The following is a 113,608-nucleotide window of genomic DNA, read 5'->3' as shown; positions in this document are numbered from 1 at the left end:
AAGCACACCTATATAAAGTTTGCAAAGCAAGTACAATAAAAAATTTAAGTTTTAGGTTCTAAGTGAGGTGTATATATTTTTAATCCAGCTCATTCACACAATTTATCTCATTAAAGGAAAATCTACTCCTCCTCCTTTTTCTCATAAAGAAACCTGAAACACTTATTCTTTTTAACACCATAATGGTGAATTTCTACAGTTCTTAATAGTTGGCAGAATTCTCCAATTGTAAAGGGTTCTTTCCCCGTTGTTCTCCATCTCTCTTTTACCCTATCTCTTCCACTCCCCCCAACCTATATGACTGCCAGAGGGAGAGCGAAGAGTGTGCAGGGGTGGGGAAAGGGAGAGAGCATGAGGAATATCCATGTTCATGGGTTTACTCAATGTTATTTTGAGATTTGTACTAAACTGAGTGGGAAGTGCTGATGATAAGAGAATACCAGTACTAGCCTTAAACTCAAGCTGGTAGGAAAGACGGACGAAACATGGAAAAGTAACCAAAAAAGTGAAAAGGGGAGGAATAGAAGCCAAACACGGTAGCGAGCAGGGGAGGAGGGAGCACTTGGCAGCCAAGCTCCCTGGGATTTACCGTTTCCCCATTCACCAGCCCTGACCCACCCCATCCCACCGGGCTGTCAGTGCAGCACACCAGGGGCAGGCAGATTTCTTGTGGGCTGTGCACAGGTATGATGGTGTGATTAGTGTCTTGGGCACAGTTAACACATACCTCACAGTAGAACACATTTGTCTCTCTTAATTACACAAAACATAAAAGAAGTATGAAAATCCCCAACCTCAATTCTCTCTCCCTTCTGATCCCCATCCTCCCAGAGGTAACCAGCCATTGTTAACCACCTGGTAGCCTTATGCCAGCAACTTAAATATACCTCAGGCTCCCTAGCCCATGTCCCAGGATTTCTGCACTTTCTCAGGCTAAGTACATTGGTTGGCAGCTGGTAGAACTCAGATGGCATTCTATATAGCATCACAGAGAGGTTGATCTGATGGCTAGCAGTGTCTCCTTGTGCCAGGCACTGTCCTTGAGTGCGCCATATGTTTTCATTTATTTAATCCCTCAACAGCCAAGTGAGGTAGATAAGTATGTCGCAGAAAACTGAGGCACAGCAAGGTTATATAACTTACCCAGGACCAGTTAGTAAAGGTAGAGACAGATTTAACCCACTTGACTGATTGCAGTCTGTGTTCCTAGCCCTGGGATTCCATGGAGTCTAACAGGTTAGAATGAAGACTCACTAGTCCAAAGGTGATAGGCACACCCATCCCTAATCTAGTGGGCACCATCTAATCAGCTGCCAGCACGGCTAGAAGATAAAGCAGGCAGAAAAACGTTGAAAAGACTGGCCTAGTCTGCCAGCCTACATCTTTCTCCCGTGCTGGATGCTTCCTGCCCCTGAACATCGGACTCCACGTTTCTTCAGTCTTAGAACTTAGACAGGTTCTCCTTGCTCCCCAGCTTTCAGACGGCCTATTGTGGGACCTTGTGATACTGAGTTAATACTTAATAAACTATCATCCGTCTGTCTCGCCCATCCATCCATCCATCCATCCATCTTCTATTAGTTCTGTCCCTCTAGAGAACCCTAATACAGGTCCCAAAGGGTAAGAGACAAAAATTTGGGCTGGGTGCCGTGGGTCACACCTGTAATTTCAGCACTTTGGAAGGCTAAGGCAGGAAGATTGCTTGGGCCCAGGAGTTCGAGACCAGGCTGGGCAACCAGTGAGGCCCCATCTTTACAAAAAAATTTTAAAATTAGCTGGGTGTGGTGGTGCACGCCTGTGGTCCCAGCATCTCGGGAGACTGAGGTGAGAGGATGGCTTGAGCTCAGGAGGTCGAGGCTGGAGTAAGCCATGACTGTACCACTGCACTCCTGCCTGGGCAACACAGTAAGATCCTGTCTCAGAAAAAACCTCCAAAATTTGCAAAGATTAGAGGTTGGATGGAAAAACTGAAATTGGAGGTTGTGGTAAGTGAGAGGTGAGAGGATGGTGGTGGGATTGATACATGACATACGAGACTCCTCCAGGGCACCCAGAAACAGCAGGACAGCTTGTAGAATAACAGCGTAGGAAGCTGGGGGTGGTGACTCACACCTGCAACCCCAGCACTTTGGGAGGCCAAGGTGGGTGGATTGTTTTAGGCCAGGAGTTCAAGACCAGCCTGGCCAACATAGTGAAATCCCATGTCTACTAAATATATATATAAATATATATATACACACACACACAAATTAGCCGGGCATGGTGATGCACGCCTGTAATCCCAGCTACTTGGGAGGCTGAGGCAGAAGAACCACTTGAACCCAGAAGATGGAGGCTGCAGTGAGCCAAGATCGCACCAGCCTGGGCGACAGAGGGAGACTCTATCTCAAATAAATAAATAAATAAATAAGCATAGGAGAGGGTTAAATACTATTTCTTACTGTTATTGCAAATCTTTTGTCCCAGGTTGTATTTGCCTTAAAAAAACAAAATAAAAATGTAGGGAATTTACACATATTACTTTCCACTTGTAGAACCCTTATTTTTTCTTTTCTCAACTCTGGCATAGAAGGATTTATGTAAACTTTTGAATTTATAAAATTTCAGAATGAGCACTTTATGTAAAGGCATTTTGGAAGATGGAGGCTGGGAAGAGTCTGGACAAGGGAAGGAGAGACTTGAGCCCAGGAGTGGGTCAAGAGGAAGATGTGGATGGGGAAGGCAGCACCCCAGGATCAGAGATGGTGGGCAGAGCAGGACCTTTTCCTCTCCTCCTCACCTGGGCTGACCACCTTCAGAGCTGGGGCAGAAGATGGGGCAGGATGTGGCTTCAGTGTGGAGGGCAGGAGAGGAGGGAGTGGCCTGGGTGGGCAAGGCTGTGAGGGAGACTGCTGCGCTGCCCCATGGGGCCACAGTTAGGTCCAGCAGAAGGAGTAGAAGGGGTGCGCCGCGCATGCCCTCTACTCATATGCCAGCTCTGAGCCTCTGGAAATCCACATTTGGTTCCTGTATCCTAACAGCACTTCTCACATGTCACTTATTTACAGCCTATGTTATTCACTAGAAGGTGAGCTCAATTCTACATGATGACGAGCGTTTCTTCAGTGTGCCCAGATCCTGGGAAAGTGGACTCAGAGAGGTTAGCTGAGTCACAAAAAACCTCCACAAGAAACTACATTTTTAATCCAAAGTGGGTTGCGCCTGCAAAGAAATTTTTAGAACACAAACCATTCCTAAGGACCATCTATTCCTTCCTTAATTAAAAGTATATCATTAAAAATACGTAGAGAAACAGTTTAGAATAGTCTTTAGAGTCAAAAAGACTGAAAATGTCTGTATTCATACGAACCTGGAAGTGTCACTGACCCCCTCTGAGCCTCGGATGCATCTGCAGGATGAAGAATGTAGTACCTACCTTGCCGGGTTATTTTGAGAAAGAAAGAAAAACACCCTTGCACACAGTAAGTACTCAAATGGAAGGAAATAAAAGATAGTAAGGGCTCCTGTTTCTAATCCTGCCTGTAACATAGCATTTGATCCTTCCTACTCTAAAATAATTGGCATTTATCATCAACATCCCACAGTGATGTGTCTCATGCCGTATCTCACTGCTGTGAAACCACAAAAATCAGCTGAAAAGTCTTAAGGAGAGTAGGTCCTGATCACTGTTTCATTACATATGAGCTTCGGGAAGGGCAGACAACCCACAGATTTACAAAGAGTATATGGATTTTCACAAAAGGAGCAGATTTGTTCAGCTTTAGGTTTCAACCAATTTCATGAAAACAGACACAAGAGATGCAAACTGCTTTTGTGGATACCGTTCTAGTGGTGGAAGTGTGTTTAGGTGTGCAGGCTTTGGCGTCCCTGTTCTTGTGCAGATATTAGGGGGAGGGAGGGCATGGTCTTTGGTCCTTCTGGTTACTTGATTTCTGGGACTCTGAGCTCAGTTTCTCCTCGGGAACAGACTTCCTGCCCACTTGGTCTCCTTCTTAGGCTTTTCTTCTGCCCTGGAAGTGATGCCTGCAGGGCTCCTTCCTTCCTAGTCCAGAGTTCCTCTCTCATCTCATCTCCTCTGAGGCCAGATCTTTTTCCTGGTCCCTATCATCTGTCTCTCAGACCTTGGGTCCAAAACTGAACTCATCTTCCTCATGGAGGGTGCACTTAACACTCCCACCTTCACCAGCCAGCCAGGCCACCACACCCCTGGCTCTCCCTTGCCTTTTGTGTCGCACACAAGCTCCCTGAGGCCTGGGACTTGGTTTCGCTCACTCCTGCAGCCTTAGTGCTAAAACAGTGCCTACTGTACTGCAGGTGTTAGGAAACATTTGTGGGATGCGTGTTCATCACCAAGTACCCACATCCGTCTCTATGTTTCACCTCATCTTGCCAATTACACTTTTGTATTCTTCCCTCTCTTTGAGCAATCACTCATCCCCAGCAATACTACTAATAAAATAAGACAGTTACTTTTCACACTGAAGTCTTCAGAAGTAGTAAGGAGCAGACGCTGAACCCAGTTTTTCACATTCTTAAATCATTTCCCACAATTCAATAAGCAGAAAAAGGGAACAGAAAGTCAGAATTAGATATAGAATTCAGATTCTTTTTCTTTCAAGGACGCATTTTATACAATTTTCAACATTTATACTTTCAAACAAAATGAGCAAAAAATACACTGAGTGCTAAAAAAATCAAAACAGAAGTAATACAATTTTAATTTCAGTATTTTAAAATACAGAAATTGGAAAGAATACTAAATACAACTTTAAACAAGTCACTTGTCCTCCCCTATAATAATCAATGTAAGCTACTCAAAGACTTACAAATTTAAAGTAAAATAGAAACAAAATAAATACTGTACACTTTCCCTGCCTGCAGGCAAAAGATGGGAAATACTGTTATGAATCAGCAAAGAAATGCTCTTCAAGCTTCAGCAACCCACCTCCCAGCCACACCCCACGCCATTGTCACACAGTGGGCTTCCGGACTGAAAGGACACACGTCACACACACTGACTGCCTATACAAACAGACGAGACACTATCCGCAGACACCCCAAACAAGGAGAACAGTCCCCTCAGACAGTGGGCATAAAAACCAGTAAGAAAAGTCAGTCAGGCTAGCAAAACGTTCCTACAAAACTAGTACATACCAGAGCCAACAACTGTCCCCTCTCCAAATTTCACAGATTTGAAACCCCTAAAACCAATACTACCCCTCCCCATCACCCCCCAAAAAACCTTGCTGAAGCACTGGCAAAGTTAGACATTTCACAGTAAATGTGAAAGTTCATATTATATAATCTCTTAAAATGAACCTTTTCACCCTCTTTCCACAGCATGAAACTGTTATGGCTTAATTTATATTAAAAGTAGAAAAAGTCTTTTCTGAAGGAAATCCCATCTGTGAAGATGCACTTCCTGATCAGTGCTATTTCATACCTAACAACTGTATGACTTGCTTTTGCAGTCAGAAGCTGTTTTTGGAAAAATTGAGGTTATAGCTTTTGATTCAGTCTAACGTAAACTGTAAGGCCCTTAGTTTGGTTTAGGTTTCTTTTGCAAGATAAAATAACCTTGGGGTTCACTTAGCAAGTTACACCTCAGGTCCCTGACTATAATGTGGAAGTTATACATAGTTTTGTAAAAATAAAAGGTTACTTATGAATCTGAGAAGGAAGAAATGATTCTAGGTAAGGAATTAACTCCTCATTATATTTTACATTTAATGCTGGTAAGTTTTACCAACCAAAATACATCAAAGAAATATGAGAGTATGTCTGGGTTATTTTATGCCTGCAAAGTTATTATATTTTCGAGCACTTATGATCATTGTTTTGGTGAAAAATCTTGGAGGAAAACAGCTGACATTTTGAAAAGGAACTGGTCAAAATAAAACTGGTTGGAGACAAGTTTTACCTTTATAATTAAGCTCCATTTATGACTAGTTTCTGAAAGAAAGAGAAGTGAATTCAGAGTGTCACAGGTCTTGCATAGGTAAACTACTTGGAGGTCAAGGGCTACGTGGTAGCCAGGGTTTATTAGTGAAATAGTGCAGAGCAGATAAACTCGGAAGAATCACTGAATATAGTTTCGAAAAGGTTTTAACAACAAAATGTAATGTTATACTTGTTAAGACAAAGTCTTAAGACACTAGAAGGGGCACCAGGATGAGGGGGAGAATCTAAGGATATTGCAAAAGAGTATTATTTTCTCTCAATTAAAATGAGGGAAAAAATACTATAGAAGAAAAAAATCACAGTCAGTCACAACAAGCTAATTGCTTTGGAAATAGACATTTGCTTCCTAATGACCTTAATTTTTAAAATTTATGTTAAGGGTATCAAATATTTGACTTTATAGCATGGAAAAGAGGGAAGGGCTTCTAGGAAGGCTACAATATTAAGATTACATTACGTTCAACAGCAACAGAATGAGAAAATTAATTCTTCCCCTTTCTTTCCACCTGGTTTCAAGGAAGCACAGCAACGTCATCCCATAGGGCAAGCCGAAAACCGGGGACTGTTTTAGGAAGCAAGGTGTCAGAGGCCCCAGATCCACTGTGTCTCCCCACGCAAACCACAGCCCACTCTGGGTTTCCTGTGTCTCCTTTATTTACCAGCGACACTCTGTCTAGGCTAAAGATCTGAGGCTCAAGCTCCCCAAGACTGCTTTAGAGGAAGGTCTAGGACACCAGGAAAAGACTGGTGAGCTCTAGCTTCTCTCTATATTAATATTTAATGAGAAAAATGATTTTTTGATAATTACGCCTAGCAGTAGCATACTGGATCACATGATTATTCCAATCAACTCTATCTATAGTCTTACTGCTGCAGAGAGCATCTTTTGAAAAAGGCAGAAAGAATCTTGTCTGTTGAAGACATCTGGTGGAGTCTCCTTTCCTACAGTGGCTTCTCTCTACCAAGCAAGCTGTTGGTACCCAACCCAGAGCAGCTGTCTTTGTGCATTCTCACCCTTCTAACCACTTCGTTCTCCCTACAAGTTCCCTGGGGAGTTGCTAAGTCATTTTAATTCCATGACTTCCTTCACCTTTATACAGTACCTGACGAGTATGCAGAATCTGTGGGGATGGTACTTTCCTAATTCTTCAAGAAAAACCTGAAGCCATCTTTCAGTTAAATCATCTTAACGTACTTGAGGATACACATTCTCACTCTCTTATCCAAAAACAACCTCATTTTTCTTCCACTTCAAGCACGAAATCTGATTTTAATCCAGCACCTTGTTGGAGATTCCTCGGATTTTTAAAGTAGCATGCCTCTAGGCATATATTTGATATAAAATAAACACCATGAATAGTATTAGTTTTCATTTAAAAATATATATAAAGGTGCATTCATTAATTACCAGTTTTAACTTAATGATAAGTTCTCTGTATGTATGAAGTGTTAATAGGTTGTTTTTCTTAGTTGATTATCATAATAAACACTTTAATCCAAATTTACAAATGAGGAAACTAAGTCAGAAAGAGTAAGTGACTTATTCAAGGTTACAACACAGCTGATAACTAAGTGGCAGAACTTGGACAAAAGCCCAGGTCTTCTGCTTCCTTGCATGCTATACCAAGTCCCTGTATGACCCTACTAATTACCAAGTTGAAGCATTTCTTAAACTGTGAAATTAATTTCACTTCTACAGTGGCATATCTCAGTTGAAACTAAAAAAGTTAGGATTTTTTTTTTTTTTTTGAGATGGAGTCTCGCTCCATCGCCCAGGCTAGAGTGCAATGGCACGATCTCGGCTTACTGCAAACTCTGCCTCCCGGGTTCAAGCGATTCTCCTGCCTCAGCCTCCCGAGTAGCTGGGATCACAGGCACCTGTCACCACGCCCAGCTAATTTTTGTATTTTTAGTAGACATGGGGTTTCACCATATTGGCCAGGTTGGTCTCGAACTCCTGACCTTGTGATCTGCCTGCCTCGGCCTCCCAAAGTGTTGGGATTACAGGCATGAGCCACGGCGCCCAGTCCTCAGGATGTTTTTTAATGAACAGGGGTCCTCTTTTGCTCACATTTGCTTAGAAGTGAAAATAATACTACTAATTTCCTGGAGAAAATACTTTCAAGGTATCGAGACCACAACTGCAGCTTTATCTTCTCCCACAGTACTAGGTAGTGCTGGGCACACAGTAGATGTTTGATAAATACCTGTTGATCCCATATGAATAAATACAGTAGACTATATTGAAAAGGCAATAATTAGGATTACTTAAAAATAGAAAAGTATTCAAGCTAAGTAATTAGTGATAAAGATGGGCTTGTTTCCTCTGAGTTTATGAGTTCAGTCAGAATCTTTAATTCTGTATGCTTAAAAATGAACTGATACTTACGAAGTTCAATGTATTTCTAGGATACTGAACTACTACAAACTGCCAACTTTATATTGTTTACATCATTCATCAATATTGAAAAGCATAATATTATGTGACATTGTGAATTATAATCCAGTGGATCCCAGCTGAACAGTCACTTATTTGAAACAATACAGGAAAATTATCATCTATTACTATTATTAAAGTTGCATATGTTAAATCATAATTTTCAATTTTACATATTTGTATTTGCTTATGACTAGCTAAATGCTATCAATGCTGTCTTCCTAAGTTGCTGTGTCTGTATGGTATAAATGAGGTTCTCTATTACTGTTAATTAAGCCCAGGTACTGGCAGCAGTTACCACAAAGTTCAGTCATTTCCATGAGATAAAGGGATGCCTCACGGCCAGTAATGTTATAAGAGGTTTGACTAAGAGTCACCGGATCAATGGCTGAATTTTCACCAATTCAGAAAAAGATACATGGATTCTATTCGAGTTCTTCTATTACCTTGCTGAAAGTTTTCTAACCTAGCCACACTTAAGGGGCTAAAACTACTAAAAATGAATCCACAGTACCTTCACTTTAGAATTCCACATACAGGCTACTCAAAATTAGTACTTCTCAGCCTAAGGACACAGTGGATACTGGCCACAATTTTAATTCATAAAAATAAATTAAATTTCATTTTAATTCATAAAAATAAATTTTCATTTTAAGTTTTGTGGCTACAGAAAGAAACTGAAAAACTCAGAGTTGTGAAAAACATAAAGGAAAAAAGAAAACCCAGATCATGATGTAACAGGCAAAGGAAATTACAGCTCTTACACTTCTTATTTCTTAACCCAAAATAAAAACATGACTATTGTAACACCAACTCAGGATCTACAGAAAACCAACACATCACAAGAATACACTGTGTGGGAAGGTAGGAGAATCAGTCAAACCCAGATTTTTGACATCCTGAGATAAGATGACTCTACCCATCTTTCCACTGGTTTTGGCATAGTGTAGACAGGGTTTACACGGGTTGTTTATAGACACTGAGGATTTCCATAAAAATTATTTTTCCTGATACCCAGATAAGATTCAGACTTTGGTCCAGTCACTCTGAACCAAAAAGGCTACTTCATAAACTATTTCATATTTATCCCATGACATTTTGGAATGGGGACACTAAGAAGTATTTCTCTCTGAAAATACACATTTGAATGCAACCATCAAAGATGATGGTACAGACTTTTTTCTTCTTAGCAATTCAAGTGATACTTAATAGAGAAGGGTAAGTCCTGCTATCTTGCTGAGTAAAAAAAGACAAATCCACAATACGGCCGTACTTCTTCTCCATAAAAATAAATTTTATCTATTTGTCTATATTTTCTTTGTAGGAATTTGTAAAATGCTCTATTGTCAGACTTGGGAACATTTCTGCCTCACCCCCAGAAATCACTTATTTTTATACCATGGAGGGAAAAAAGGGAAAACAGAAGCTACTAAAAGCAACTGAAAACTGGCATTTAGTAAAAATCATACATAAAGGAAATAAATGATTACCTTAAGTTTAACCAGATACTTAACCTCAATATGCACTGGTCAGGTTAGGATAGATGGAAGAAACTGCCAAAAGCACCTATTTTACTCCAAATCCATATCTTAAGTAATTCTTTGAAAATTAAGAAATAAAAAAAGTAAATACACACAAAAGAGCTATTCCAACATGCTTGCTTCTATACAACTTAATGTAGTATTAATCCTATTATATTAACGGCTTATTATGCAGATTTGAATATCCTAAGTCAAATAACATTTTCCAACAAATCAGGTATGGAGAATAAAAGCATCATAAGATATAACCTCCGCAGCAGGTGTCAGTCCTGTTGTCCAACACCAGCAGTACGAAGAAGGCCTGTTGTAGTTACAAATGTATTTGGAAAAACTATAAACATGACAATTTAACCAAACTTATAACACTTTTCCCACAAGTGGGAAAAAGGTATTAAAGCTGTTCTCTTTGGGACCCAGATATCATCAGCAGAAATGAAAATGCAAAAGCCTATTTTTTTAATATTGAGAAGAAAATCACAATGTCAAACGAAATGAGAAATGAGGGATCTTTTATGGAATTTTTATACATTGGCTAAGAAAGTATTTCCCTGCAAAGAGAAGAGTCTCACTGGGTCATCACAAAATGATAGGGAGTGCAGAGGGAAGGTGGGATATAAGGTAATCAACCTGGATAACAGTATGCACCTTGGATGTTAGCAAAAGCGAAGCTAATAGCTTATAAAAAACACATGAAATATATAAAATAAAATGATTTTCATATACATCTTAATTTAAAATAATTAATGCATCAAATCCCTGTTTAAGACTTTAACCTGAATATCAAATTTAAGAGTCCAGACTAGTTACTGTTACCGTGGTTCTTCCCCACATGTAACACACACACTATCAAAAATAATTTAAAAACCTTCACATTCTTACATCTAAATTAGTGAGATATTTCTCCAGAAATCTTCCAAATAAATAGCTTTAAAAAAAGAATTTAAAAGCTGTTAACTTTTAAAAAAAATCTGTTAAATAAATTATTGATAATTCTTTACCCTACCACTGAAAATACATCAAGACACTACCAACAACAAAATAAAATTCAAGCCCTGACAAGAGACCCTTTCCAGTTCGAGGTCTCTTTTTAAGGTTCTACCCTCCTTCCTCCTCTCCCCCACCAGGTCCAAAATGGTTATTGCTGAGTGGGTGTGGCACAGTGAAAATGCAGCATCAGGTTCATTCTGTTCTTCGGGCAGTGTTCTTACTATACACACAAACTGCTCCAGGCAAGAAGGGGACAGGGGAAGCTCCAGGCTCCTGCCCCTAGACTGGTCTCCAAAGGGAAGAATGGCTGCAACAGCAGCTCTGTCACACAAAGAAACGTGCATGGCCATTTCTGTTCAACTTAAGGATCTTCCCAAGACGTTGCTTGGCTGTTGCCATTCCTTTTTTTGGACGTTTACCTATAAAACACCAAAAGAAGTGTCAATAACAATGAAAAGCACACTTAAGAGAGTACCTGGAAGACTGTGGGGGGAGCTTTCTTTATGAGAAGTAAGCCCTTAGGTGTTCTGCATGGACAAAGCTGTACTTCTAGACTTGGGCTGTTTAAAACCCTTCCACCTCATCACACTAGGCCCTCACAAGACTCCCAAGGCCTTCCCACAGTCTGGTCTACCTGCTCTTCAGCCTGGGTTCTTCCCTATTCTGCATTACACTATGCTTAGGCAACAAAACAGACTACCACTTCACAAATACCCCATATTCTGCTTCTCCCCTTTATGCCCTGCCTCAGGCTTGATCCTCTGCCTTCAAAGCTGTCTATTTTGTTACTTTCCCCAATTCAGCCTGGCTAATCCCTGAGCATCTGATTTTAGGATCTGTCTTTTGCTCCTCAGAGCTGATTTGGGGATCCTTTCTCTTTGTTACTGTAGTAGCCTGTGTATACTGCCATCACGATGCGCGAGATGTTGAACAACTTGAGTGTAGAGACTACACGTCAACTGCCACGATGACCATCACATACAGTCAGAAATATACTTCCTCTATACCTGTGTGAAAGTTACCTTTTGTTGCTTGGTTGCTGATAGGTGGTGGATTTGATGCCGGTCTCTTGGTAGGGTGAAGGGGCACGGAGAAGGAAGTTTCACCAACTGGCCTTTCTGGGCTTAGACTGCCGTTACTTAGCTGGCATGTTCCCGAAGTCAGGTTTGAATTCTGCATATACTTTCCATTCTGAAGGCTTGAGCCGCTGCTGTCCACATAATTCCTACTTTGTACCCTCTGACTAATTTCTGATGAACCTTCCTTTTTGATGCATTTCTGGCTTCTACTTAGATCCTGAAGGAGGAGGAAGGAAATGAGGCTGAATTTTTAGGGTTTAAATGAGGTATTTAAGCTCTCTATGCATTGGCAAAGTCAAGTAACAGAAGAAACAAACTACTGAATTCTGATTTTCTTAACATCTATTAGCCACAGAATGACCACTCCCACATCATGTCGTCTCGGTAGCTCTGAAGGACTTGGGTTTTGAAGTTGCATCGTAAGTTAAGAAGGCGACATCCTGGCTAACACGGTGAAACCCCGTCTCTACTATAAATACAAAAAACTAGCCGGGCGAGGTGGCGGGCGCTTGTAGTCCCAGCTACTTGGGAGGCTGAGGCAGGAGAATGGCGTAAACCCGGGAGGCGGAGCTTGCAGTGAGCTGAGATCCGGCCACTGCACTCCAGCCTGGGCGACAGAGCGAGACTCCATGTCAAAAAAAAAAAAAAAAAAAAAAAAAAGAAGGCGAAAGAGAGAGTGAGAGAAAACAATGTAAACAGGCAACATGCCCTAGTTGCTACTCCACTCAGTGAGCACATGCCACACAGGGACCCTGAGCTGGGGGAACGGTTCTCCCACTTCCTTGACACGTCACAGCTCCCTTGGACCTCTCATGTGCCATGTTCTTTTCTAGAATCTATCTTTTGTCAGGTTCATCTCCACTGTATTTTTTTGCTAGGAAATCCTTAGATCCAGAGTCCCAAGCTTGGTGTTTTCCTTTTACTACAACCACTCTTTCAGTCTCTTAAGACTATTGAGTAAACTTCCAGGGGGCAAGAAAACGCTACTGATTGGTGAGTCTTGAAATTAACTGAGAGGGTCATAATTAGCATTAAAAAGAGAAAGGAACAGACTAGATGTGAACAGAGTACACTACAGTGTGAATGTTTCATGAAACCAGTTTTCATTATGCTAATCATCCGTCCTCTATGTTTTCATTTATTTTCAAAAACAATTATAAAAAGAACAGCCAGATTTAAATAATAGCTTACATTATGTAATGAATCCTACAGTGCTAATAAATGATAAACTTTATGACCAGCTACAGTGAGGTACTATAAAATCATATTCTGAAAAGTATAATGAGATTTCTTATGACCTTTGACTCTGGAATGTATACTTCTGGTCAAAGAACGTACTCACAAAGCCTTCCTTTAAAAAAAAAACAAAACTGGCCAGGCGCGGTGGCTCAAGCCTGTAATCCCAGCACTTTGGGAGGCCGAGGCGGGCGGATCACAAGGTCAGGAGGTCGAGACCATCCTGGCTAACACAGTGAAACCCCGTCTCCACTTAAAAAATACAAAAAATTAGCCGGGCGAGATGGCGGGCGCCTGTAGTCCCAGCTACTCGGGAGGCTGAGGCAGGAGAATGGCGTGGACCCGGGAGGCGGAGCTTGCAGTGAGCTGAGATCCGGCCACTGCACTCCAGCCTGGGCGAGAGAGCGAGACTCCGTCTCAAAAAAAAAAAAAAAAAAAAAAAAACTTGCCTTTTTCTTATAAAAGTAATTGCTTAAATATTTTAAAAATATAGATAAGCCAAATTAAAAAAAATTAATAAAAACCACCCATAATTCCACTACTCAGAGATTAATGATGCTCCATATTTAGGGGCAGAGTCTTTTCTGTCTATATACACAGATATCTCCTCCTGCAGGGATTTTAGTCCATTCCTCCAGTCAACCCAGGGCTCTGGAAGATGGCAAAACCCAGGAGGCCCTTTTCACTTCTGCTGAGGTCTTTCAGTGCTATGTGAAAGCTTTATTCACAAGAGATTTCCCCTTCACTTCTTAAACAGTCGACTCAAGTTCCCGTCTCCTCTTCCCTCCTTCCCTTCTCACCCACAAATGTTTCTTCACTTAAAAGAGAACTAGAGGCAATATTTCTGCCTTTGCTGATTTACTTTCTTTCTTACGTGTGCTTAGGGTAGAGAGGTTTGGGGCCCCACAATGCCACATGAGAACTTCGATTCTTTCTTTAGTTGCTGTTTTCCAACATTTGCAGCAACAGGTTGTATCACTTTCCTTGTTTGGTGCTGCTGGTAAAGTTTTAGTTTTTTCAAAACTGCTACTTTGGGCTCATTTTGTTTGGCATAAGCATTAATATTCTGGGACCCTAAAACATCCAGGTTTTTTTTTTTTAAATTATTATTATACTTTAAGTTCTAGGGTACATGTGCATAACGTGCAGGTTTGTTACATATGTATACTTGTGCCATGTTGGTGTGCTGCACCCATCAACTCGTCATTTACATCAGGTACAACTCCCAATGCAATCCCTCCCTCCTCCCCAGGTTTTTCTCTTATAGCAACGGTTCTTCATCTGGAATCAATGAATGGTGTGGGGCAAGAGGGGGTGGTAGTAGCACAAATGGTGAGTAATGTAAGCAAAAGTTGTGTTTATCATGAATGTTTTTTGCCAAAAAGATAATCTGTAACTTTCATCAAATGCGCAAAGAAATTTGGTATCCAAAACTGTTCAAGAAACAGATCAGAGATTAAAAAGATATGATATTCTTCTTTTCCTTGAATATTTCAATCTAACCGGATATAACCTACAGGGCAAAGTTGGCAGCCAGTGGTTTAACTGCTCCCTTGAATAAATTATTCTTTTCCAGATGGCATTCTATCCATGAGCCTTATGTTAGTCATCATTTTGGCATCTCTCAAAATGGACAATTGTTCTAATGTGCATTTAACTGTAATTTTTTGGCTGCCTAGATCTAGCAGTTGATAACTGGTTGTTACAGTTTTAAAAAAGAAAGCAAAAACTACGTTAATGACCATTTAAAATCTCCTTTTAACGTTTCAAACTTTGACTATACCTGAGGATTAAATCTGGAAGTATCAAACTGTTTAATCCAGGAGGAAGTCCTCAAGTCTGGATCTTCAGTCTTGACATGGTATCCTAAAAAGAAGTTTTAGTTTAATTAACTTTGCACAAACTTGATATGAAATGACAAAATTAACCTAATTCTTAAAAATAAAAGCAGGCTGGGTGCGGTGGCTCATGCCTGTAATCCCAATACTTTGGGAGGCCGAGGCAGGTGAATCACTTGAGGTCAGGAGTTCAAGACCAGCCTGGCCAACATGGTGAAATCCCGTCTCTACTAAAAATACAAAATTTAGTTGGGTTTGGTGGCAGATGACTGTAATCTCAGCTACTTGGGAGGCTGAGGCACAAGAATCACTTGAACTCGGGAGGCAGAGGTTGCAGTGAGCTGAAATCATGCCACTGCATTCCAGCCTAGGCAATAGAGTGAGATTCCATCTTGGGGGTGAAAAAAAAAAAGCAAATTTATGTTGACATTTTATTTAAAAACACATTAACTCTTGAGATACTTATTTGCATGCCTTTACCTTCACTATATGTCTTTCCCTCTCAAAAAAAGTCACCAGCTCATAACCTATTATGTTAATTCTTTTGATTCTCTCAAAGACTGTCTTCATTTATTCATTCATTCGCTAGACAAGTGAAGCAGTGACATAGAGAAGGAACAAATAAATCTGTAATTGTTCGTGATCAATTAGTTATAAACACCACCACACTCAGACCAGCCTCAAAGACCGTCTTTATATAATGGGTTTTGGGCTACATGCTGGAAGATCTACAATCAAATTTTTTTTTTTGAGACAGAGTTTCGCTCTTGTTGCCCAGGCTGGAGTGCAATGGTGCGATCTTGGCTCACTGCAACCTCCACCTCCCAGGTTCAAGCAATTCTCCTGCCTCAGCCTCCCAAGTAGCTAGGATTACAGGCATGTGCCACCACGCCCAGCTAATTCTTGCATGTTTAGTAGAGATGGGGTTTCTCCATGTTGGTCAGGCTGGTCTTGAACTTCCAACCTCAGGTGATCCGCCCGTCTCAGCCTCCCAAAGTGCTGGGATTACAGGCATGAACCACTGCGCCCAGCGATATAGAATCAAATTCTATGGCCACCTATTGTATATGTAAAACCAATGCAATAATTCTCTCTAAAAATGGTACATTTTTCCACGTAGAATAAAGGCAGGTATTTGCCTGAATTTTGCAGTATTTCCATGAAAGTGTTCAAAGGACTAAAGGAAGACAAAATGGTGCAGTAGAAAAACAGACAAACCCAAATTTGAAATTGAGTTATTCCATTACCAACACAACTTTAGGCAACTTATTTATCCTCTCCAAACTTCAATTTCCTCTTATACAATAAGCAAAGACTTTGAGATCAGATGGTCCTGGCTTCAAATTCCAATACCACTGAATAATAGCTATGCGAAGTACGGACAAGTTGAGTTAAATTCGTTTTATTAAGTCTTATTTCCTTTACCAGTAAAATGGGAGTAATTTTACCTACAAGTATTGTTTTAAGAATTAAGTGAAGGCCGGGCGCGGTGGCTCAAGCCTGTAATCCCAGCACTTTGGGAGGCCGAGACGGGCGGATCACGAGGTCAGGAGATCGAGACCATCCTGGCTAACACGGTGAAACCCCGTCTCTACTAAAAAATACAAAAAACTAGCCGGGCGAGGTGGCGGGCGCCTGTAGTCCCAGTTACTCGGGAGGCTGAGGCAGGAGAATGGCGTAAACCCGGGAGGCGGAGCTTGCAGTGAGCTGAGATCCGGCCACTGCACTCCAGCCCGGGCGACAGAGCGAGACTCCATCTCAAAAAAAAAAAAAGAAAAAAAAAAAGAATTAAGTGAAATAACCAGGCATGGTGGCTCACACCTGTAATCTCAGCACTTTGGAAAGCAGAGGCAGCAGGATCACCTGAGCTCAGGAGTTGGAGACCAGTCTGGGCAACATAGTTGAGACCTCGTCTCTACAAAATATCAAAAAATTAGCCAGGTGTGGTGACATATATCTGTAGTTTCAGCTACTTGGGAGGCTGAGACAGGAAGATTGCTTGAGCCCTGGAGGTTGAGGTTACAGTGAGCCATATTTGTGCCACTGCATTCCAGCCTGGGCAACAGAGTGAGACAGTCTCAAAAAAAATAAAAATAAATAAATAAATAAATAAAAATTATTTCAGTGAAATGGATGTCAGGCTCCTCAGGTACATAATTATATAGGCATTCAATTTTAATATAGTACTATCTTCTCCCCAGTTGTCCTCAGGCTTTTTGGGACACAAACATTTTCTCTAAAGGCACAAAGAAGAAAACACTATGTGGCATGCCTAACACTGCCACTGAGTCCATTCTCTTTTCCTAATACTTTCTTTTCAAGTAGGAGAAAGAATAGCCTCAATCAGAAAGAAACGGTTCTAAACTTGTTTTTCCTCTCATAAAAGGAAAAAGGGCTGATTGTTCAAGCTTAGTTGACCATTTAAGGCACCAAAACACTCCTTCCACTCTGATCAACCTGTCTGTAAAAGGGAAATAATACTAACTGGCTTGCCGTAACAATGGAAGAATGATGCTAGTGAACACAATTGTCAATCCCAGGTAATTTACATTTTGAGGTCTCTGCTTCCATCTTACATGATATGTCAGCATTGTGCTTTTTTTTGGTCAACCTTCTTAACACATTTCCAACTAAAGATGCTTATTCATAATCTCTAACCTAAATGAGGATTATTGAGCCATTAAGTTGGGCACCATATGTTACTTTTTAGAGACGGATATTTTATGTTTCTTACCACATTCCACTGGTTTATGATAGCGATACAACTGCCTAACCTCAGGGTTACTGCTATGGCAGCTGCTGGGATCCTGGAGAGAGTTTCTTTCACCACTGCAGCCTGTGCTTTGTATTTGCCTTTGTAAACAAGTGGAATAGTGCAACCCTGCCATAGACAGCATGCCCTGAATAGCTTCTTCCTCTGTGCTCGTCGAGGTAGGACATTCCCTAAAGAGGAGATGACACAAAAACGGAGTCTATTTTTTCTGATGACATTTTTGGTAAAACGTAAAACTAAAAAAAATTTTCATAGTATTTATCTTAGAATATAATAAGACTTACTACTATCAGCAAGCCTACCTTTTAATTGGAATTTCACTTCTAGATGGCTTCTGGCTCTTTCGAAGGAAGTTCCTCATCACATTAGATTCCTCCTTAAAGTTGGATGTTATTTCTTGTTTCTTTTCATCACCTGAACTTTCAGACTCTTCAGTGGTAAAGTTATTTTTCTGAGATAATAATTACACATTACAAAGCTACATAAGAAATTGACCAAGTCTGTATACATTAGTCCAAAAAGATTTTATGCATCTAGGGAAAGTCAGAATCTTAATTGGAATTATTTCTGTATTTCACATGGAAAAAAATGATAATCTCTATTAACTAGCTGAACATACTACCTTAAAAAAATACACAGTATAGGCTTCCTTTAAGGTAACATAAAATATAATCCATGAGAAATATGAAACAAGAATAGTATAAGCAAAGGAATCTCTCCCTCTACCCTTTCCAAAATCAGACAAAAGCTCTATGTCTCAAATGTGAATGGTCACATGATGGCGTGTGTGTACATTGACCACCACAGAAGACCCTGGGCTACATAAGTCAGAGAGACAAGCTTTGAGAAAAGCTGTCATTTGCCTTCCTTCCAGGAGAAGTTACGTGATGCTCATCTTTCCATCAAATAACGTACAAGCCACGGGGTCTCAGGCGTACCAGTGCAGTGCACTCGGGTCCGGAGTCTTCTGACTCAGAAATATCAGAATATCCTGATGATCTACTCCTGAGTTCTGATTTCACACGTGTAAAAAACCCTGAAAAAGAATGAAAATTTGAGAGAAAAAGAGAAAGTCATTTGACTACGATGAACAAGGTGACAAAGTGATATCTAAAGTCCACCCAGCTTGTGATGTCTCTCAATCTCTTGCTCTACCTTCCTTTTTCACTTTTATTTTCTTTATTTCTTTCTCCCCTTAAGGTCTTTCTCCATAATTGGCCAAGATACAGACTGAAGTATATTCTCAAATATTGAGTGTGGTATTTCCATAATTATATATTCCTTATTTGGATAGATTGACTGTTTTATATTTCTTTCCAGAAGAAAAATGTTGAAACTAAAATTAGCTACTAGATGCATTTCACACTTCTCCTTTTGCATTAGTTGTATCATTAGAAAACAAAAAGGTAACTTTCCCAAACATAAAAAGCATTCACGTAGATAGTGAATTCAACATGCTTATAAACTGGGCTTTCTCTTTCATGAGGCACTGACATAGAGCAATGGTTCGATGGATTCCTGTTGATTAGCACCTGGCATGTGTGCAAAGGCAGAGTCACCAACTACAGCAGTGCCAATTTTACTCAAATTAGCAGGAATTGGGGTGTTCAACATGGATTAAATGTTAGTTATCTGAAACATTTATTTGTCAAGTACCAAAATATTTATTTGAACTACTTTTTAAAATAGAAAGGAATACAGAGATCCTGAAATATGTTGAGAAATTAAAGCTTAATTCAAAGAAGAAAGACCTTAAGGAGAAGGAGTGTTACTATTTTGCCATACTGATGATAACCAATTAATAACCCAGTAAAGACCTTCTTGTCAACAAGTCATCAATTAAAACCACAATACATGGATTACTAACAGCTTCAGATTAGCTAATCCTATATAATTCCTAATTCTGAAAACCATATACATGGTACCTGAACTTATATATAAAATTAAACTGGAAACTTTTATTTTAGGGAGTAGAGGCCTATAACATGCATGAGCTTTCAAGTGACTCTTTAAAAACTGACTAGAGGAGTGCATCTCTAACCCACATACATCCCCCTCACTGAGAACACCATGCCTGGCCACTACACCTCACTGGGCATTCACGTTCAGCACTTCTCTGATGGGTGAACTACTCAGACATACTTCAGATTTTTCAAGACAGTTTTAGGGACACAAAACTTTTCTGCTATTATAAACTTAAGAACTTCAAAATTAGCAAGTTACTTTACATATTATATTAGTAATGAAAAGATCTTTAAAATAACCATTAAAACATACTGTTCAGTGGTTTTTGAGATTCTTCATTTTCTATTCCCTCTATTCTTGAACGCTCTTCTATCTTCACTTTTGCCTTTTTTGTCCTTCTTTTATCCTCTTCATTTTCACTATCTGCTGTATAAAGACTTTGATCTGCAAAGGGCTGTCTTTCATCTCTGTATCAAGAAGGAAAAATAATCAAGTTAGAATATAGTGCAAGACTCTGTAGCCAAACAGTATTTATTCCCCCTCCCTTAATTTACAAAGAGGAGAGAATGGAGACACTATCCCCATATTTCAATCAACTGTGCAATAGTATGTACTAGGGATCTGAGGTTTGTTTTTTGTTTGTTTGTTTTTGTTTTTTGAGACGGGGTCTTGCTCTGTTGCCCTGGCTGCAGCGTAGTGGCACAATCATAGCTCACTGTAACTTTGAACTCCTGGGCTCAAGCAATCCTCTCACCTCAGTTTTTCAAGTAGCCAGGATTACAGGCACGGCCACCACACCCAGCTAATTTAGTTTTAGTTTTTTGTAGAGATGGAGTCTCGCTAAGTTGCCCAGGCTAGTTTCAAACTCCTAGCCGCAGAGATCTTCCCACCTCAGACTCCCAAATCAACTTGGGATTACGGGTGTGAGCCACTGAGCTCACTACAGATTAAACAGGCATCCCCAACCCCTGGGCCATAGACTGGTACCAGTCCGTGGCCTGTCAGGAACTGGGTCGCACAGCAGGAGGTTAGTTAGTGGGCCTGTGAGCATTACCACCTGAGTTCTGTCTCCTGTCAGATCAGTGGCAGCATTAGATTGTCACAGGAGCGTGAACCATATTGTGAACTACACATGTCCAAGGGTTACACACTCCTTATTGAGAATTTAATGCCTGATGATCTGAGGTGGAACAGTTTAATCCCAAAACCATTCCCTGGCTGAAAAAAAATTGTCTTCCACAAAACCGGTCCCTGGTGCCAAAAGGGTTGAGGACCACTGGGTTAAATGAACAAAGGAAACCCAATGAAAATTAATCTATTTGATACTCTGATTTACTTTACATACTTAATTATTCTTCCATTTGTCAGCAGTAATCGTAGATCATTATCTTTCGCTCTCCATTCAGGTACCGTGGAAGATGGTTGGAGATGTTTGTTGAATTTTCCATTCAGTTTAGAGCTCAAGATGTCCTGAAGGTATAAAAGCAGAACTTACTTACCATCCACCCTCAGGTAGCCCTGCTTGACTGAAGGAATACAGTATACCACCACCTCCCCCATGGTTCTGCATCTCAAAGATACAGGCAGCCACCTGGGCTTGGGGATATGCAGCAGTATGGCACTCCAGAGTTCCTAAAGCCAAAGCAAGAGTATGGCTCATCTTTCTGGAGGGCCATTAACTATGAAATGCATTCATTAGAAAGTAAAACATAAAATATGCATAAAGTGAATTCAAAGAAATGTCATTTTTTTTTTTTTTTTTGTGAGATGGAGTCTCGCTCTGTCACCTGGGCTGGAGTGCAGTGGCCGGATCTCAGCTCACTGCAAGCTCCGCCTCCCAGGTTTATACCATTCTCCTGGCTCAGCCTCCCGAGTAGCTGGGACTACAGGTGCCCGCCACCACGCCCGGCTAGTTTTTTGTATTTTTTAGTAGAGATGGGGTTTCACCGTGTTAGCCAGGATGGTCTCAATCTGCTGACCTCGTGATCCGCCCGTCTCGGCCTCCCAAAGTGCTGGGATTACAGGCTTGAGCCACCGCGCCCGGCCCAGAAATGTCATTCTTACAGAAAGCTGAAAAACTGGAGAAGTGCTGCCTCAGAGTATTTTAGCTCTCTTCCCCTTGCTTCTTCCTGCTAAAGTGCTGGCTACTGGGCCTTTCCATTCACCCATCCTTCATCTAATACCGAGTCAGCAACTTACAGATCACCACACTGCTACCACTACGAACAAGGGTCACCATGCGACATAAAGGTAGTAGCTGGTTTTTAATGTATAAAAAAGAGTTCCTTTTCATAGTGATTTTCCCCTTAATAATAAATAGAACCTTTCATAATAAGCTTAATCTTCTCTGATGATTACAGTTTAGAACAACATAATCTTAAAACAATATAATTACATACAATTTAAAATATTTAAGAAAGTTTTATATATATGGGTTTTTTTGATTTTTTTAAAGCCAGGATCTAGCTACGTTGGCCTTAAACTCCTTGGCTTAAATGATCCTCCTGACTTAGTCTCCTAAGCAGCTGGGACTACAGGCCCACACCACAGCACCTGGTTCTTCGATCTTATTCATTTAAAATGGTTGCTTATCCCCTACTTGGGATGTAAAAGTATGGATGATGCAGAGCTCACTACAAAGTCACTACCATGTTCTGCAAAGGCGCTACACTGATCTCATTACTGCCTTCCACTTTCCCCTTTGTCCAGTAGGCCAGCACTTCACAAAGTTTAAGAGTTTCGTCTGACAGTCTCCCAGTCTAACAGTCCTCCAGGCTGACTGCTGGCTCAAGCAGATGCTTTCTGCATTTGCTCTTCCCTCTGCCTGTAATGTGATTCCTCCAACCACCAAGTAACAATTTGACTTCTTCCTATTTGTTATTCAGCTGTCGGTTCAAACCTGAGAGACTCTCTGACCACCTTAGCTAAAGCAGCCAGCTTTACCTCATCCCTCTTTATTCTGTTGTTCTATTGTTTTGGGTTTTTAAAATAACACTTATCATCTGAAATTATATTATTTTAGTATATGTCTCTGTCTCCCCATCCTTCCAGCTTGAACTAGGATTGAAGCTTCATGAGGGGCAGGGACTTAAGTTTTGCTCACAATGTTCTCCAGAGCCTAGAAGAGGAAGTGATACTTGCTAAAGACTCAAGAAACGTATCAGCAATCAAATGAGGTCTATTCATTCAAATTCTACACTAAAACCTAGAAAGATTTAGCACCGCTCCCTGTCACAGGCATAACTACTGGCTGATCCCTACAATGCTGCAGCCAAGATTAGATATCAACAACAGTCAGACTATTCTCTTATTAAGCCTTTAAAGACTTTAAGAAACAGCCAAGTTTCTTTTTGTTGTCATGAAACATGATACTTGCCTCTTCCCATGGACACATCTCTAATCTTTTGAGGACCTCCCTTGTGTGGAGCTCTAGGATGTCTAGGTTGGAAGGAGTTCGGACATTATGATCTCGAAGTTTCCTCATCTTTCTTCGGGAATGGTATGGGGAAGTTGCTTCATTTGAGGATCGTGAGACTGGACACACAGTAGGAATTCCCTGAGATTTAAATGGTTTGCCGTTCTCCTCCTTTAAGAATTAAAATCAGAGTATTTTTATGAGAAGGCTACTACATACATACATGACTAGTCATCCATAAAAATATTTTAGAAAACAAAAACAATTCAGTTTAACCATATAAACACAAAAAAGACTAAACCCTAAGATTCAAACAGCTTTGCTGAGCCCTTTATATCCCTTCTCTCTCCAACGTAATATACTGTGAACATACTTGATTTTTTTTTTTTTTTTTTTGGAGTCAGGGTCTCGATCTTGTCACCCAGGCTGCAGTGTGTGCAGTGCAGTGGTGCAATCTTGTCTCACTGCAATCTCTGCCTCCTGGGCTCAAGCAATCCTCCTACCTTAGCCTCCCACGTAGCTGGGACTACAGGCGCATGCCACTGCACCAGGCTAATGTTTTAGAGACAGGGATTTGCCATGTTGCCCAGGCTGGTCTTGAACTCCTGAGCTCAGGGGATCCACCTGCCTCAGCCTCCCAAAGTGCTGGGATTACAGGTGTTAAATTAGCCACTGCAGTGGGCCTTGATTTTCAATATCTTATTAAAGGCTGTGTTGCATTCTACTGTATGGATATAGCTTAATTTTCTGACCTAATACTTACTGGCAGCCATTTAGGCTGTTGTTCTTTCCGACAACGAACATTCTTTTCACGTACATATTTGAATAAATTAATTACTTTTTAAAACAAAATGATACATCTATGTAGTTTTAAAAATTATTATATAAGCATATCATGAAAAATAGCAGTCTCCTCTTCCTCATCCCTGATTCTCATTCTCCAGAGGCAACCACTTGCAAAATTTTTTAATGTGATAACATAAACATAAAATCTGCCATTTTAACAATTTTTAAGTGTACAGTTTAGTGGCATTAAGTAGAGTCACAGTGTTGTGCAACCATCACTGCCATCCATCTCCAGAACCTTCTCATCTGCACAAACTGAAACTGTACCCAGTACACAATAATTTCCCATTCTCCCTTCCCGCCAATCCCTAGCAACTACGATTCTACTTGCGTTCTCTATGAATTTGACACCTCTAGGAACCTCATATAAGTGGAATTTTATAAAATTTGTCCTTTGGTGACTGGATTACTTCACTTAGCAAAATATCTTCAAGGTTCATCCATGCTGTAGCATGTGTCAGCATTTCCTTCTTTAATTTTTATTATACTTTAAGTTCTAGAGTACATGTGCACAACATGTAGGTTTGTTACATATATATATATACATGTGTCATGTTGGTGTGCTGCACCCATTAACTCGTCATTTACATTAGGTATATCTCCTAAAGCTATCCCTCCCCTTTCCCCCCACCCCACGACAGGTCCCAGTGTGTGATGTTCTCCACCCTGTGTCCAAGTGTTCCCATTGTTCAATTCCCACCTATGAGTGAGAACATGCGGTATTTGGTTTCCTGTCCTTGCGACAGTTTGCTCAGAATGATGGTTTCCAGCTTCATCCATGTCCCTACAAAGGACATGAACTCATCCTTTTTTATGGCTGCATAGTATTTCATAGTGTGTATGTGCCACATTTTCTTAATCCAGTCTATCATTGATGGACATTTGGGTTGGTTCCAAGTCTTTGCTATTGTGAATAGTGCCACAATAAACATATGTGTGCATGTGTCTTTATAGCAGCATGATTTATAATCCTTTATGTATATACCCAGTAATGGGATGGCTGGGTCAAATGGTATTTCTAGTTCTAGATCCTTGAGGAATCGCCACACTGTCTTCCACAATGGTTGAACTAGTTTACAGTCCCACCAACAGTGTAAAAGTGTTCCTATTTCTCCACATCCTCTCCAGCACCTGCTGTTTCCTGACTTTTTTGATCGCCAATCCAACTGGTGTGAGATGGTATCTCATTGTGGTTTTGATTTGTACTTCTCTGATGGCCAGTGATGATGAGCATTTTTTCATGTGTCTGTTTGCTGCATAAATGTCTTCTTTTGAGAAGTGTCTGTTCATATCCTTTGCCCACTTTTTGATGGGATTGATTTTTTCTTGTCAATTTGTTTAAGTTCTTTGTAGATTCTGGATATTAGCCCTTTGTCAGATGGGTAGATTACAAAAATTTTTGCCCATTTTGTAGGTTGCCTGTTCCCTCTGATGGTAGTTTCTTTTGCTCTGCAGAAGCTCTTTAGTTTAATTAGATTCCATTCGTCAATTTTGGCTTTTGTTGCCATTGCTTATGGTGTTTTAGTCATGAAGTCCTAGCCCATGCCTATGCCTGAATGGAACTGCCTAGGTTTTCTTCTAGGGTTTTTATGGTTTTAGGTCTAACATTTAAATCTTTAATCCATTTTGAATTAAATTTTGCGTAAGGTGTAAGGAAGAGATCCAGTTTCAGCTTTCTACATATGAGCCAATTTTCCCCAGCACCATTTATTAAATATGGAATCCTTTCCCCATTTCTTGTTTCTGTCAGGTTTGTCAAAGATCAGATGGTTGTAGACGTGTGGTATTAATTCTGAGGGCTTTGTTCTGTTCCATTAGTCTACATCTCTGTTTTGGTAAAAAAAAGTACCATGCTGTTTTGGTTACTGTAGCCTTGTAGTATAGTTTGAAGTCAGGTAGCATGATGCCTCCAGCTTTGTTCTTTTGGCTTAGGAATGTCTTGGCAATGTGGGTTCTTTTTTGGTTCCATATGAACTTTAAAGTAGTTTTTTCCAATTCTGTGAAGAAAGTCATGGTAGCTTGAAGGGGATGGCACTGAATCTATAAATTACCTTGGGCAGTATGGACATTTTCATGATATTGATTCTTCCTATCCATGAGTATGGAATGTTCTTCCATTTGTTTGTGTTGTCTTTTATTTCGTTGAGCAGTGGTTTGTAGTTCTCCTTGAAGAGGTCCTTCACATCCCTTGCAAGTTGGATTCCTAGGTACTTTATTCTATTTGAAGCAACTGTGAATGGGAGTTCACTCATGATTTGGCTCTCTGTTTGTCTGTTATTGGTGTATAAGAATGCTTGTGATTTTTGCACATTGATTTTGTATCCTGAGACTTTGCTGAAGGTGCTTATCAGCTTAAGGAGATTTTGGGCTGAGACCATGGGGTTTTCTAAATCATGTCATCTGCAAACAGGGACACATTTGACTTCCTCTTTTCCTAACTGAATACCCTTTATTTATTTCTCCTGCCTGATTGCCCTGACCAGAACTTCCAATACTATGTTGAATAGGAGTGGTGAGAGAGGGCATCCCTGTCTTGTGCCATTTTCAAAGGGAATGCTTCCAGTTTTTGCACATTCAGTATGATATTGGCTGTGGGTCTGTCATAAATAGCTCTTATTATTTTGAGATACGTTCCATCAATACTGAATTTATTGAGAGTTTTTAGCATGAAGGGCTGTTGAATTTTGTGAAAGGCCTTTTCTGCATCTATTGAGATAGTCATGTGGTTTTTGTCTTTGGTTCTGTTTATATGATGGATTACGTTTAGTGATTTGCGTATGGTGAACAGCCTTGCATCCCAGGGAGGAAGCCAACTTGATCATGTTGGATAAGCTTTTTGATGTGCTGTTGGATTCAGTTTGCCAGTATTTTATTGAGGATTTTTGCATCCATGTTCATCAGGGATATTGGTCAAAAATTTTCTTTTTTTGTTGTGTCTCTGCCAGGCTTTGGTATCAGGATAATACTGGCCTCATGAAATGAGTTAGGGAGGATTCCCTCTATTTCTATTGATTGGAATATTTTCAGAAGGAATGGTACCAGCTCCTCTTTGTACCTCTGGTAGAATTCGGCTGTGAATCCATCTGGTCCTGGACTTTTTTTGGTTGGTAAGCTATTAATTATTGCCTCAATTTCAGAGCCTGTTATTGGTCTATTCAGGGATTCAATTTCTTCCTGGTTTAGTCTTGGGAGGGTGTATGCGTCCAGGAATTTATCCATTTCTTCTAGATTTTCTAGTTTATTTGTGTAGAGGTGTTTATAGTATTCTACGATGGTAGTTTGTATTTCCGTGGGATTGGTGGTGATATCCCCTTTATCATTTTTTATTGCCTCTCCGCTTTTCTTCTTTACTAGTCTTGCTAGTGGTCTATCAATTTTGTTGATCTTTTCAAACAACCAGTTCATGGATTCATTGATTCTTTGAAGGGTTTTTTTGTGTCTCTATCTCCTTCAGTTCTGCTCTGATCTTAGTTATTTCTTGCCTTCTGCTAGCTTTTGAATTTGTTTGCTTTTGCTTCTCTAGTTCTTTTAATTGTGATATTAGGGTATCAATTTTAGATCTTTCCTGCTTTCTCTTGTGGCCATTTAGTTTTATAAATTTCCCTCTACACACTGCTTTAAATGTGTCCCAGAGATTCTGGTATGTTGTGTCTTTGTTCTCATTGGTTTCAAAGAACATCTTTATTTCTGCCTTCATTTCATTATGTACCCAGTAGTCATTCAGGAGCAGGTTGTTCAGTTTCCATGTAGTTGTGTGGTTTTGAGTGAGTTTCTTAATTCTGAGTTCTAATCTCATTGCACTGTGGTCTGAGAGACAGTTTGTTACAGTTTCTGTTCTTTTACATTTGCCGAGGAGTGCTTTACTTCCAAGTATGTGGTCAATTTTGGAGTAAGTGTGATGTGGTGCTGAGAAGAATGTACATTCTGTTGATTTGGGATGGAGAGTTCTGTAGATGTCTATTAGGTCTGCTGGGTGCAGAGCTGAGTTCAAGTTCTGGATATCTTTTTTAACTTTCTGTCTCGTTGATCTGTCTAATGTTGACAGTGGTGTGTTAAAGTCTCCCATTATTATTGTGTGGGAGTTGCAGTCTTTTTGTAGGTCTCTAAGGACTTGCTTTATGAATCTGGGTGCTCCTGTTTTGGGTGCATATATATTTAGGATACTTAGCTCTTCTTGTTGAATTTATCCCTTTACCATTATATATGGCTTCTTTGTCTCTTTTGATCTTTGTTGGTTCAAAGTCTGTTTTATCAGAGACTAGAACTGCAACCCCTGCTTTTGTTTTCCATTTGCTTGACAGATCTTCCCCCATCCCTTTATTTTGAGCCTATGTGTGTCTCTGCACATGAGATGGGTCTCCTGAATACAGCACACTGATGGGTCTTGTTTCTTTATCCAATTTGCCAGTTTGTGTCTTTTAATTAGAACATTTAGCCCATTTACATTTAAGGTTAATATTGTTATGTGTGAATTTGGTCTGGTCATTATGATGTTAGTTGGTTATTTTGCTTGTTAGTTGGTGCAGTTTCTTCCTAGCATCGATGGTCTTTACAATTTGGCATGTTTTTGCAGTGGCTGGTAGCGGTTGTTCCTTTCCATGTTTAGTGGTTCCTTCAGGAGCTCTTGTAAGGCAGGCCTGGTGGTGACAAAATCTCTCAGCATTTGCTTGTCTGTAAAGGATTTTATTTCTCCTTCACTTATGAAGTCTAGTTTGGCTGGATATGAAATTCTGGGTTGAAAATCCTTTTCTTTAAGAATGTTGAATATTGGCCCCCACTCTCTTCTGGCTTGGAGAGTTTCTGCCAAGAGAACCGCTGTTAGTCTGATGGGCTTCCCTTTGTGGGTAACCCAACCTTTCTCTCTGGCTGCCCTTAACATTTTTTCCTTCATTTCAACTTTGGAGAATCTGACAATTATGGGTCTTGCAGTTGCTCTTCTCGAGGAGTATCTTTGTGGTGTTCTCTGTATTTCCTGAATTTGAATGTTGGCCTGCTTTGCTAGGTTGGGGAAGTTCTCCTGGATAATATCCTGAAGAGTGTTTTCCAACTTGGTTCCATTCTCCCCATCACTTTCAGGTACACCAATCAGATGTAGATTTGCCCTTTTCACATAGTCCCACATTTCTTGGAGGCTTTGTTTGTTCCTTTTTACTCTTTTTTCTCTAAACTTCTCTTCTCACTTCATTTCATTCATCTGATCTTCAATCACTGATACCCTTTCTTCCAGTTGATCGATTCAGCTCCTGAAACTTGTGCATGCGTCACACAGTTGTCGGGCCATGGTTTTCAGCTCCATCAGGTCATTTAATGTCTTCTCTACGCTGGTTATTCTAGTTAGCTATTCATCTTTTTTCAAGGTTTTTAGCATCTTTGTGATGGGTTCGAACATCCTCCTTTAGCTTGGAGAAGTTTGTTATTACTGATCTTCTGAGGCCTACTTCTGTCAACTCGTCAAAAGTCATTCTTTGTCCAGCTTTGTTCCATTGCTGGCAAGGAGCTGCATTCCTTTGGAGGTGAAGAGGCACTCTGATTTTTGGAATTTTCAGCTTTTCTGCTCTGTTTTCTCCCCATCTTTGTGGTTTTATCTACCTTTGGTCTTTCATGATGGTGACCTAGAGACGGAGTTTTGGTGTGGATGTCCTTCATGTTTGTTAGTTTTCCTTCTAACAGTCAGGACCCTCAGCTGCAGGTCTGTTGGAGTTTGCTGGATGTCCACTCCAGACCCTGTTTGCCTGGGTATCACAAACGGAGGCTGCAGAACAGCAAATACTGCAGAACAGCAAATATTGCAGAACAGCAAATGTTGCTGCCTGATCCTTCCTCTGGAAGCTTCATCTCAGAGAGGCACCCGGCTGTATGAGGTGTCAGTCACCCCCTACTGGGAGGTGTCTCCCAGTTAGGCTACTCCGGGGTCAGCGACCCACTTGAGGAGGCAGTCTGTCCGTTCTCAGATCTCAAACTCCATGCTGGGAGAACCACTACTCTCTTCAAAGCTGTCAGGGACGTTTACGTCTGCAGAAGTTTCTGCTGCCTTTTGTTCAGCTATCCCCTGCCCCCAGAGGTGGAGTCTACAGAGGCAGGCAGGCCTCCATGAGCTGTAGTGGGCTCCACCCAGTTTGAGCTTCCCGGCAGCTCTGTTTACCTACTCAGTCTCAGCAATGGCAGCCGCCCCTCCCCCAGCCTCGCTGCCACCCTGCCCTTCAATCTCAGACTGCTGTGCTAGCAGTGAGCAAGACTCCGTGGGCGTGGGACCCTCCGAGCCAGGCGCAGGATATAATGTCCTCATGTGCTGTTTGCTAAGACCACTGGAAAAGCGCAGTATTAGGGTGGGAGTGTCCCGATTTCCCAGGTACCGTCCGTCATGGCTTCCTTTAGCTAGGAAAGGGAATTCCCCAACCTCTTGCACTTCCCAGGTGAGGCGATGCCCCACCCTGCTTCGGCTCACATTCCGTGGGCTGCACCCACTGTCCAACAAGCCCCAGTAAGATGAACCCAGTACCTCAGTTGGAAATGCAGAAATCACCCATCTTCTGTGTCACTCATGCTGGGAGCTGTAGACTGGAGCTGTTCCCATTTGGCCATCTTGGAACCCTCCCAGTCAGCATTTCCTTCTTTTATAAGGCTGAGTAGTATTCCACCGTGAGTATGTAACACACTTTATCTATTCACCTGCTGATGGACACCTGGGTTGCTTGGTCTACCTTCTGGCTACTGCGGATAATGCTGCTATCAACATTGATGCACAAATACCTGTTTGAGTCCCTGCTATCAATTCTTTTTTTTTTTTTTTTTTGAGGCAGAGTCTCACTCTGTCGCCCAGGCTGGAGTGCAGTGGCGCGATTTCGGCTCATTGCAAGCTCCGCCTCCCGGGTTCACGCCATTCTCCTGCCTCAGCCTCCTTAGGAGCTGGGACTACAGGCGCCCACCACCACGCCCGGCTAATTTTTTGTATTTTTAGTAGAGACGGGGTTTCACCATGGTCTCGATCTCCTGACCTTGTGATCCGCCCGCCTCGGCCTCCCAAAGTGCTGGGATTACAGGCGTGAGCCACCGCGCCCGGTCCCTGCTATCAATTCTTTTAGGTATACAGCCAGGACTTCTAACTATTCTAAATGGTTTTCCCTCCAGTTATTTGCTTCCAAATTATAAAATGACATGTTTATATTATTTTCAGCTTCAGATATTACTGAATTCCTATCATGCAAGATGAAGTCTTAATCCTTACACATCTCTCTTAAACATGCACATACCTCCCGTTCCTTCAATATTCAGTAAATTGGACTCAGTAAAAATTATTGATAACTCAGTGACATATAACATATTGTTATTACATTCCCTTATTCAATCACTAATTGATTCCCAAATTATCCACTAGAAGAATACAAACATTCAAACACATTTGGTGATCTAATAATTTTATATTTTTATCTGGAGACATCCTTCCTGGATAGGATTGCCAGATAAAGTATAAGACACCCAGTTAAACTTGAATTTCAGGTCATAACAAATATGGATCCTTTCATTCTCCTGATCCATCCTGGACTGGCTGCTCTCTGGGACAGTCTAATTATTCTTCCAAGTGTATTTTACCACTTTAAATTTGTAATACTAATTTAGAGTTGATTGACATTTTCAGAGATGACACTCCCATTTATTTAACTATTGTTTTACTTCCATAAGTAAAGATTTATAGTTTTTTTATATAGAATCACACCTTTCATAGTAAGTTTATTCTTCATTTTGGTTATCATGCATGATATTTATATATGTATAAACTTACATATATATTTAAGATCAGATATATGACTTTTGATACTAAACCAATTTAAATGTGACTACTATAACACTTTAAAAACAGAACATATTTTTCTCCTATATCTGAACACATTGAGAATTACATATTCTATCCATTGATATTAAACCAAGCATTTTAGTATTTTGTAAATGTATACGTCTTTTCATTCTCCAAACACAGCCTTAATGTAAGCTGTTAAATCATCAGCTGGCCTCCATTCCTCCACCTAATTTCCTCTCAATTTAAGCTAGACACTAACAGAACAACCTTCTTGAAGAATTACTTTAAAACACCCTTTCTTAAACACCAAGAATAGCTCTTAATAAATTAAAATATCTAATCAGATTTTCTGAGCTTTTATTAAAGGGCATTTACCCAAGCATCTCCTTGCCCCACTCTACTGCTTATCATCCCTCTCTCCATCCCTAGCTTGACTCACTCACCTTACATTTCTTCTCTTGTTCTAACGATACAAACATGTATTCCTCTCTGGGTAGCTGAAATTAATTGGATCTAAAAGTTCTACTGTTTATACTCCGTATTTTTTATTTTTTTAAGTATCCTAAAGTAACCTGGTAACTGTTTCCTTATTACTTCATGAGCATATAATATTACAAGTCTCTCTCAAGGACTTCAGAAGCCTGAAAACCTGAGAAACCTCCAAATACTCAGCTCATTATATTTCTTCTAAGTGTGTAAGAGTTTTGAAATACTTGCAGAGTGGGGATAGATCCATTTGCTTCTCAAAGCAGATAATAATCAAGCATTTACATGACAGTTTCTACTCTTACCTCTATTGCTCGAATTACTTTAGAAAGTTCTTTAATAAGGTGTCCAGGTCTAACATTGTCTGGAATTTCAAAGGCATGTTCAGATACAAGCTGTATTTGGATTAACAAAAATAAGAAAACCAAAGTTATTTACACTTTAATATGTAAAAACAAATTTACTAAACCAATTTTTGGATTCTCTAGACTGTTACAGACATCACCAAATACTAGTAAGCCAGGTTTCAGAGTTCGTGTAGCTGGTATAATGCCTTCTAAGGAGATTCTCATTAACATACAAAATCCTCTTAGACTGTGTTAAAAACAGACTTGTCTCACAGTTAATTTTGCTTTATATTGAGTAGTAACCTTGTACTCTATTCCTCAAAGCCTACTGTAATTCTAACTACTACTACTAATTAGTAAAGTAACAAATTAAGCTTAACATTTAATTCATAATGCATAAGGATTTTTAAGGAGAACACAGACACTAAAGTAATCCTAGTTTCTCTTGGGAAGTCTAATTTGAATACATTTTTGTACTTTTTTTTCTTTTAATAGGCAAAAGTAAAATAGAAGAGATCCCATCAATAAGAAAGGGGAAGGCTGGGCACAGTGACTCACGCTTGTAATCCCAGCACTTTGGGAGGCCGAGGCTGGTGGATCACCTGAGGTCAGGAGTTCCAGACCAGCCTGGCCAACATGGTGAAATCCCGTCTCTACCAAAAAATACAAAAATTAGCCAGGTGTGGAATCCCAACTACTCGGGAGGCTGAGATAGGAGAATCACTTGAACCCAGGAAGCAAAGGCTGCAGTGAGCAGAGATTGTGCCACTGCACAACAGAGTGAGACTCCGTCTCAAAAAAAAAAAAAAAAAAAGCTCTAAAGGCAATTCTGATAAAGTGATAAAGTCACAAATTTGAGAATCACACATCTAAAGCCTTCAGTAGGAAACAAATTATACAGTTTTGGCAACATATGCTTTATTTTGTTTTTATCTTGTTAAACAGTTTTAAATTTGCTTATGGCTTTCCTTGTCACCTAGACAATAAGGTCTTTCACAGCGGAGGACATGATTTTTATTTTCCTAAATACTTCCACAGTGTTGTGTGCTGGTAGATATGACGCAATGATAATACAGTGAAAAGGGGAGTATAAAATTATGGGGACAGTAACCTATTAATTACTGTCTCCCAGTATTTCTTAAGAGCAAGATTTTTATTTCAAGGGGACAATCAAGAAATAAATACGGACACAGCCAGGTGCAGTGGCTCATGACTATAATCCCAGCACTTTGGGAGGCCAAGGTGGGTGGATCACCTGAGGTCAGGAGCTCAAGACCAGCCTGGCCAACATGGTGAAACCTCATTTCTACAAAAAAATACAAAAATTAGCTGGGCATGGTGGCATGTGCCTGTAGTCCCAACTACTTAGGAAGCTGAGGCAGGAGAATCACTCGAACCCAGGAGGCAGAGGCTGCAGTGAGCCGAGATCGCACCACTGCACTCCAGCCTGGGCAACAGATCGAGACTCTGTTAAAAAAAAAAAAAAAGAAAAGAAAATATAGACATGTATTTTCATCAGCTCACATATGCATGTATCACCTATTAAAGTATTATGTGCAAAGTTCCATGGAGTTACAATAAAGATGAGAAAGACAGTCCCTGTTCAAGAGCTCACAGACTCAGTTGAAAGAAACATGAATATATTATTTTATAAACATTTGTTTTAAGCCCATAGGCACAAGAAATACAGCATGGATGCATAAGGGAAGGAAACACTAATTCTAAATGGAGATCTGGAGGTGGTGGGATTCAAATGCAGACAACTAGCTCATATTTTCATGAAAATGGAAAGCTCATGCTTGAAATTTGGACTCTCCTTTCCTTCACTTTTATATAAATCTAGCAGAGTGGTAAAAAGCATAGGCTTTGCAGTCCCAGAGATCTAAGTTTTAAGTCCTAACTTCACCAGTTCTCTTGAGCAAGTTACTTAACTCTTTGAACCCTGGCTTTCCCATATGTAGAATTGTGGTACCAATAGCACCTAGACCTCACACAGTTGGCTTTGAGGATTAAATGAGATTATGTGTATAAAGACAAAGCACAGTGCTCTCAGCACACTATAGCACAACTATAAGAGCTCAATGTTATTTATTATTATTCCGTATCTATATGTTCATTTCTTAGTCAATTTCCTAAATATACTTTACTTTCTTTTCCAGATCAAAGATTAAAGAAATATCTAAATACTTTATTCTCATAACAGAAACCAGTACGTTTGTATATACTGAATAATAAAATGGAGGTTGCATATAAAGCATGATTTCTATTCCCTCTACTACTGGCATTCACATGTGCTGCCAAAATAGCACAAGGACTCTGTTTTCCTAACCTTGCAACATAAAACACAGTGATTTCACTGTTGAAATAACTTACTTCTTTTTTCATCCATAATTTTAAAGCAGTATGCAGTGCTTTCACTCCCTGTACTAGGTAAGTTTGAGGCTGGAAACCATCTTCTCTCAGTTCTGTAGGAATGGAAATGGGGTGAGAAAAAAAAGTTAAAATGTTCTAAAGTTAAAAGAATTAACTTCAGATTTTGAATAACCACCAAATATAAAACTATCCAACTTCCAAATTAATAAAAAGATAAAAAAGTAAAATATGAAACGATCAATCCAAAAAGACAAGAAAGAAAAAGAAACAGAATTACATTAAGTGTAATTTACTAAATACTCCAGTTAAAAGACCATTTCACTGGATTTAATTTTTTTGTGTAGAGATGGGGTCTCAGTATTTTGCTCAGGCTGGTCTCAAACTCCTGGCTTCAAGCAGTCCTCGAGCCCTGGCCTTCCAAAGTGCTGGGATTATAGGTGTGAGCTGCTGTATCCGGCTAGATTTTTAAATAAGCTAAATATGCATACATACCATATTTAAAAATATAGAAAGGTTTCAAATAAAAGGATGGGGAAAAGATACCAAGAGTCCAAAAGAAAGGGGGTGTAACTGTCATTAACAAAGGGTTATTTCATAATGACCAAAGATTCAATTCACCAGAAAGACATATGTAACCACTTAGAATTTGTACTGAATAACACAATATGAAAATATAGAAAACAGTAACTAGACAGAACTACATGGGGAAATAACTCCACAATCACAGCAGAAGATTTTCAAATATTTCTCTTGGTAAGAGATAAAGTGAACCAAAAACAAAAAAATCAGTAGGCATATATTCAATTTGAACAATATAAAGTTGATTCAATGGCCATAAATAGAATATTGTACCCAGCAACTGCAGAATACACATTCTTTTCAAACACACACAGAACACTTACAAAACTCAACCATATTCTAGGACCATAAACAAGTCTCATCCAAGTCCAAGATCTAAACCATATATATGTTCATAATGCAGGTAAGCTAAAGAAAGCCTCTATGTTTAGAAATTAAGAAATGCAGATATTAAAAAATAGACCAACATTTGGATCAAAGAAAAACACTGGAAATCAGACAATATGTTGGTTAAATAACGAAAACATATCAAAATGTGTTGTATACTATACATACAGGGAAATGTACAGCTTTAAATATTTATGTTAGAAGGCTGAAAATTAATGAACTGAAGACCCACAAAAAAGTTTTAATACCAAAAAAACGGATAAAAATCATAAGCAAAAATTAACAAAGCAGCAAACAGAGCCTCAAACAAGTTCTTTAAAAAAACCAACAAAATTAATATAAAGAGAAAACAGGCACGAATATCCAGTATGGAGAATAGAAATAATGTCATTACAAATGCCACAGATATTTAGTAGGTAAGAGGATAACATGAAGAACTTTATGCCAACAAATGTCAAATTTTAGATGTAATTTCTAGATATATTTTAAGAAAATAATTTATACAAATGAACTCAATAATTAGTTGGTAAACCTTTATGGTCATTTAATCACTAAAGATATTGACTCAGTAGTCAAAAATCTTCCCACAAAGAAAACTATAGACCCAGATCATCAGTGAGTTCTATTAGTCATTCAAAAAAGAAATCATTCCAACTGTACACAAACTTCTCCAGAGATCAGAAACAGAAGGAACAATCCCAACATTTTGTCTAAGGCTAGCATAACTTTTTTTTTTTTTTTTTTTTTTAAGACGGAGTCTCACTGTGTCGCCCAGGCTGGAGTGCAGTGGCGGGATCTCAGCTCACTGCAAGCTCCGCCTCCCGGGTTTACACCATTCTCCTGCCTCAGCCTCCTGAGTAGCTGTGATTACAGGCGCCTGCCACCTCGCCCGGCTAGTTTTTTGTATTTTTTTAGTAGAGACGGGGTTTCACCACGTTAGCCAGGATGGTCTCGATCTCCTGACCTCGTGATCCTCCCGTCTCGGCCTCCCAAAGTGCTGGGATTACAGGCTTGAGCCACCGTGCCCAGCCGGCTAGCATAACTTTTATACCAAAATCTAACAAGGACAGTCTGAGAAAACAAAGCACAAGCCAATTTCACTCATGTGCCAAAATCAAACAAATACACACACACGCACACACCCATATGTAATACATAATTATATATAGAATATATAAAATATAAGCATATAGATAGAATACAAACAATATACTAACCTAATGGTATATAAAAATTACAGGTTGAGTTAATATTAGAAAATAAATTAATAGAACCACTAAATTAAAAGGTTAAAGAAGAAAAATTATGGAGCTTTTCATATACGCAGGCAAAGTTTTTGATAAAAATTAAACTACCACTGATCATTTTTTAAAAGAAAGGAAAAAAACAACCTCTTAGCTAGCTTAGAATAGACAAGCATTTGATAAAGGTTATCAACAAAAAGCCTACAACAAAGGTAATAATGGCGAAAGATTGAAAGCTTTCCTTCTGAGACTGAGAACAAAGACAGAGCTGCCCACCTTTGCCATTTCTATTCACTATTTCCCTGGAGGTCCTAGACAACCCGGTAAAGCAGTGAAAAAAAAAAGATAGAAATATTAGAAAAGAAGGAACAAGACTATCATTATTCAACGCCGATGTATATGACTGTGTATTAGAGAATCAAACAAAAGCCTCAGATAAATGATTAAAGAATAGATTTTAACAAGGTTGCTAAAATCAGTATAAAAAGTAACTGCTTCTATATTCCAGTATCACATGGTTAGTAAGTTGAGCCATATGAAACTGCTAATATTTTGACTATATTTGAAGTAAAAAACAGAAATGACATGTAAGTTCAACCATATGTATATACATAGTAATGACTGATATGGTTTGGATCTGCATCCCCACCCAAATCTCATATTCAATTGTAATCCCCAAATGTTAGAGGTGGGGCCTGGTGGGAGGTGATTTGATCATGGGGCTGGATCCTTCATGAATGGTTTTGCACCATCCTCTTGTGTTGTTCTTGTGACAATTGAGTTCTTGTGAGATCTGGTTGTTTTAAAGTGTGCAGCACCTCCCCCTTCACCCTATCTTGCTCCTGTTCCCCCTTTGCCTTCCACCATAGTTATGTCTCCTGAGGCCTCCCCAGAAGCTAAGCAGATGCCAGCATCGTGCTTCCTGTAGAGCCTGAGGAACCCTGAACCAATCAAACCTCTTTTCTTTATTACCCAGTCTCAGTTATTTCTTTATAGCAATGCAAGAACAGACTAATACAGTATGTGTTTTTATAATAGCACTAACAAAAAGAACTACTTTGGAATAAATCTAGCAAGAGATATCTATGCAATATTTTTATGAAGAAAAAATAAGAAATGCCAAAAGACATTAAAGATCTAAATACACAGAGATGTTCCATGTCATTTTTAGAAAACTCAGTATTTATGACATCAAATTTTGCCCAGATTGATGTCTAGAGTTAACACCTTCAAAAAAAAACAAAACAAAACAAAAAAAAAAAACAAAAAAAAAACCTCCACATTATTATTTACTTGTTTGGTTGCGTTTGGTAGGGTGGTGTTGGCTTGTAATAGGGTAACTCAAAAATTTATATGAAAATAAAAGGGGAAAGAAAAGCGAAGACATACTTGAAGAAGGAGGACCTACCAGATATCAAGTCTTATCAAAGGTTAATAAGATAGTGTGCTTGGTGGAGAGACAGACTGCTAGCCCACTGGAACAGAAGGGTGGGTGAGTATGTGTGTAGGTCCCAGGATCTACACAGGTATCAACACACGAAACAGGAGACGACCGGTGTTTATGAAGAACAGAAAAAGAATGGATTACTCAAAATATGGTGCTGGGACAAGTGGATATTTACACAAAAGCAAGTGAAAATATACTCCCACCATCCATTAAAAAAAGAAAGAAAGAAAAAGAAAAAATCAATTCCAAGTGAGTTAAAGGCCTAAATGTAAAACACAAGTAAAAGCTTTTAGAAAACAAGGATCTCTGCAAGACCTAGAGATAAGAAAGAACTACTTAAACAAGGCACAGAAAGCACTAACCATAAAAAAGTTGAAAAAAATGCTGTTTTAAATTTAAGAAATTTTGTCCTTCAGTTAAAGAGAAAATCCAAAAGGCCTATACACATATGAAAAAAACTACCCGATTCCATTAAAAATCAGGGAAATGCACATTAAAAGCACAAAGAATACTACTTTATATCCATGAGATTTGCAAAAATTATAACCTAACAATACCAAGTGTTGGCCAGAGCATAGAGCTTTGGGAACTTGCTTGTCCTGCCATGGAAATGGGAATTGGAAACAATTTGGCAGCAACTACTAAATTCTATCTATGACCTAGCAATTAGGCCTGTTTTCTGGAGCAATTCTTGCACTAGGTGACAAAGACAAGAACTTCTTAGCAGCATCTTCCATAATTGCCAAAAACCAAAAATAACTCCAAAATGTCAAACTTGCAGATCAGTGTATGTGTATATATATATATATAACATATATATATATATATATATATCTCTCTCACAGTATATTCATACAACAGAATACTCTAGCAATGAAAAAGAACTACAGCCACACACAAAAACATGGATGAATCTCACAAACAATGCTGAGTAAAAGGTTACAAGAGAATACCAGTATGAATTTATTCATAGGAAGTTTACAAATGTTGAAAATTAAATTATTTTAGCTTATAACATAGGTTTGGTAAAACTGAAGAAAAGGATTATCACAAAAGTCAGGATAATGGTTATCTCTAGAAGGGAAGCAAAAAGGTGTAATGAAAAAGGTAACAGAGCATTTCTAAGGTATTGGCAAGGCTGTTTTTGCTTAATTTGGGTAGTGGTTACCTGAGTAATAACAGCCTTATTCTTTACACAGTATGAACGTGTGTGTGATCTATATAATCGACTAGTTTAATAACAGAGTAAAGTAAATATAAATACACATAAACAAAAATGTTTTGAGTTTTTTAATCAAATTGCGATAATCTAAAACAAACAAAATATATTAGATGTGGTCCAAAATTCAGCTAAGTTGAAACAAAGGATTTTGCTTCTGCACAGTGGCTAATTTCCTTACACAAATCCAAACTGGTTCATTATTTTACTATCACTGACATCAAACACAGTAAAGAGTTTCAGATGATTCAACCTCATTTAACCCACCATATAAGCCTTAGAACAGTCTGAGAGCTGACAAACAATAGGCCACAATGTAAAGTAAAAAGGTTACGGATAAAAGAACAACATAATTTGGGGTCACAAGACCACTATTCCTGTTTCCAGGATGGATGCTTAAAACGATGGCAATTGCTATAAGGATCATTTCGTTTTTGCCTTGATGAGACTGGACTGAATCACTGTGATTGCCAGGTATTCTATACTGATCTGGCTAATAAAATGAAACATTTTAAAACAACCTACAAATACCCTTTTCTAATAATCCTTTTTTAAAAAGTCTTTAATGTACAGAGTCATGCTTTCAATCAGACCTCAATGTTTCTGAACTTTTGATGGCCTAACACAAAGACTAAACAGTTCTAAGACTAAGCAAATTGCTCCTATGGCTTCACGAGCAATGGCAAGATTTTGTCTTTCAGATAAAGCTCTTAAATTGTTTTAAGAAGTTAAAGAATGAGCTTCTCTTAGACATTAGTGGAAAAAAGACCACTGTGCATCACTCCAGGGGTACAGGCGTGTGTGTGTGTGTGTGTGTGTGTGTGTGTGTGTGTGTGTGTGTTCGTGGCTAGTTTCCCCTAGCTAACCACAAGACAGGAACTTGGAGTCTTGGGACAGGAAGAGAGAAAAGAGGGGAGAAAGTACCCTGAACCAAGTATAGAATTGCCAACCTCTTAACCAGAATGTTCAATAATTGGGATTTATTTCCACAAAATGAGGAAATTTGTGTTTTTATAAGTACATAAAAGTGTTCCTGTCCGTCTAGGCTTGCACTTAAATAGGAGACTATAAACTCTATTGTCCAGTATTTTACTGAAAACTACGTATGACAACTCTACAGTCCACTGTGACATTCCTACAGCCAAGAAAAATAACTGAAAACACGGAATGCATCAGCGATTCATGACAAGGATTCATTTCTGGAGCAAAAACTGGTCTTGTGAAGAAAGGACCTGTCCCCTTCTCATGCATGGGATTCTACCCCCATCCCATAGACCAGAAGCGCTGCCAGGACATCTCTGCGCTATGCTGTGAGGTGGGGGGTTTAGGGTACCATTGTTATATGAGTTTTATCATTTTAGTTCTGTACATCCTATCTTGGGAAGTAAATTTTTGGTTATTTCTTTTCATTTTACCTTTTCTTCTTGTTTAACTTTAAAATGGAAAAAGAAGCAAATGTTCAGAATAAACTTTACTGTTTAATCTGCTTATGTCTATTCTGAGAGTTGTCAATTATAATAGTAGCACTATTTACAAACTGACTACAAAAGTTAGACAACACAAAAAGCAGACAAACTATTCTCACTAGCACAAGAGGATGAAAAGCAGAAAACAGAAGCAAGTGACATCAGTCTCCAACTTGAGTGCTCAAAGATTATTAAACCAAAATATTAAAACATCAAAGTCTGAAATTCCACCTTTTAAAAAGTGAGTTCAAATATAAAGACAAGTTCAAAAAAGGTTTTTTTTCTTCAACTACAGAATCATAACCTGAACTTTTTTTTGGAGCCGGGGGGGAAAGACAAAGTTGCATTCTGTCGCCACTGCATGATCTCGGCTCAATGCAACCTCTGCCTCCTGGGTTCAAGTAATTCTCCCTGCCCCAGCCTCCCAAGTAGCTGGCATTACAGGCATGCACCACCATGCCCGGCTAATTTTTGTATTTTTTTTAGTGGAGACGGGGTTTCACCATGTTGGCCAGGTTGGTCTTGAACTCCTGACCTTAGGTGATCCGCCTGCCTTGGCCTCCCAAAGTGCTGGGATTACTGAAGTGAACCATTGCGCCCAGCCTAGTTTGCTTTCTTAAAAGCAAATTTGGGGAACATATGTTAGGTAACAGTCTCTCGAAATAAACTGCATTTTTGAGAGTTAGGCACTGTTACGTGCTTGATAATGTGTGCAGGCTTCTAGAGTACTAGATGGAATGAACATTTCTAATATTACCTACATTGTTCTGATCCAGGTCTTTTATAACAAATTTTTAAGAACATAGATTGTCAGGTTATGGACTAGAGACTCTAACTTGCTAAAAAAGTTCCTGGATGGGGGAAAACCATATATTTAAAAAACAAAATAGAGTGACATCCATACTCTACTAGAAAAGGGACTCTTTCTGTAAGGTGGCTATGAGCGAAGTGACAAACAATATGCATCATATCATATACAAATATGCAAATTATTAATTACCTTTCAGGGTTTCCAGCAAGTTTTTGGCTACGAACCAACATATGGCTTCAAAGAAAGGGAATTTGAAAAGATCTGGTGTTTTTAGCCTTTTCTCCATCTCATAACACCTAAATGAATTTGAAGAAATATTTAATATTAATATTAGCATTTCAAAGTTAGATAAAAGTAACCAACTTGAAAATAAGCAGGTCATGATATATAAGACCAATGAAGTATTTTACATTTCTTAGCAACATCACATGTGGACGAGACTGAATTGTGATCTTATCCAGGTTCTGACTTTAAGGAATTTGACGGTATACTTAAGAATTGTAATGGACTTCCCAGAAGATCAAGATCACACCTTTGGATTTGTATCCTAGTTTTAACAAAAGAGATTTTTACGAGGGTTCTACTACAAAAAATAAAACTGTGTGTTTCAGAAAACAGCTCCATGTATCCACAACAGTGCAATACTCACCCAAAAGTTTTATTTAGGCTCAACTAGGTATTCCAGCTCAAGACCACACTTGGCACGAATTACACAGGAGCCATCCCTCCCTCAGGGACAGCTCAGTTACAAAAAGACAAGATCCACACTTGGTAGGTGTGGGAGCTGTTTAAAGCTGCTTAAAGCCTTATGCCCTGTAAGAGCCACTCTCTCTTGTAATAACGCCACATACAGATGCATAGCTTCTAGGGATCTCTCTGAGTGTGTCAAATTACAATAGTTACCACATTCAGGCAAGTCCAAAGACATGGCTCCCTACTAGGTATTTCTAGTTCTCCCAGTCCTGATGCAGTTTATCAATCAGGAATCATTTTTACCATAAGCAGTGTTACCTAGTAAAAGTCAACACTCATTAGACTATCAGGGGAAGAGAATTATGCAAAGGTCAAATTCTCATACAGAGGAGAAACAGCTATTAATCCTTTTCCTGCAGCAAAATGAAAGCAGGTGTTTCGATAGCAGTCCTGACTTAGGGTTGCTTTTTTCTAGTACCATACGTCACATTTCAGTCTGACTAGATTTCGTTCATCTCCCTCATTGCAAAAATAGCCAAAGGAGAACACATACATTTTCACAAAATTTTGAAATTTGGAGTATTATCTGAGTAAGTTCCTTTTTGTTGTTGTTGCTTTAGATTTGAAATGCAAAGTACCCTCCTGACAAAATTTTAAAATACTACTTTTGTTAAAAGCTCCTATTATTAATAATATCTCAGGAACTATTTCCATGGAATCTCAAATAAAATATGCTATTGATTTTTTTTTAAGTTAAAAAAAAAAGAGTATCCTATTTTTAAAAAGGATAAAAGGTCATGTAAATGCTGACACAAACCTGAGCTGCATGCCAATGTTAAGGTTGTGCAGGAAGTTCCCCCCAAAAGCCATACAGTCCTGAGAAGTCAGCACAGCATGGATCCACCCTGAAATGGTTAAAAATATATAAAGCAGTCATTTTCCAATATGTAAACCAAACAAATAGGATATCTACCTGTGAAGTAACTCAAAATATCAGTATCAGTTTATTTCATATTTCAGTGCTAGAGAAGTTAATGTTTATTATAATACATAGATTTAATTAAATATTTAGTAAATGCCTATTATATGCTAGGCTGTATGCTGAGTTTGAGAAATAAGGTGAAGGTTTTTGTAGTTCTTAGTATATTTGCTTCTTTCTTTTTAAAAATAGAGATGGGGTCTCAGTTTGTTGCCCAGGCTAGTCTCAAACTCCTGGCCTCAAGTGATCCTCTCACCTTGGCCTCCCAAAGTGCTGAAATTAAGGTGTGAGCCACTGTGCCCAGCCTGTTTTTGTTTTTTAGTTTAAAAACACAACCCAATTTTATATTAAAGATTTTACTCTCAGACCAGCCAAATCTGGTTTGATTTAGAAAAGCACATTTTCCATTAGAGAACACACGAGGATTGGTGGGATACTCCATTGTCCTGGTGTCACCCTGAAATCAGTGCCCTGAAAGGACTAAGCAGAGGAGGATCAGAGGAGTCAACCTGAGACCTGACTCTGTAAGAAGGAAAAGGTAGATCACCCACATTTAATTATGAAGGGTTATGGTCCTACAAACATAGGTGTTACCAAAAAATGATATTTTGTATTCCCATACAAATGCTTACAAAGTGAGAACCATTTCTAAGACATGACATCTAACTTTTGAAAAAAGTGTTGGCAGACTTAAAGACTTCACCAGAAATAAATATATACAAACATATTTGTATGCAAATTAGCTTTTAAAATACACAAATCCCATTTTCTTTATATTTTTCATCTTTTGACCCCTCACTGAACTGTAACACAAAACAAAAACCCTCAAAGGACTCACTTTCAAGTGTGCCCATTTCTGTGCTCAAAGGCACAAAGCCTTGAGCTTGACGTTGAAACCACAAATTAGAAGTCTGTGCCAACTCCAAATCCTACACATCAGTGGTTCTCAATAGCGGCAGTACTGCCTGTTCAGGATGTTTTGGAACGTTTAGGGGCTTTTCTGATTGTCTCAATGATCTGGGAGCACTACTGGCATTTTGTGAGTGGGAGCCAGGAGTGCAACATGTGAGACAGTTCCACACAAAATGAAATTGTCCTGCATCACTCGGGACTGTCAAATTTTCCTGCGCATTCATGTAGGTACAAAGCCTGTCCTATTAACTATCTCAGCCTAGAAATTAGAACTCCATTATTATATGTCATATATATCTGTATATACAGACATGCACACACAGTATATTTTCACGGTTTTGGCACAATTTCCTGAAATACAAAAACTGTACTGTAGTTTGTTTGAAAGCTTGTCAGTTGCTGACTACCTTGGGGAAAAAAATCACTTTGCCTACAGCAGTGGTTCTCCAAATATGGTCCCCATACCAGCAGCACCTGAATCAGCCAAGAACTTGTTAGAAATGCACATTCTCAGGCTCACACCAGCTCCACAGAATCCAAACCTTGGCCATGAGGTCCAGCAATCTGTGTTGTAACCAGTCCTCCAGATGATTCTGATATTCCAGGAAGTATCAGTACCTACACCAGTGCTACTGATAGAATTCGTGTTGCCACTAACACACACCTAGATTGATTTCCTTCCTTATGCAATTACCATTTCATTCTGTTCTCTAATGCTGCCGTGCCTAAACAGGCACATACTGAAATAGCATTTCATTATAAATCACCTTTTAATTTCTTCTTTATATTCTAGTTAGGATATTAAATCAAGAAAAAAATTATTCTATGAATGTCAATTTATGATTTCGAAGAGGGTACAACAAAATACTTAATGTAAAAGCAAAAAGTAGGAAGATTTAAGGGAGGGGCCTTCACAATGTCAATCAGCCCATTCACAATGAAAATACTGATACTTATCTAGGCAAATATTCTGGTAGTTCTAAGACATGTCTTCATTTGTTCAACACACCATTATTATTATATATACCAGAGGCAAGGCTTTCAGCAGGGCCTGTGGGGACAGATCCCTGTGAACTCTACAGTCATTAGGGTCACCAAAACCAGCACATAATTCTCAAAACCACTGGTCTGGACAGTCTATACTCTACATTCATTTACATCTCAAAATGACAGACCTGATACCTATACCTGAGACTACAGCTAAGACTGATACTCAATCCTTTCTTTGAGGGTCTCTCAAGACACACCCCTTGCCTCCTAACTGTCCTGGGACAGCAGCCCAGATTCTTACAGGCTTGGTCTTTAACAGCAATGGAGAGCTGACCATAGTTAAGACTATCAAAATTAAAAACTTTTGTGCATCAAAGGACATTATCAACAAAGTGAGCAGATAACCCACAAAATGGGAGCAAATATTTGCAAATCATACATACTGATATGGGTCTAGTACATAGAACAAAGAATGCTTACAAACTCAACAATTAAAAAGGACAAATAACCCTATTATAAAATGAGCAAAGGGTTTGAATAGACATTTCTCCAAAGAGAATATGCAAATGCCTAACAAGAAAAATGCTGAGCATCATTACTCATTATGGAAATGCAAATCCAAATCATGACACATCACACCACTAGAATAGAAGGCAATTACAGCACTGGTGATGGCGTGGAGAAACTGGACTCCAAATACACTGCTGGTGGGAACGTAAAATGGTGCAGCCATTTGGAGAACGGGTCAGCAATTCCTCACGAAGTTAAATGTAGTTAAACCACGTAATGCAGTAATTCTACTACAAGCTATATTTACCCAAGAAAAATGAAAACATACCTCCACATAAAAAATTGTATATAAATGTTCAAAGCAACACTATTCAAACAGCCAAAATGTGGAAACAACCCAAATGTCCACCAACTGGTAAACGGATAAACAAAAGATGGTGAAGCTGAGTACCCCTTATCCAAAATGCTTGGAACCAGAAGTACTGATTTTTTTTTGGATCTTGGAATATTTGCATTATATACTTACCAGCTGAGCATCCCTAATCTGAAAATCCGAAACCCAAAATGCCTCAATAAGCATTTCCTCTTGAGGGTCATGCAGATGCTCAAAAGCTTTCAATTTTGGAGCAGTCAGGTTTTGGACTTTTGGATTTGGGATGCTCAACCTGTATATCCCACAAAGGAACATTACTGGGCCATGAAAAGATGAGGTAATGATACATGCTACAACATGGATGAGACTAGAAGATAATATGCTAAGTGAAAGAAGCTAGATGCAAAAGCCCACATGTTGTATGATTCCATCTACATAAAATATCCAAAGAGGCAAATCCACAGTGATAGAAAGTACATTCGTGGTTGCCAGGGGCTCAGGGGAGGTGGGAATGGAGAGTAACTGCTAAAGAGCACGGGGTTTCTTTTTGAGACAAGGAAAATGTTCTGGAATTAGTAGTTGGCTTTTAATTAGAACCTCTGGCTTTAACATGTTTGGAAAGTAGTTTTTATGACATTTGTTTGCCCAACTTTATTAATCTACTAAAAACCGCTGAGTTGTACACTTTAAAAGGGTGAATATTATGGTATGTGAATTTTTTCTCAATAAAAATAAAAACGAAGGCAAATGATATAAATACAATGCCAAAAGAAGTCCTAACTAGAGGAGAAAACCTCTAAGGAACAAAACCTAAAAAGTCCAAGATCAGAATTATTTCTTAACAAATGTGATAAAAACTACTTTCCAAACATGTTAAAGTCAGAGGTTCTAATTAAAAGCCAACTCTATGTGACTATCAATCATGGTGAGTAGGGGATGGGATGAAAACCTTACCTGTAGGAACAAATAAGGTATGTCCCTGCTTTACGACACATTTGTAGCATTTATCCACCTTATCTCCAAAGAACACCTCACTCTGGGTCACAGATGAACTCCAAGATTCGTAACGTGCCAAATTTTCATCTGTTGGCTTTATTAAATAAAAAATCTTCTCACCCTAAAAGGAAGTATCATACTATTTTTGAAAAAGGAAAAGCCACACTTAGGCTAGCCTACATTGATGCAATTTCCCAATACAAGGATACAAATTAAATTAGATAATTATCAGATTGTTTTTAGGTTCAAAAGACGTATTTCACACACCTGATCAGTAGCTATTGCCCTTAGTAAACATTTTCAAGTTTAAAGCTTCCCCTTCTCGACTGACAAGGAGTCAATAAAAAAGTGTTGAAGAAAATAGCTGCAAGACAGGAGGGCAGAGAAGCACAAACATCCCACTGACCTCCTCTCATTGTCCGGTAGAGAAGTAAATATGTGTTGACAGGCCCACAGTCATCTCCGCAAGCTTTGCCCTTTCTACTAAGATCCACAGCATAATGATTATTTTTAAAAATCTATAAATAAACTTCCTTTAGTAAACTAATTCTTTGCTTCTTCATGAAAAAAAAAAAAAAAAAAACCAGGAACCCAAGGACCCAGCATCAAATATAGCCCAGAACATTGCTGAGGCACAAGCATTTGATATAGATGAAGACTGAGTTTCTACATCAGTACTCTCCAATAGAACTTTCTGTGATGATGGAAATGTTTTGTATCTGTGCTAACCAATACAGTAGTCATTAGCCACATGTGGCTACTGAGCACTTGAAATGTGCCTAGTATAAACAAGGAACTGAATTTTTAATTACATTCCATTTTAATTATTTAAATTTAGTCACACATGGCTAGTGGTAACTGTTTTGAACAATGCAGCTCTAGATAAAGCAAGGTGAATATAAATTGAAAAGAATTGGTTTTTTGTTTGTTCGATTTTTTGAGATAGGGTTTCATTCTGTTGCCCAGGCTGGAGTGCAGTGGTGCAATCACAGCGCACTGCGGCCTAAACTTCCTGGGCTCAAGTGATCCTCCTGCCTCAGCCTCTTGAGTAGCTGTGACTATAGGCATGAGCCACCACACCTGGCTAATTTTTTTATTTTTATTTTTAGAGACAGGGTCTTGCTCTGTTGCCCAGGCTGGAGTAAAGTGGAGTGATCACAGCATGCTGCAGCCTCAACTTCCTGGGCTCAAGTGATCCTCCTGCCTTAGCCTCTTGAGTAGCTGTGACTACAGGGATGAGCCATCATGCCTGGCTACTTTATTTTTATTTTTAGAGACAGGGTCTGACTACAGGGATGAGCCATCATGCCTGGCTACTTTATTTTTATTTTTAGAGACAGGGTCTCACTATGTTGCTCAGGCTGGTCTTGAACTCCTGGGCTCAAATAATCTTCCTGGGTTGGCCTGCTCTCAAAGTGCTGGGATTACGGGTGTAAGCCACCACACCCAGCCAAGAACTGGTATTTTTATGGCATTCCTGACTTATCCAACAAGCTATCCTAGCCCAACATTAAGGCCAGAAGCAATTATTACTGTAATTTTGCTCCTTCATAGATGTTTAATTCAGAGATTAAAGGATAATTAACCAGGGGGAAAAGAATCAAAAAGAGACAAAAGGCTAAAAGAAACCAACTTAAAAGATGAGGGCAGAAAGTAAATCTAATATAAATTTAGAAGTCATGGCTCTTCCATTATTTGAGATTTTTTTTAAAAATCGTACGTTTAAAGGCAAAGTGAGAGTTCCTGGTTAAAAAGTAAAAAAAACAAAAAACAAAAAAAAAAACTTCCCCTTTTACAAGTAACATTTATAAGAAATGACTATACCATTGAAAAACTAGGGCTATCTGTTTGTCAGTGAGAGAACAAAAAATACCCCAATCTTACCCAGAGGACATGGTACCAGACTGAAGTTCCACCGAAGTCAATGTGGAAATCTGTATAGCTGTCTTGAACTCCCATTAAGCAGTATTTCTGAACAAATGGCTTGGGAAAGACTGAATCATCTGGCCAATAATTTTCCACCCAGGAAAGTTTTTTGGCTATATCAGGGACCTCCACCAATTCAGACATCCTTTTAAAAAAGAAACACACACACATACCCACATCATGCCAATTAAAAATTCTTAAAAACTGCTTCTCCCATCTATTCCCAAACCAAATAATTAAATGGAATTTAAGGTTAACAACAACACTTAAAAGTTTAAAACAAATGTTTTTTGTTTTTGAGACTCAGTCTTGCTCTGTTGCCTAGGCTGGAGTGCGGTGGCGTGATCTCGGCTCACTGCAAACTCTGTCCTGCCAGGTTCAAGAGATTCTCATGCCTCAGCCTCTCTGAGTAGCTGGGATTACAGGCATGTGCCACCACACCCAGCTGATTTTTGTATTTTTAGTAGAGAGGGGATTACGCCATGTTGGCCAGGCTGGTTTTGAACTCCTGGCATCAAGCGATCCACCCACCTTGGCCTCCCAAAATGCTGGGATTACAGGCATAAGCCACTGTGCCCAGCCACAAGTTTAAAATACATCTTATTTCTAAACATCTCTGAGCGTCCCAATGCAAAATTTATAACACTGCTACCACTGGACAACTTTAGAAGTCACAACTATGTTTCTTCCTAAAATAAATACATCATTAAACTACATTTAGCTAACACTCAGAATGCTAAACCAAAATGCCCAGAACTACTCACTTTGTATCTGAAAATTCAAGGCTGATCACATTTAACACTTTTGGTCTGTTAGGATTCATGAAGTATTTAACGTAATTGTGAAGTGTCATCTTGCTGTCTGCCTGTCTCGCCACATCAATGACATCTATCACTTTGTCACCACCTGCAGAGAAAAATTACAGTCTTCTTATTGGACTCAAGAGTTACATCAGCAGATGCCTTAATCAAAAAATATTTTAACTTAGTATGATATTTAAATCAAGTATAAAACTACGTAGTCTAGACAAAGATTTTCCCTATACTCTTAATTTCTCAAGTTCAATTGGACCTTTCAGGAAAAAAGGGACAATTTTTTAGAGGAAAAGGAAAGCAGTAAGACAGAGTTGCATAATTTACACCGAACATAAAAATGTATACGGCTTATAAAGCTTTCTGTATAGCAATGATATCTTGGTGTACAGCTCATAATGACAAGAAATACATTACATTGGCATGTAGAAATCGTGCAACATTTTCTGGATTTCAGTTTTCTCAGGCATAAAGTGGGGAGACTGACTTCTCCCTTTCAATTTTGTAACACTTAAAATATTCTAAGGCTATCATTTCAAAAAAAACACATCACTCATTGGGGAATTAGCATGCAACTTGACCAGGATATTTTCTGCCCTCCTGGTATTGTCTTCTTATATTCTCCTTCAAGAAAAAATTAGTGATTGGGAAGCAAACATCAGTTCACATTAGTACCAGTGTCTGAAGGCCTGAGTTCCAAATTGTGATTAATTTACAGCTTTCGTATAAATCCATGAGGTAATGTTTACAGACCACTGCACTGCTACACTAGGAAGCACAAATAGTTTGACAATGGACTATGGGATAAGGTAGAATTCAAAATATGGCAATACTTAACCAATCTGAAATAAGAAAACAAATAAACGCCATTTTCTTACTTTAATGCAACTTCATATAGGTTTAGAAAGTCCTGCCTTATAGACTTCTTTATCTTCAGGAAGTAACACGGTTCTGTTTATAGTATTTAACTGAAGTGCTCTGCGGCACCAAAAAGTTAGCTATCAAGCAGTTTGAGCATTTCTTTCCTGCACATGTATTACACTAGCTATTTGTTTTGCAGTTGCTATCTATGCAAATAGCTTCAGGTTAATCCTTAGCCCCGTCCTCTTACTTGTCAAATATTCAAATTTAGCTGAATGTGAAGTTATAATATTTAGATAGATTTCCTCAGTGAAACAATAATCTATGAGAATTGTTAACCAACGGCTCAATAAAGGGACAAGTTCTCAGATATTCCATGCTGAGGAGATAATGTAGTAAATATACAATTTTGAGTCAAAATAGATTTGGGATCTAATCTCAAACATTCTCTATCTACTGCTGACAAGGAGTAACATCTACATATAGTCAGCTTTATCTATAAATATCATGAGAATGAATGAAATGACTGAAAATGTCAACAACGTGGCAAGGAGTAAAGGGTTTCCCCCTTTATTTCTCATGTCTTTCTGTTTCTTTGGGAAATTTTCAAAATCACAAATTAAGTCCAGACATCATTAAATGGCAATATTTACCAAGTCATTACTATAAAAACAGGATTGAAAATGATCTGCTCTTTTTACCACCTTTCCTCTAAGCAGCAGCAGGTCACAAAGCAGACTATAGAGGACTAACTGTGCAGCTGGTATACTGGGATCTGGGAATTTTGCACCTGTATTCTACAAATGCCTACAATCAATCCAATTTTCCAATATCTTCTTCCTGGTATCTATATCTATCCCTCAGTAATGATTTTCCCTAAGCAAGTATCAGAAAACTTAATGGCACAAAAGAAAGCAGCAGGATGAGGCTGAGTAAATAGGAACAAGTAAAATGTGTCATTCTGTTTTTCTGGCAGTTGTAGGTCTGCTGAGAAAAACTAGTTTTCAATATAGATGATACTGAGTCTCACTTTTCTGAGCAGAAAACTAAACTAAATTGACATTTCTTCATTTAACTTTTAATATTACCAGGACTATAATTTTTACTTTTACCACGTTTTCCCAGGTACTTAAAGAAATAAAGTTCGTACCTACATAACGTTCCACATCCATCACAGAAAATGTAGGTGGAGGGAGCCTGAGTCCTAGGTCATCTAATTTAGGGACATTAATAGGGACATCAAATCCATGTTTCTCCAGATATCTTTGTGTCAGCTGGCTGCCATGCATCTTTACAATTATTTCATCGGCACTAAGGAAAAACATAAGAATAAAATGTCATTTTTATTGGTAAGTTCAGTTTAAAAAAAAAACTGTGGTGATGGGTTAATTCATATACTGGATTATCTATATCACTGGATCTTAACCTATCATATCTCATTCTTCTTTTAATGACAAATGTTTTATAAATCTCCTTTTGCTATCCTAAACTAAAATTTATAATATAATATACATAATTCAATACATATAATTAGAAATATATATAAAGTCCTCTAAATGCAAAAAAAAAAAAAAATCAACCTAGTTTATAGTAAAATATGTACAAGTTGAGTATCCCTAATCCAAAAATACAAACTCTAAAATGCTCCAAAATCCGAAATGTTTTGAGCGTTCATATGATGCTCAAAGGAAGTGCTTATTGGAGCATTTCAGATTTTCAGATTAGGGATGCTCAGTTGCTAAGTATAATGCAAATGTTCCAAAATCCAAAAAAAAAAAAAAAAGTCTGAAATCGTTTCTGAAACACTTCTGTTCCTTAGCATTTTGGATAAGGGATACTCAACCTGTATTTCAGTATGTAAACTACACTAGAAGACATAATAAAATAATAGGATGCTTACAACTAGTTGTAATGAATGGTTAGATTTAAGTTAAGTGAAACACCAGAAGCCACTTGATACAGGCTGCGTAGAAATTTGGAAGAAGAAAAGGTAGAGTGTGCATTAGAATAAAAACTAGTCAGGCCAGGCACGGTGGCTCACGTCTGTAATTCCCAGCACTTTGGGAGGCTGAGGTGAGTGGATCACCTAAGGTCAGGAGTTCGAGACCAGCCTGACCAACATGGTGAAACCTCGTCTCTACTAAAAATACAAACATTAGCTGGGTGTGTTGGTGGGCATCTGTAATCCCAGCTACTTGGGAGGCTGAGGCAGGAGAATCGCTTGAACCTGGGAGACGGAGATTGCAGTGAGCCGAGATTGCGCCATTGCACTCTAGCCTGAGTGACAAGAGCAAAACTCCATCTCAAAAATAAATAAATACATAAATAAATAAAAACAAAAACTAGTCAGATTTTATCTGACTATAAAATTCTACACAAATATCTAAAGTCTAACGGAACATAGAACAATTAATTCTTACTCTGCATACTGGAAGATGACTAGCATCCCTGGTCCCTGCCCACTGAGACAAGTGTCCAATATGCTCCCATTGAAAACTACCGATTTAAATGATCCGTTACAACCAGTATTTAGTAAGTCTTTTTTTTGAGATGGAGTCTCGCTCTGTAGCCCAGGCTGGAGTGCGGTGGCACGATCTCAGCTCATTGCAAGCTCCGCCTCCCGGGTTCAGGACATTCTCCTGCCTCAGCCTCCCGAGTAGCTGGGACTACAGGTGCCTGCCACCATGACCGGCTAATTTTTTTGTATTTTTTTTAAGTAGAGATGGGTTTCACCGTGTTAGCCAGGATGGTGTTGATTTTCTGACCTCGTGATCCGCCCACCTTGGCCTCCCAAAGTTCTGGGATTACAGGCGTGAGCCACCGCACTGGGCCTAGTAAGTCTTAATACCAGGTAATAACTTCAAGCCAAGAATGGTTGGATCTCCAGTTGCCCTCTCTGATGACCAACAGATTACAGGCATTACATTAACATAAGTGTAGTTTGTCCCTTTGCCCACCAGATCTCTTCCAATGGGGCATTCCAGTTTTTATCTCCTAATTGCTCACAGGATATGGCTGCTATACATTCAAAATTAAGTGGGACACTTGCCTTAAAGGTTAAAACACAATAGTCTCCACTTCTACAATCAGATCTTAACTATCTGATGTCATCTGCTGCCTAGGCGGCAAGAAGACAGGAGAAAAAGGAGATGCTGGTTCTCCGAATTACTGGGCTCCGATCTTCCGATCCTTTCCATAAGGCAAGGGCAAGTCTAAGGCCTAAGAAAACTGAGAGTCCTCTCCTAGATATTCTTGTTCTTCTTCACTTGACTCATCTACTGAACTGGAGCTCTGTATTACCTCTCAGTTTCCCCAATAAGCATCCACAACTGTCCCTCCTTCCCCCAACCTCTGAGGATTAAATAATTCCTTCAACTTCAATCTAAAGGAGAATTTTAAATCACTTGTATTCCCTGATCTCAAATGTTTGGTGTTTTACTTCCCCTTTTGATCAAACATATATAATGACAAGTGTTTAAAATATAGGTACATTTTTTGCAAGAGGAAAATCTGGAGACAAACTAAATATATATGGGGATGGTTAAGCAAATTATAGTACCTATAGATTACTGCATACTACACAGCATTTAGGAAGTGAGGCAAATCTATGCATATGTATGGAAGGATATCTATGAAATATAAGAGCAAAAAAGGCAAATTGTACAACACTATGCATAACATAATCCCATTTTAAGAACATTATATATATCCATACATCCATATACATAAATGTTTTAATGTTTTTATGTAGAAAAGGGTCTCAAAAAACTTACACTAAGTCTTAAAATAGGGGAGGGGAAGATAACTCATTCACTTTATACGCTTCTGCGTTAATCATATCGAGTATGTGTAATTTAACAATTATTGCTATTCTACTATGGTTTGAAATGATATAAAGCTTTATGGCATTAAAACCCAAAGATCCTGAACTAATGGTAATTACATTTTGGACATTTGTGATCATCTCTATAACCTGTTCTCATTTGTGGTCACTGGCAGTAAAGTCACACAAATTATTAGGCCAGTGTTTTTAACACTACATTTTTGTGTCAGAAACCTATTTGGAAAAAAAAGAAAGCTATAGCTCCTCTCCCTGAGAAATGGACACTCCCAACTGACACTAAATTATACATACCATTCATTTTAGGGAGCTCACAAACCTCTCTGAGGCCCACCAACAGAACCAGACTGAAAACTTTGGGCCTAGGTGCCAAACCAATCAAGCATGAGCCAATAAAAAAGAAAACACACAAACATTTCTCCTACAACTTGGAAACTGATAAAAAAGAATATTTGAGAATAGAGTATTTAACACCACAAAAATCATGTGGAAACACTACATTTTAAATATGTGTTCTTTCTGTCTCTCAACAGACCTGAGGGAGCCAACAGTAGATGCTTATCATTATATGATTCTGTGTAAGGATTAAGGAGCAGGGGGCTAGAGAGGAATTCTAAAGACTGAGGAGAAATAGCAGGGGTTTTATCATTTCAGGATCTGAAATAATTCCATAATAAGCTGCATGTGATACTGTGATTTAAATTTAAATTGTGCTTCCCCTCTTTAACAAGCCTGGCTATGATCTTGTTAAAAGTCTATTAAGCATTATCGCTTGAAATAGGTGTCAGGCAGTGAGAGGAAATGATCCAAATTAGCATGATTAAATGCTTTATAATGCTTTCGACTCTCTTTGAGCCAGACAACTCAAATATATTCCATTATTTTTTAAAAAATCAAAAAGCCCACTCCTGCAGTGGTTGTGTGTGCTTCTGGTGGACCTAGGGCAGAGATGCATATAAAAGCAATGGAGAAAAAGCAGAGTTGGGAAAACAGGAGAAGGTGAGGCAAAAGAAAAAAAAACAGGCAGCAGCTGCATATCATAAGGAACCAAGTACTAGGAACAACTCCCTCAGATTAGCGTATTTCAAACTTTTTGGACTGTGGCCCACACCTAAATGTTTTTATAGGGTAACCCAGTGCGAATATACATGTAACAAAAGTTCCAAGAAAATATGCTTACTTATTTCCTCCTATTACTTGGAATGTACTGATACTTTTCTATTTCATTAAGGAAGTAAAAAGGTGAAAAGGTGGCTGAGGATAAAGTTTGAAAACACTGAAAACTTTGTTTGAAAACACTGCCTTTATGTAATATCACTCTATGAGACGATATTCTTACATTCTTACGTTTTCTTTTATCAGAGTAAGTTTCCATACCTTGGGAAGACTCGAGAGCGTAATTCCTTAATGAAAGTTCTAGTTCCAGCTTGCACTGGTTTGGAACCATCATCAATTTCAGTGTAGTCATGCCTGTGCCAGTTCCTCCTCTTTTTCACTGGATTTTTAAAAGATTTTAAAAAAATGATTTTGGTAACTGGTGATACTATGTGCTTTCTAATCATTATATCCAACATAATCAGAAATAACAATTGTAAATACATTAAAAACACTCAAGTTTTTTTGTTTTTTTGTTTTTTTGTTTTTTTTTTTTTTTGAGACGGAGTCCCGCTCTGTCGCCCAGGCTGGAGTGCAGTGGCCGGATCTCAGCTCACTGCAAGCTCCGCCTCCCGGGTTTACGCCATTCTCCTGCCTCAGCCTCCCGAGTAGCTGGGACTACAGGCGCCCGCCACCTCGCCCGGCTAGTTTTTTGTATTTTTTAGTAGAGACGGGGTTTCACCGTGTTAGCCAGGATGGTCTCGATCTCCTGACCTTGTGATCCACCCGTCTCGGCCTCCCAAAGTGCTAGGATTACAGGCTTGAGCCACCGCGCCCGGCTTGTTTTTTTTTAAGACCACATACGTTTATATATATTTGGATTAAGAAAATGAATCACAAGCCATATCAAATTGAGATAAATTGAAAAACTCTAAGGTAAGTACCATATCTATTCCCAGCTGTGCAGAACATTAAAAATCTATGGTGTGAATTTCCACCATGGGTCAGAAGGATACAAGACAAAGGTTTTCCTGCAACTTTCCCAACCACCTCCCACCAGTGCAGCGAGTGCTCCCATGGTTGAGAACCAAATACAGGTGTGTTTCTAAACGCTGGAACAAAGCAGTCTTGCTGCCACATGAGTGGAGCCCGGAGCTCGGATTCTGAAATCCAAATCCAGGCCTGCCATCACCAGGCTGCGTGGAGAATGAAGATAGGGAGCCAGGCAGATGGTCTCTCCATGCATCCATCTTAACATGCAGCCATGGGAAGGAAACTGGGATGGGAGTTGTGTTCCTCCCCAAAATTCATTTCTTTGGTTGCCTGATGTCAACTCCTGCCTTAGACATCCCATCCCAAACTCTCTTTCTCCTTCATTTTTATCCCTTCATGTTGAATGCTGCTTCATTGTCTTAAAACCGAAACAGAAATGGGGAGGTAGGTAGCACGGATGGGGAGTGCATGAACTCTACAGGATGAGGGTGCTCCGCACTAGCTCCTCTGAAACCTGAGTCCTCTGTTCACTCTGCACACACATCACAGAGGGCTGCCGGCCGGCGGCCAAGGCGTTTGGTGAGGGCCCCATCTCGTGGACCCTTCAGATGCCCCTTCATCCTCTGAGCTTGAACACTGGGGCTTGAAAGGTGGCCAAAGAGCTGGCGAGGACACAAATATGGGGCATTCAAACTCCTAGGAAAGATCACAATTTTGCTCCCACGCCCAGGGGACTAGGAGTGGGGTGAAAGAGCCCATCATACTAGGGCGAATGTGGATCCTTATCCCAAGAGGTAGAATCATTTTACCCAGTACCAGAAACATGAACTTCCAGTTCTTGTTTTTACAGTAACTCCTGATAGCAGACCTTGCCCCCTCCCACTTCCAGTACCCTCTGACCCTTGCAAAAGTGCCACAAAGTGCATGCACGGCTAACTGTGTGTATGCTGCCCAAAGCCACGGCCACTCACCCCTCGCTCGTGTGCACAGCCTCCCCACATATATACACAGATACATGTAGCGCATGGTGGCCAGAGAGACATTTACACTGTGAGTGTGAGGCCTGGCTTAGGCCTGCATCCTTGGGCAGGGTCTGCCCCTTGGTCCCAGGGTCCTAAGGCTGCTCTGCAGCCAGCCCCGTGCCTTAGTGTTTTTTTTTTTTTTTTTTTTTTTTTGAGACGGAGTCTCGCTCTGTCGCCCAGGCTGGAGTGCAGTGTCCGGATCTCAGCTCACTGCAAGCTCCGCCTCCCGGGTTTACGCCATTCTCCTGCCTCAGCCTCCCGAGTAGCTGGGACTACAGGCGCCCGCCACTTCGCCCGGCTAGTTTTTGTATTTTTAGTAGAGAGGGGGTTTCACCGTGTTAGCCAGGATGGTCTCGATCTCCTGACCTCGTGATCTGCCCGTCTCGGCCTCCCAAAGTGCTGGGATTACAGGCTTGAGCCACCGCGCCCGGCCAATGCCTTAGTGTTTTATCTCGAGGGTGGAGGGGTTGAAAACACTCAAGTTTTTAATGCATCTCCAGGCCTGAGAATTTTGCTCAATGTAATGCTGCAATTACAGACAATTAACTGTGGATTTTTAAAACCTACTCTTTTTATTTCAAAATATTTAAAATTAAAGCAAGGAATTCAAATCAGCAGATGGAGCCTATTATAATGTCCACACTTACAGATACTATACAATTTCCAAATTATATACAATTATGATTTTCATCAGAACATTAGGTCCTAGTATAAGATTATCCAGATAATCCAAATCATCTTCTCAGGACAGGGCCTTAATCTCACATCAGAAATCTATTCTAATAGCATCATTCCTCCCTCTTTCATGTGAAGACTTACTCCCCAAATAAGCGCAGTTACACTGACATAAAGAAGAGCAGGTAACTGAGTCATAATTAAAGAAAGACGGGTAGGATGACAAAATAAATAACTTCATTCATTCCAATGCTAAGACCCTGTAATTCTACAGCTCTGGAAGGCTATGACCTTGAGTAGTCACAGCAATCGAAATCAGAAGACTTGGATTTGATTCCTAGTTCAGCCAATAGCTTTCTCTGCAACCTTGGGCAGGTCACTTAACACTGCTGGATCCAGATTCCTCAATGTAGGAATTAAGGGGTGGATTAAACTGCTAATTTTCAAACTGTGTGGAAGAATCCTTCACAAAGGGGAGATGGAGAAAAAGCCAAGGGTTGATCTCTGGACCTCATTCCTCTTTCCAGCAGAGTGGCACTACCTACAGCTCTTGTGCGTTCTATCAATGTACAATTTCAGTTTTAAATCAGTTTTTTTATTTTTTAAGTTTGAAAATTACTCTTAAGCCTAAAACCTCTATGATTCTGGAAAATGTACTGACGTCTGCAATTTATTTAGAAATGCATCCAAAAAAATAGGTAGACAGAATAGTTACATGGATAGACATGTGGTAGAGCATATAATGAAAATGTTAACAGTAGAATCTAGATGATAAGGCTTATAGGTGCTTGCTGTAAAATTCATCCAATTTTTCCTATATGTTTGAACATTTTCGTAACAATAATGTTTTGGGGAAAACAATTTTATGATTCCAAGTTATTTTAAACCTTTCCTGCCTTACAAAGATCATAATACAACAACATTGAGTCCTCATGTGGATAAGAAGTCACAATAATTAACAAAGGTGGAAATCAGGCTTATGCCTATCTAAGAGTCTAAAACAAGATTCCCAAGTAACTTATGGCAGCCAAATCTTCAATATGGAAGAGGGTAAGTTCCACTAGAAAAAAACAAAAAAACTCACAAGAAAAATTTAGAATCACAAAGCAAACTTCCTAGGAAATTCCATTAAGGCATCCTTTGCATGTTATTTTTTCTCATTTAAAATCACTCCTAAAATTTGAGTGTATTTAATTCCAGATTTTTTTTCAGCTATATATAGATACATAACTCCATTTCTTTTTTTTTTTTTTTTTTTTTTTGAGACGGAGTCTTACCCTGTTGCCAGGCTGCAGGACAGTGGCACGGTCTCGGTTCATAGAAATCTCTGCCTCCCAGGTTCAAGCAATTCCCCTGCCTCAGGCTCCTGAGTAGCTGGGACTACAGGCGTGCGCCACCACATTCGGCTTTTAGTGTTTTTTTTGTATTTTAGTAGAGATGGGGTTTCACCATGTTGGCCAGGATGGTCTCAATCTCCTGACCTCGTGATCCACCCACCTTGGCCTCCCCAAGTGCTGGGACTACAGGTGTGAGCCACCAAGCCCAGCCCATAACTCCATTTTATCTTCAACTGGGATCACAATGTTTATCCTGCTTATCTTTCTTATTATATCACGAGCATTTTCTCCTTATTAAATATTTAAAACAGACTACAATTTTAAGATGTAGATAGATATACCATATTATAATCATTTTTTTGATTCTTAAGCACTTAGTTCATTCTGAATCTTTCTTCAAAGTTGAGATTCATGTTTGTATATATTGTTTCCCTGATTAATTCCTCAGAATAAATTCTAAGAAATGTTAGAAGAAAGATCAACATTTTAAAGATAATTGCTACATATTACAAAACTGCCTCCAAAGAAGTGGTACTAGTAACTTACTTTCCTTACCAGTATTAAGTAAGAAGTGTATTTCATGCCCCTGGGTAAACAATGGGCATCAGTACTTTTTTTTTTTTTTTTTTTTTTTAAGCAGCCCATTTGATAGGTAAAGTATGATACTGTATTTTTAAATTTTCTTTCTTTTTTAAGACAGGGTCTCCCTCCTTCACCCAGGCTGGAGTACAGTGGTGCAATCACAGTTCACTGCAGCCTTGAGCTCCCGGGCTCAAGCAATCCTCCTACCTCAGCAACCCCAGTAGTTAATTTTCATTTTTGCAGAAGAGATTAATCAGTGAAGTGCATCAGCTTTGGAATTAGACTGCTAGGGGTTCAAACTCCAACTCTGCCAAATAGCTACATAAAAGGGCTAGCTAGATCATTTTTCTCATTTCTCACATGGAGTTGTTACAAATATCGAAGAAGATAACATAGGTCAAGTACTTACCCACTATAGTGCCTACCATATAATAAGCTGCCAATCACTATCATTTCCTTTTAAATGTGCTGACTTGGAGGAGGTTAACAGAAGGATACAATTGTCCTGTTGGGTCAACATGCTAACCATAAAATCAGCCACTGTATAACAGCTGACTGAATTTCTTAAAGGAAGGAGGTCAGTGAAGGAATATTTTAGTAATGGTTAAAGGGAAAGGAGAAAACTTTATGTTTGGATTGCATGTGCCTAAAGAAGACAGAGAATATATATTTAAGTTATTTGTAGGCTGTTTTTTGATACCTGCCCTCAAATAGAGTTAATTCCCATTAAGAGGGTCAAGTCTAAATTCACCATATTAAGTAGTTATTATACTAGCTAAATGGTATCAATAATAAGGACTCCTGGGGATCTCTGAAACCAACAGGAAACCCAGGTAGCAAGTAAGACAGGCTTAATAGGCCTGGCACAGTGGCTCACGCCTGTAATCTCAGCACTTTGAGAGCCTGAGGCAAGACCAGCCTGGCCAACATAGTGAAACTCCATCTCTATTAAAAATACAAAAATTAGCCGGGCACGGTGGCACACACCTGTAATCCCAGCTACTCAGGAGGCTGAGGCAGGAGAATTGCTTGAACCTGTGAGGCAGAGGTTGCAGTGAGCCAAGATCGCGCCACTGCACTCCAGCCTGGGCGACAGCCTAAGACTCCGTCTCAAAAAATTAAAAAATGAATTTAAAAAAAAAGAGAGAGGCTTAATAGCAGAGGGAAAGGGATCAAAAGGGATTAACCAAGTTGGGGGTAGAAGGTGAGGAGGAGGGAAGGTGAGCCTTAAATCAAGATAAAACAGATGACTGGATTTTGGGCGTTTTCCCTGTAAGTACTCAGAGTTGGACGTCTGCCCAGAAGATAGCCAATGCCTGGTCTTACGTTCTTCAGGGATGAGAAGCATAGGCAAACTTCTCTCTGCAGCATAATTATTCAAAGTGAAGTCATGATCCATTATGGATTGTGTAATCAATTTAGCAAGTATAACACATTTTTTACAAAATTAAATCATATAGGAAAAATAAAAAATGGAGTATATCACATTATTCTGCCTCATAGTAACTTAATATTTCACAGAATTTAAATTCAAATTTCATTTTGGGACTATATACTTAAATTCTAAACTAAAACTGCTATAAATTTTAGTTAAGTCTCCCTTGAGATAACACCACCATATTATTTATTTACCTTCTCCAAGAGTTACTCCCAGTCAACAATTATTTCAAGTTATATATCACATACTCAGTGCCAGCCAGAGAGAGATCATTTAAAAACATTTATGACAATGAACTAGTCAATTACACATGTAACAGTTCCACCAATTTGCTAACCTCAAGTTTTATGCTCTATACTTAACAAAAGGAATAGCCCCTATTTTAAAAAGAAATACTTTAATGTACTCAAGTAGCTTAAATTTTTAAGTATCTTACAAAGACATTAGAAACATTACTAATATTTCTAACAAAACAAATGAGCAGTCAGGTGCCAGTAAGTCTCTTTTGAAAAAATATAACTCTATATAAATGTCTACTCTATTGGAGAAAAGTACTGGGGAAAAAGCTGCATGTAAAATAAAGAGGTCATATAAGTTACCTAAAACCAACCCAAGTGTGTATATCAAGGTATGTTCAGGCAAAGGTTTTAAAATGACAAAGCCTATAGTTTTCCCTTTAATTTTGTTAATATAAAAATGCTAGTCTGCAGCCTAAAATGTCAAAATAAATAGTTATTAAAGGCCAGGTGTGGTGGTTCATGCCTGTAATCACAGCACTTTTGGGAGTCTGAGACAGAGTTCGAGACCAGCCTGGGCAACAAAGTGAGACCTTGTCTTTACAAAATATCAAAAAATTAACTGGGCGTGGTGAAGCATGCCTGTGGTCCCAGCTACTCCAGAGGTTGAGGCAGGAGGATCACTTAAGCCCAGGGGGTCAAGGCTGCAGTGAGCTATGATAGCGATAGCGCCACTGCACTCCAGCATAGGTGACAGAGCAAGACCTTGTCTCAAATTAAAAAAAAAAAAAAAAAAATTATAACATAATCCAAGCCTTTTTCTCTCATATTTGCACAATAGCAATATTTCAACGTAGTCTTCTGAAGCATCTGTAAAAGATTCTGAAGCATCTGTAAAAAGCTGAAAATAGATATCATTTTAGGTGTGATGTTGGTCCACTTCAAAAGATGCCTGAGGCTTCCCTGGCTTTGCTCTCCCTTCTTAGGAACAAGAGTGTGGTCAGAAACATGGTCCGGTGTGTCCTTGTATCTCTACTTCCTCAGATCTCAGAAAGGGGTTTCAGGCAGAGAGGATGGCTGGGCAGGACACCAGGCCATACTCAATATAGCAACCAAATTCAGAAAATGTAAGTAATATTTTAGCTTATCAACGCTCTCATTTTCTCCTTAAAATATAAGGCATACGAGTGCATTAAAGTCTTAATCTGTATACTCTCCCAAAATACTACTAAAGATCTTCTATTTGTGAAGAGAGCAAAACAAGCGAAATCAGATTCCAGAAACAGAAAAATTTTACTTTACCACACTTCTCAAATTGAAAGATATCAAACTATGTAGTTGAGTTTGAGGATTCTGCACTGGCAATTAAGACTGACAGTACATTCCCCCCTTAATCTTTTGACTTAATGAAACAAAAACGACAACCTAAATACCTTGAGCAAAATCTTTCCCTACAGTTCTTGATGGGTATAATATAACTCATCAGAGTATCATTAAAGTATTAACATGTACATGTAAGTCTGAAATCTCGATTTTTCTGAAATGTCAATTTTTATTTAAGCACCTAGTACTTACTCAAGGAGGAACCGTGTAAAACTGCACAGTTGGGACAGTGATACAGGTCAATGTCAACAGCATGATGTTCTTCTACTCCAACACAGCTAAGACAAAGAAAAACAAAATCAATATGTAAGTAAGTTGAAAATATTCACTTAACTATAATACAGTGGATGGAATTTAGCTGAGAAATGTACAACCGCCTCACCAACACATTTTTGTAGAGCAGAGAAACACATATAAAGATAAATTTTATTCTGTTCTCTACAAACTTGCTAAGTGAGCATGAGGGAGAACATATTACACTCAAAGTAATTCTCTCCTAGCAGCAGTAGAGACATCAGAAACAACACAATAAGTCATAAAATCCTCAACCATTATGTAAATGTCACCTGTTATAAAATGTCAATAAAATGAGTCAAAAGATATATTAAAATGTGAACCACGGTAATACAATACGACACAATTTGTGGGATGAAGAACTTGTAAACAGAAACATATAGCTCTAAATGCATCTGTTAGAAAAAAAGAGGCTGAAATTAACGAGCTATGTATCTACCTCAAGAAGTTATAAAAAGAATAGACAAAAAACCTTTAAAAATGCAAGTTCTATCAAATATTCAAGGAACAAATAAATCTAATATTATATCAAATTTACTCCAGAGAGTAGCAAAAAAGGATTTGCTCCCTAACTCATTTCCTGACAGCATAAGTTCTTGGTACCAAAACTTGGAAAGAATTATAGGTCACCCTCATTTATGAGTAAAGATGCAGATATCAAGTTGGGTCTATCCCAGGAACACAAGGTGGTTTTTAACACTAAAAGTCTTAATCAGTGAAACTTACCACATTATTAGATTAAAGGAAAAAAAATCATATGACCATTTAAAAAGATTCAGGACAAGTATTTGATAAAATTCAACATTTACGTATGATTAAAAAGTAAACAACAAAACCTCTTAGCTAGCTTAGAGGATAATTCCATAATGTGGAAAAGGATACTTCTAAAACATCCTATGCAAATAACATAAAGCAGTCATTCTGAGATTAAGAATACAGCGGCCGGGTGTGTTGGCTCACGCCTGTAATCCGAGCACTTTGGGAGGCCGAGGTGGGTGCATCATGAGATCAGGAGTTCAAGATCAGCCTGGCCAACATGGTGAAACCCCATCTCTACTAAAAATACAAAAATCAGCCAGGCACGATGGCAGGCGCTTGTAATCCCAGCTACTTGGGAAGCTGAGGCAGGAGAATTGCTTGAACCCGGGCGGCAGAGATTGCAGTAGGCGACAGAGTGAGACTTCATCTCAAAAAAAAAAAAAAAAAAAGCAAGAACACCTCCTATTACTACTTCCGGTGAACACTGTGCTGGAGGATCGAACTGGTACAGTAAAATAAGGAAAAGAATTAAAAGGTATAGGGATTAGAAAAAAAGCTATCATCTGCAAATGCTATGGTTACGCAAGCAGAAAATGCAAAAGAATCTATAGAGAAATCATAAGAATCAAGAAAAAGATTGCTAAAGATTATATAAAAAAACCTAGTTCCATATACCAACAATATAAAGCTAAAAAGTGAAATAACATACCATGTACAACTGCATAAAAATGTCAAGTACATTGGGAGGCCGAGATGGGCAGATCATGAGGTCAGGAGATCGAGACCATCCTGGCTAACATGGTGAAACCCCATCTCTACTAAAAATACAAAAAATTAGCCAGGTGTGGTGGCGGGCGCCTGTAGTCCCAGCTACTCAGGAGGCTGAGGCAGAATGACGTGAACCCGGGAGGCGGAGCTTGCAGTGAGCGGAGATGGCGCCACTGCACTCCAGCCTGGGGGACAGAGCTAGACTCCATCTCAAAAAAAAAATCAAGTACACTGGAATAAATTTAACAAAAACTATGCAAGGCTTCTTTAGGGTAAAGTATAAAATATTACTGAGAGACTTTAAAGAAAACCTAAATAAAGGGAGATACACATCACGACCGTGGGTTTGAGGTGTAATAATGTAAAGACATTAATTCTCCTCAAAGTGATTTATAGATTCAATTTAATTCCAATCCAGATAGGTAGAACCTGACAAACTGGTTCTAAAATTAATATGGAAATGTACAGGGCCAAGAATATGCAAAGCATTCACAGAAAACAAAAACAAAAACAAACCCACCCACCACCCTAAAACTCTACGAAGTATCAAGACTTATTTTAAAGCTCTAGGAATCAAGGCAATATGAAACAGATGCCAGTGCCCAAAACCAGATCCATGTATATGTGTGCACTCATGTGTAACAGGAGGGCACGGAGGAGCATACAGCAAGAACAAACTTTTTGATATAAGGTCCTGGACACTTTTTATATAGCTTTTATATCAACATCTTATATACATGTATCTTTTTATTTTAAAAAAGATATATTGGCCTGGTGGGGTGGCTTATGTCTGTAATCCCAGCACTCTGGGAGGCCAAAGTGGGCAGATCACTTGAGGTCAGGAGTTTGAGACCAGCCTGGCCAACATGGCGAAACCCCACCTCTACTAAAAACACAAAAATTAGCCAGACATATTGCCGCATGTCTGTAATCCCAGCCACTTGGGAGGCTGAGGCAGAAGAATCGCTTGAACCCAGGAGGCGGAGATTGCAGTGAACCGAGATCACACCATTGCACTCTAGCCTGGGTGATACAGTGAGACTCAGTCAAAAAAAAAAAAAGAAAAAAAAAATATATATATATCTTTGTTAAAATAAAAATAAACATACACATAAGATATTTATATAAAAGATATTTGTATAAAATATGCTTGATTTTTATATATCCATAAATGATATATATTTATATATAAAAAAGATATGTATATATCTCTTTAAATCTCGATTTAAAATTACATATCTATCTCATAACATAAAAATTTATTCCAAAGTAGATGATAAACCTAAACACACATAAAACACAAAGTACAAAGGTTGTATAACGTAATATAGAAAATATCTTTATGACTTTATGACAGGAAGGACTGTCTTAAAACACAAAAAGCACTGTCCATAAAGGTGAAAACTGGTAACGTCAGCCATATTAAAATAAACTCCAATTCATTAAACTATAAAGACTGAAATGATAAGCCAGAGTAGCAGAAGACATTACAATACAGGTGGCCACCAAAGGAATTATACCCAAAATATACTGAACTCCTACAAATCAATACAAAAAAAAAAAACAGAAAAATGAACAAAATACTTGGATAGGCACATCATAAAAGGAACTCTAAATGGCTGAATCACACATAAAAAGGTGTACAACCTTATAACTGGGGGAAATATAAATTAAAAGCACAATAAATACCACGACATACCCAACAGACCCGCTAAAACTAAAAAGCCTGATGATACCATGTGTTGAAGATGATGTGGGTCAATAGGAACTTTAAACTGAGAGTTTGATACAGCCATGCTGGAGAACAATTTTGCACTAAAGCTGAAGAATCATATGCTCTATGATTATTCCATGATGAAGCAAATCCTTTTTTAGGTAAACACAACTGAAAGTAACTCAGGCACATGTGCATCAGGATACCTACCTATACAGAGCCGCTTATAGAATCATTATTTGTGAAGTCTACAAATAATAAAATGGATACAGTATATTCTCATAACGGAACTCTATATGGTAACAAAAATAAAAAAACTCGCATAATAAATGAATGAATTCTACAAGTTAATCAACATTGAGTTAAATTTTAAAAAGACGCAAAAGAGTACCTATGGTATATTCTATGAACGCAGAAAACTCAAAACTAGGGAAAGCTGAAGTATACTGTTTAGGGATAATAAAGCTATCTTAAAAAACAAGGAAGAGATGGATCTTGAAAGGACAGTGGTTTCCTCTGAGGACTGTCATCTAGAAAGGATGGCAAGTGGTGTCCTGAGGTTCTAAATGATTATTACATGGGTATGTATTTCGTAACTATTGATTAAACTCTAGATGCATGTTTTAGACACGCTTCCTCTATTCTTATTTCACAATTAAAATACTAAATAAAAACACACAATACAAAATGAATACACAATTAAAATACTAAATACTTTCACAACTAAAATTCTATCCACAACCATGTAAAAATTAGGCAAAAATCTTGAAATGTATTAATCTAATAACCACAACAAAATATCAAAAGCAATATATCAGAGACCTCCGGATATGCAAAAACGAGCCCACTCTCACCTGAGAGAACTCTAGGACACTTGCTACTGTAAAGTCTTTGAGAGTCTGAGTAGAGCGTGCCGCCATCCCAAAAGGTCAAAACCAAAAGATGTTAACAAATAACATGACATTGCTGCTTGAATACTGAATCCACGTAACTAAATCAAGCTATTACATTTTACTTTTGAGTAGAACACAAGTTTACTTTATTTGTCCAATATGGACTTACATCACTTTTCCCATAGAAAGCAAAAGGTGAATATGCTAATTGTTTAAAAATTCATTTTTTAACTGAAAGACTATAAATTTCCAATTCAATACATAAATGTTATACAAAATTTTATATATCTTTACATACAATTCCCTTGGTCCACAGTTTCTTAGAAGAAACTCAAAAAGTTTCCTGTAACCCAAAGAAAAGGTTAAGAATCACTGGACGGAGGAGTCACACTCCCCGACTGCAAATATACTTAACAAAGCTATGGTAATCTAGACAGTGTGGTACTGGCATAAGGATAGAAATACCAAATAGAACTGAGAGTCCAGAAATAGACTCTTACATTTGTGGCCAATTGATTTTTGGCAAGAGTCCCAAGATCATTCAAGGGGGAAAGAAGAGTCTGTTCAACAAATGGTATGGGACAACATACATGCAGAAGAATGTGTTTGGACCTCTATCACACACCATATACAAAAATTAACTCGGATGAGAAAGGTAAGAGCTAACACTATAAAACTCTTGAAATAAAGCATAAGAGTAAGTCTTCGGCTGGGCGCAGTGGCTCACGCCTGTAATCCCAGCACTTTGGGAGGCCGAGGTGGGAGGATCACAAGGTCTGGAGATCGAGACCATCCTGGCTAACATGGTGAAATCTCGTCTCTACTAAAAATACAAAAAATTAGCCAGGCGTGGTGGCAAGTGGGGAGGCTGAGGCAGGAGAATGGCGTGAACCCGGCAGGCGGAGCTCACAGTGAGCCAAGATCGAGCCACTGCACTCCAGCCTGGGCAACACAGCAAGACTCCGTCTCAAAAAATATATAAAAATTAAAAAAAAAAAAAAAGAGTAAGTATTCAAGGGCTTGGATCAGAATATGGTTTTTTAGATCTGACACCAAAAGCACACAGGACAAACGAAAAAGAAGATAAACTAGTCTTCATACTACAGTCTAAGGGCTTCTATTTTTCTCAGCTAAGTTAGTGTGAGACACTCAGCTGAGTATGGAAAAAGGTAGAGACCAAAGTATAAAAGGGTTGATCTGTAGAACGAAAGACTAAGAAACACAATAACATTGCTAGCTAGTGTTGAGAGTCCAAATCCACCTGAGATTCCAGACAGACAATGAATTCCAAACCTGATACAGTTTGGATGTCTGTCCCCACCACACACACACACACACACATCCCCCACATGCTAAAATGTAATCCACAATGTTGGAGGTGGAGCCTGGTGGGAACTGTTTGGGTCATGGGGGCAGACTCCCTCAGGAATGTTCTGTGCTATCCTAGGGATAGTCAGTGAGTTCTCATGAGATCTGGTTTCAAAATGTATAGCACCTCCCTCCCATTCTTGCACCTGTTCTCACCATGGGTGCACCTACTCCCCCTTTGCCTTCTGCCATGGTTGAAAGCTTCCTGAGGCCTCACCAGGAGCAGATGCCGGCACTGTACTTCCTGTACAGCCTATAAAACCATGAATCAATTAAACCTCTTTTTTATAAATGACTCAGCCTCAGGTATAATGATGCAAAAACAGTCTAATTAAAACCATTTCTATGTATTTATGTGATTTTTTTTTCAACAATGTTCACCCATGCAGTGCAGACCCAGAGTAGGAAATCGGATTCATCCAGAGTCGGGGTTTTTGTAGGTAAAGACCAGAAAAGGAGTTCCTGATATTTACAAGGAAATTAAAGGATGACCCATGAAATGTAAGCAGTCAAAAAAGATGTGAAGACAGAAGGTAGTGAGAAAATGGTGAGATGATCTGAGGGGTCTCAATGGCTCCCAGCACTAAGTCCATGGCATGCTTGAGCAACTGACCTATAAGGAGGAGAGATTATGCCCAAAGAGTAGAATGTTCAGAATCTGGCATTTCTGAGGTAGCATCATCTGTAACAGTGATAAGATTCAAGTGTGGAAACAGTGTGTGGCTAAAGTGGGACAACAAAAAGATCACTGCAGATAAGTGAAAAGATGCATGACAGCTATCTGTGCATTCAATAAAACAAGTTCAAAACCAAACTTCCCTGATTTTAAATGTAAGGTTCATTAAGTGTCAAAAGAAATAGGTGCTACATACTCCCACCAAAACAGAAACTCAATGTTAAAAGATGTCAAGTTGGTACGTTTTCTATAGAAACCCCTGGTTTGTCTTGTCTCACCTTGACCATGGCCACATTCCTCACTCCTAAGAAGTGTTGTAACACCAAAAGAATTAGAGAAAAAAATGTTAGATGTGTCCTGAAAAACCTAAACCAGCATATCATAAACTCTCCATGAACATCTAAGATACATAAATCAGAATGACTCCCATGAGGGTTAGGGAAAAAAGGGGAGAAAGGGACATTTCAATTGGTTAAGAATACCTCAGGCTAAACATGACTATTAATCTTCAATGATGTATGAGTTCCTCTCTCTAGTGTCTACTCATCATCCCACCTCACCCTATATAATGTTTTATTAAATGTCAGTGAAGGCTTCAGGTTTGGGTCAGTTCTAATCAACTGGTAAAACATTTATAGCTACATTTATTTTGAATTTCAACACAATAGTAAATTTGGTATATCAATAAAAACAGTAAATCTGGTAAACCAGTAAATCTGAAAAACAGTCCATTTAAATTAACCATACAAAATATAATTTTAAAAAATAAAATTAAACACAGAAAGTTAACGTCCCTAAACCAAGAATTACCTCAGGTCTTTGAAAGGAACCAAAAAGAACTACTGCCTACACTTCCGTTTCTCTCCTCAGAGGGAGGCATAACTTCTCCCCATTCTGTAGATCACCCACTCCACCCTTCACTCACTGCCTCCCTACTAAAAAATTGCTGGAATCATGATAGCTGTAACAGGTATGTTAAAAGCAAATGCAGTAGGACACACAAAACGCACAACTCTGAAAGCAAACTTTCTAAGAATCACTTTCAAACCTGACACATAACCTTCTTCAGTCTCTTCCACTCCATTTATTTCTCTTGTAAAACTTTCCTTCATATACAGACTGTCACACTTTTTCCTAACAGCAAAATGTTCAGATTATTAAACCACTTTGTGTGTGAGGGCACAAGGGAGGTGTTTTCCTACAGGGTGACAATCTGACCTTTGCTGAATAGCTTCCATCTAGACAACAGCCTCACTGCCATTTGGTGAGTGGGGCAGTGACAACTTTAGCACTTTCCATTGTCTTAATTTTCTGAAATTGTTGCTAAGCTGGCATTATTTTTTTGACACTTGATGAGAACTGAATTGAATTAATGACTAACCGAAATTCCTAGGATCAGCCAAACACTCTCTTTTTTCCTCTCGGATAATACTCTCATTTATATTCTCTACTCTTGGTGTTAGAAGAGTGGGTGGCCAAATTCCTTCAGATATTACTGTCAGCGGACTTCATTAGATATTCCTCTTGCTTCAGATACTCTCCCCATTCTTCACTGAACACTCTTACACTACCTAGTCTTCAAAGCCCCAAATTCCTCCTCCCTGATGATACTTCACTTACTCACACCACAGAAAGTCCTTTGACATTTTACTGATACACATTTCCTATCAAAACAAAAGAGCAGGGAAAAAACAAACAAACACATTTCCACTGATTTATGGCCTAACACTGTTTAATATTGAGCAATGTTTATACCCTGTTCCCTGAACTGAGCTCCTTAAGATTTCTCTCGCAATACCAAGTACCAGATGATCACAGTAAATTTTTGTTGACTATTAACTGTGCTGCAACCTTACTTCAAAACCAATACATTGTGGCAAAGTTTTTTAAAATTCTATTCTGTTTGAATTTTTTAAAGAATTTTCTACAGGAACTAAAGGCAACAGTTGATAAAAAGGGAAAGATCTTTCAACATGTAAAGTACAACTTGCATCTTTCCTTAGACAGTAGAAGGCTGTGGTAATGAAATTCATACATCTGAAATTTTGCTTCAAGTTTTCACCTGTGTATCAGACATTTACCTTCTCATCCAAAGCACCTAACTACTCAATTTCTTCACTGTGACATGTGACATAATGAGAGGACTGAGTCATTGTGTACCCCTAAAGTCCTATTAACAAAGGAGGATGGGGAGTGGGCTTTGAGGTGAATTAACTCGGGGAATACAGAGGATAGCTGACAGCTTGCTCTTCATGTTTCCTTTCCTATCTTGATTCTGGGGTCAGTTTAGGTCTAGGGCAACAGCTATAGGAGAGGCAAGGTCTCCTCAGTCTACTACTTCCATGATAACCAGATAAACAAGTATCAACTGGCTTCAATGGGATGCACAGATGGCAGAATTAGAAAGACTTGATTTCCAGCTCTATTTATTTTGACTTGGAGCAAGTTTCTTCATCTGCCTGAGGAGCAGGCATTCCCCTCGGATTAAGCAGGACAATGTATGTCAGTATGTAAAGCATGGGACTAAGCCTACAGTAACCAATGGCACAGTAAACATACTAAGTCATAAACAGCAGCTATTATTATTATTACCATGGCTCTACCAGGTTCCAGTCAGCCAACAATGCCCTAATCAACAGCTTATTAGCTATGAGGTTTGAACCCAAACAGGAACTAGGCTTTTGTGATTGGACTTTGTATCTTTTTTCTTCAATAATGTCTCCTCAGAGCACACACCAGGCTCAAATGGCTATGCTTCAAGAAAAAAAAAGGGAATTTGTTTTCCATTTTTAATTAATTTCAGATGGTGGACTTGAGAAAAATCTCTCTCTCTCGAGTCAGTCTGCCTGTGTTAGAATCCCAGCTAACCCACTTAGTAAGCTGTGTGACTTCGGGTAATGTACTTTATCTGGTTTTTCTTTTTTTTTTGGTCTCCTCATCTGTAAAGATGGGAAATAGTAACAGCAACTCCCTCAAATGATTTTTACAAAAATTAATATACATAAAAGGCTTAGAATGAAACTATAGAACAATGGTTTTGTTGTCCAAAAATCTTATTTTGCTAGCCAGTAAAAATAAGGCTCACTAATCGGCTTAATAAGTTGACATTCTTACTAGAAATACTAGGATGCCAATTGGCATTTTCACTTTTAAATTGTTAATAGTTTTATACAATGTTTTAACCCTGAGATATATCACTTCATTACCAGATATCAGCTAAGGTAAAAATTTATAATTTATATGAATTATTTCCAGTGAAAAATCAAACTGGTAATGTATGATTAAACGTGTGGCTCAGAAAAACCCAACTTCTATTATTTTCTTGCTGACATAAAACTGTTCCCACAAAATTAAATGCTTTCTTTATAAACTGAGCATGCTTCTTTATGGCATGTTTCCACTTTTGTGAAGATTATATAATTGACACATTAAAGCCGTTTAGTGGCACACTATATGCTTAAGGGGTCTGAACTAAATGCATACTCTGAACGAAATTCCTTTGGTTCACAATAATCTCTTAAGGTTCACTTATGGTTCACTTTTCCTACCTCCAAAAGCAGGGCTCATGCTTCCAACTGTCCCAGGGCTTCCAGAGTTATTTCCAACCAGCTGACTAAAAGAATCTATGTTAATAAGGGTGAAGGGAGAAAGAGAGCATAAAAAGCAATTGATCAAAGAACATGAGAGGAAATAAGGGGTTGAAGAGCCAAGATGTGCACTCAATGGTACAAAACATACCCCTCAAAAAGCTAAAAATCCTGTTGACAAGCTTCTAATTAAATTTGTCCCACAATGAATATGTGAAATATACACAGCAGTATGATTTGCATGGTGATACATTATTTGCTTCGAGTACGTAAATTCTTGTTATTTTGCTCTTTACTGCCTGACATCTTGGACACAGAGTAACCATTTGCAAATGCAAATGGTGAATGCATCCTTACAAATAAGCACAGCTCATTATTTCATGAAGGTAATAATTTTTATTAGAATGTTCTAAAGAAGGAGGAGGTGCTTTACATTTCTGAAATATTCAAGAAGCTAAATATATTTACTTTTCACTGTCCTGTGGTGAACAGGACAGTGAAACTCTCAAGTTAATACTCTCTTACTCCTCAGCCTACTTTCTGCCTAGCTAGCTGGGTATGAGGAATGTCTACACAGACTAAGGAAATTAGGACACAAACAGTTCCCAGTATATCTGCTATTTTCGTGGAGATAAAGACTATTCTTTTATTTATAAACTGTGATACAGCAAATAAATGTCATCCCAAAATGAATATGATGTGAGAATTTGATAAGAACTTTGTAACTCATCTTAGGGAAGAAAAAACTTGCCATGATGATAAACAGTATCAATTTCATAAAGGTTTCCTTGGCAATGTTTTTAAGTTAACAAAGGCAACAAGTATGCTATCCATAATATATATCTGAAGTGTGTAAATACGTAACAGTATGTACGTGAAGTTCTACAACAGATGTGAATATTTATATGCATCTCTTAAATATAGGTATCAGAGTGAAAGACACATAGAGAAAAATAATTCCTTTGGCAGAGCAAGTTTTATGGTGTAATTTACTACCTGCTTTCTATCTTCTTCTCTATCCATTCCTACCTCCCTTAACACTAAGGAAAGGTGAAACAGCACTAAGCACCTTGAGCCCAGAGATGGAAAATGGGAAAACCTTCCTGTTTCTAGCTGCTTTGACCGCCACACAGGGTCTCATTGGAAATAAATACACCCTACTACCTTCACATATTTTTGACTGGCGAATTCTATAAGAAGAAACATTATACAAAACTTGTTAGTACCAAGAAGTACAATGAAATGTTTACTGAGTCCAGTTCCTCATGAAGTGCAAGACATAAGAAATTAACACGAAAACTTTCTAAATCCCTTTAACACTCAGTCTATCTGTGGCTCCCAAACCGGGCTGTCCGTTAGAATCCCCGATAGAGCTTTTATAAGCTGCTACAAGGCAGCCTTTCAAAAGAATGATGCAGCTCTGTAAGTAGGAATACGGAAAGATCTCCAAGAGACGCTTACTGTAAAGCAACAAAAGCCAGGTGCATTAACAGTTTGTATGTGATCCCCCCATCCCTATGTTTGTAAATGCAAGGTATATGTCTGGAAGGACATGCAAGAAATTGGTAACAGCAGTTGCCTCTGGGAAAGAAAACTGAATGGATATAGAATGGAGAAGAGAATTGCTTTTCACCATAGAACCTTCTCTATACCTTTTGAAATCAGCAGTGTACATTGTTTATTTTTAAAAAGAAAAACACATTCCTGAGCCCCACCTTTGATCTACAGGGAAAGTTTATGAGTGTGGCCCAATAATCTCTGTTTTTTTTTTTTTTTTTGAGACAGAGTTTCACTCTTGTTGCCCAGGCTGGAGTGCAATGGCACAATCTCAGCTCACTGCAACCTCCGCCTCCCAGGTTCAAGCAATTTTCCTGCCTCAGCCTCCCAAGTAGCTAGGATTACAGGCATGAGCCACCACGTCCAGCTAATTTTTCGTATTTTTAGCACAGATGGGGTTTCACCATGTTGGCCAGGCTGATTTCAAACTCCTGACCTCAGGTGATCCACCCGCCTCGGCCTCCCAAACTGCTGGGATTACAGGCATAAGCCACCGCGCCAGGCCACAATAATCTCTGTTCTTAACAAGTTCCCCAGGTGATTCTTTTGTAGCAATCTCAGCAGAGAAATGGCACTGAGGAACTACTGATCTAAAACTCTAGCATAATGGCTAGTGAGACACCAAATTTACAGTGTCTTCCTATGAAAGCTTCGTTGGATTTTAAGCTCCTTAAAGACGGGTAATATTTAATTCAGAATTTCCCACTGCCCACAGATCTACCTAAAGCTGATTACACTGTGGATTCTCACAAAATATTTACTGACTGACACAAAACAGGAATGCCAAGAACATCAGGGAGACATTCGTTTGAGCTACCATCTTGGAGCCCATTTAAATATAAATTTTGCAAATATAAAGGGATAGAAAATGAATATGAGGGGGAAAGTATAAAACTGATTATTTTTTCTTTCAAGAATTTATTCTGAAATGTCCACACATTTTTTCAATGAAAAAGGACACAGTCAGGCAAGTATAATCCTCTTGTACAGAAACAAATGTATATATTATTCAAATGTATTATTAATCACAAATGTATATATTATGCCCATTTACTTTTCCTTTCATGTAGTTCCTAAATGTCCCTATCTTAATCTGACATTAGGAATCTGACATTCTTCTAGTAAAAGAAGACAAATGAATTATAAACAAAATAAATATGATCTTTAAAGATGAATGAATAATCATCTAAAACACTCCAATCCAGCTGATAGTTTTATTTTCCATTGCAAGTACAGAAGAGAAAACTACATTTTCTAGGGCCTAATGAAACCTATAGAAGATTGAATATATATAGGAATAAGAGATCACACCCTGGGATAAAAGATAACAGCAAAAACTTATATATCTAGGACACTTAGTGATGAATCAACTACAATGGACAAGAGTCAGCTAAGGCAAATCAAGTAGATCTAGTTTTCCTACTAACCTTTCTCATCTCATAAATAGTCTTCAGGGCCTGCATCTAAGGGGAATAAACACATTACAAACCAAGCCAAGTCAAGCCAAGAGAAAGCATTCATATTAAAGGCCTCTCTGCTGGAACAGAAACTAAGGTAGCATTCTAAGGAGAACTTAATATCCTTAGCAAGCTTTTTCATTCTTGATGAACGATGAGTTAGAGTAGGGGTCTGAACCACAAAAATCTTGTCATAACTGGTAACAAATACCCTACGTGGAAATTTATATATGACCCAGAGATCTCAAAGAATTTTAATGCATGGCCAGAAGTGGTGGCCCACACCTGTAATCCTAGCACTCTGGGAGGCCAAGGAGGACAGACTGCTTGAGGCCAAGAGTTCAAAACCAGCCTGGGCAACAAGGTAAAACCCCAACTCTACTAAAAATACAAAAGTTAGCTGGCTGTGGTGGCGCATACTTTTAATCCCAGCTACTTAGGAGGCTGAGGCACGAGAATCACTTGAACCCGGGAGGCGGAGGTGACAGTATGAGCTGAGATCATCCCACTGCACTCCAGCCTGAGCAACAGAGTGAGACTCTTGTCTCAAAAAAAAAAAGAATTCCAATACAATTACAAATCGGAAGTATCCATCAATAGCAAAATAGGTGGCACTGAGTTGCCAGGAAAGGTCAACAGCAAGCTCTGTACCATTCTATTTCAAAACATAAAAGTCAGGGCAATATGTAAAGTACATGAAGTGTAAGAAGGATTTTTAACCTATTCACATGTTGGATCCATTAAAAAGATAATTTGTCATTACAGGTTCCTCAAAGTCCATTTTGTAATTCCTTTTTTTTGAGACGGGGTCTCACTCTGTCACCAGGCTCGGCTCACTTCAACCTCTGCCTCCTGGGTTCAAGCGATTCTCATGCCTCAGCTTCCCGAATAGCTGGGATTATAGGCATGTGCCACCACACCCAGCTAATTTTTGTATTTTTAGTAGAGACGGGGTCTCACCATGTTGGCCAGGAAGGTCTTGATCTCCTGACCTCGTGATCCGCCCACCTCGGCCTCCCCAAGTGCTGGCCATTTTGTAATTCTTAATTTCCATGAAAGGTCACATGATCGATGACTGGCAAATGTAAGAAAAATATAGGCGGTCCTTGCTTTGCATGGTAGAGCAGGACCATAAAAGTAACCATGCAAGCTGAAATCACGCCAAGTGATTTTAATAATAAATGGGGGAAATTATAATTGTTCTGGGGATCTTTAAAAATGTTTGTCAAAGCATTAAGAACTCCCTTACTGTTGGTATAATATATAGAGAAATGAAAAAATAGTAAAACTAATACTTCTTTAGTACACTATAATTTAAAACATTATGACATTTAGCCTGCCTTCACTAAGTGCCTCTGGCTGCCTGTCTAGAGTTCCGCAAATGGTGGCAGTGGCAGCGTTCCCATTGTCAGTTACTTATTTTATTACTCCATTTATGCTCAATGGGATTTTACTTCCAGAGTTTTCACTTTTTGTTTCTTTGTTGCTGTTTCATCTTTACTGGCCACTTCCCACTTTTGATTATATATTTTGCTAACAGGTCATGTAAGTTTATACTGAGAGACAAGGAGGCAGCATAACACATTCTCCTGTCTGTGTGTAAACTGAAGAACAGACGCTTGCCTGTTATTTTTGCAGTGATTTCTGATCTGCATACTGAAGAACTGGCAGAAGAATCTGTACTTTATGCATTCATAGGTAACAGACCATGGTGACTGAAATTTGAATCCTGGGTGACTAGTGTTGTTATCTAATGGTAACTGAAATCAGTGCACACCAGAACCCTGCAAAGCAAGGACTGGCTCTATAGCATTCTCTTAAAAAGCATTTTTTTTTTTTTTTAAGTGCCCTGGACAGGCACAGTAGCTCATGTCTAAAAATCCCAGCACTTTGGGAGGCTAAGGTGGGAGGACTTCTTGAAGCCAGAAGTTCAAGACCAGCCTAGGCATAATGAGACCCCCCGTCTCTACCAAAAAAAAAAAAAAAAAAAAGTTTTTAAAAATTAGCCAGGTATAGGTGGCATGTACCTGTAGCCCCAGCTACTCAGGATGCTAAGGTGGGAAGATCGCTTGAGCCCGGGAGTTTGAGGCTGCAGTGAGCTATGACTACACTGCTGCACTCCAGTCTGTGAGACAAAGTAAGACTCTGTCTCTTGAAATAAAAAAAAAAAGACAAAAAACAGTGTCCTGCAGGAGTCAAAGTTATTCACAAAAAAGATTCCACAGTTCATAAGAGAAACATAAGGGAGACACTGGGCTGAGATCGAATCACCTTTATTTACCAGCAGTACTTCTCAGTGAATTCAACAAGTTAATGAGCACTTTGAATTTCCATGATGGGGATCAAGCATAAGTGATAAATACTGTACCCAACCTCAGGTCTTTCTCTCTCTCTCTTACTTTTTCCCCCACAAAACACTTCATGGGTTATTATTTTCCACCTTGGAAAATTGCCTTAGAAGCTAATTTTCAGACTTACTGGCTGTGAAGAGTTTATTATAAATTTGTTTTTATAATTGCAACTGTTAACAATTTTATGATTTAAATTTACAAAATTAAAACATTTTTAATGTTTTGCAATTTTACAATTGGTACAAAGTACCAATAAACCAAGTGTATAGTAAAACCACCCCCTTATCAACACGGGGACTAAAATGGTGACAGCATTACCAAGCATTTCTGAATACTAACAAAGCATGTTAATGAATGCATATGAACCAAAGAAGTCAATAACTGATCACACACTAAAACTTTCTAAAACTATCTTTTTAACCTCAAAAGAAACAAATTGTCTCCAATTACCCTTATTACAACATAATTAACAAGTATTTGTAGGGCACTTTCTAGGCTGAAGTCTAATGACTGAGTCAAATCTTCTTACGTAGATCAAAATACAAGACCTACATAACAAGCAAGATATAACATATCTCCAAGCCAGCCATATGATTTTCTTCTAAATAAAATTACCTGGAAGCCAGGGCTACCCTTACCCACCAGGCAGAGCTTCTATCCTAGGGTAAGAATTCAAAGCTATAATCTAGCACCACATGCACTCTGATTTCAAAAATTCCAAACTTGCCTGTCAGGTTGATTTAAGTGATATTTGCCAAATCTCTTTTGCACAGCTTGACTCCATTCCTGGCTAGGGTCATCCTTTTGTCACCTGTGTATCAGAATACGGAGTGGGTAATTTAAGAAGACCTGTTGCCTAATCCCACGTGGAAATCTTATTTTGCTCTAGTTAAGAAAACAAAATTAGGCCGGGCGCACTGGCTCAAGCCTGTAATCCCAGCACTTTGGGAGGCCGAGACGGGCGGATCAGGAGGTCAGGAGATCGAGAACATCCTGGCTAACACTGTGAAACCCCGTCTCTACTAAAAAATACAAAAAACTAGCCGGGCGAGGTGGCGGGCGCCTGTAGTCCCAGCTACTCGGGAGGCTGAGGCAGGAGAATGGCGTAAACCCGGGAGGCGGAGCTTGCAGTGAGCTGAGATCCGGCCACTGCACTCCAGCCCGGGCGACAGAGCGAGACTCCGTTTCAAAAAAAAAAAAAAGAAAAAGAAAAAGAAAACAAAATTAGAAGGAGACAGTGGAAGTGGAAGTTGGTCAAAGCAGACTAACAGGCAACAGGAAAAAAGAATCGCAAGGAAGGAAATAAAACACTATCGATAAATGGCAACTGGTGTGGGGCAATTTAGCGCACAAACAGTCCAGCAGCCCATATGGCACAGAAGATAACTGAGGTCCATGATACTTAGTCAACGAAATTATATGTCAACTCTTTTTAGAAGGACTTTGACAGACATGCTCTTAATAGAATACTACACTATTTAAAGCAGTTTAATCTCCTAAGTAATTTTTCTGAGGACAGCTACATTTCACAAGTAGAACTTTCAGTTATAGGAAAATCTTATTTTGGTAGACCATATCATTCCCCAAAGATGGTAAAGTGGTTGCTAGTTTTCTTATATGTCAATTAATCTGCGAAATGTTAACACTTCATTGCAACAGTTCTCATGCAAAAGGTTACTTAGCATGATGGGAGGTTTCTAGTGTTTTGAAAAAGAAGGGATTCTAAAGGAAGGGAGAAATAAAACAACAACAAACAGCTTCAAATTAAAATCATATCACAAATAACCTTGAAGGCAGCAGGACCAGAGATCTACTCAATGACTTTGACAGCCATGTTCATAACACATTTTGCACACAGAGATAGGTAAATGAAATCATATAATTATACAGGCGTTAAGACACAAACACTATCATCATGTGAAAAATCTGTTATCAATGAAATCCAAACTCTATTTTCAAATCCCGTATCTCTTGCTTATGATCTTTCTTTTCATTAACAATTTACCTACTGGTTTAAGGTTGGAGTTCCCCTTAAGCAGAACCTGAGATGGGATTGCAGGCATTCACATGGGAAGTAATCACTGGAAGCACTGGTAAGTGAATGGAAAAGTGAGACACAGAAAGGGAGGTAGCCTTGGGGACATTTGGAAGACTAAGTATAAGGGGCTTCAGAAAGGTCCCACCCAAAGGAAGAGGAAGTTAGGTATTTATTTACTATCTCCCACTAGATAATGGATGAGGGCTATCCCAGAGGCATAATGCCCCAGCATTTCAGACCTGCTTCAAGTACAAGCTGCTGAGCTCCTGCAGCCAGAGAACGCCCTCAGGCCAAGTATAAGGTGCTTTGAGCAAGAAGTATTCCCCAGACAGAGACAGAGACAGAGATGGAAAGAAAGAAAGCCAGGGGATCCGGGTGGGGCTCCTACAGAGCCTGCTGCATATGTACAAGCCTAGTCTCGCACACCTCTCATGCACACACCCTTAACTTTCACATTTATTGTAGAGATATGCTTATCTTCATACTCACCATCTTCTCTATTCTCTTAGCCCAGCATCCTCTCAGGGATAAACACTGAACAAGAATATATACAAATTGGTATAATAAATAGTTATAGGTAAATAGGTACAGGTTAAGTAAATAATACTTGGGTAATATTTAATACTTAATTACTGAACAAAGATCAAGAACAAAAGTGTTCAACTTGATGAGGAAATCCACAATTGATCTGTATAGGAGGAAAAGAACCATCTTTGGATCTTAGGAATTCTCCGGAGGGAAAAATAATTATTTCTAGCGACTCACTATGTGACAGTTCTAAAGACATGAATAAAATCGGTGAATTATTTTGTCCCACTGCTGAGGGTAGCATCAGCTTTAGACTTAACTAGGGTAGGCTCAGCTACCATGAATCCCTTAAGAGACTGGACCATTACGTAAAACACTGAGGCCAGGCACAGTGGCCCATGCCTGTAAACGTGGCCTTGGGAGGCCGAGGAGGGAGGGTCGCCTGAGCCCAGGAGTTCAAGACCAGCCTGGGCAACATACTGAGACTCTGTCTCTACAAAAATATTTAAAAATTAGCTGGGCGTGTTGGTGCACGCCTGTAGTCCCAGCCACTTGGGAGGCTGAAGTGTGAGGACTGCTTGAGCCTGGAAGGTCAAGGCTGCAGTGAGCTGTGATTATGCAACAACACTCCAGCCTGGTCGACAGAGTAAGACTCTAATTAATTAATTAACAAACAAAGAAATAAATAATTGAGACAGGGGGTGGTGGCTCACGCCTGTAATCCCTGCACTTTGGGAGGCCGAGGTGGGTGGATCACTTGAGGTCAGGAGTTCCAGACCAGCCTGGCCAACAGGATGAAACTCTGTCTCTACCAAAAATATATTTAAAAAAAAATAATAGTCAGGTGTGTTGGTGCACACCTGTAATCCCAGCTACTCGAGAGGCCAAGACAGGAGAACTGCTTGAACCCAGGAGGCGGATGTTGCAGTGAGCCGAGGTCACACCACTGTACTCCAGCCTGGGCCACAGCGCAAGACTGTGTCTCAAAAAATAATAACAACAATTGAAATGCTGAAGCAGGTGGAAAAAGGGCAATAGCCTTTTTGGCAAAAGGGATTAAAATATTTTAGCTATCTTAAGAGACGTTCCCCAGAGACAGAAGTACTTCAGGAACTATTTAAAAAGGAAGGAAGAAATTGTGGCAATGAGCAGGGAATTTTCAGAGACTTTTTCCTCAAGAGGACAAGTGTTCCACTAAAGTTCATTTAAGTATTAACTTACAACTTACATGTTAAAAGCACCACTCTGGTTTCTGGAGTGCAGATGGAGGGGGACCAGTAGGAGGCTACTTCAATAAGCCCATCTTACAAAAGGATAGTGATGAAGGCAACCAGTAGTAGTGAGATTCTGAAGGTAAGCGAACAGGATTTGGCCAAAGATTTAGTGCAAATTATGAGAGAAGAATTAAGGATGACTCCAAAGATCCTGCCCTGAACAACATGAAGGACTGCCATTAAGTGAAATGAAGAGTACTACAGGAGCAGCAGTGATGATCAAGAAGGGAGGGAGTGGCCGGGCGCGGTGGCTCAAGCCTGTAATCCCAACACTTTGGGAGGCCGAGACGGGCGGATCACGAGGTCAGGAGATCGAGACCATCCTGGCTAACACAGTGAAACCCCGTCTCTACTAAAAATACAAAAACTAGCCGGGCGAGGTGGCGGGCACCTGTAGTCCCAGCTACTCGGGAGGCTGAGGCAGGAGAATGGCGTAAACCCGGGAGGCGGAGCTTGCAGTGAGCTGAGATCCGGCCACTGCACTCCAGTCCGGGCGACAGAGCGAGACTCCGCCTCAAAAAAAAAAAAAAAAAAGACTAGAGTTCAGGGGAGAGAGCTACGAAAGAAAACAGATGAGTGCTGGAAAAACTACTGAGTTACCGTGGGGTACCCAGCAGTAAAAGATCAGGGAGACGAGAAGGAATTGCACTAAGAACTGAGAAGGAGGGGTAGCAAAGCAGAAGGAAAATCAGCACAGGGGTTCCCCAGATGCCAAGTTAGGTGATGCTCACTGATAACTTTGAAAAGAACTGTTTCAATAGAGTGGTAACGATGAAAGCCTGATTGGATTGAGTAAAAGAGAAAATGGGACCTCTCTCATTTCCTAGGAGAAGAAAAAAACCAAAAAACTGCAAACAGGAAGTAGGAACAACTTGATTAATTTTGCTATAAATGTAGCAAAGAAACAGGGCTGCAGCTGAAAAGGGATGCCAGGAAAGGATTTTTGTTTTTGTTTTTTTAATAAAAGATACAGGCCGGGCTTGGTGACTCATGCCTGTAATCCCACATATGGCCAAGGTGGGCGTATCACTTGAGGTCAGGAGTTTAAGACTGGCCTGGCCAACATGGTGAAACCCTGTCTCTACTAAAAATACAAAAAAAATTAGCCAGGCGTGGTGGCACACACCTGTAATCCCAACTACTCCGGAGGTTGAGGCAGGAGAATCTCTTGAACCCGGGAGGCGGAGATTGCAGTGAGCCGAGTTCATGCCACTGCACTCCAGCCTGGGCAACAGAGCAAGACTCCATCTCGAAAAAAAAATAAAAATTAAAAATTAAAATAAAGGATATATGCATACAATTGGCATGCTAACAAAAAAAAAAATGATGAGGTAGGGATACAACTGTTGAAGCCAGGCCCTTGAATGGATGAGTAGATGGGATCTAATACACCTAAAGATAATTTCCAACTACACCAAAGACCACAATCTACATGACTTAGCAGTTGCCTTTTCTTCTTGAAATTGCTTCCAGGAATTTCCTAAATCTGAACACACGTTTCAACACTAAGGCAAACTTTGGCCCAAAGTGTGGTGTTATGCATATCTGGAGGAACAGACTTCAAGCAGGCTTGAGGCCTGCTAGGAAGATGAGATTCCTGAGAAGTTGATCATCAATTCACCCAATCTTGCTATTCATACTGAGGAACGTCCTGAGGCTGTCGGCAGTTTCTGACATCCCTGGAATAGGCAATGTCACCAGGAAAACAGGGAGGAATCAAGAGGACCTCAGGACCTGTGTTAACCACAATAATGGCTGGACCTGATGGGATCCAGATGCAATCAGCACTATCATTGCCAACGGCAGCTTTATGGGAAATTGAAGGCCAGGGAAATTTGTCTTGGCAGTGGGACAAATTCTGCTGAGCCTCCTGCTTTGTATAGCCATTCTCATTTGCTTATTTAAGTTCTTCAATCCTTGACTTCCATTAAAAAAAACCTGTACCCTTTCTCTGTGTCTACTAGCCTATCAATCATCATTACCCTTCTGACAATCTTACAGGTGCACATTTTAGATAATACTTTTTATTTCAATAAATATATATTTTCTTATACCTATTAAAATGTAGCGTGAGCATCACTAACACGATTTAGCAGATACCTCTGTTTAAGGCAAGTAAATTTTTAAAACAAAAATCCATTTAAAGCAGTTTTAAAGAAAATATTAAGTATCAAAAGTGTTACATTGATATGGTAGAAACTATGATAGTGGCCAATGAAAGCCTGACACGTGATGGTGGCAAACGAAACTAAAAAATCATTGATGCAGTGGAGAGGAAGGGAAGGAAAGAGAAGAAAAGTGACTCATATCCTAACATTACTTGAAGTCTGAAGCAGCTTGTATCAGGGTCTTTCTTTGTTCTGTCTTCTCAGAAGGTCTGAGGTGGTGACTGAATCAGCAGCTGCCACCCTGGGGTGAGGGGTAGGGCTGCAAAACAAAACACTCTGCAGACCAGCAAGAGATAAGCACAGGACAGACAGTCTCCAATTTACAATGGTTCAATTTAGGATTTTTCAACTTTATGATGGGCTTATCAGGATGTAATACCATGGGTAAATCAAGTAGCAGTTCCCCTGGGGCTGAGGTGGTAACACTCCTGAAGAGATGGGTGGCCCCAACAGGTGATCCTGAGAGAGAGCGGTGTGCGACTTTGGAGCTTTCGAGAATAATCAATTGCTTAAGGGATAAAGAATGAGAAAACTGAGAAATCAAGTTCAGATTGGGGTATGACCTCTCCTACTACAGGCTGGATGCCCACAAAGCCAAAGATAAGAAGAGAAAAATTAAGGGAGTAGAGTCCAGCGCTAACTACTTGGCATTTGGATGGTTGGAAAAGCAGGTATGAGGAAAAATGTCCCTGAACCAAACAGAAGGGACTGTGTTCACCCAGTCACCACGGGCTCTAAAGAAAACTTTGATTCTTTGATATAAAGAAAATAAGGACAGGCTAGCACAAAAAAGAAAGTGACTCAAAACACCAGGCACACAAAGTTAGCCTTTAAAAAAGTACCGAAATAGGAAGAATGTAAGAGAGGAATATGAATCAGACCTGTGACAAGTTAGATTACGTAAAAAGACTAAAATTCTTATAATCTGCATATAGTTTATGCCCCATGATTCCTTCAAAAAGTAGTAAAGTGAAAAAGACTAACCACACGTCTACACTGTAGCGTATGTGACAGGTGAGGCACTCTAGCAGTTCACACAGAAGAGGAAAAACCCATGAACCCACAAACCCAGTCCTTGGAGGGGAAAGCTCCCATGTGGTCCCCACAGAAAGTTTCCAAAGCCATTGATGGAAAGTGGCCAGAAAGCCCCTGTTTCAAGGATACCAGTGGTCCCACACCATCACTGACCAGGTCAGTTAAAATGCTATCAAAACTGTTTCATGTTCTGACCTTTGGTTTTTTTTTTTTTAAACTATTCTGTAGGGTTCTAGACAACGGAAATATCTCCAGGTCACATCTCCATGACCATTTTATTTTCTTTTTTTAGTTTCATTTTTCTGTTTTTTTGCGGGGGGGATGGAGTCTCACTCTGTCACCCAGGCTGGAGTGTAGTGGCACGACCTTGGCTCACTGCAACCTCCGCCTCCTGGGTTCTAGCGATTCTCCTGCCTCAGCCTCCCGAGTAGCTGGTGTGTGCCACCACGCCCAGCTAATTTTTTGTATTTTTAGCAGAGATGGGGTTTCACCATGTTGGCCAGGATCGTCTCAATCTCCTGACTTCACGATCCACCCATCTCAGCCTCCCAAAGTGCTAGGATTACAGGTGTGAGCCATTTAATATTTATTAATATTAAAGTATTCAAGGGATACTGTATTCATCAAAAGGTCGACACTGGACCACATTCCAGTTTCTTTGTGAAATAGTGAATACTCACCTGACAACAGTTTTTGCACATTAAAAATACCAAATCATCTATAACGGTGTAAGATCCCCCAGCTTTCGCAACTTCATGATTTTACTGCACACATCAAACTTAAAATTACTAACTGATAGACCAGGCGCGGTGGCTCACGCCTGTAATCCCGGTACTTTGGGAGGCCGAGGTGGGTGGATCACCTGAGATCGGGAGTTTGCGACCAGTCTGACCAACATGGAGAAATCCCGTCTCTACTAAAAATACAAAATTAGCTGGGCGTGGTGGTGCGTGCCTGTAATCCCAGCTACTCGGGAGGCTGAGGCAGAACAATCGCTTGAACCCAGGAGGCAGAGGTTGTGGTGAGCCAAGATCACGCCATTGCACTCCCGCCTGGGCAAAAAGAGTGAAACTCCGTCTCAAAAAAAAAAAAAGATTACTAACTGATAAACAGGAGTCCATATTAGATGTCTGAAAGTCCTATGTTTTGTGCTCAAGTAAAAATGGCATTTCTAAATTATAAAGGAAGAGGATGTTAACAAAACATTCTGAGAGTGTTTTATCCCTCTTCCCCATAATAAAATATAAATTGGACATAAGATCACTTTACTTTCTCTGACACTGATTTTTGTGTTAAGATGAATGCAACTTACAGCCCCAGTAAATAAGAATCTTAAATTTGTACAATATATTTAAGCTCAAACTTCTATTTCATTATCAGTATTCTTTACACTTGTCTTTGATCAACAGAACATGAATTTTAAAATATGACTACAGATAAAAACAACTTCAAAATGGATAACGCTAGAAACTTACATTAAGAATACCCAAATGCTCACCAAGAATAAAGATAAACATACACACAAAAATATATATCCTGCAGCATTGTTAAGTAATAAGAACAAAAGAGAAACCAACTCAAGAATCCATCAAGAGAGGACCAGTTAAATTATGGTAAATCCACAGAATGGAATTCTATGCAGCCATTAAAAAGAATGAGATATCTGTACAAGCTGATATGAGAAGCTCTCTGAGATATCCAGGTTATTTTAATAAACAAAAAGTAAGATTTTTGCTTTTTTTTTTTTTTTTTTTTTTAAACCTTTCTATATTGCTTGAATTTCTTGCCAGGTCTTTTTTTTTTTTGAGACAAAATCTCACTCTGTCGCCCAGGCTGGAGTGCAATGGCGTGATCTTGGCTCACTGCAAGCTCCTCCTCCTGGCTTCACGCCATTCTCCTGCCTCAGCCTCTCAAGTACCTGGGACTACAGGCGCTCACCATCACGCCCGACTAATTTTTTGTATTTTTAGTAGAGACGGGGTCTCACCGTGTTAGCCAGGATGGTCTCAATCTCCCGACCTCATGATCCGCCTGCCTCAGCCTCCCAAAGTGCTGGGATTACAGGTGTGAGTCACCAAGCCCGGCGCCAGGTCTTTTTTAAGAGACAGTCTTGCTCTATCACCCAGGCTGGAGTACAGTGGCAAGATCACACAATCTTAGCACACTGAAGCCTCAAATTCCTGCACTCAAGCCTCAGCTTCCCGAGGAGCTAGGACGACAGGCACATGCCACCACACCCAGCTCATTTATTTTTTGTAGAGATGGGGGTCTTGCTATGTTTCCCAAGCTAGTCTCAAACTCCTGTCCTCAGGTGATCCTCCTGCCTCGGTCTCCCAAAGTACTGGGATTACAGGTGTGAGCGGCAGTGTCTGGCCCTCTTACCAGATTGTCTTTGTTTTGTTTTTTTAATGGCAGTTTGTATGGTCAAAGGGGACATGGATCTTTCTATATATTTGTCTTTCAACTTCTCTGTATTGCTCAATATTACACATTAAATTATATTCCTTTAAATAATAGCTCTCATCCCTTAACAATGAGGATGTTAATTAATCAATTAACTTAAAAAGTCAGTGATAATGGAAAAGAATCAAGCATTTAATTTTGCCTCTCCTATACTGAACAACTAGATAACCAAAGACTAGATAAAAGAAAATTTTCTCTTTATAGAAGTACTACAAGTAACAAATGAAAAAGAAATTTTATAATCATCAGTTATAAAATTTTATAATTATAATGATAAAGGTACCATTCTGCAACTGCTATGAATGGATATTGGCATTGATCAATGGCAGCCAATATAACAAAAAGAGAAACAACCAGACATTTTATGCCTTCTGCTTAGGTTCCTGATAGAAATCTGCAGCACTCTCCTATGAAATTTTTGGGGGTTGAAGGGGACCTGAATCTGATCAAGCTTCTCTAGAGTCAACTACCAATTTATAGGAAAGAGAGGAGCAAAAAGATTCTGCAGGGACATAATCAGCAAAATCCAGAAAGTGGAAATTTTTAGGATAAACAACCACTTTGTGCAACAAGGAGTTTGCAAGGGCGGGGAGAGGGTTAAAGACCTGAAAGAAAAACCTATAGATCAGGGTTTCTCAACAACAGCACTATAGAGATTTTAGACTAGATCATTCTTTCTGTGGGGCTAACCAGTGCAGAATGTTTAGTAGCATCCCTGTCCTCTACCTACTAGCTGCCAGTAGCAACCACTCTACCACTTCCAAATCAAAATGTCTCTAGACATTGACTAGTGTGGCCTGGGAGACAAAATCTCATCTAGTTGAGAATCACTGCTATGTATTAAGAAACTTACAAGATGGAGCAACTAATCACATGTGTGAACCTTATTTAGATCTTGATTCAAACAAATAGTGAAAAAAGTTACGACATTTTTGAGACAACTAGAAATGTGGATAGTAGATATTGATGTTATTAAGAAATTATCAACTATTTTTAATTATAATAAAGGTATTATAGGTTTTTTAAATTGAGGCCTTATCTTTTAGATTTACGTGCTGAAATACTCATAGATATAATGATGTAGCATCAGGAATTTGCTTCCAAGTAGCCAGGAAAGGGGGTAGTAATGAAACTGGCAGTGAATTGATACTCACTGAAGCAGGCTTATGGAACCTGGAAGCACAGGATACTATTCGGTCTACTTCTACATATGTTTGGTATTTTCTCTTTTTTTTTTTTTTCTGAGACGGAGTCTCGCTCTGTCGCCCAGGCTGGAGTGCAGTGGTGCAATCTCAGCTCACTGCAAGCTCCGCCTCCCGGGTTCCGGCCATTCTCCTGCCTCAGCCTCCCGAGTAGCTGGGACTACAGGCGCCCACCACCTCGCCCGGCTAGTTTTTTGTATTTTTTAGCAGAGACGGGGTTTCACTGTGTTAGCCAGGATGATCTCGATCTCCTGACCTCGTGATCCGCCCGTCTCGGCCTCCCAAAGTGCTGGGATTACAGGTTTGAGCCACCGCGCCCGGCCGGTATTTTCTTTTTAAGAAAAATTAAAAGTCGAGAAGACCATGGTGGCTGGCAACATTCAACTGAATGATAGATCAATCAGGTGACTGATTTCCACCAACAATGCCATGTATGCTTACTCATATACCCTCAGAAGTTCTCAAACTAATTGATTTTAAAAGGAAAATACTCACCATCTTTTTAAAAGATAAATTAAAATAAGTGAACCTCAGGATACTTTATATCCCTGGGATTCACAAAACACAGGTTAGAAAATGCTGCTTTGGGGAAATTCCTGGATCATTAATGCTCTAGAGACTCCTATTATATACATTTACCTGTTCAGTGTTTGTTACTATATGTCACTTATATTTGCCGATTTTCTTTTATTCTAAAAACTACCCCAGCCAGTGGTGTTTTTTTAAAGTTTAAAAACAGAATAATATTTTAAAATTTAGCTACAAAGCATCCTTAAGATACAACTTAATTATCCAATAGTAAACCATGTAGTTAGTTAGGGCTATTTTCCCAACAGGTTGTTCTTCATAGTTGCTAATGATAAGCTACACTTAAAAGTATGTTACACTTAAAAGTATGTCCCCTCCTTATCTGTGGTTTCACTTTCCAAGGTTTCAGGTACCATTGGTCAGCCAAGGTCCAAAAATATTAAATGAAATATTCCAGAAATAGACGATTCTTAGGTTTCAAACTGCCTGCCTTCCTGAGCATCATGATGAAATCTTGCACCATCCCATCCAGGATGTGAATCATCCCTCTGTTTGTGTATCCAGACTGTTTTACTACCTGCCCACAAGTCTCTGAGTTATGAGATCAACTGTCGGGGTATCAATGCTTGCGTTCAGGTAACCGTTATTTTACTTAATAATGGCACCAAAGCGCAAGAGCAGTGAGGCTGGTGTGATGCTGGCAATGCAGATATGCCAAAGAGAAACCATAAAGTGCTTCCTTTAAGTGAAAAGTAAAAGCAAAAGTTCTTGATTTAAGGAAAGGGAAAAAAAAAACAGTATGTTGACTTCCTAAGATCTATGGTAAGAACAATTTTATCTATAAAATTGTGAAGAAGGCAAAAGAAATTCATGCTAGTTTTGCTGCTGCACCTTAAACTGCAAAAGTTACCGCCACACTGTTTAAGTTTCATTACAGCACATTGTTGTAATGTTTTATTGTATTCAGTTATTGTTGTTAATCTCTTACCGTGTGCCTCATTAACAAGTTAAACTTTGTCATGGGTATGCATGTAAAGGCAAAAACATGGCATATTTAGAGTTCAGTACTATCCATAGTTTCAGGCATCTACTGGGGGTCTTGGAACACATGTCTCCCTCAGATAACGAGGGGACACTACTGTATATGCATATTAATAGATCTAAGGAAGAAAACTATATGATTCTCTGCGCAGATGCTGAAGGAGCCTTTGATAAAACTCAACATCCATTCATGATAAAACTACTTAAATAAAATTGAGGAATACTTTCTTCCTTTTATTTTTTGAGGCAGAGTCTCACTGTGTCATCCAGGCTGGAGTGCACTGGTGGGATCATGGCTCACTGCAGCCTCAACCTCCCAAGCTCAAGCAATCCTCTCGCCTCAGCCTTCCAAGTAGCTGGGACTACAGGCACACTCCACCATGCCCAGCTAATTTTTGTATTTTTTGTAGAGACAGGGGCTCATCATGTTGCCCAGGCTAGTCTCAAACTCCTGGACTCATGCCATCCACCCACCTTGGGCCTCTAAAAGTGCTGGGTGGGCATAAGCCACTGCACCTGGCGGAATACTGTCTTAATATGACAAATTAGTCCTAAAGCTAGTATCTTCCTTAATGAGGAAATATTAGAGGCATTTCTACTAAAATGAGGAATAAAGCAAGCATACCCACTATCTACTACTATTCAACACTATACTAGAGGTATAAGCCTGTGCAATTATATAAGTGAAATCAAATAGAGGCATAAGAGTGGGCAAAGAAGTACTGAAATTCTCTATTTGCATATTATATATCAGTTCCCTAAATGATAATACAACTCAAATAATTTTTTCAGCAAAGTAGTAGGATATAAAAGTAACATTTAAAAAAACAGTCTTCATATACACAAACAATAACCAATAGCAAATAAATGGTAAAGAAAATCTCATTTATAATACTAAGAAAGAAAATTACTTAGGAATAATCTTAAAAATGTGTAAAATCTGTACAAAGAAAAATTCAAAACACACCTGACACGAAAGTAGATATAAATAAAAGAGGTAATACTATTCTCAGAGAGAAGGACTCAATATTATAAACACATCAGCTCTCATAAGTTTAATGTAACCCTAATAAAAATCCCAACAATGCTTTTGAATGAAATTAGGTTGACACTAAAGTTCATATAAAAAAATAAACCTGCAAGAATAACCAGAAAAACACTGAAAACAAATACAATAAACTACAAGGATGGGACAGGTCTTATCAGACTTACACCATACTATAAAAGCCTCTGTAATTAAAACACTGTGGTGCTGGCACATGAATGAACAAATCAACCAGTGGAATAAAACAAAGTGCAGAAACAGACCTAAGTATATATAGAATCTTTGACATACGACTATTATATATACATATGTTTTGGCATCTTAAGTCACTGGGACAAATATGGACATTTCAATAAACAGTACTGGGACAACTGGAGAATTTGTTTTTATTTAGAAAAAATTCTATTTCTATTTCATATTATATACAAAAATAAAATCCAAATGGATTAGTGATCTATATAGAAACTTAAAAAATAAGGCCGGGCGCGGTGGCTCAAGCCTGTAATCCCAGCACTTTGGGAGGCCGAGACGGGCGGATCACGAGGTCAGGAGATCGAGACCATCCTGGCTAACACGGTGAAACCCCGTCTCTACTAAAAAATACAAAAAAACTAGCCGGGCGACGAGGCGGGCGCCTGTAGTCCCAGCTACTCGGGAGGCTGAGACAGGAGAATGGCGTGAACCCGGGAGGCGGAGCTTGCAGTGAGCTGAGATCCGGCCACTGCACTCCAGCCTGGGCGGCAGAGCAAGACTCCGTCTCAAAAAAATAAAAATAAAAAAAAAAAAAATAAAACCACACAAGTATTAGAAAAAAAACACAGGAAAAAATTATCTTTACCTTGAGGTGGAAAAAGGATTGCTAATTATGACTTGAAATCCAGAACCAATAAAAGACTAATAAATATGACTACATATTTCTTAAAAAATTTTTTGCATGGCAAAAAAATTACCATAAACAAAACCAAAAGACAATTGAAAGCTGGAAGAGAATATTTAGAACATTTGCCACGAATGGCTAGTATCCCTAATATATAAAGAGTGCTTAAATATTGAGGGACAAAGGACTAAAAGCTTGATAGAATCAGAAAAAAAAAAATGTAACCAGATGATTCTTGAAAGAATATGGTCCTAAAACTAAGAAAAAAAAAATGTTCAAACTCATTTATAACTAGACAAATGCAGATTAAAACATGGATACCATTTTCCATCTAATGGATTGACAAAGATTAAAAACATGACAACACATCTTGATTATAAGGATGTAGAGAAAAAGGCACTCTCACACTGTTGGTGGGAATGCAACCTGGTCCAACCATTCTAGAGAGAAATCTAGCAATCCTAATAAAACAACATATACATTTATCTTTTGACTAAGCAATCCTACTTTTAGCAATCTAACCTGAAGCTGTATCTCAGCAATACGAGGCTGGGCGTGGTGGCTCATGCCTGTAATCCCAGCACTTTGAGAGGCCAAGGTGGACAGATCATCTGAGGTCAGGAGTTCAAGACCAGCCTGGCCAACATGGTGAAACTCCGTTTCTACAAAAAAAAAATACAAAAATTAGCCAGGCACAGTGGCACAAGCCTATAATCCCAGCTACTGAGGAGGCTGAGATGTAAGGATCACCTGAGCCTGGGAGGCTGAGGCTGCAGTGAGCCAAGATCGCACCACTGCACTCTAGCCTGGGCAACAGAGCAAGACTCTATCTCAAAAAAAAAAAAAAACCGGATGTAGGAGGCATCAAAATATAATACAAGTAGTAACAAATGAACCTGTCAGTAAATAACATACATTAAAGTCCGGTGAAAAGAACTGACCTAAGTAACTTTGAAAAACAGTATTTTGATTAGATACTCTAAGGCCAAAGGCATAAAAGAAGTACTATATACACGAATACCGTAATCTAGCTAGCAAATTTGTTTCTCACAAAAATACAGGTTAGCAAATTCTTAGACTACTTTATAGGGCTGTAAAAATACGTTGTAGATAATGACAGCTAAGTTTCTCACTGCTGCACAAAAAAGTTACAAGTAAGGAAAGGGGAAAGCTAAAATGACTCCTGTGGTGTTATATTAGAATCAAAGATATCATTATGAAACTTACAGTTCGTAATATATACAGACAGAAACAAAGACCAATGTGTGTGCATGTGTGCAATTAGTGTATTTCCTAGCTCTGTCCTCTGAGAAGGCCTAGAAACAATGAGCTCACTAATGCTAGACCTTGGTTTCTAACACTATTCTCCAATAAAAAGGAAACAGGGCTCACACATATAGACACAAAAATCATACAAGTTACCATTAATTCAACCTACAATTAATGGGAAAAATAACCTTTTCATTAATGGGAAAAATAAATAATCACTACAGTAATAAAATGTAATTTTCAAAAAAGACCAGACACTTGGTGGTAGTTAAGATTAGCACTAGCTGTTCAAAGGCTGCACAAATTATCTCAAAATTTAAATTGCTCAAATCAACCAACGCTCACTTTATAACCAAATTCTTCTATACCTGTTCTATTCTTACTCACAAGCCTCCACTTCAAATCTTCAAATATAAAAGCATTCCTCCCCTTGGATGATCAGAAAACTAGATTTCATACCTAAAAATACAGAACAGGAGAGCATTCCAAGCAGAAATATACCCCAAATTAATGAGTTTTTTGTTTTGTTTTGTTTTGTTTTTTGAGATGAAGTCTCGCTCTGTTGCCCAGTCTGGAGTGCAGTGGCGTGACCTCAGCTCACTGCAACCTCTGCCTCCCAGTTTCAAGCGACTCTCCTGCCTCAGCCTCCCGGGTAGCTGGGATTACAGGTGCACACCACTACACCCAGCTAATTTTTGTATTTTTAGTAGAGACAGGGTTTCACCACGTTGGTCAGGCTGGTCTCAAACTCCTACTTTGTGATCCACCCGCTTCGGCCTCCCAAAGTGCTGGGATTAGTGTGAGCCACTGTACCCAGCCTAACTAATGGTTTTTAAAAAGTTTATGAGAGAACTATGTCCTGTGCCTCCAAGTAGCCTGAGATAAGCCTCCCATAATCACAATAATTTTTGGTTCAAACAGCAAAACTGTGTATAAATTATAAAACTCCTATAAGTGAAACACACAAATACTCATTATTCTATAATAAACTATCATATCAAAACAATGAAATTGAGAAGTCAATAAATGAGCTTTTTGTTTTCTTACGGGAAGATACATGTTCACCTAATAAGTTTATGACACTAATCATGAAGGGGAAATGTATATTAAATGAATTTGTAAAATATTTCCTATCCCTAACCAATTTTAAGAAGTCAAAATACACTCTAATAAAAAAATCCATTTATAACAAGGATAAAAGCAGAGTTAAATTATAAAACTTTTCAAATAATTATTTTATAAATACTGTGTCCCCAAGGCAGTTATAATAATATTTTACATATTTACATTAAAGAAAATAATTTTGACTTAAAAAAAGGAAGATGTTTACAGGCATCTCTCTTCAGAACCGTGTCACAACTGTCCCACCTACGCACCCCTGAGATAGAGACAGACAAGTCACATCTAATTCTCCTCCTGAAGCTGGCTGCAGCCAAGGAGGAAGAGGAGACTCAGTACCACCTACCCCCTTGACAGCATGAGCTCTGGAGTCAGCCTGCCTGAGCTCAGATGCTAGCTCTCTCACCTTCCAGCTTTTCCATCCTGGGAAAGTTACTGAACTCCCTAAAACTATCAGATTCCTCATCTGTAAAATGGGGATGATAATAATAGCACTTACTCAACAAGGTGACTGTGAGACTTCAATGAGTTAACCAAACATCTAATTAATTAGAACAGTGCCAAGCACTTTGTAAAACATTCGATAAGTGAGATTCAATATCTATCTCTCTTTGCCTTCGAGAATGTAAGTCACAAGAGAGCAAGGACTTTGTTTTGCTCATTGCTATATTTCTAGCACAAATACACTATATTCCTAGCACCTGGTACACTACAAACTCTTGGCCAAGTCAACATCATACTCAATGACAAAACACAAGAGGCAATCTCATTCAAGACAGAAACAAGAAACAAATCTTAAAATACTGTGTCAGTTAACAAATTGGCAAATTTTTAGGGTACATGGCACATCTGTAATCCCAGCTACCTGAGAGGCTGAGGCAGGAGGATTGCTTGAACTCAGGAGTTCAAGACCAGCCTGGGTGGGCAACATACTGAGACCCCCATCCCCCAACAACAACAACAGTGCACATGCAGCTCAACAAAATCTTTACATCTGTACACGTACATTCATACAACCGCCACCCAAGAGCAAGATAAAGAATATGGCGGGGCGCGGTGGCTCACACCTGTAATCCCAGCACTTTGGGAGGCCGAGGTGGATGGATCACGAGGTCAGGAGATGGAGACCATTCTGGCTAACATGGTGAAACCCCATCTCTACTAAATATACAAAAAAAAATTAGCCGGGCGTGGTGGCAAGCGCCTGTAATCCCAGCTACTCAGCAGGCTGAGGCAGGAGAATCATTTGACCCTGGAGGTGGAGGTTGCAGCAAGCAGAGATTGCGCCACTGCACTCTAGCCTGGAAACAGAGCAAGATTCGGTCTTAAAAAAAAAAAAAAAAAAAAAAAAACTCTCTCTATATTTTATATATATATATGTGTGTGTGTGTGTGTATATATGTATATACATATGTCCTGCACCTCAGAAACTCCCTCTCAGTCAATACCCACCCAAAAAGGTAAACCCTATTCTGACTCCTAGCCCCAATTATGCCTGTACTTGAACTTCACATAAACAGAGCCAAACAGTATGCTCTTTTGTACTGGGCTTCTGTGTTCAACTTTATTATGTGTGAGATCCATTCATGTTGTGTGCATCCGTAGTGCATTCTTTTTAATAGTTTGGTATTCCATTTTATGACTATACTATAATGTATCCAATCTACTGTTGATGACATTTAGGTTGTTACAGTTTGGAGACCATATGAAAAATGCTGCCATGAACAGGCTTGGGGTATGTCTTTTGGTGGTAATACTGACTCATCTACAGTTTAACAGTTTTTGCTTGTCTTGGTAAGGGCTGGTTAACAATACCTTAGATTGGGAGGATGCAGGGAACTAGAAAGTGGGCACTGCAGGCGAGAGTATAAATCGGCATAACCTTTCTGGAGGACAATTTGGCAACAGGCACAAGAAGCCTACAAGCATCTATACCCTTTGACCAATAATACTAGTTCAAGGAAATTTCTTATTTAGAAATTGTACATGCCAGGTCTTCTTCTGTTTTATATGTATTAACTTGTTTTATTTATTCTAAGGAAATAATTAAATGACCACAATAATTTGTTTAGGATGTCTATCATATCATCATTAGTAAACACAAGAAAAAGTAGTAAACAAAGTAAATAACAGGGGAATTATTTCCAAATATATTGTACTTCTGTGAAATCAAACACAATGTAGCAACTAAAAAAGTTTTCAAAGAACATTAAAGATATAGGAAAAAGTATACATTAATGAAAAAAGGTAACATGGAATGCAGAGAAAGAATTCAATTTCGTTTTTTAAAAAGAATATACATATACACATACCACGTTATTAATAAAATAGTGGTAATCACTGGAAGACATGCGTACTCTCGTATTCTTTATAGTTTTCTGTACTTTCCAATTTTTCTATAATATATTGCTTTTATCAACTCAAAAAATGTGATTAAAGACTAATAAACAACGCTGTTTACATTCTAACAGGAAGAAAACAGAAACTCTAATACAATTCAATTAGGGCAGTGAGACAGTTTTGCATACGACGATATAAAAGTATTACAGAAAGACATCTAGCCTGGAGATAAGGGAGCGGGGCCTTATCAGGAAAGATGTTCCCGGTGGTACTTCCACCAAGAACTCAGGGAGAAAGAACTGTATCTCTAGGTTACACAGAACATTCCCAGCTAAATCCTGTTAATTCCTCAACTCATTGCACCTAGAGATCAATTATACACTGTACCCTGCCTGGCAAGTGTTCTTTTCTCACTTGCAAAAAGGCTTAGGCAGATGGACAGATGGGAATTGGTATGCAGCTAAAGTTTGACAGCATCAGACCTGGAAGATGCTGGTTCCATCCACCCTGCAGCCTGACAGAATAGCATCAAGGACAGGCCTTCCTTCCCTGTCACAAGAAATTAGGGCAACAACTTTTCAGATTTCGTTATGTCAGAAATGCCAGGCAGAGTAAACAAAAATTTATATATATCAAAATTCACTGATTCCTCAAGTTTAAAAATAGTCCTTCTACTTGAAGAAATAAAGTTAACAAGAAATTACCGAGGCAATGGCAATTCTCTGTATCCAACCTCCCACTCTTCCTTACTCCTCTACAGATGGACCACCTCTGGTTCAATGAAATCTAAGCATGGTAAAGATACATCTTAGTCCTTTAGGGGTCAATTCTCATGGAAGCAAATGATATTTGTTTAATAATTAATATAAAGGAACATTTTGCTGTGTTCCAAAAAATAATCACTCATTTCATGGTACAGTAAACATTAGAGTAAATACCACGGGAAAAACATTCAGAGTCCAAATTACCAATACTTAAGAATCAAACTTAGTAGGCCTGGCACGGTGGCTGACACCTGATATCCCAGCACTTTGGGAGGCCAAGGGGGGCGGATCACCTGAGGTCAAGAGTTCGAAACCAGCCTGGCCAACATGGTGAAATCCTGTCCCTACTAAAAATACAAAAATTAGCCAGGCGTGGGGGCGGGCACCTGTAATCACAGCTACTCGGTAGGCTGAGGCAGAAGAATCACTTGAACCTGGGAGACAGAGTTTGCAGTGAGCAGAGACTGCACCACTGCACTCCAGCCTGTGCAACACAGCAATGTTCCGTCTCAAAAAAAAAAAAAAAAAAAAAAGAATTAAACTTATTAAAAAGATACTGCTTTTGTAGGGCAGGACAATATAGCTAAATTTTCTAACTTTTGACGTCTGAACCACATAAAAGTTTCAAGGACTGATGGTCAAAAAGACCCTGGGCTCAAAAAAACCTATTTTAGACTCACTTCCACAGATATGAAGTTACACGAATTTATTTGTCATTAGCAGAGAGGGCATATTTGTTTTGGCCTTACTTTCCCTTCTTCCCGTAAGCCCTCTGTATTTCCTCTTTAATTTCCCTATTTACAAGTGTATACTTAAATGTATTACAAAATTCTCCATCAAATACCTGGGACTTTTCATGGTTATAGTGTTAAGTGACCTAAATTAAGATAAATACAATTCTAGTCTAAAATTCGGTAGCCTATCAAATCCGCATTGCATAATGAGACAAATTTCTTTTTTTTTTTCTTTTGAGACGGAGTCTCACTCTGTCGCCAGGCTGGAGTGCAGTGGTGCAGTCTCTGCTCACTGCAACCTCCGACTCCCGGGTTCAAGAGATTCTCCCGCCTCAGCCTCCCAAGTAGCTGGGATTACAGGCACGCACCACCACGCCCAGCTAATTTTTGTATTTTTAGTAGAGACGGGTTTCACCATGTTGGCCAGGATGGTCTCGATCTCCTGACCTCGTGATCCACCCGCCTCGGCCTCCCAAAGTGCTGGGATTACAGGCGTGAGCCACCGCGCCTGCCGAGACAAATTTTTTATGCAGTTTAAACCGCTCAAATTTCAAAAATTAGTTCTTTGAAAAAAAATAAGTATTTACATAATCACCAGGGTTTCTGATTTTATTCTACATAGAACCTAAATGTTCGGATAATCTTTATTCTAGTTGCGTAAAGTATGTTATGGAAACAGGATGTGGAAATAGAATTGGATATCCAAGACTGCTAAAGCTTATACAAAACGAGGACGCTGCCTTTCTTTTAAAGTGATAATTTGTTGTGTCTTGTTTTCTGTTGTGAGAATCGGCTAGCCTGAAAACTGATTAAAGAAAACTGTACTTGAAAATTAAGTAAAACTTAGCTACACCTAGCACTAAACACTGCAAAGAACATTGTGATTTACATGGTTTTCTCTTCCTGGACCAGTAGAGGGAGACTAAGACATCTGGCCTGGTCGTGTAGTGTTTCTGTAAAATTGGGGAGGGGGAAGCGGAGGCTGTATTTAAATGTCCTGCTGTCAATCAAAAGACACTTCCTACAATCACAGTCACCATATCTGCTATTACTCGTGAGCGTGCTCTCGCCAAGAGACAACACCAAAGGCGGCCCGGGAAACCGGCTTCAACTAAAGGTGACCGCAGGCTTTGCCACAACACCCAAATAAGGACTTTCGGAGCCCAACCCCAACTAGTTTCTTTGTTTAAATGCCTGTGAATCCCTCCCACGCCGGAGTCAAGAGGCTGTGGCGCCGCCCTTTATTAGCCTCACACTTTGATTACAAAACACACGAGTCGGCGGCCTGGCTGCGGAGGCGGCCCGAGCTCTCAAACGTCAAACCCGGTGCGCGGCGGCGGCGGCGGCGGCGGCTGAATCAGAGGGCAGCGTCCGCTGCCGCCGCCAGCCGGCCCGGCAGCGTCCGCCCGGCCGACTCAAGTTCGCCGGCACCGGCGCCCAGGGCACAGCCGCAGGCGGTCCCGGCGTCGCCGGCTTCGAGCGACAACTGCACTCTTTGTAAAGTTTAAGCCGCGGCGCGAGGGCGACGCAGGGGGTCCGGAGAAGCGTTCCCTTCGGGCCCCCGCCGCCCACTCCATCTGCCCCAGTCCCGGCGACCCAGGTGTGTGCGGGGGCCCAGGGCCACGACCCGGGTCAACCTGCCGCCCGCCGGGGGCCCGGCCCCAACTTCCCCGGCACCTTTCAAGTCCCCAACAGCGAGTACCTCATCTGTTGCTCTGTTTACTCCGCGGAGCCCCGCCAAGCTGGCTGGCGCGGTCGCCTCTCGGGCCCGCCGCTGCCCCCGTCCTACCGGCCCAGGAAGTTTGATAAAGACGGGGAAGGGGGCGCGACAGGGACCCGCGACGCAGAGGAGACGCGGGGCCGGGGCGAGCCCATCGCCGCCCGGAAGGAAGGCAAGCGCGTCGGCCGGCCGGGCAGAGCGGCGGGGCGGCCGGCGACTCCGGGCCGGAGCCCCGGGCGCGGTGGGGCGGGGCGGCGGCGGCCCGGGCTGGCGAGGGGCTGCGGGCCCGGCCGGCGCTCCTCCCGACGCCCCCGCCGCGCCCGCCCGGCCGCGTCCCCTCGCCCCAGGCTCCCCCTGCCAACTTCTCCGCCGGCCCTCTTTGTTCGTGTTTGTTGTGGCGACTCTTCGCCCGGGCCGGGCGAGCTCACCGGCTCCCCTCTGGAGCCCGCCCGGCGAACCCGGGGCCCCGCGCGCCCCGTTGCCCGGCCGGGGGGCTAGGCGCCGGGGCCCCCTGAAAGCTGGGCGCGGCGCGGCGGCCCGGCCCGAGGGAGTAGCGGGCGGCTGGCGGCGGCGGCGGTTGGTCGGTGGCCGGCGGTGGTGGCTGCGGGGCTGGAGGGGGTTTATTTACCTGCCGTGGAACCAGTCCTTGCAGATATCGCACTCGATCATGAAGCGGTTCACGTCGTACGGCTGCCGGCACACACAGTACACGGGCGGGGGCGGCGGAGGCGCCGAGGCCCGGCCCGGAACCGCCACCGACACGGCTGCCGCGGCGGCTCCAGCTGCTGCTCCCGCGGCCACCGCCGCCGCCGCTCCGGCCATCTTTAAAAAACACACACACGCTCGCTCGCTGCTCCGCTCGCCGACTGGAGCGAGCGCAGCCGCCAGCCAGCGCCGCCTCCTGCAGCAGCCGCGGCGGCGGCGGCGGCGGCGGCGCCTCAGTGCGCGCGCGCGAGGCCGCGGCGGCTGGCGGAGGGGGAGGAGGGGGCGCGCGCGACGCGCGAGGCCCAGGCCCGGCTGCTTCCGGCGCTCGGCGCGGGGCCGTGCGTCTCGCGCACGTCTCTGGCCCCGGCGCGCGCTCCCCGCTCCTCTCCGCCACGGCCGGGCGGAGGGAGCTGTTGAAGGGCACGCAGGCGGCTGCGGAGGCGGAGGGAGCCGAGGCCCCGTGAGGACACGCGCGGGTGGTGGCGGTGGCGGCGGCGGCGGGCGCGCGGCCGCAGCTGGAGGAGGACGGCGGGAGCGTGCGAGGAGCCGGCTGTGTTATTTCGGAGCGAGAGCCGAGGCCGGGGGAAGTTCCTGCGGAGTGCACAAGGGCAGATGAGGCGCCGCGTCCCGAAGAGGGGAAGCGAGCAAGTTTTCTCCTGCCCAGGTCGCCTCGCGACGCTGGGAGAATCGCTCAGCCCTCCGCAGCAGCCCAGCGAGAACCGGAGCTGCGGCCCCGCACCGGCGTGGGTCCCGCCGAGCTGACACGCCGAGCCAGTTGTGCCTTTCCGAGGGGAGGAACGTGCCGTGGAATCCACTCAAACTTTGGAAAACGTCCCACCCGGATTCCCACCGAGCAGCAAGGAGACCAGAGCGTTGATGGAGCCACTGTTAGTTGCGGGAGGGCTGTCCCCAAGAGGAATTCATCACTGTCGTCCGTTGGGAGGGACCAACCTTGAAATGGGGTTGGTGGAGAGAGGGATGGAGAAGAACCGGCGTGCTTATAAATAACAAGACTTAGCTATGAACCCTTCCGATTCCCAAGTGGGGAAGATAGGGGTAAAATTCCAAGCGACTTCTCGCTCGGAAGAGGGATACCACAAAAAGCGGAGCGCAGGGTACTTGGCACATAATAGGCCATGAATAATTTTTGAATGGATGAAATTGAGAGCCAAATATGAGGTGATAAACTGAAGAATAAAAACAGCTGACAAATACTGAATAGAAAAGATTGCGTTGGAATCATAGCTATGTGGATTGGAAGTGATGTTAAGGATTAATGAATTGAGTATTTGCAGCTGAATTTCTGCTGGCATTTCTGTCAGTGGGGAAAGCTCTCACAGCTCCCTAGTAATTTTTGTTAGGGGAGGAAGAAGTGTTGTTCTGTCACCCACCCCCAGGCAAAGAGGCGCTGATCTAATTCTCCTTTTCTTTTTTGTTTTTCTTTTTGTTTCTTTTTTCTTTTTTCTTTTTTTTTTTTTTTTGGAGACAGAGTTTTGCTCTTGTTGCCCAGGCTGGAGTGCGGTGCCACCATCTCGGCTCACTGCAACTTCCATCTCCCGGGTTCAAGGGATACTCCTGCCTCAGCGTCCCAAGTAGCTGGGATTACAGGCACGCGCCACCGCGCCAAGGTCATTTTTGTATTTTTAATAGAGACGGGGTTTCACCATGTTGGCCAGGCTGTTCTTGAACTCCTGACCTCAAGTGATCTGCCCGCCTCGGCCTCCCAAAGTGTTGGGACTACAGGCGTGAGCCACCGCGTCATGCCTAATCTCCTTTTTATAGTTGAGGAAAGCTAGTAACTTGCCTGAAGTCTCATATATTAGAGCTGTAACCGAAGTTTTTAAGTTTCTCAGTTCTGCAACCATTCGTTTTTCTATCACATCACTGTTTGGCACATATATAGCAGGAAAAGGAAAGGCTGGAAATCATAGTTGACCACACACTGAGTAAGCTTGAAACATATTTCTACTGGAGAAAAAAAAAGTTACTGTAATGTTGGCATAGGCATCACATATTGCTGGAGTGGAAAGACCCATGCACTCAGGTCCTGCTTTCCAGAAGCTGTGTGACCTCCGGCCAGTCACTCCATTTCTCCTGAACTAGATCCCTGATGATCTGTTGAAATAAAAATTATGGATAGTAATGCCTTCATTACCTCACAGAGGTTTTATAAAGAGCAAAAAGACGATGTATTTTTAAATGTACTTTGTAGAAGGTGTGTGTTGTTGAGACAATACAGCAGTGAAGAGAAGGCAGGCAAAGCTCTCTTATTGGAGTCTGGCTAAAGAGCACCAAAGCAGCCTGGTGTGGGATGTCCTCTGGGGGCCACCTGGCCTTGCTATGTTAACATGGAGGGACTAGGCAGGGGTGTGAAGAAGGCAGCCAAGCAGAGGAGGAGGCAGCAGCAACAATGAGAGATTTGGATCTGTGTCCCCATCCAAATCTCATGTTAAATTGTAATCCCCAATGTTGGATGGAGGTGGGGACTGGTGGGAGGTGACTGGATCATGGGGGTGGATTTCTCATGAATGGTTTAATACTATCCACTTGGTATTGGCCCTCTGGTAATGAGTGACTTCTCAAGAAATCTGGTCATTGAAAAATATGTGGTACCTCCCTGTCTTTTGCTCCTGCCCCGGCCATGTGATGCAGTTTGTCTTCAGCCATGATTATAAGTTTCCCGACGCCTCCCCAGAAGCCAAGCAGATGCCAGCATCATGCTTCCTGTACAGCCTGCCCTCCACGAGCCAATTAAGCTCATTTCCTTTACAAATTATACAGTCTCATATTTCTTTTTCTGTCTTTTTTTTTTTGAGACAGAGTCTGGCTCTGTCGCTCAGGCTGGAGTGCAGTGGTGCAATCTCAGCTCACTGCAACCTCTACCTCCCGGGTTCAAGCAATTCTTGTGCCTCAGCCTCCTGAGTAGCTGGGATTACAGGCACCCACCACCATGCCCGTCTAATTTTTGAAATTGTAGTACAGAGGGGTTTCACCATGTTGCTCAGGCTGGTCTTGAACTCCTGACCTCAGGTGATCCACCTGCCTCAGCCTCCCAAAGTGCTGGGATTACAGTCGTGTGCCACCGCACTCGGCCTCAGATATTTCTTTTTTTCTTTTCTTTTCTTTTTTTTTTTTTTTTTTTTTGAGACACAGTCTCACTGTTGCCCAGGCTGGGGTATAGTGGTGCGATCTTGGCTCACTGCAACCTCCGCCTTCCGGGTTCAAGGAATTCTTTTGCCTCAGCCTCCCAAGTATCTGGGATTACAGAGATGCACCACCACACCTGGCAAATTTTTGCATTTTTAGCAGGGACAGGGTTTCACCGTGTTGGCCAGGCTGGTCTCAATCTCCTGACCTCAGGTGATCCACCCGCCTCAGCCTCCCAAAGTGTTGGGATTACAGGTGTGAGCCACTACACCTGGCCTAGATATTTCTTTATAGCAACGAAAGAATAAACTGATACAGTTGTGTACAAGAGGACTGATCAAATACAGTCGTGTTGACCGGGCGTGGTGGCTCATGCTTGAAATCCCAGCACTTTGGGAGGCCCAGGCGGGCGGATCACGAGGTCAGGAGATTGAGACCATCCTGGCTAACACAGTGAAACCCTGTCCCTACTAAAAATACAAAAAATCAGCTGGTTATGGTGGCATGTGCCTGTATTCCCAGCTACTCGGGAGGCTGAGGCAGGAGAATCGCTCAAAACCGGGAGAGGGAGCTTACAGTGAGCCAAGATCATGCCAGTGCACTCCAGCCTGGGCTACAGAGCGAGACTCCATCTCAAAAAAAAAAATACAGTCCTGTTGCTTAACAGCAGAGATGAGTCTGAGAAATGCATCGTTAGGCAATTTCATCATTGTGTGAACACCATAGACTGTACTTACAACCCTGTTTGGTATAGCTAACTACACACCTAGGCTAGGTGATGTAGCCCATACTCCTAGGCTACAGAGCTGTATAGCACGCTACTGTGCTGAATTCCATAGGGATTTATAACACAGTGGTAAGAAATTGTGTTTCTAAATTTCCCAGTAAATTAAAGGGACAGTAAAAATATCACATCATAATCTTATGGGGCACCATCATAATATGCAGTCCATCATTGACAGAAATGTCATTATGCAACACATGACTGGCAATATGTTAAGGAAAATGGGAGCCAGGTTTCTCAATGTTCAGGAAGAGAATTACAAATAAGGAAAGAGGAAACTTGGGTGGTGGACTAGTAATGGAGGTATCAATCTATCACCATTTGTAGAAATAGATATAGGTGTATATGTACATACCCTGTCCACTGAGAAGATCTGGGAGTAGTGACACCAGAAAACAATGAGAATAGCTAGCCCAGGTCTTGGCTTGTAAATACCAATCTCCATTTCATTTTTCTTCTTGGCAGAATAGTTGATTCCAGTACTGGAGAAGAGAAAGTACAGGATGAACCTGGAGCTTCTTGTAGTATCAGAATATAAGGACATGATCAAAGAATAATGAGGCATGTCTAAAGGACACCAGCCAAATCGAGGACAAATTGTACTTCAACATTAAAAAAAAATTGTGTACTATAACCCATTGAATAATATAGGAAACTATACCTGTGTAAAGAAATACATAAATTCAAAGTTTGATAAGCATTGGAATATTTTCATAGTTTCAAAGTATCTCCCAACAAAATTCTTCCTAATTACAAAGGGAACTAGAGTAACTTCTCAGTGTTAAGAAGCTTGGCAGATACCATCTTAATCAAATGTTCAAGTGCCATCAATAATGGGACAAATCAAGATCACGTGCCACCTGATAGGATTTGGTGAGAATACTAGCATCACTTTGTGCATTTCTGCCCAGTCTATTTAATTAATCTCTAGTTTGGAAATGCGGCTAGTTTTAAAGGTACATGAAGAGATCAGTAAAGAATAAAAACATTCTAAGGCATACAAATCTGTAAGGAAAGGTTCGAGAAATTGTAAACACAAAGATTTGATCTTGGGAAGAAAGGGATTAAGGCTAGAACTCTGGATAATGCCAACATTTTAGTGGCAAGCCCCATACATCATAATTAAGCTCATGGCTTTGGATTCACAACCTACTATCTCTGTGACAACTTATTAACACTTGGATTTTAGTTTTCTCATTTTAATGGGAATGGTAAGCATATCTGCTTCACAGGGCTGTGTGCATTAAAGTAACATACTTTGCACAATTCTTAGTATATGATAAGCCTTATAGCTACTAACTGTAATTATGAATAATTATTTTGCTACTTGTTCATTAATAATAATAGAGAGGACAGCTCTATTATGAAGAGCAGCTGAAGAAGTAGGAGAGAAGACTAGGAGAATATTATCTCAAAAACAAGTAGGGGATAGAATTTCAAAAGGAAAAATATCTTAAAGAAAGACACCCAGCTCCATCCCAGCATCAGTTGACAATGACTGTGGGACTCCCTTTCCCTTTCCCCTTTGTGGTTTCTCCAATACTCGCAGATCTCTCTTAATTTTCACATCAAATCTAGGCTATTCTGTTTGTTTTTAACACTCCACTTGTTCATATAACCTCATTTCTCTGACAAGGAATGTTTGCTCCAAACTAACAATTCTTCCTACTACTAATTATACTGGTCTATCTCCACAACCGCATCTGCTGTTCTCTTCCTTAGAAAACAAACATACTGGCCAAGCGCAATGGCTCACGCCTGTAATCCCAACACTTTGGGAGACCGAGGCGAATGGATCACCTGAGGTCAAGAGTTCAAGACCAGCCATGGCCAACATGGTGAAACCCCATCTCCACAAAAATACAAAAATTAGCCGGGCATGATGGCGGGTGCCTGCAATCCCAGCTACTCGGGAGTCTGAGGCGGAAGAATCGCCTGAACCTGGTAGGCAGACGTTGCAGTGAGCCAACATCGTACCACTGCACTCCAGCCTGGGCGACAGAGCGAGACTCCGTCTCAAAAAAAAAAAAGAAAAAAAAACATATTTTGGGAATATACTTTGGGAATGCTACGTTAAACCACTGACATGCATTAAATGAGAGCGATTTGTTCTTACATAGTACTTGATCCTCCCCGTAACCTGTTCATCAGATTAACAAAACAGGGATTAACTACACAAACTAACTAGCCTGGCTAAAGTTGTGGTAGGAAGACAGGGAAATTTTGATTTTACTGAGCTGGAGGGAAAAGGATAATGTCTGAGTGGAAAAGATTGCCTATGGAGAGTAGATCTTGACAGAGTGCATCATGGTGCTGGGAGGAAGAAGAGTGGAGTCCAGTCAGGGAAGCAGGACCCAACACACAGAGCTTAGCAGCTTTGTTCACAGCCTGATTTTCTTTGCTTCTACCCCAGGAGCTGGGAAAATTCTAAACTGACAGACCAAGGTTAAGATGTTATTAAAGAGGACTGTCATGTTGAACACATTCAAAGTGCAAATGTTAATAAAAGTGGTGAGAAAGTATAAAGGAAAGCAAAGCAGATAAATGACATTAGTAAGGACAGTGAATCACAATGTAGCCAGGCATTACAAAGGATACAGTATAAAGTACATAGCATCACTTAGGAAGTATCCTTGCCAAAAATGTTTAACCTGAATACAATTAAACCTTAAGACTTAATTTCCAGTTGACAGGAAATTCAGGAGATAGAGCAGCAACAAGTTGTATGATACCACAAGGAAATAAGACTCATCCAAAATACGAAACATTTCACAAAACCACTAGCTTAGTTTATATAAAAGTTGTCATTTTTAAAACAAAGAGTGTAGCCTGGGCAACATGGCAAAATCCCATCTCTACAAAAAATAAAAATTAGCCAGGCATGATGGCACGCACCTGTCGTCCCAGCTACTCAGGAGGCAGAGGCAGGCGGATCAAGCCTGGGAGGTCAAAGCTGGAATGAGATGGCCACGTGGTGGCTCACACCTGTAATCCCAGCACTTTGTGAGGCTGAGGCAGGTGGATCACGAGGTCAGGAGATCGAGACCAGCCTGGCTAACATGCTGAAACCCCTTCTCTACTAAAAATACAAAAATTAGCCAGGTGTGGTGGTGCATGACTGTAGTCCCAGCAACTCGGGAGGCTGAGGCAGGAGAGTCACTTGAACCCAGGAGGAGGAGGTTGCAGTGAGCCAAGAGCACGCCACTGCACTCCAGCCTGGGCAGCAGAGCAAGACCTGGTCTCAAAAAAGAAAAAGAAAAAAAAAAAAAAAAAAACATGGAAGAAAGAAAGAAAGAGAGAGGGCAAGAGAGGGGAGGAACATTTTTCTAGATCAAAGTCTTAAGAAACGTAACTAAATAATACAATTCATGAAGCTTGATGGATCCTGATTCTAAAATATCAGCTATAAAAGACAGTTTGAGGGATAATTTTGAAATTGTAATATAATCTGGATGTTAGGTGAAATTAAGGAAACACTAATTTTCTTTGGCATGATACATTATCATGGTTTGTAGAAGAATGACATTTTTAGAAGACTCGTGCTGAAGCTTTTAAATGATGTCAGCACTTGCTTTAAAAGATTCAGCAAAAAAAGGAGAGGATGAGGAGAAAGATGAATTAAGCAAACAATAATATTCACAATTGTTAAATCTAATTATATGTCTGTGGATGTTTATTGTACTATTTGACATTTTTCATAATAAAAATTTTAAAAATATAGACTTTTTCTTGAGTCTGGCCAGAAGTTTAATAAATCATATTTCCATAATTGATTATTTCCTATTTTGAATACCTCAATAGTTTATTTTCTTGTTATATTCTAAAGTTGCATGTCTTCCAGAGATCAAAATGTTATGGGGCCACTATTTTGTTAAGTTTTATAACCTAAATGGATCATGAAATAAGGATGTAAATTTTTTTTTTTTAAACGGATTCTCTGTCCCCCAGGCTGTAGTGCAGTGGCTCACTGCAACCTCTGCCTCCCAGATTCAAGCGATTCTCCTGCCTCAGCCTCCCAAGTAGCTGGGATTACAGGTGCTCACCACCACGCCCGGCTAATTTTTGTATTTTTAGTAGAGATGGGGTTTCACCATGTTGGCCAGGCTGGTCTTGAACTCCTAACCTCAAGTGATCCACCTGCCTCAGCCACCCAAAGTGCTGGGATTACATGTGTTAGCCACTACGCCTGGCTGGTTCTTCTAAATGGAGATGGAGAGGGTACTTTTTTAGACTAATATATACATACCCAGAGAGTCTCCTAAATCTTCCGAGGGCTGTGCTCTCATCCCTCTATCCCTAATCTAATGAGACATGTTACTCATGGGAGTACGCTACACTTGTGATCAGTGTGGAAGCAGAAAAAATTTGAGAACTACTGTCTTCCTATAAAAAGTTCCACATTTACCCCAATCTATCCATGAAAAAAACTCTGGACAAATTTCCACAGAGGGAGATTCTCAAAATATCCAATCAGTATTCCTCAAACTATCAAGGTCATGAAAAACAAGACAAATCTGAGAAATTGTCACAGCCAAGAGGAACCTAAGGAGACATGACAAGTGTGATGTGGTGTCCTAGTTGGGATCCTGGAAAAAGAATGGACGTTAGGTTACAACTAAGAGAATCTGAATAAATTATGGGCTTTAGTTATGAACATGTATCAATATCAGTTTATTAATCATAACAAATATTAATATATCAGACTAATGTAAGACACTAATAATAGGAGCAACTGGGTACGTGCATTGGTGCTATGTTCTTTTCTGTAAATGTAAAACTGTTCTAAAAATAAAGCCTATTCAATTTTTTTTTTAAGTTTTACCTATCAGGGATCTAGCGCTTAAAGTTGTCCCATGGTCATAAATGCTTTGAATTTATATATTGCCTTGGTCTATCAAAACACCATTCCATACATTATCTACAAAGTCTCTGGGTTCCAAATGCCAACCCAGTTACTCAAAAATAGTTATGTGGGCCCTAGTCGTGGTTTCCCATTTTGAATTCTGTGGCACTTTAGTGTAGCTTGGGAAGATATTCCTGGTGGGAGGCTGGGCGTGGTGACTCACGCCTGTGATCCCAACACTTTGGGAGACCGAGGTGGGCAGATCACGAGGTCAGGAGTTCAAGACCAGCCTGACCAACACAGTGAAACCCCATCTCTACTAAAAATACAAAAATTAGCTGGGTGTGGTGGTGCACACCGGTAATCCCAACTACTCAGGAGGCTGAGGCAGGAGAATCGCCAAACCTGGGAGGCAGAGGTTGCAGTGAGCTGAGATCCTGCCACCGCACTCCATCCTGGGTGATAGACCAAGACTCCATCTCAAAAACAAAAACAAAAACAAAAACTCCTGGTAGGGTAAATAACATATTGTTTAATAATGATTAAATCCAGAAAATTATGTCTGTCTGTCTCTCTCTCTCTCTCTCTCTCTCTCTCTCTCTCTCTCTCTCTCTCTCTATCTCTCTCTCTCTCTCTCTCTCTCTGTGTGTGTGTGTGTGTGTGTGTGTGTGTGTGTGTATCTGTTATTAGCCTGAGGGGTTGGCTAAATTTAAAAGTAAAATGCATTCATCCATCCATTCATTTGTCATTATTGTCCACTATAAACGTATGATAGTTGCTAAGCACACAGGGATCAAAGACACATTCTCCGTCCTCCAAGGGCTCCCATTCTGCAAAAGAGATAGACAATTACATATGAAATTGCAACATAATATACTCAGTACCGTGGTGGAGAAAAACACAAAGAGCTGCAGCTGCATGGAGGAGGGACACCTAACCCAGACTGGGGCTAATCAGAAAATGTTTCGTCCTAAAGGATGTCCTAAAGGACAAAACATTGAAAGAAATTCTGTGTCCTTCATCACCTCCCTTTATGAAATAGGAAAAATTTTACCTTTCAAGAAATGTAAGAAAATATTACTTTCAACTCAAGTAGATTCTTCTGTTGATTTATTTAATGTTAGATGTTTGGTTTTTCACATTATAAGAGGCAAACAAAATCATTAAGGTAGTACTTATCAATAAATAAGGTTGAGATACGTATCTTCAAAGGGGATTGAATGAGAGACAGTGGAAAAAACCCTACTATATCAACAACCACAGACATTTATTAAACACTGAAGGCAGTCTGTTTAGCAATATTATAAGTATAAAGAAAAAGTTGATAAATACTGTAATGGAAAATTCTGGGCATGTTCTAATAAATTTTTTTCCATTCTTATTTTGGGGGTGATTCATCCCTGTTTCTGATTGATGGTAATCAACAGTCACTCCTTATGATCAATAAACAATTTTTTTTTTGAGACAGAGTCTCACAGCAACACCCAGGCTAGAGTGTGGCACAATCTCAGCTCACTGCAACCTCCACCTTCCAGGTTCAAGTGATTCTCCTGCCTCAACCACCCAAGTAGCTGGGATTACAGGCATGCACCACCACACCTGGCTAATTTTTGTATTTCTAGTAGAGATGGGGTTTCGCCATGTTGGCCAGGCAGGACTCGAACTCTTGACCTCAGGTGATCCACCTGCCTCAGCCTCCGAAAGTGCTGGGATTACAGGCATCAGCCACTCCTCCCGGCCAATATTTTTAAAATTCAAAGAATCTCTTTCATATTGAATCCAAACGATGAATAATTCTTTTTTCTTTTTTTTTTAATTTTTATTCTTTTATTTTAGAGACAAGGTCTTGCTCTGTTGCTCAGGCTGGAGTGCAGTGGTGCAATCTTCCCACCTCAGCCTCCAGAGTAGTAGCTGGAACTACAGGCTCACACCACCACGCTCAGCTTTTTTTTTTTTTTTTTTTTTTTTTTTTTTGTAGAGACGGGGGTCTCCCTATGTTGCGCAGGCTGGTCTTGAACTACTGGCCTCAAGCGATCCTCCTGCCTCAGCCTCAAAAATTGCTGGGATTACACATATAAGCCACTGTGCCAAGTAATTCTTTTGTGACTTGAAAACTGCAGCACTAAATACATATGTAATAACTTCAGATATTGCACATTGTCTTTAAAATCCTCATATATGTCTTATAAAGATTTTTACCCATGGATAACTAATTTATGGCCTAATAAATCTGTAGATTTAATTAAATTGTGAGTCCTATCTCTTCGTTTTATTGCCTCACAGATTTATTCCTTTATAGGTTCTAATTAAGAAATTAAACCAAAAGGAATTCAAAGTTTTCACTTTTTTTCTAATTTGCACAAAAGCTGTAAAATACCACTAAATATTAATATATTTCTTCATAATATAGGAGATAGAATTCAGAATTCCCAACTATCTTTTGCTTAAGTACTTAAAAATCATCATTAATATATAGTCAGCCCTATTATTCAGGGGTAGTTACGAGAGAGAAGTTTGTATTTCCACATGTTTGAGAAAGAATAAGTTTAAAGATATTTTAACAAGTGCATTGAAAAGGACAACTTTATCATGTGGTAACAGAGATAAACTGGATTCATAGGATTTTATGGAGGTCTGTTTCAGGTAAGGCACTATGCTGGATGTCACGGAGAAA

At 39.9% G+C, this 113,608-nt stretch overlaps 1 protein-coding gene across 1 annotated transcript; it reads right to left on the bottom strand.

The window, feature by feature from the left end:
• Positions 1-9,962: 9,962 nt before the first annotated feature.
• KDM7A (lysine demethylase 7A) lies at positions 9,963-102,381 on the bottom strand. Its single transcript, XM_030932804.1, has 20 exons — positions 102,084-102,381; positions 64,079-64,164; positions 56,503-56,620; positions 52,435-52,595; positions 50,376-50,517; positions 49,570-49,756; positions 47,644-47,806; positions 43,743-43,830; positions 42,422-42,528; positions 35,080-35,171; positions 32,665-32,754; positions 23,194-23,403; positions 21,163-21,287; positions 20,130-20,284; positions 18,791-18,888; positions 18,155-18,303; positions 17,814-18,022; positions 15,025-15,107; positions 11,949-12,222; positions 9,963-11,345 (listed from the first exon to the last, which is right to left on the bottom strand). Exons 1-20 carry the CDS (start codon positions 102,275-102,277, stop codon positions 11,251-11,253), a joined length of 2,826 nt encoding a protein of 941 aa, XP_030788664.1. The 5' UTR covers positions 102,278-102,381; the 3' UTR covers positions 9,963-11,250.
• Between the last annotated feature and the right edge of the window lie 11,227 nt (positions 102,382-113,608).

Source organism: Rhinopithecus roxellana, chromosome 6, assembly GCF_007565055.1.
Source record: "Rhinopithecus roxellana isolate Shanxi Qingling chromosome 6, ASM756505v1, whole genome shotgun sequence".
In the NCBI taxonomy this organism is placed as follows: domain Eukaryota; kingdom Metazoa; phylum Chordata; class Mammalia; order Primates; family Cercopithecidae; genus Rhinopithecus; species Rhinopithecus roxellana.
This window is presented reverse-complemented; position numbering and strand designations above follow the sequence as displayed.

Excerpts from the sequence above, each read along its gene's own strand:
- KDM7A (XM_030932804.1), bottom strand. The coding sequence starts at position 102,277 with ATGGCCGGAGCGGCGGCGGCGGTGGCCGCGGGAGCAGCAGCTGGAGCC. Across the intron at positions 21,288-23,193 it reads AGATGTGTCCATGGGAAGAG|GACATCTTGAGCTCTAAACT; the intron begins GCAAGTATCATG and ends TTATACCTTCAG. Across the intron at positions 15,108-17,813 it reads TCATAAACCAGTGGAATGTG|GATACCATGTCAAGACTGAA; the intron begins GTAAGAAACATA and ends ACTTCTTTTTAG.